Source organism: Haemorhous mexicanus, chromosome Z (assembly GCF_027477595.1).
Source record: "Haemorhous mexicanus isolate bHaeMex1 chromosome Z, bHaeMex1.pri, whole genome shotgun sequence".
In the NCBI taxonomy this organism is placed as follows: Eukaryota; Metazoa; Chordata; class Aves; order Passeriformes; family Fringillidae; genus Haemorhous; species Haemorhous mexicanus.
Window position 1 is genome coordinate 78152105 of NC_082381.1, and position 121896 is coordinate 78274000.

The following is a 121896-nucleotide window of genomic DNA, read 5'->3' on the forward strand; positions in this document are numbered from 1 at the left end:
AGCATTCCCTTGGACTGCCTTCAGGGCCAGCTTTTGATTAATGCCATGACAGAGTGGAAGATACCAAGTCACTGTTTTTCTTAGAATTCATATCACTGCTAACTTTAGTCTGCTGCAGATGAATGTTTTCATGGGCTCACCCTCGTACACCTGATGCTGCAGAGCGTGTGCGGCATCGGACCTGAACAGTCTTCCAGACTGACAACTTTTGTGGCTTTTCCTTAAGGCATCTGTGAACAGATATTTAGAGCAGGTGCAACAGTATAGATCACGCTCTTTATCTGACTTGAGTTTGCAATCTTGTGTCCAGACACGACATTGATGGTCAAGATAACTTTCTTTGAAGCAGTAAGTCTTTTGAGTGCTGAGTACAGGTCTACTGAGTACAGGTCCACCTCTGCCTCAGAGGAGAGGTAAAAAGGATCAGAGAAGGAGACAAGCAAAAACAAGCTCATACTCTAGTCCCAGTGAGGAATCTGAGTTGTAGCCTCAAAAGAGGAAGAAGATAGGCACCTAAAAATAAATAGTAAAAAAGGAATTCTTTATTTGAACTGAGTAGGCGAAGAAAGTACCTGCCCGTGTCCTTATTAGGGCTCTCCATGTACTCTTTCCAAAGGGCTAGACTGCCAGACAAACCCTTGGAAATCATAAAGTCCCATTTATTTCTGTGGAAATCTTGCCAGGTGAAAGAGTACTAACTCAGGGCTTTTACTTAAGGGGCACTGCTCTACAGAGTAGCAAAGCAGAAGTGGTCTCTAGTAGCAGGATTTCTGTCCCTCCCTTGACCTGGATCCTTTGCCTTGAAAGCCTCTAGTTTTCATTAAAGTGTTATGTCTTGAATTGCTGATTCTCTTCTTCCCCCAAATCTTTTATTTATTTCAGCACCTTCTCCCTTTTCCCATACCCTTATGTGCAAATCAGTTTGAGGAGGAATGTTTGTGCAGACGATTCCCTCCCTTTTTTGGCTTCCTCCATCTCTTCCCAATCTACCTTGTTACTTTATTATTTTACCTAACTGATATCAGAATATGCTCAGGTCTCTAGCAAAAGTAACCTAAGAGGTGAAGTCACAAAATATGTATTAACAAAATCACAGAATCAGAAAACTTATGTTTCAATAGGAAGCAGAAAGAGTTTCCTTGCAGAAAGACATTGTGTGATTAATATATTACATTTCTTATCATATAGGGAAGTGACACAGCTTTCCAAATCAAAGAAGTCCAATGATTCCCAAAAGGTTTCACACAAAACTAAATGGAGATCTTAAAAAGAGACAGATCCTGCTTTAAGACTGTTAATTTTAGATACATATGAGATGAATGGTTGTCATTCTGTCTATGAAAGTAGCTTGAGTGAACTTCAGAGGAATGTCCAATTCCACAATACCTCAGTTGGGTATTTCTTCCCACCTCTAGCAAATGTGTTGGTGGTTTATACCTTGGGTCATAAGAATTCATCCCTTACTCATTTATGGCTCTCTACCTCACTATTATTCCTATATATAGTATTTTTACACACTTACTGCAGACTTGCTGAAAATTTGCCTTGTAGCAGTGTTCCAAGATCTCCTTGTCCATTGTGTTAACAATGTTTTTGCTCAGTTTTAGGGGTTTTATTGGGCAGTTTCAGGATAAGTAGCTGTTATCTGATCTGGGGCTTGGTGCAGGAACACTCAGCTATTATACACAGATGTACTTATTCTCAGGACATGTGTTGAGCAGTAAATTGGTTTGTTGAAAGGCTTAATAGAGTTGTGCAACAGTATATAACACTGGCTAGCTCTCATTTCTTACTAGTTTTACACATGTAAAGTATCTCAAACTTCATTTTCAATGAAGTTAAGTACAGTTATGGAGAAACAAAGGTAAATAGTTATATTTTAAGAGTATGGGAACATTTTATTTTATAGGAAAGACAAAAAGAGAGATATCTGTCATCATATTTCCTCAGGAAAAAACCCACAGTAATGTATTTTTCAATGCTGCATGTTAACTTTTATTACGTAACCTCCATAGCTGTTGATTTTATCACTTTCTTTTCCCTGGCAATTTATGTGCAGTCATACTGAGGAACTCTTGAACACTATTAAAGAATGAAAGTTTTTCTGGATTATAGTGAAATCTGTGATTATCCACTATTCTTGTTATGATAATCTCCACGTAATTAAAGAGGAAACTGACAAAGCATCTGTGATTGGGAGAGACAAAACTACTTGAGTTTACCTTCTGATTTTCTCTATCTAGTTTTCTCTTAAAAGGGCATAAGTACTTCTCTTTCTTCTTGATTTTCTTATCACTTGCTGATCTCTTACACAAAAGCCCAATCTGTCAATCCTCACATTTGCCATAGTCCCAGTGACTCAAATCAGGCTTTTGGCTCTAATATTGAGCAACAGCTTTTGATTGCAGTAAACTTTGTGTATTAGCCTGCTTGGTGCCCTGATTTTATTGGAATAAAGGATAACAAAAATACACATGCCTAGCTTTGTTCCTGTTTGTGTTTGTCTAATGATGAAAAAACCTCAACTGATAGTATAATAATAGTTTCCACAGTAGCAATATCAATTATAGTAATTTTAATGTACTGAATCACAGCTATCACATAAAAAACTATTCATGCAGAAATGCTTCCTTTAGTTCTTGTTAACTCTAAAATACCATGAGCTGGCAGCTGTGAGTAGTTAGTTACTTGATCAGCAATGTACATGGACACACAAAGGTAAAGTAATATAAAGATATTGACACTGAAAACAAAACCAGAACAAATTATTCATTTATAGGGAGATTATATCACACAGTAGCTTTCGTGAGGCCTGAAGAAGTTTCTCTGCCCAGTAAGTTAGTTTATTTAGAGGAAGTTCAGGGCAGCAAAATGCAGCCTGGCCATGTCTGTGTCAGCAAGGTCCAACAGCCACTTTAGGATGTGGGAACTGACCTCCTGTTTCCTCTTTGTGCCAAACACTGAGAAATTATTCACAGACAGGTAGAGGTGCTGGGCCCAAAACCTGGCAGTCCTGCAGTACCCCTGGCAGCTGCATGATAGGGTCTGCCAAGGAAGGAACCCTTCTGGTACCTGGTGCCTGCCAGCGTGGCATGGCAGTGGCTGAAATTCCATTTTCTTCCACTGGGACCTGCCCTTCTGCTCACCATACAAACTACAGTACCAAACTCTTGAAACTGAGCCTAAAGAGGAGGCAAATCAGGGAGATTTCAGTATTTATCAGAGATGTGTGAAATATGACACTTGCATTCCTCAGGGCTTGTTCAGGCATTTTTTACAATTTCTCTTAATGTAGACTTTAACAACCCAAGGTTTGCTTTGATTATCAGCTTCAAATGAATTCCAAAGGATTCAGAATCCAAAACCATTAAAATATGAATTCTACATATGGAAATCTAGTCCACAGGATAAGCCTAGATAATTTAATGACACAGGAAGTAATAAAAAAAACAGTGACTGCATTGTGTATGTGTGTTTTATACAAAAAGGACTAGACAATTAATCCCTATTTAAGCAAGGTGAAAGAATGACATAAATAATACTTCATGTTTCATATCACAAATCTGTCTGGTTGCCTGCTTAAAGGAATTAGAGCTTATTAAGTTTAATAGGATTTATTAAGGGTTTGAACAGTCTCTTGTTGAAACCAAAAGTATTTCCCAGACTTCCAAAAAGTTCATGTGGTTCTGGCCTCTAGATGCCCCAGATTCTAGTAAAAAATTCTGTGAAACATGTTGACCATGGCTATCTAACTAATTTCACACTGTCTATGAAATAGTGTGAAATCAGACATAGACTGCCTAACACAGTACTATTTCATGTACTGTGTTACTGACAGACAATTCTTGTGCTTTAAAACAAATACTAACTAATCAGTTTTGGACTGGGGATATGTTTTGCCAACACTCTTAGAGAAATACAGTTTCATTTAGTTGTATTGTATAATTAGGCTTTGTTTTTTACCCGGGTTTTGTAATATAATATCAGATTTGGCCAGGGGCACTGTATATTTTTGGTTTGATCATATCCAAGTTTCAATTAATCACAGCAGTAGAAAGGGACTTGATGGTTTTATTACTCTCCCAATTCTTAGGTAAATGAGAATTGAGTTGAAGAATGTGATTTCTTTCCCCACCAGGGGAAAAAAAAAACCCTACTTTTAGCAATCTGAATAGTTATAGTGATACAACTTTTGCACCCAGAAAATCATTAAGGAATTTTCTCTGCATGTCTCCAAAAGCAAAAGAAGTGAGAAGGGATTGTTCTGCATGTGCTAAAACACTAATGAGTCCTAACAGCTGAAGCAGCTTTTGCTACTCTTTGATTTACAGATTAATAAAGATTATTGTTAAAAGGGGTCATTCTGAACATTTCATGACCTCCTGCATAGTGCAGCTAAGAATTTCATTTATTCTTTGCTCCAGGAAGTCACTTTGTACTTGCAAAAAACCAAATGAAGACACATAAAAATATTGTACTATGGGACCACAAGGAACTGAATTGATTCTTACAATTCAGTTATCTAATTTGCAAATGGTTGAAAGATAACCCAATGGATAATAAAACCTAGTTTTGCCTGAAGTCTGAACTAATCATCAGAAGTGTCTGTTCTACTGCACAATAATCTGCTGATGGCTCTTTGTAACTGAGTCACCAAGTGGAAACCCTTCCAGGACCACAAAGGGCTCCAGCCTTTTTTTCCAACAAATATGAACAGTGTAATTGTCTTCCATCTGATCGGTGGGAATCTTTTAGGAAATTGCTCCTCTGACATAACAAAATAGTAAAACAGAAAACAATTTTTCTATCATATTCATCCATTTGCTCTTGTCCTGACAGAATTCATCCATTTGCTCTTGTCCTGACTGAAGCAATAACAATCCTTTTCTCTGCATTCTTGCCCTTAAAACATATGCACCTTCAAGACATAATTGTGTTAGTACCATAACTTCATCCATTCTTAACCAGTGTTGTTTTTTTGTGATGCTAAGCTAAACTTTCTTGCTATTTAGCATTTACTCAAATGCCACTGTACCCTAGGACAGTTACACACAGCTTGATGTCCTCAGAAAACTTGCTGAGGGTGCCCTCAACACCACTGCTCATGCTGCTAACAAAGATGTTAAACAGTGCGGGTAAATGAAGGCAAAACGCACACCACTGCTAAAGAAGATGCAAACCTACTGCAAAGAGTGTAATGGTTTCCATTTAAGACACATTCCTCAGCATATGCATCATTGAACATAAGCAGCCTGTTGATCAGTGAATTTTCTGCCACTCAAATGCAGCTCTGCAGTACAATCAAAACTTTACAGATGTTTGAAATATTATATATATGTAAATTAAAGCATAAAAATGAGATTTATATATAAGTCTTGTAGCTCGTGCTTCTGTATTTGATTACAGGTCTGATGGTAATGAGTTGGATTTCCTATCCCAGGAGGAATGAGAGGTCAATGCTAAGAGAGAAAAGAATGGAAACTCAGTGAAAAAGGGGTGTATTAAAACAGACACCAAAAGAGAATAGAGTCCTTGTTAACAGCAAGGCAAAATCTCCAGTTATTCCTAAGCAAAAGCAGGTTTTCACTTGAACTTTCAAGGCCTGTGTGCACCACTAGACCTCATGGCAGATTCATTTAGCCTTCGTTTTAATCAGTATTATCTTGCTTTCCTAGACATCTCTTCTTCATTCCTTCTCATTCTTTCAGTTCCATCTCTGGACTAGCTCTCAGAGAACTCTTGGAGGTGGCTGTTAGCATGACTTGAGGTCAGCTAATAGAGTAGACAGAGAACCTTTTCCAGTCCTCTCCTCTTGAAGGGCAAACAAGACAGTGCATGCTCTGATCCTGTCAGGCTGAGCACAGCAGGAGTTTTATGTCCTAGTCCTCCTTCAATTTTCTTTCACTAATTACTGAAGGCAGGTTAATTAAAACTAAGCCTTTTGTGCATAGCATTAAGAGATACCAATGATGTCCTGGCATATCTATTACAGAACCACTGGAAAGTTATCAGGATGTTGCATGGACTTAATTTACTGAGTCACTAACAGCAGAACATGCAGTATTGTCATACCAACAATGCAGCACAGTATCAGATTTTACATTTTGCAATGGCCTGTTGCTGATAACACCCTGTGTTATACGTACATCAGATGGATGAGAAAGAATAACTAGAAAATATTCTTTATACCTTATATTTGAACACAAAGATATGACTACAAATGACTACCATAAAAAAATAAGAAAAAAAAAGCCTAAGAAGAAGGTCTGTCTGGTGTGTTTTGTAATAAGTGGTGGTAAGCATTTTAATGCATACAAAAAGCAGGTATGATTCTATAAATACTTAAAACTTGTGGGGTTTAAAGTACTTCTTTTTATGCACAAGCTGTTGTAAAGTATTCCACAGAGTTCAGAAGGACAGTTGCCTCAGTGTGGACTATACAAGAAATTACTCATCTCTCCTACTTGGAAGTTGTCTGAAGGGAATCCTTGGGAGTCCACGCTCCTTCTGCAGTCACTGAAGGGACAGTGTCTGTCCAGAGGCAGATCAGATCACTGGAATAAAACACTGTAGCAAAACAGCTGCACCTTGCAGGTGAGTTTTGCCTTAAAAAAGCTGATTTTGAACTAAAAGACAAGCTGTCATTAAGCAATAGATCCTGCAGAGGCAGGGTAGAGGTTTTTTCTCTGCTGGTCTCTTTCTCAGAATGCAATCCACTACTGTGCCAACACTCAACTCTGGAAGTTTACTCAGGAACTTTGTTCTGGCACAGACAGACACACAGACAGTCACACTCTGACCACCTCCTCTTGCTGCCACCACACTTCCAGAATCTTCCAGAAATCAGACTGACTGTGGCCAGAACTCCTGGTGGAGGTTCTGGGGCATTTATGAGGAGAACCAGGGTTATAAAACTCCAGTTTCTGATGCTCTGATGTGGGTCCCCACCCGCAACAGACCAGGGCTCCATATCACAACCACAGACAACACTCACCCACACATGGCTGGAGCCATGGGTGGTGATATCTTTCTCTCTCTTATGTTATCTTATCTCTCTTTCCCCATTTTTTTTCCCAGATCTCCTCTCTTAGGGTGATCACATCCTCCAGAACAGCTATATACCCCTTTTCAGTTTTTTCCAGTTACAGTTTCAATGGAGTTGTTCATTGTTATGTAAGTTATTTAGCACTGGTTTGCTTTAATCTTTAAAAAAAAAGGATCTGCTAACAAGGAATCTGGTTGCCCTGCCTCGGGGGCAGAGCCCAGCAATTGCCCTCTCTGAGGCACAGCGTAGAAGCAGAGCAATGGGGCTCTTAATCTAGACGTGTTACTTGAGGGCCTGAAATTAGAAAAGTGTAATTTAAGAAAACAGGGATTTGGATACAGAAAACAGGAATGTGTCTTCCTGGAGGCCTTAACATAGCATCCTCCTGGGAAAGCAGTCCAGCAGTGGGATGATATTAATTATATTCCCTCTTAAATTTTAATTAGTGGAGAATAAGGGTTTGGTTGAGGGATTATTGTATCTGTAAATTAAAATGAATGTATTTTGCTTACCTTATTAATGTTAAATAAGGAATTCTCAAATATTATCTTTGGATAAGTAGGAGTAATGTGAGTGCATCATGCGGGCATTCCCAGAACCTGTGCAGTCCTTGGAGGTTCTGTTGGTAGAAACAGGTCTGCAGAGAAGAGTGCCAGAGACATCAATGACAGCAGGACATATGCAGGCATTTTCAGGATTTTGTTTGAACACTAGTTGCAAACACTTGGTTTTGTTTATTATAATTGAGTGTTCACAAAGGTGTTAGACTAATAATTAAACTATAATGACTTTGATCTAGAATTCATAGTTACTTTGCCTATCAAAGAACATTGCATCATTCAGAGCTTGAACTAATATCAATTTATAATATGACCTAGCCAAGAGTTGACCCAGATAACTACTCTGCTTTTTACTTTTCTCTCTCTTAATACAAAATTAATTTCATCATGATGTGATGAAAAACTACTTATGGAGAAGCTAATTGTTGGTGAACTTCCATATTCATAGTTGAAATGTCAAAAAATAGATATCTGTGCCCTATGACTTCCAAATTATTTCACCTTTCTTTTTACTTTTAGTTGCCAGTTTCAGATGATGTTGTGTACCAGCTTGGCTGTCACAATGTAGTTAAGATTTTATTATTTAAAGGAGTTTGACAAGGAAAATTAATATTAAGAAAGGATACAAGAATATCCTTAAGATGCTGAGTGGTACCACAGAATCCTTCCTTGAGCAGTGGTTAGCAACGGATGCTGAGGCTGAAAACAGGAGAGGATAATGTGATGTTTACACAGAATTCTTTCTCCTTCTCCAGCAGTTATGCTTAGGGATATCTATTGATCCCACACAACTCTATAAAGACTGTTATAGGGAGTTAAATTCTATTGATCCCACACAATTCTATAAAGACTGTTATAGGGAGTTAAGGGCGTTATTTTAAAATATCTACATCTGTTGTCACACAGTGCAGCTGGTTTCACTGGACAAATTAGACACAGCTCTGTGCCATTACCTTTTCTGCAACTGCCTATGGGCCACCTCCATCTGGAGCAGGGTATTTGTGAATTCAAAAGAAATAATGACTGAAAAATTTTGAACAGTGTATCCCAGAAGATAATTAGAATATATGACAAAAGTTATTCAGAAGCTACAACAGGACTGTTGCACATAATAGTAACTAGGCAGTATTCACCTTAAAGTGCAAATTTGCATAACAAAAATTACAAACTTCATGCAATACTGTGACTGCTGTGGAACATGATGATGAAGTGCACACCACAAATCAAGGACTTACTAAGGTTTATGCAGAGGTGGCACATACAATTGGAGGTCACAGTAATACCAAGTTCTAACAGGTTTCTGCACCCCAAGTGCTATGTTCAGTTTTGGGACTCTCACTACAGGACAATGAGGTGCTGAAGCACGTCCAGAGAAGGAGGCTGTAGCCAGGTGGAGCTCGGCCTCTTCTTCCAGACAATAAGCAACAGAACAAGAAGAAATGGCCTCAAGTTGCTCCAGGAGAGATTTAGATTGTGTATTGGGAAAATCTCCTTCACCAAAAGGGTTGTCAGGTACTGGAACAGGCTGCCAAAGGAAGTGGTAGAGTCATCATTCCTGGAGGTATTTATAAAAGGTGTAGATGTGGTACTTGGAGAGATGGTTTAATGAGGAACTTGGCAATGCTGGGTTAAGGTTGGACTTTGACCTTAGAGGTCTTTTCCAGCCTAAAAGTTTCTCTGATTCTACTACAGAAGGGTTAAATGGCACACTTTAGAAATTATACCAACAGACACCGAGTCTCTAATGTGGGAAAACTACGAAACATCTGTGTGCTCTTGGATTTCTCGTATCATTTTTTTCTGTGTAAGATCTGATACTGGCTGTGTAAAGACACCAGATTAGACTAGACATGTGATTCTGTTCCTGCCTTTTTGTCTTGAACTGTTATGATTGCAGGCAGTTGGACACCAGGCCTGCAGTGCATAATGGCCTGAAATCGCTCCCACTTGAAGAATTTGAGGCTGTTACCATTTCAGACAGCAGCAGGACGCACGGACGAGGCTTAAGAACTTGCAGCACAGCGCGTCTGGACGGAGGGACAGCAACACCTATTTGTGCTGACGCTGCACTTGGTTCACGTCAGCCTGGGAACAATCAACCCTACTTGATATTTCATCTTCTTTTTAAAAACAAAGAAAGCCAAAAAAACCCCACAGCAGGCACAGTACTCACGGGAGCTCACCCGTGACCGAGCCCCCGCACCCGCCGCGGCTGCCCCGCCCGCTCTCTCTCCCTCCCCGCGGTCCGTGCCCGGTTTCTGCCCGAGTCCCCTCCCATGGCCCGCCCCGCGGGCGCGGAGCCGGCCCCGGCCCCATCCCCGAGCCGTCCCCGCCGGCCGCCGGCGCCGCTCCATCCCTGTCTCGCCGCGGGAAGCGCCGCCCGCCCGGACCGGCGTCCCGAGGCCCCGCTGGGCGCTTCGGGGGGCAGGTTTACAGAGCCGGCTCCGGCGTATATAACATATATGATTACGTATATAGAGAGAGATGCGTATAAAAGGGTGCTTATACTGACCTCATGATGAGAAACGAGCCAATTCCTGCTTGCAAAGCGAATGTTTTATGTGCAGGCATGCGATGCTCCTGTGCTGGCTGTGACAGACCCCGGCGGGGTGCGAAGGTGCCCCACCTCCCCAAAGGAAGAGACTGGCCCGGTGGTCCCCGGGCTCTGCACCAAGCTGCTCACCTGCAAGAACAGACCATGCCCAGGCCCTGCCGAGGCTCCCGCGGCAGCACGTCAGATCCCAAGGAGGAATGCTTCACAGGTAGGTTTTGTTAGCTATTGTCTTTTACGGGTCTCTTGTGTTCTCCCCGGTTTTTTTTTTTTTTTTTTTTTTTTTTTGGGAATGGGATAAACACAAAGAATGTGCCGGTTGGTAACAGTGCTGTGTGTAATGAAGAACAAGAGCTTGGCTGGCTGTGCTTTTTTATTACATTTTTTTTACTGGCAATCTGTCGGAAACCTCCAATTCGTATCTTATTCGAGGAAAGGACACTACCAGATGTGTGTTTGTGGACTCTCTGTGTTTCTGACAGCGTTAACTCCCCCGCCATTTGAGCTTTCTGCAGCTTTCCTAAATGCTGGGCCTGACAATGGGTAGGATAGCACTTGCATTCCTGGCCATACCTGGAAGCAACACTCATTTTCCTGGGCATTCACGCCCTGACGTGCCCTGCACCTTGAGAGCAAAACTGCCCTGCTCTAGCTCCTCAGACTGATGCCTGTCTGCAGAGATGGACAGCATTATCCAGGTAGTGAGGTATTTAGGTAGTGAGGAGAGCCGTGAATTAAGAGTCATTTATCAGTATCAGTAAAAACTGATGAGGATACCTAATGAAAACAAGTGCTAATATTAAGGACATTTTGCAGATAAAGCCACCAACCATTTTTTACTGCAGGGGTTGATGAATGACCCAAAATTACCAAGAGGACTTTCAAGGGCTAAGCCTGATGTTATGACTGATACATTTTAGAGAGGTTGGGCTATTTTATCAGTTGACCAGCCTTTCCATTTTTGCTTAATATTACAGTCCAGCCTACTCACTGAAATTTATGGATGTGTGAGTGTTGTTGGATCATGACCTTATTACCTGTACAGTTCAATTTCTGCACAAACCCTCTGAGGGTTACTTCTGTGTTATCTTGTAGGGATTTATGAAATTTAAATTTGGCACAATGCCCTGAAAAGGGTGACAGTTTTTATGCTTATGAATTTATTGCCCTTGCATTGGGTATTTTACTGGCTTTTACAATAGATTAAAAATTCTGAGCAGTGGGATGTTTCTGTGTTTCTAAAATAATTTTTGGTTACACTTTTTGGCACAGTCCTGCTGGTCTACTGACACAGTTACTTCTGGTCTTGTAGCACTGCTAAAATTACACTCCAGTGATGAGACTCTCAAAAATACTTCCTTCACTCTAATGTTTGAATAAAGCCAACTGGGTTACATTTCTCTCAGAAATTATGTTACAATGTTCCTGAGATAGGGTAATTTTTAATGCCTGTTTATGTTCTACCCATATAAAGATGAGAAGTGTGCTCTACAGAGGTGAGTGGGTGTGACATATGCTATATCTATAAACACTTCCACAGGCTGTCACCTGACATGGCTGAAGAGAAGTATTTTAAATTTTAAATCTCATCTCTCACATGGCATGCGATAAACCACAGTGGGAGCTAGGAGCATTAGATGGAAATTTTTTGATAGAAGAACCATTTCCACTCTAATCCCAATCTGTGCTTAGAATCTGTAGCATTGAGAAGAGTGATTTAGGAGAGGATGAACATGTCTTAAAATGTTAAGAGTCTGATTATTCAGGACTGTGCCCTCATGAAGAGTCCTTTCTCTCATAACTGCTGCCACTGATGACAAGGAAATTATTTATGTGGGTTATGAACTATTTGTATAACAAAGAGTGTGCAATATCAGAGTCCCAAAAATGTAGTAAAGCTGTCCTAGGAAAAAATCCCTCATAAGTTTTATTTTGCAAATTGTCAATTAGATTAACTGTATTCTTTCTGAGGGCAATGAAACAGAAACTGCCTCCCTTGATGATGTACTCTCTGCTGATCCAAACAGGGAGGTGTGAAGTTATTTATTGGCTCCCCAAACTGTATTTACAGGATGCTGTGTGAATCCAAGATAAGCAATGTGCACTTCATGTTTAGTACAGGGTGTTTGAACAGAGCACAGTGCTGTGTCCAGCTGCCTCTTCATGGGCCACTGAAATACCGTTGCTCCTGCAGCAAGTGCAGCCAGTGGCCAAATATCAGTGATATGTGTTTAAGTTCTCTAAAAGCAAAACTCACAACAGTGGGTGGTCCCTTTCTTTTCAAATAGTAAAAAACTTTGCCCAAGATTTCATCTCAATAGTTTTGAAGTACTTTATTTTAACAATACTCAAATATTTTTTTGCTGTTTAGAATGATTTCTATTGAACTTATTTGGAAAATCAGGATTCATGAGGAATTGTTGGAAATTTGTTGATTCACTGACATTCAGAAGAGTATTATAAAAGAAAAAATTCCATTAGCATACAGATCTGGAACTATGACTAAGATACTGAAGCTGCATGTTGCTGTATAGCAACATGCATCTCTGATACCTTTGTGTATGGGAAACTCTTCTGATTAGAATTTCATTTGATTTATGACCTTATTTCCCTTTGTGTATGGGAAACTCTTCTGATTAGAATTGAATTTGATTTATGACCTTATTTTTCTTTCTTATTTTACTTTTAGTGTTTACAGATTAAATAAAACCCATTATGTACATATAATAGATATAGATGGAAATTGAAGCAATTAACCTTGTATTACAACGTCTCTAGCAAAAAAAAAAAAAAAAAATTTAAATTTGCTTGGAAAATCCTCAGTCATGGTATTAAAACTGATCTTATGTTTTAAAACAGTTGTCTTAGAAAGCATTAAATATGCTTCATAAGAAGAATCAAAAGTATGAAGGCTAATAGACGGGAATCTGAAGGTAGGTTTTCAGGTCCACATTTAGAGCTTTACTCAGTGACCTGTTTTATCAAAGGTGCTGCCAGCTGTGTGTGAATTCCATCGGAATGCTCACCTGCCCACCACTTCTGGGAACACACCTGTTACTCGGGGTCAGCAATGGGAAATTTCATAAGCCCTTTCCCATAGTTCTTTTAAGTTGATCCATTTTATTAAGTTGGTTGCATGAAGTACTGTTCTAGGACACCCCCATTTTGCCTCATGTCGTCTATTTAAGTTTTGGCAGAGGAAAGCCTGGCTTACGTAGTGGGGCTACGGAGGGACCCAAGATGTTGGCTGGCAGCACTGTGGCACTTTCATTGGCTCTGAACTGACTGTTTAATGTTGTGAGCTTCCATGAGTATTTTAAAACCAGAAACTATAGTTCTGTTGCAGGTTTGGCAAATCCTGTTCTTGATTTCTCCTTGACAGAAGCCAAAAAGTTTTTTGTTAACTTCCACCTAATTTTAGATGAAAATGGTCCATCACTGGAAATACCGACAGATGTCTTTCGTATTAAAAGCCAGAAGCAATATTTAGACATGAGCCCAAGCTTAGAAAACAAAATATTTTGTTAATTTATCTTGTTTATTTTTTTCACAGTATGTATTTTTCTTCTGCCTGTTGCAGTTTTGCTGTCTAAAGTATTGATAGTTTTCTATGTTTTTGCAGCACTTTGAATAAAAATTGGTCATATTATTACATAGTTTAACTCTGGTGTTCCTTGAAGTCACTAAAGTACAGATCATCATCTAGCATAGTGAAAATAATTTATTTCATGAAATTCTTTAATTAATTTTATTTATCAATATAAGTTTCTTGATCCATAACTCCCACTTAAATACTAGTCCATTGTTGCTTCTTTTCTTTCATGTATATTGCCACAACATTTTGTCTTAGTGTTTTTTCAAGTAATAGCTGTACTTAGCACATACTCATTAGTGACAGAATCAAAGTTTTTCTGAGTGTTTTTTTTTCCTTATTATTTTAGTGACATAAAACTACTCCTGGGGAGGTAGTAACTGAAGTGACATTAAATCTACTTTTCTTCTCAACATCTTCCCAAATTACATGTTCTCATTGAGGTAGTTTAGATGTGAAACAATCAAAATGGCAGTCTTATGTGCAAGAATCTGTTATTATTGATTAACTTTGTTTGGTTAGAGTTCTGTGGGAACCAGCAATCTAAGCTGTAACATCAAAATACAGCAGTGTCTCTGCTTCTGTTTTTGCAAATTATATAGCAATAACATGCAAAGCTTCCAAAATATGCTATAGCATATCAGAGCACAGAAACTTGATCATTCAATGTCATAGCTTTATCATTTGATAGGATAAAATTATAAGCTAATTACAAATTTTAGCCTTTGTGTGTTGTGCAGTGCTTACTAGGATGTTGTAAAGCAAAAGTTGGATGCAGCTAAAGGTTTTGTAAGTCAGTGAAATTATTGGGACATTATACAATTTTCAACTATCATATTCTATTTGAGAAAATTTTTTTCTGATTAAGAAGGGGGTTTCTGTTTGGTTTTGGTTTGTGCCATTATTTTCCTTTTTGTTTGTTTTATTTATTTATGTTGACCCTGGCTTGATGCTAGGTGTCTACCAAAACCACTCTTTCACTTCCCTCCTCAGCTGGACTGGGGAGAGAAAATTATGGAAGGCTCATGGATTGAGATAAGGACAGGGAGAGAACACTCAGCAATTACCATCACAGGAAAAAGAGGGAAGTCAATTTAGTTTAATACCAGTCAAATTAGAAATAGTATATGGTAGTGAGAACTAAACCAAATTCTTAAATAAAAAAGTCTTCCCACCCTTCACAGCCTTAACTTCACTCCCCCTTTCTCTACCTCCTCCCACTGGGCAGGTGCATGGCCAATGGGGGTTGTGGTCAGCTCTGTCACACCTTGTCTCTGCCACTTTTTCCTCGTCACAGGAAGGACTCCTCACACTCTTCCTCTGCTCCAGGATCATTCCCACCGGAGACAGTCCTCCATGAACTTCTATAACTTGAGTCCCTTCCACAGGCTGTTGTTTTCCATGTTGTTTTCATCCACTGTGGACCCACAGTGGGGTCACAGGTCCTGCCAGGGAACCTGCCCCATTTGGGCTGCTCTCTCCACAGGCCACAGGTCCTGCCAGGAGCCTGCTCCAGCACAGGCTTCCCACGGGGTCACAGCCTCCTTCAGGCCCATCCACCTGCTCTGGTGTGGCTCCTCCAGGGGCTGCAGGTGATCTCTGCTCCCCCCTGGACCTCCCTGTGCTGCAGGGGCACAGCTGCCTCACCATTCACCTTCTCTCTCTCCTCCTTCACTGACCTTGGTGTGTGCAGAGCTGTTTCTCTCTCACATTCTCACTCCTCTCACAGCTGCAGTTGCCCTTGTGCAGTACTTATTTGCCCTTCTTAAATTCATTATCCCGGAGGTGCTGCCACTGCTGGGCTCAGCCTTGCCAAGCAACTGGTTCATCCTTTAAAAAATGTGTGAGTTTTTGCTATCAATATGAATTAAAGCATGTTCAGTCTTCTGGCCAGTTTGTTAATGATGAAGATGCAACAGATTTAATTTTTAAAAATTGAAAATGTAAAAATTAACTGTTTCAACATCAGAAATACAAAACTACCATTGAGATCACAAGTCCTATCTTACATTCTGAAGGATTTGAGCATGGTTTTTTGCATCACTTTGAGAGGAATAGAGAAACAGTACTGTCATTGCTTTTGGCATTATTTCAGGTGTAGGACTGCCTGAAAATTAGAAACAGGTGCTTATATTCTTTTCTTTTCTTTTGAGGGTCCTTAGCCCTCAAAGGTTATGGATCATTTGTCTGTGTTTAGGGTAGGATGGAACAATAATAATAACAACTCTAAAATTTTCTAAATCATCAGGGTCCCACTTATTTTTTAATGTATGTATTTTGTGAAGTCTCAATTGCTTTAGAAAAGGCAATAGCAATGGAAGTGAAGAGTGGAATGTCACAGCAAAGAGAGAAGGACTCATATCTCATGGACAATGCTGGCTTTTTAGGATACAAGCAAATCTGGTAAAAGCAATTTTACATTATTGCTTGTATGTTGTTCTGGCTAGTGCTCCTAAGGCATCAGCCAACATTTACTTTTCCCAAAATGCTCTTTCAAGTGGAATGCAGTCACGATCCTGTAACCTGGGCACCTTCCATGTCTGGTAGCTCAGGTGTGAGCACATTCTATAGTGCTTCTGTGCAGGACAGGAGGCTGGAGCCAGGACACCATACAGGTGAGATCTCAAAGAAATATTTCTAATGCATCTTCCAGGCAAGGGCCTTTTTGGTCTTTGAATACAGCAAACATTAGATTTCTGATTCAGCAGCTTCAGGGGAACTGTAGCAAGGGAGAGAGAGCCCAATCTGTGGTGATAATTCATGTGCAGACAGACAGGTTCTGTGTCTGCACTGTTGGCTGAGGCTGGTGGGTTATTCCAGTCCTTGCAGCCAGAGGCAGCTCATTTGGCATTATTTTCTGGTAACTTTTCCAACAGCCTCTTATCCACAAGTGCCAAGCTGCCGAGGACTGGAGTGGCCCAGTCTGAACCAGGCACTAGCCAGCCCATGTCTGTCAGTGTCCTGGTGGTGATGATGGAGAATGGCTCCAGCCCACCCATTCCTGTTCTCTGTCTGCATTTGCCTGCGCCTGGCCTTGGCTGCTGCTGTTCCTGGGACTGAGTCTGGCACTGCATGGCTGGGTGCACTTCTTTTGCAGCCAGCACAGCCACCCTGCCAGAAGCAGACTTAGAGCAGGGCATGAAGGGGAGAAATGCAGAGGGACTGACCAGTGCTAAAATTATCACGTCAACATGACTGTGGTAACTCCTTGATGGCCTTGTGTTACATCCACAAGAACTTCTGGGTGTCTTTTTCTGTGGAGATCAGCTGCAGATATGTTGTGCCTGAATATATGAGAAGCTGAAAATGTAAATGGAAATTTATGCTTAGGATACATATATACTTAACACAAACATATTTTTAAAACCTTGTTATGAACGGCCTGCTTGAGCACTGGAGATCTTACTGATGAGCTTCGTGGAGTATGCTTCAGGAATTACAAAAAGGTTTTCTTGACTGGAGTAGAAGCATTATAGAACTGTACAAACTATAAATAACTGTGGCAGCCTCAGCAGCCTCTGACTTAATCTACAGGCAGCTCTTTGGCTCAAGAGCAGTAGGTGAGATATATTCTTTATATTTACAGCAATATTAAAATATGGATATTTATCTTTGAAGGGTACCATTATTCTGTAGCTTCATGTGTTTCTGTTGGTAACTAAGCAGTTATGTTTTTTTTTTCTTCAGGAACTTTTGGGTTTTAAAATATTATTCTTCTTTTGGGTTTTAAAATATTATTCATCTCACTGTTTCAAATGTAGTGGGCTTTCTTAATTCCTTCAAATCCCCTACAGCCTTTTAGATCTAGGAGAAGTTAACTCTGTGAGAGAAAGTCAATTCCTTCACAGCAGTTCACTCTTTGTTAATTCTATTCTTTGGAGTAGAAAATATACCTTTAAAAATAGTGCAAACTTCTGAGCTTGAGGATTACTGAGAAGAATATGAAAGTTTCTACACTTACTCTTTACTTTTTGTGTTTTTCCTTCATTCGATAAGAATGCCAGTTTTGAGTTTTTGTTTGTTTTTAAGGAGACAGAAAAAAGCCTATTCTCCTCAAAAAATCATATTTAACTGAAATACTATTGTTCCTGTGTGCCACTCCCCTCTAGTGAATAGAAGTGAAATTGCTTCATGTTGTATCATGCCATTGACCCCCTAGCTGCAACCAGATTATGGAATTTTTCCTCAACTTTCAATGACAGAGAGTTATCTTTATTTCAATGTGAACAATGTGAACTTTTCTGCTTTTTCTATTAAGAAAGAAATAATCTTTCATTGCAAAGCATGCTAAATTTGTTGAATCCTGTCCTTTGCACACACACAATGCCCAAGTAAAAATAAAATTAACGACAGCAACACTGTAGTAGTTATTCCTCTGTCTGTATATCCCTGCGTTTCATGATCCTTGCCTCTGTTTGCATACACAAAGCATTTATTTTAACAATGTTTATTTTTTCCTTGGTAGTTGAATACATTTTTGGTGTAGTAATCTTAACTCCTCCATGATAGGTTGATGTTTGCTTTATTAAACCTTTGAGTAATTGATAGTAAAGCTCAAGTTGTTTGGTCACAGATAGGTGTGCAGTTCTAGAAAAAAATATCTATCCACATATTTTCATTTGGATGTTTTTGTTGAAGAGGTAACCGAGGAAGAGTTTTACAAAAATGTTGTGTATGTGATAAATATTCTGTCAAATGTCAGCAAACAAGGCACCAAGTGTGAGATTTCTCTGGCCAGAGGCCAGTCAAATAGCTCAGCAGTCACCCTAGTCTGAACTCTGTACTTATCAGCCATGGAGAGAAATACATGCATTTAGCTTTCCATTTGTCATCTAAAGTACACAGCTAAAATATGCTCATAGCCAGAATCTGATTGTTTCTATTTACTGCACATGACAGATGTATCGAGCTAGAATGAGATGAATCCTTTATGGGGTGTCTTTAAAAAAAAATCTGTCTGTGTCTGCTTTTTTGCCCAATAATTGTGCCCTTAATTCTTATAATAAATGTTCATTAATCAGTGGTGAAAACAGCTTTTTCTTTTACACTGACAACCACATTTAGTCCATTAGAGTTGCACTGGCTGTGGAGGTCACAAGCCTAACAAAGTAAATAAACAGCCTGAAGAAGTCGTATGAGATGTAGAAGTAGTGAACCCTAAATCAACATAAACTGTGATGTGAGGCAAATGTATGCAGAAAAATACTTCATAGAAAATAAAGAGCATAGATCCAAGATATTTTTAGTTATGCCTGAGAAATGCAGAAAGATGCAGAGGTATGCTGAGACTAAAATTTGCTCTAGAGAGCTCCATATGTTTATTTACCATACACATACATTAAAACTGACCCTAGACATCCACCTACCTAAAGCTTAAAGAGCAAAATGCATGAATGTAGCTGAAAGTGTAACAAGTGTAACACATGCTCTTGTTTTCCTTCCTTTAGGGATATTTTACATTTCACATCCTTGCTCTTTTCTGCTATGCAAAGACGCTGTTCACCCTTGTTCCTAAAGGATGGCAGATGTTTCTTGTAAAGGTTGAAGCACTTTTTTTTTTAAAAAAAGAAAAATTTAAAAAATATGAGGCCAAATCCCATGGCATCTAGTTAGGCAAAACTCACACTCAGATTTGGGGATTATAGCCTTTTTTCCCTAATGTACTGTACTGTACATCACTGCATCTCTTTAGTTTCTTCCTTTGTAACAAAAGGATAAACTCCTGTTTATTATTGCACAGCATTTTCAAAGCTCTGATTTATAAATACTATTATGGAATTGTTATTCAAAACTATCTCTTCTCTTTTCCAGAGAAATCAGTGCTTGCCCAGCCAACATTTGTTTTTGAAAAGAAGGACCGTTCTTTGAAGGTAAAAAGCCTTTTTTTCCCCCCTTTTTCATTATTGATAAAAATTGGTGAGAAATAGGTATTCTGTAGACAATTATCCTAGCAGCAGTATAAGATTTTAGCCCTGGTTAGCACTTTTAATAAATGGTCTGAAAATAGAACAAGGAATAATAGAAAACAGAAACAAGACAATGCATATATGCTGGACTGTTATAGTTTGTGTCTCCATCTAGAAAATGATTGTTCTATTTCCTTGACCTTTCCATGCTTATTTTTTTTCCAGCGGCCTGCAGAAGACCCCATTTGCAAAGCTGAAAATGGTAATCACCACCTCACTGAGACAGCATAATAGAGCTGAGTTATTCATAGGTCTGCCTGTTTCCTGTCAAAACAGTGTTTGGACTCCTTCTATGAGCAGGGGCAAATCCCAGTTACCAAATTAAGATTCTATGGGTTGTAAGCCACCTACTCTGTCCTAATATATATGTCCCTGTCTTCCCTCAAGAGTTCTTCCATCTTACCTCTCAAATCTACAGAAAGACAAGCTCCAGAAGCCCTGAAAATTGACCAAGTGTATTTATCAGCTATATGAACTCCTAACTGCCTCCTTCTGTTTGCTTGGGTAATGTTATAATGTAGCTCCTCATTCTTAATGTTTTCTGAGCCCATGGGCTATGAACTGATTCTAAGTACTTGCTTTAGGTTCCCTGAGCTTAGTAGAAATAAAGACTCCCCAGGGCTTTGTGGCAGGTATTGACTTAGATTCCAAAGCCCTCTTGCTCTGAGATACTGCCTTAAAGTTGTTCTCCAAGTCCCTCCTAGAATTTATTTTGTTCAGGTTTAAAATCAGTATCATAACATAGTGCTGATGCCTCCTGTTAATTACATTATATTTTCTTCTCTCCAGATTTCATTAGTTGTTCCAGAAAACGTGCAAGATCATCATCTTTGACTTTCCAGAAGTCTGACTCTCAGTCTAACACTGGTATGACATTTACCTCCAGTCATGTTTTGATTGGAGTTCTGTATTCTCATCTGGCAGTGAAAAGAATGAATTCCCCCATCTAAGAAATGCTTCTGCATTGTAAGCATGCTGCAAGTCATGAAAACTTAAACATTGATACTTGCTGGTAATTTCCAATGAACATGTTTTTAATTAAAAATACATTCTTTTTTCCATACTTACATAATATTACATAAAGTAGTGAAAAATCTATAAATTTCATATAATTTTCCTGAATTGCTCACATAGTCAAGGGAGGATGAGGTCATGAAAGGAATTATATCCCTGGCTTGTGGAAGAGGTCAGTGTTCCCTGGGCAATCCTTTAAGATGTAAAGCAGTTTCCAGAAGGGCCCTCCTGCCATCCAGCCATGAGCTGACTGGAAAGGCTCATTAGGGACTGTGCATTGTTTCCATGGAAATGAACACGAATCACTGAGGCTACTGTGCAGAAGGACTCATCTGTTTTTTACAATCTTTATTTAACATACAGACGGTACCAAAAAGGTACTTCTGAATTGAGGCATTAATATACATACAGTGGTTTTTTTAATCACATCTGAATGTACCCAAGAGGACTTAAGCTAAGTTTGGTTTACTCTGAAAGTTAAACTGGGATAGATTTGTGAGAAATTTAGGGCATGCCTATACCAAAAAAGCAGAGTGCAGGAGGAAGCTGGAGTGTTTTCCCTCTTGACTGCCCACACTGTTTAAGGGATAGGTCACTGTCTGGCTGTGTTTTGAATCTTTCCACCTGGCAGTCTCCAGGACAGAGCTGATACAGAGAGGGTTAGCTGTGTGCCTGGGCCAGGCTGTGCTGCTTGGCCTCAGAGGCTTCCTGGGGTCAGCAGCGTAGACATAACCTAACAGTCTGCTTCAGAAAGATGGTGGGTAGCAGATAATAATTTATTCTGCTGTCAATGAAAGCTTGACATCAGCCTGGCTAACCCTAAAACTGGTCTTTTTTATTCTGCAAAGAAGTGATAATTTATTCTCTTATTCTTTTAGATACACCTCTCACACAGCAAAGAGGGAGATCATCTTCATTTAACATCCTTCCTACTTTCCCTCCCTCCCAGACAGGTAAATAAATATAAATATTTACATAGAAAAGCAAGTATTAGCCAAAATAAAGATGTGTGCAGAAATGCTTTTCCTGCAAGACAAAGCTGAAGTGTGTTGGGCTAATCTGGTATTTAGATGGAAGAAAGGATGGAAAGCACTGGCATTTCAGTAGTCAGTGAGATTTTTTTTAAAGTTGGGGAATCCTCTGGGGCAGGAGTGGAATCTTTCAATAATTTAAGAGTATGAATTTAGAGAGTGTGATACAAATTATACTTAAAAGCCAAAATGAAATGACGGTAATTACATGAATAGTTTGCTTGCAATATGATGGTGATGGTTCCTCCAGGAATATAATTTTCTGTCCTAGGAGCCTGTCTTCCACCTAACCAGGGATCCAGGGAATATCCTCACTCTCTTAGCACTAAGAGGAAGGATGGAGTGGTCGTGAATCCTAGCCTGTGTCTGTTACCAGAGACAGGTTCTTGACAGACACTGGCGTAGAGGATTTCTAAAAAATGTTAAGAGTGCCCAGCATTTTAATAGCAGCAAAACACACTCTTGCAATGAAAAAGTGGTGATTGTATGTAGTGTATCAGTTGTTCCATTCTACAGGATATGGTGTATGTGTGGCATCACACCCTTAAGGGGAAGGCAGCACCCAAGATTTACAAATCTTGGGTAGTCACGGTGGAAAGGAATGACAGCAGTCAGAGGTTCTGCAAAAGCTTAAAAAGTTTTAATGATAAATTACACACTTGGCATGAAAACTGGTGTAAGTCCTGATCTCTTATTATAAGCGCATGGTGGGTTTTGGATGAAGGGTTAAGGTGAAAGGGAAGAGAGAGAACGAAAGAGGATTGAAGAGGAGAAGAGAGAAAGCAAGAAAGAGAGAAAAAAAGATGACTAGTCCTGGTTCCAGCATCAGCCCTGGTCTGGCTGGAGGCATGCCCAGGATCACCTGGGCTTCATGGGAGTACCTTTGTATAGAAAGGTTTTCCCACCCTAGAGATGAGTTTCTGGTTTTTTATGCAAATCAGTTCTCAAGCGCAGTTCATTCTTTCTGGAAGTGGGTCAGAGGCCTTGGGGTGGTCTTGATGGCCCTACAGTCCATGCCACATCTTGGCCTCATTCCTGCTGTGCTGTGTTGTGCTTATGGCTGTCCTGGAAAAGTGCTGCCCTACCTCCGTAGGTACCCTCTGCAGCCACATCCTGCACTTTCTCACAGTGAGTTACTACCAGAAGTTCTTGGTTGGCTCCACAGCTACTTGGATATCAGTGACATTTGAGTTATCCCCCTTACCTCCTAGGCTTCTACAGCATGGTTGCCATCACCTTCTCACTGGTGTTCGACATCTTTATTAAAACAGTGAAAGCATCAATAGTGCACTGCCATTGCTCTAGTAAGTTATTCAGGCCTTTTCAGCAGAGTAGGGCATTTATTTGTTTATTTATTCCTAGGTATTTGGGCCTCATTTAATCATCTTAAAAACGCCTAAAACTTAATCAGGTAGCATTCAATGTTTCTACAGAACAGGAACACCTGGTTTTAAAAGATGGAGAAGGATTTTGCATTAAAAACGTTTATTGGTATCCAAAAGACTGTGATGTAGCCAGAAAAACTGGTGCTTTCTCGTGCCAAAGTCTGCCCACCTGTAAAAACTAGGACAGTAACAGTTATCTTGGAGATCTTTTTCAGATGGCTATGTTGGAATATTGCTCAGGAACTACCAAAAGAGGGAGGGGATACAGAAATACTAATTAATGGTTTGGATTTGGGTTTATTCATTATTTAATTTAAAATTTCTTTTTTGTAGTAAAGAAGAATAACATATTCATGACTTCAGCTCTTCTTCAAAGAAACGCTGACATCATCAAAAGTACAAGAGAAGGTAACTGCCATTGTAATACTGTCATTGTAATTTATTCACTGTAGCTCCACAAAGACATCCTTTAGAGATATGGAAGACAAAACAAGAACATCTCTTTTCCATACTGAATGATAGCCTAGGTATCTTTATGGAGTTCATCACTTATTTGTTTGACAGTGTAAATGACCTATGAACTGTGGTCTGACCATCTGCTCTGACTGCGTATTTCCTGAGTGGACTGAATGTAACCTTCCACAGTGAAATTTCACATTTCTAACTGAATACCTCTGCTCCTGGAGAAAGATTTATCTAAAACAATAAATATGAGTATAAATATATACTTAAATATATAAATGCAAATCTATTTTGTAAGTACAAATAGAATGTTTCCATATATAACACATTACTTTTTACCCTGATAGGATCACACATTGGTTTCACTTCAGAGTTGTATATTTTAGAAACCATTACAATTTTTCAGAATATGAAGCAAGTAACAACAACAGTAAATATTATTTTAAAATGTTTTGAAAGTTTCAGTTAAGAGGTAAGACATATCAGTATGAATTAGATGTGAAGAAAAAGTATATGTTTAAATATTTTGTCTTTGTATTTTGCAAGGATCCTTGTCACCAAGTCAATTGTGGAATGTCATTAGACCTGCCACTTTACAGCCCCCACAAGCCCTGACCTGTCCTGAAATTCCTGTAGTATCTCTAATGACTAAGAAAGACGCATGTGTTCAGGTAAAAAAAAAAATTTTACTGGAACTCAAATTAAGGAAAAAAAGCAACCAAACATAAACACTCAAAACAATCAAAACCAAACACCAAACAAACCAGTGCTGTTTTAAAGTTATTAATTAATTAATTATGCAGTTAATTAATCATGCATTAAAAATGCATTATTTTCAAGAAAGTTCCCATGTAAGTTTCAGTGGAATTGCTGTATCACTAATATGATGTGAAATGTTAAACTCATGCTGACTGTGTTTGAAAAATTATCTGTTCTCTGCAGGCTGTCTTACCTTTCCGATATCAGGGTTCTGTGGGAAAATCTGCGTTGAGTGTTTTGGATTTTGTTTATTTAGAAAGAGAGATTTTAGTATTTTATTTGAGGGCACTGGTTTAGTACACTGCTGGAGGAAGCTCTGCCAACTATAAAATCTATTATCCATATCTGTGTCTGTCTGTATCTTTATACCTTAGTGACTCTGGACTCTAGCAGAGCTGTTAATAGCAGAAAATATACTAGCTCTAATTAATCCATTTGATTTCATTATTCCTAGCTATCTGAAGACAGCTCTTATTCATCCACTGAGAATTCAGTAAACTCCAAAATGGCAGTGGGGTCATCTATTACCATGAGTCTTTCCAGCTCTCAAAAAAACCAGTAAGACTTTGTTTGTTATATTTCTACATCATCTTGTCGCTTGGCTGATGGCATGGCCTTTCATCCTCTGTGTCTAACATGGTACCCAGCCCGTGCTATCTGCACCCACACAGGGCTCAGTGCTGTTTGTGTGTGGTGCCAGGATTTGTGTCTACTGACATGAGCTTTATATGCCATAAAAAATGGACTCCTAACTGCAATTAATCTCTGTGGGACAGGGGGTTTCTCACTAGCAACCAAGCCAGAAACTATTCTGGTTTGCCATCTCTCTTCTGACTGCATGTCTGCTGCATCTCATAAAAAAGGTACATAGAAACTCAGGAGATTTCATTCTTTTGAGGAATAACCAATATATTTCAGCATATTGGACACAAGAAGCATAAGGAAAAAAATACAGGATTGATTTGGAAGACGAGGTGAATGCTGCAGTTGATGTTCTACTTTCATTCACAAAGCAGAATTTCTGGCATGAGAAGCTATCTGTGGTGACTGTGATAGGCTAGCATTTTTGTGCAGCACAGACTTCAGAATTTCTGTGAGGAAGCTGATGTCCTTGGAGTAGGATGTTTCCCCATCCTCTTGACACTGTATGTGATGGAAAGAGCCCCATTCCTGGAGATTAATCAGATCTAAAAAGCTTGGAAAGCTTGTGTCATACATGACGGAAATACAGCGCGGGGAAAACACTGGCTTCTGGTCATGCGTTCAACTTCATACAAGGTTTTGCTTGGGAAACAGAAAGGGTTCAAGGCCAGCACTGAGAAGAAGTCATACTGGAGCAAAAGAGGGCTATTACCTCTCTCTGGGGACTGACTCATGAGAACTCTAGGTCTGTGGTTGTGCTATTAATACTGCTTGCTGATGTTGATGAGGGTTTTTTACCTGGAAGTTGTGAGCATCAGGAATACACCTGGTATCACTTTTGATGAGAGAATGACTTTTCAAAATTGCTAGGGCCACAAATAATAAATTTCTAATGTTGCCTAATTCCCCCTCCTACTCAAGGAGAGCATAGAATATGTAAATTGCAAAGGAGTCTGTGCCAGTCTTCTACAGGGCAAGATGGACCACCGATAAAGGTAGTGATGCACAGTGCCAGGGTTCTGAGGAGGCAAGGGAGTTTAGATGCACAAACAACTTAGATTCTTAATCCTTATCAACAAATAGAACCATTAGAATCATTAGAGGGCAGATGCTTGCTATTATTTTGGAAGAGCTAATCTTTTCTATTACATTTAAAGCTGTTGTGATGCCCTCTGAGGGCAACATGTAGCCACAGAGCACACTGGATTTTTAGGACAATCTGAATGATGGTAATGCATGCATCAGAAAAGCTAAATTAGCTGCTGTTTGTACTTTAAATTTATTTACCTTCTGTCAGCTGCACAGTATCTAGGAAAAAATTGGTGAGTGATTTTCCCCTGTGAAGTAGAGAAATGCAACACAGTGATTCAGTGCCAACAAGTTAAAGGTACTTATGGTATTTCTTTCCCTTGTCTTTTTTTCCACAAACACCCTGCTTGGGTTGTTTGTGCCTCATTAATTCTGTATATCACAATAGTTGTTCTATCATAGTCATGGTAAACGTTGGTTCCTTTGCCAGTTTAAAATACTGCCAGGTGCCTACTGCTCTTCTGAGATTGCAGAAGGATGTAAGTGCCACTCTTCTGATCCATATTAAGTGACTGATGCTGTAAAATACTTAGGTAAAATCTTTCTGGCATAGCTGTTTTCTCATCAATAAGAAACAAATGACTTCATTAAACTCTGCATACATGCTGAACAGTAAGTGAACATTGCAGCCAGACAACTTTTTAGGTTTGCTTTTAATTTCCAATCAAGGCATAACTGCTGACATTTGTTTATAAAATAAAATGCAGAGATTGCTTTGCCTCCAGATAGCTCTCTCACTTTTGCTCCTCTTCCACATCTTCATCTATCCATTATATGATTCTGTGGAGAGGTGAGTGAAAATACCTTGTTATCCCTCCACAGTTGCTGCAGCTGTCTATGTTCCATGAAACTGCTAATTTTCATTTTCTGGGCTGACTATAAGAATGAACTGAAAAGGAAAAAATTCCAGTTTGTTGATTCTGATGAAAAGCTTGGACAGCTTGTGTCATAAATGACAGAAATATAACAGTGGGAAAACACAGGCTTGCAGTCACATCAACTCAACTGTGCACAAAGATTTGCTTAGAAAAACTGAAAGAGTTTGAGGCCAGCACTGGAATTGGTGGCTACCTTTTTGGACACTCTGAGAAGGCCAGTACCTGAATCTATTCCCCTCTCATAATCCCATTCAAGTACTTTATCCATATTTCTCCTCCCATTGTTCCTTGTTAGTGATCATTCCCTGATATCAGCGACTGTGTTTTGTAGCTCCATGACAGTGCCATCCCTGGGGCAAGAACACTTTGAATCCCTGACAATGCATCCCTGGCAGGAACACTTTGTTCTTGCCATACAGCAACATAAGGCTATTGAGGTTTTAATAACATTTTAAGGCTGCACTTCCAGTTAACTTTCTCTTAAAAGAGAACTGATTGCCCTAATTAATTTTTCTTACATTTCTGAATATAATCAAAACAATTTCCCACATTTTTTTTCTTAGAAATAAGCCTCTAATTCTTATTTTTTAGCTCTTTTGGGGTGCTGTCCTTAAGCTGCTATTGAAATAGCCTAGAAGTAGCAGTTGAAATGTCAGTATGGAAATTGGTCACATTCCAGTAATTTTAGTGAGGGGTGTGTTTAAGGATAAAAAACTCATTAACACACTTCAGATTTCCTGTTCATGGCCCAGAACATGCATAGAAGCTTTAAAGGCTGAAAAGACAAGTATTTTCTGATTTCTCTGTTTTGCTCCTAGCAAATGTGTTGTCTTAGCAACACATCAAGCATGAGAATGCTAGGGAGTATTTTTCTCATTAAAAAAGATTGAGAGAGGTAGTACTCAGTAAGTCCTTCATCCTTGAAGAGGTTTTAAGCACACTGTAGCTGTGAACAGAGAAACTATTTTAGAGGAAATCATCAAAGTTCTGCCAACAAACCCAGCTAATTAACAGGAATATCCTGTACATGACATATGTTATGTTAAGCCCTCCAAAGGGTGATACATACTGTGAAACAGAAGTAAGTGGTGCTGAAGAATGCAGTTTGTGACACAGTATCAGGCTACCTTCCTGCCAAGTCATCCTTCTGGAACAGAAAGTGAAAAGAACTTGCATGGTTTTGCCTATGCCAGCAAGACGTGCAGGATTAAGCTCTACAGAAAGCATAAACAGTGTACAACCCCTTCGTAAAAAAACCAAAACCAAACCAGCAGAAGGAACAACTTCCACATAAAGGAGTTTACAAGGACTTTTCTGGTGACTTTTACAAAAAATGAACCCTGTTAATTTAAAGTGGCTATGTAATTAGCAGGTCCAATCACAATTCTACTTACACAGAATATTCTTGAATGTAATCTCTAAAATACAGTTGGCCAGTATCAAAGGATTGCAATACTGAGCTCTCTTCTCATTTATGTATATCTCTGGAGCAGGTAATTGAAAAATAGAAACTTTCTCTCCTGTTTTACTTACACCTCATCTTAAGCCATCTGCCATCAAATCTATACCTTTTTTCAGTATTTGTGTGTGTATATGAATACATTGCCTTCCTGCACTTCCAAGATGCAAGGAGAATGACAAAGGAATGCCTGTAAGGCACCAGGGTGTACATTATTCTGCAGAGTAGTGGAGAGCTTGAAAGGATAGCTGTTAATTGTTGGTAGTCCTCTGGAGGGGCAAAAGGAAACAGGGAAACTAAAGCAACTCATTAAAATTTCTGGAGTAAGACACTTCCCTGAGATGAAGTGGCATGCTGTTTTGCTGCTTGTTCTTTGGTCTTAAGGAATAGCCTCAATAATCTTAATGAAATTCAGTGTGATACTCTGTTCCTTTTGTGAAATTTTCCATAGAGAATATTCTCAGATTCTCTTAAAGAATTTATCTGATTACTTACACAATTACTCCTTTGTTTCTCTTTAATGTTAGGTGTGGTGAATATTTAAAGTGCTTTAAATAGTTCTAAATCACATTCTTATGTTATTTTGTCCCCACAGAAGTCAGTTGCTCAAAGAAAGAAGTGTACAAAACAGCAGCAATTCAGATTTTGTGTTTGGGGAAAACATGGTTGAAAGAGTTTTGGTTGGATCTGCACATGCTGGCAGACTTTTTATCAAGGTCAGTGTGCTGAAGAGTACTATTACTTTTTCAGATATTGGTTCTTTTTAGGTCCTCCTTCTTTTAAAGATGTGAGTAAATATGGTCCCAATGTCTCCTGAGGAGAAAATATCTAAGGATGTGCTGCTGGAGGGGTAGGCGTTCCCATCTTTACCACCCTAGTTCTTTAATTACTAATGCTTGCCAATATGCACTTCTATTTTTTTACTTGAAAAAGAGTTTTTTATCTCTTCCACATAAAGTGGAACACCCACAACTTAAGATAAAACAAAGTGGTTCCTACTGCTCTGATAACTTCCTGTAAGTGTGAAGAGGTCGGATACCTGAAGGGAAGCCAACAAGAAAGCTGAAGAGAGACTGCTTACAGGAGTGACAGGACAAGGGCAAATGGCTTCAAACTAAAGGACAGTAGCTTTGGGTTCACTCTTAGGAAGAAACTCTACTCTTTGAGGGTGGAGAGACCACTGTAGAACACTTGCCTAGAAGTGCTGTGGATGCCCCATCCCTGGAGGTCATCCAGGGTGACCATCCAAGGCTGAGCTGGATGGGGCTCTGAGCAACCTGGTCTAATTAAAGGTGTTTCTTCCTATGACAGAGAAGCTGGAACCAGATGATCTTTAAGGTCCCTTTCAACCCAAACCATCCTATGATTCTGTGATAAATAAGTATGAGGGAAAAAGTAGACACCTTAGAGAGTGTCCATGTTAAAGCATATTGTGCATGCTTGTGAGGCAGCTTAAGTCCTGAAGGACTCTAGGACAAAAAAATGGTTCCCAAGCTGAGGACTGCACCATTGAAAATAGATTTGAAATTCAGTTTTCAATTGAAGTAGGATGAAAACTGTATGCTTATCTGCCATGTAAAAAGCTTGGCAGCTATAGGTTTGGGGTATGTCTTCTGGCCAAGATTTATTTATAAGGCATGAGTTGAGGCACTGAGCATTGTCAGGAGCCACAAGCATTTATTTAGACATGGCTAAGAAAATTTATCTGCAAAACTGAAGGTGATAGAAATTTTTAAGTCCTCTGGAGTTAAGTTTGTGGTGTCTGAGAATTTTAAACTACTCTTCCAGGAACTATGGGCTTGAACTGGAAATAAACCAGTACCTTAACACCTAAATTCTTCAGTGGATTTAAATACTAGTCCAGGATCCACACAAAGAGGTCTTTCTTCTCAGAGGAAGAATGATGTACTGATTCTCTTCTATATTACTTCTTCTAGAGACTGACATTGTATCATCTGGGCTAGTTTTACTCTGAAGCTATTAAAATTGCTTATCTTCAGCCTAGTATGCTAGCATTATTCAATGTTCTATTTGATATAAAGTAACATAGCCGTTTTTTAATATAGGAATTCTTATTTCCCCTGTGTTTTTCTAGAGTCCTGAGAAGCATCCCAAGCTGTGTAATGAAGCTGATTTACACAAAGGAGAAATAACATCCATGTCCACAGGATCTTTTCCTGTCAGGCCACAAACAAGTAAGCCTACTAAGCAAACAAGCACAGTTAGCTTTAGTATTATGTCTCCCTGTATTTTAAAGGATGTCAGATGAGTGGAGGTCAGTAATTTTCATCTATTCTCAAGATATCCAGTCATGAGTATGCTTAGAGTATGTGCCAAAATCTATATTCAGAAAGCAGGCAGAGTTTGTTTTATAACATGTGAACTGGACTAACTTTAGAAAACATGATCTGAATTACTCAAGAAAATATTGCAGAATATTATTATTTAGTACAGATTATTATTTGTTGATTGAAAAAAAATGCAGTGACCTTTATGAATGCCTTGTGGACCACATTGTTGAATTAAAATTTTAGGCTGTCTGCTGCTTGCATTTTTCAAATTCTCACATCAATTACTTTGTTATTTTGGATCATAATTGTGGGACTGAAAGTTCTACAGGGACAGATTTCAGGGTTAGCTTGTGACTCTGGTGTGAGATTTTTTTATTGAGCAACCCATGTAAACCTAGGCTGTGAGGGAGTCCGCAAAAGGCCCCTGTTGTGAGCCTTCTTGACAAATTCTGCACTCCTCTTTACTAACAGATGTGTTAGATCCTATGATTTGTATAAGCATTCTTACAGGTAAAAAATTCTAAATATAAAGCCTTCAGAACATGTGTATAGATTATGCAAAGATATAGAACTTTGTAACAATGTTGTTCCTTTCAAATGTTGTCTTTCTGTGTTCCTGTTAAATATTCATTGTATATGTATTATTATTTTGAATATTGGGATATGTATACTTGGCATAATAATATATCAGATGAGTTTAATTTGGAAAATCAGCTTCTAAATATTTAGACTTTGCTTCTGATTGTTCCTGTTTGTCCCTTGGGACAAACCTCTTCAACTATAAACAGCCCTGTTCAATTCTGTATGAGCCTTTTTGGTGAGATATTTTGTATTCCTGCCTTTTCCTCTAGTGTTTTTTTCCTTTGGCCAAAAACTTATTAATAACACTAAACAATGTCAGATACCACAGGTATTACTGAGAGATCACATCCTATGTGACCTGTACTAGTTTTGTTATCCTAAAAATATTCCCAAAATATTCCCTGTACAGAAAGAATTTCTTCTATTTTTTTCCCTACAGAAAGACCTTTGTTGAGGAATGCAACACTAATTGAATCAGCAGCTGCTTGTGTTTCCAAGCCAGGGCAGAAAATCCTGTTGGATAAAGTTGAAGTTATAACTGGAGAAGAAGCAGAACAAAATGTATTGCAGGTGTGTATTTCATAAAACCTTGATGGTGAGTAGTTTGGTTGTTGAAAAGAACATCTAGATCTATTGCAGATGCAACAGGCTGAAAATAATTTCAATTTATATTTTGAATATTTGCTTTTTTTTAAAGCTATGCCTCAGGTAACACATTTTTCTGTAAGTTGGTATGTTCTTTTTCATACTATATATCTTAATTTTGCAGTCTCTTTAGTAAGTGACTATTTTAGTGGTATTTTATAAGCATCTATATAGTGTACTAGCTGAAACCACAATCTTAGAACTGGAAGTGATTTGAGTAAAGATGGGGTTTATGAAAAAAAACTTTTGGGAAAAAAAAGCAATATGTTGTAAAAGTAATTTGTTTTATAGTTCAGCTAAAATAGCAATTATCTGTCCAACCTGGCAGAGTGTATCTTGTTATTCTTTGTCTTCAAAATATTTTCTCAGAAAATAGCAATTTTGATTTAAAAATCTTAACATTATTTTATTTTTGATTAATTCTTCTGTCTTAGCAGAACACAAAAGTTTTATTATCTTTGGAGCAGTACTCTTCTAGTAGCAAGACTGGTATCCTGTTGCATAGCATTTGTAATGAGCGAGGAAATAAGGTTGTACAACTTTTGCAACAAATTTTGCTATGCAGGTGGATATCACAAGCTGCTGCTAAACTTAAAAACACAGCAGCAGCAAAATTGAAGGGCCTCAGCAACTTTCTCAACAGACAAAGAGTTAATGAAGATGAAATAATTGAAAAAGTAAACTGGGACTCATGCTGAATGTTTTCTATGATGAGAAAAGAATTCACAGATTTAAGAGCCCTTTAAGTAATAAAGGTGATATATCTATATATAGATATATCTGTGTACCTTTCTGCACATGCCATGTAATACATGGATGTACTAAAAGCCATATCAAAAGTTTTACAACCATAACGTTGTAAAAGTAAAGTTGTTATTTTAGAGCCAATAAAACTAGCAATAGCTGTCAGTTTTCATCGTGTATTTCTCTTTCAGATTAACTGCACGCTCTTTGTATTTAATAAGCTTTCTTTAAGTTGGACTGAAAGAGGCAGAGGATCCCTGAGGCTTAATGACACTTGCAGCAATAAGCATGGAATGTTGCAGTCAAGGCTAAGTATGAGTCAAATAAAGAAATACCTCATACAGAAAACACCAAATAACTTGTCTTACTGTTGGCCAGAGTTTATTTCAGAACATTTAAATATGAGATGATCATTATATTTAAGTCCAGTTGCTGAGAATCTTTTTACCTGATAAAGTTCTGCATGTTACAGACTGAGGAACTGGGCTCACATATATTGTTAGGTTCTGTGTACTTCTGTCATGTACTGTGTCTTCAGCCCTGTCACCAGTCTAACAGTGTGCTCTTTGTTGGTTCTGCTTTTTCAGCAGCACTGTTTCAAGACTCTTCTGGAATGTTGCTTTTACTGTGCTGTCACTTTTTTGTACTGTATTGCACAGTTTCAGCAGATTATTCCCTTTGTGTGTCAGACAATAGAAAGGAGCTAAAATATTTGGATATTAAAAATATAAAAATCTCAATATATCAGGGTTTTATACCAAATTTAAAAGAATAAATGGTTAAAATATTAGTTGTATACAAGTGCTGGAGAAAACAGCTGCAGCATATCTTATCATATTAACCTTCTTATTTTAGTTATGCGAAATCAAGGTAGCTTGAGACTGATTCTCAACACCCAACTCTGGGAACAAATGGTTATAAAAAGAGCAAACAGAAAGAGCCTGTGCTTCACTGCAACAGATCAAGAGGACCATTCTGTTCAAGTGTTTCTAACTCAGGTGAGTAGGAGACAACAGCTCCACCCAAAACCCCACTTCATCTAGAATTCTGAAGGATTGCTGAAGGTTGGTTTTAGCAAATGGTGTTCATGCTCTATCAGACTATGCTCAGCTTAGATGTTACATGGCTTTTATTATGGAATGTGTTAGAATGATATTTAAAAAAAAAAAACAGGTGTGATGATGTGATCTGGCCCTAAGACAGACATTTCCAGACTCTGGTTCACATACCACCAATGGAATGGATATCATTCCAGTAATATACAGGAATGGCTCTTTTTTAATGGAAGAAGTACACTGACAATATCTTCACAGATAATTAAAACTTTGTAAATTACTCTGGTAAAAGACAGCAGCTTTCTGGCATGGTTCTCAACACAGCACTTAAAATAAATCCACCCAGTGTAGGACCTCCATTTCTCAGCTGAGAAGAATACAGAGTTTCAGTATCGCCTTGTGTAAGACCCAAGGGTGTCTTGGGAACCTTGATTTTTCTCCAGCGAGGGCTGAATTGGAGATGGAAATGTGCTGGACTTAGCTGAAAATAAATAGCACCTATGTCCCAAGTTGGAAAGTGAGAGCATCCACATGAGTTTAAGGATGTTTACAGTATCCCCAATAGATCTTTCTAGGATGGATTCAGCTTGCTGGGAAAGACAAATAAATAATTGCCAGGAAGTGTCACATATCATACACAAGCAAAGCACCATGCACTGTATACGCAAGTACTGTAAATCTGTCACTTCCTAACAGGGATTGATTGAACTATGGCTGTGCTGGACTGCTGGTCTGCATGTGAGAATTACAAATGTCCTGATTTCCAGGTGTACTGCACTGTTTTCATAGAGTGTGTAACTTCCATTCTGTAAATTTGTCTTGGCACTACTGGGCAGTAAACATAGACATGTATGAGGAAATCACAATATATGAGAGCAGTATGGGTATGGCAAGGGTTGCAGGAAGCTGCTTCTACAGACACTGAAGAGGCTGGTGTCCATCCCTACAGTATCCACCTGGCACCTGTATATATTAACATGTCAAGGCTTTCCTACTTCTAGAATCAAGCTCAGGAATCATCCAGATATCAAATACTCCATAAAAACTGAGCTGTTCTTCAAGGAAAGTAATTTTTAAGCTTATATTTCTTGAAACTACAGAGAAAATAATCAGCAGCTGCATATAAAGCTCAGACCACATAAAAGAACTTCACATTATTTGTATTTAATATTTGGATGTTAATTATGAAGTGGGGATCTTAGGCTGATTGTTTTGATTAGAAAGGACAAAATACTACTCCTTCAATATTTTTTAAATGAATTTTTAAAAATAGAGATTTTTCTCAGTTGTTTTGGACTGTATACATTCTATGTTCTGCAGGCAAGCTCAAAAGACACTGAACACCTGTATGCAGCAATACATCATCGCCTTGTGGCCTTGCGAAGCTTTGCTGAGCAAAAGCCAGATGCTCATCAAGTAGAGACAGAGTCAGAAACAGCTTTTCAGCCATTAAACTGTGAAAGCGATGATGAAGATGATGAAGAACTAACTCAAGTGAGCAGCACTGGATCTGGTAAGCAGAGGTTTTGCTGGAAATGTGTAATCCTTTCAGTGTATTTGCTTAAAGTAATGAAAATTGGACCTTTTTTTTAAATGCTGACTGTAACTTTTATGTGATACAGATACCCCTTTTTCAGGTAGAAATTGGGTAATTTGTTTACGTGTTTTGACTTATTACTGTTAAAATGTAAGATTTTGCCAGCTTAAGCATCTACACATACTTACAGCCATGGAATACTCTTGACAAAAGCTTGAGGTTTAAGAAATTTTATATTATCAAGCATTACCTAAATTTTTTTTCAGTATATATCAGTAGAAAGTTGAGATACTGATTTGAGTAAGTGAAGAATGGGTCCATTCTCATCAATGACTAGCTTGCTACTAAAAGCATGGAGCACCATGTGTTTATGAAGATATTTATGTCATGGTTAACTTTATTTAAAACATGTTCCTTGATCGACTGTAACAACTAGCTCAACTAGGAAATCTTCAGGACAACATTTACACACCAGTTCTGCCAGCTTTCTTCACCATAACAAAAATGTAGGTTTCTCAGAGAGAAAAATGCCAATAAAATAAGATATTAATGCAGTAATGCTTCTTTTAATGCAACTCACAACAGGGCTACAGTCACATTTGCAGACAGCAAGGCAGAAAGAGCTGTTAGACTTAAAAGCTCTTCTATCTTAGCAAAAGACAGTTCATATTTCTGGAGCAAATTCACTGATTGTGTGAAACTGCTACAGGGGAAACAGGAGCTTCCAATTAGGTGTGATTTTTCAACAGATGGACTACATCAGGCAACTTAGAGTTGTTGCTTACAGGATTCATTTCCCTCTGCAGCTAGGTAACATACTGTCCTTATATTATAAACATTCTTTTCAACAACTATTCATCAAGAAACAAGAAATGAACAGTAACAGCTGTGAGTACTGTTTCCCTAAGGAAAAAAAAATTCCCCTTTATCATAGAATCATAGAATATTCTGAAGTGGAATGGACCCTTAAGGATCATTGAGTCCAATTGCTGGCCCTGCACAGCATACCCCAAGAGTCACACCATGCGTCTGAGAGCATTATCCAAACGCTTCTTGAGCTAGGTAATGCTGTGACCACTGCCCTGGGGAGCTGTTCCAGTGCCCAATCACACTCTGGGGAAGAACCTTCTCCTAATATCCAGCCTAAACCTCACCTGACACAACTTCAGGCCATTCCCTGGGTGTTGTCACTGGTCGCCACAGAGAAGAGATCAGTTTCTGCTCCTCCTCTTCCTCTCATGAGGGAGTTGAAGACCCCACTGAGGTCTCCCTTCAGTCTCCTCCAGGGACAACAAGCCAAGTGACCTCGGCTGCACCTCATACAGCTTCCCCTTAACATCCTTCACCATCTTGGTTATCCTCCTGATAGACTGCAATACCTTTATATTCTTCTTATATTGATCTTCCTCCAGTGGAAAAAAAAGAAAAAAAAAAAAAAAAAAGAGGGGAAAGGGAATTTCCAAGCAGTGTAGGAACACAGAACACAAGTTAAATATTTATTTTGATTTGCAGAGACTTCTGATACAAATATTCAGATGGCAGCCAGCAAACAGATTCTGAAATGTGTAAGGTGCTGGGTTTTTTTGTCCTTTCAGTTTAAGCATCTGTGCCTCATTTATTACAGTTTGTAACAACAGTTTTAACAATCCTTTTCAAGCATTTTTTTAATGGCTTCTAGCTCTTCTGCTTATCTTAATTTCTTCTCAGAGCCACAAGGTTTTAATTTGCACACATTTCAGTTACATCCAAGTCACTCTCCACCTTCAGACATTCAATCTCACTCATGATTGTCCCTGGAGATCCCTTTTACAAAAAAGGAAGAATAATAGGCCTTGTGGGTTTTGAACAGGAAGATGTCAGTTTTAAGTATCAGCACAGAAATGTTCGTTTAGATACAGGAGAACAGATCCTGGCTTTTTAAGAGCATTAGTTTTAACATTTTAATTTTCATTCTTTCATTTTCATGGAAGGATGTATGTGAATAAGTTATCTTCTTTTTATTGATGTAACTCAGTTTTGGAGATTACCTCTCCTTAAGAATATATAAATGTTAAGAAGCCTATGTCCTCAGGGACTGTTTCTTTACAAGAGATACAAGAGTTTACAAAATATGTCTGCATTTTATGTCATTCCATTCTATTTGGTTTTTCTCACCCCCCCCCCCATCCCGTGGTTTTCTTTTCTTAATATAGCAATTTCATTCTTGCTAAAATGAACTGACACAGTTGCCTAGATGATGTATTTCATGACACTGTAAAAGACAGCAAAAACTAGATCTTTCTTATCTTTATAGTATCTGTATAATAATTGTCTTTAGTGCTTGAGACTGAAGAAGAAAGCAAATATGATATACTTAGTAAGTGAATTACGGACATTGAAGTGATTCTATATATTTGCAAGACTTTGTTGTTAGCATTCCTTACAGAAAATTCTTAATCTACAGTATGTTAATGCTATATACAGACAATATATAAGGTAGTAGAGATTTTTGTATGATTTTTTGAGTTCAGTATAGACATTTATTTCAATATTTTTAAAATTCCTAGTTGAATTGCTTTACTTTAAAGTAGAGATAGTAATTTCATGAAGTCCATAAAGAGAGATTTGCTGTGCCTGATATTTTTATCAGATCATATTTTACCAGTTACAGCCTGAATATTTTTACCAACAAAATGCTCTGTAAATCTAAGTGGAGAGAAAAAGAACAATTAATCTTTAAATAGATTTTGAGAGTGGATGGGACCAAGAAGTCTTTGGAAAGTATTTATCTTTTCCCACTGCCTATAAAGTGAGCTGAGGAAGAGAATTTAGACTAAACAGTAAACTTATTGGCTGAACAAAGTCAAACAAGTAGAGTACATGGGAGGTACAAGGACGACACTGTCACTAGGCAAAGAAAAGTTTTATGCATTACTCCTTATACTCCACCTGTGAAATCTTCTCATAACTTCATCCTGATTGAGGAATCATCTCTTTTGATTGAGGTGCCCTCTCTGTAATTTTATCTTAGAAGCTATTAGAATGAATTAAAAGATTCTGGAATCTAAGACTAGGTAAATCCCAAGAAGTCTCTCCATACCCAGCCATAGACCTTACAAGGAAAATCACAGTGGGCAAAGTCATAAGAGTGTATCCTATTTGGATCCACAAAGAATTGCCTGGATTTTTGAGACTACTGATATTGAGAGCCAGTAGTCTCCAAAAACCAGGAGTGTGTTGGTCCAAGAGCCAGACAGTATCATAACATAGAAATGCAAAAGCACATGCATTTGCAGAACTGAAGAATGTTTTATTTTAGGGACGCTTTTTGGTCCACTATTCATATACTTCCCATTTCAGTTGCATTAGGACTCTCTGTTATGCTGGAGTTTACCAAAATTTAAAATGTTACAAGAGCTTTCTTTCTGTTTTGCAGTAAAGTACTTCTAAAGTTCTTAAAGGAACTGCTCTTCAGCAATACCACAGTAACTTGTGAAAAACTGCTTTGTTTGACATTTCTTGTCAATTTACTTTAAATTCTTCTCAATTGTTAAGGATTCCAAGCTATAAAGCTAACACACACATACCTGATAGTGATTAAAACAGAGGAAGAAGGAAAAGTTAAGAATTAAATTCTTTGTTGGAGTTTCTGTATTCTTTTCAGCAGGCACCAGTAATATCTAAAGCAGAGAAAAAAGACACTCTGTGATTGGTTTTAAATGCTCCCATATCAGGAAAGAGAAGGGGGAAGATCACGTTTAATATTCTGACAAACACAAGCTTACATTTCACTTGTAAAAGATTTTAAACTATTGGTAAGCATTTAGGGGTGGCCAGTAGTAGCAATTTTTAAGCAGATGCTGTGGTAGGGGTATTGTGTGTCTGACATTATTAGTCAATTCTACCTACTTTCTGCAGATGAGTCAAAGTCACAGAGATTACGCACCCAAACCACATTCTCATAACCAATGAGCTATTTGAAGGAATGTTGGATTTCTCACAGTTTTCTGAGCATCTGTAATGAAGTCTTAAAGCAGTTTACCCTCCATAGAGTGAGATAATTTGCACCCCGGGTACATTGCCCTACCTAGACATCAGATTCCTTGGTGGTTTTTGTGCTTGTCTTTATTGACTTGGAGGGTCATAGGCTTCATTCATGATTCACATGCTCAAATATTTGTGAATAATCCTCTGTTATCTATTTACCTATTTACCTAAACCAGGAACTGATCATATCCAAACTTTAACCTACTGCTTTGGTATTATGAAATGCTGGATTGTTTCAAAACATGAATATTCTCAAATAAGCAAGATTTTTTTTTTCAATAAATTCTTTTTCAGATCATTCTAGATGGAACCGCAGGCGGTCTGTTGTCTGCTCATGATTTCTGCCAGAAGTACAACAACTCAGCTGGAAACTCATCTTCCCAAAATGTCTAAGCTGACTCATCAGCCCCTGGAGGGAGGAAATCAGATGCATATTACTTTATTACTTTTAAGTAGAGACTAATTTTAGAGACAGCTTAAGTTTAATTCATTGAGAAAGAACTTCAGATGCACTATTGAGGATTCCAGGCAGCCTGCTTTGCACTGAGCTGTGAATAACACCATGGCTTCCAATAGTCAAGAACTGTTACAGTCTTTCAATTTTAGAATTAAAAATATTTAGATACATTATTAGAGTGAGAATTTTTATAGGGAATAAGTACTTGTTCATCATATTGATGGATAATACCACATAAGCATGAACTAATAATATATGTGAACAGATATTTGTTACTTTTAATCTATTATTTAAAAGATACATTTGGAAAGCTTTAAATTTCGCCTCACTGAAAACATTTATTTAAAATTGTGTGGAAACATTCAGCATCCTGTTTTTAAGTACACACAAGCAAAACCTGGGTGGCAGTTTAGCATGACCAAGGCCTAAAGAAAATAGCCCCTACAGACCTCCCCCTATACAAGGGGTTATAGTTAATGTTTATTTTGAAAATATCTGGAGGGGTATGATTGCTGCAGAATTTAGTTTAAGGGAAAAGAACCATGATTTGCATCTTTCAGCTGTATGCACCAAAAGAATTCACCATGAAGAAGTAAAAGTCCATTCTAAGGGCTATATCAGCTTTAAAATTTAAAGTGTATCTGCTTGCTCATGAACACATTTCCAGCTGAAAAAAACAAACACCTGCACTTGTGTATATTAATTGTCCATTTGATATACACAAATAAATGCATGCACAGTACAACAGGATATCTACATTAAAAAAAATCCCTTAAATGTGTGAAATTATCTGAGATTACTTCTGCCTTAGCTGTAGCTATTCCAAACAGCATCATTCATGAGTATGTTACACATTCTCATGTGCATAATAATCCCAAAAGTGGCCAAGACACAGTTGCTCTGTAAAAGTCATTCCACAAACTAATGCCTTCTACCTAAACATTTTTGTGAGAAAAAAACTCCAATTCCCCTGTGAATCAAGACTTGCAGGGTCATTCTAAGCCCATGCACAGTAATACACACCACTTATGTTCCGTGTTTTCATTCTGTCAAAAATAGAATTGTCTGCAATCTCTCCACTGCCACTTCCCTGATGTCCTCCGTATTGTTTGTCATCCTCAGAGCTGAAACAATGTTCTGAAATATCAAGTCCTTTTAATTAAGGTAATTGTAATGATTTCTCAGTCTAAAAAGCTGCAACACACCTGATCAGTCAAGTTGCAATTAAGTTTTCCCATCTGAACATGGTATGAAGTTGAAGCAATACTAGTTTCTTCCTGAATTCTGAGTGCACTGCCAAGATTTGTATCCAGATGAAATCGTTGTCTGGATTACACTGAATATAATGGCCCACCAAAATTAGCACTTCTCTGAGATTGATTTAGCATCTGGATGACAGTAAATTTAAGTGGAACTTGATTTCTGCCTTCAGAAAAAAGGGAGTGCTTCCCAACGGAGCACCTATATCAAACAGTGAAGTATGGGGATTCTCTTTGACTCCAATGTGCCAATAACAAAAATATTGTTTCCATAATGAGCTGTACATTGTGTCCTTTGTTATCAGCCTCACTCCTGACCACAACAACATCATTGACCTTCATATTTCATTGCTGCAAGTCATCCTCAGGGACAAAGCTCCATGTTATAAAAACTCAGGCAGTTGTAAAACACAGCAGCCCCATGTATTTAGCAACAGGTCATGGTGATATGTTTGCCCTGGAGTTCAGCTGGCTATGCGCTGAATGCAGAGTTTGATTTCAAAGTCTGTCCTGATAATCAAAGCTCTCTGTGAAACAGGATTTAAGCACCTTGTGACTTGATACCCCTCTAAATTCTACTACAGCTGTAAAATCCTTGGTAAATGAGGAATGTTTCCAGGGCAGGGACAAGAGAACTTTTTCAGACACAGTTCTTAAACTTTGTAATTTGCTCCCACAGCATACAGAACAAGGTTTATAAATAAAAGCTATTTTGATCTGCCTCTTCCCAAGATCCTTACATGTATACACAACTACACATATAAATACAAATACTCGTGCACACACACACTCAAACATGAAGCTCCATCTCCCAAAAGCTGAGGAGGAAAAGAGATGTTTATTTTAAAGACATTGGATACTTTGGTAATAGAGGAAAAAATTTTTGCTCTTAAGAACCTAATTATGTTTTAGTCTCACTGCACTAAAGTTCACTGTTCCTCAAGCCTGAAGGTACACCATTATGTAACGTATTAACTTGGTTTTAAAAATGTAGTTTGTCATTTTATGACACCTGGAGAGCAATTTCCGTGCCTCAACAATAAACCATTTTCTTACCACTTAAATTTCTGTGTAATTAGGAGTCTTATTTTGTGTCCCAGTTAGAGCTTCCAAGAGTTAGAGTTCATGCTGCAGAATCTCAAGCCTGCTTTCCTAAGGAAACATACTAGTGGTTGTGCACACCATTCACCTGTCAGACTGAGTCCATTGTTCAGTTTCAAAGAATTGCACAGGACCTAGAATGCTCTAAGATGATTTAAATTCTTCAGGAAAACTGGCAGTTGCTGAGTGATAGAAATCAGAGAAAGGTATCCTTTGAGGAAAGAGTTGCAGGGTAAGCTTGGTATTTTCTGTGATGCTGGTGGGCCTGAGTGGTGTTTTTCTGCTTCTGTACAAGCTGCAGCACTTTCTGGGAGGGAGAAGAAACAGAGCATGGAAGGATGGGTCCCTTTAGCTTGAAAAGAGGTATGGAGACATGACCCAAACCCATATGAAACTAGACATGATTTTTTTTTTCCCCCCAGATAAATTTCTATCTATGAGAAACCCCAGTGATGAATTTATATACATAAGGGATGTAGAGCTGGAAGATCTTATATATTCTTACAGTAGTAATTTTCCCAAGGAGGGCAAACTACCAGTTATTATTATTATTATTATTATTAATAATAATAATAATAATATTCTAATAAGATCAGGAACATCTAGCAGAATCTTCTTGGATGGGACAGACTGAATGTCCTACTTTGCATTCTGGAGGTGTTTGTATCCCTTCATAAATCTTGTCCCACAGGTCTTTATGTCATGCTCTTTAGTGACCTCTGAAATAGTTTTGGCAGACTGTATGAAGTTAAGAGTTAGGTAATATCTCTACTGAATAAATAAATACAGGAAAAGCTCCTAGCATGTTTGCTTTCACTGCTAGTGACAGCCAGTATGACATGGACAGGGAGGGAAAGAGCATCCTCATTTCCCTTAGGTTTTAAATGCCTTACCACAGGGCTGTGCTGGCAGAAAACTTAGAAAAAGCATGCATGTCCCATTCTACAGCAGTTCTCTGTCTAAAAAGTGGACTTCAAATGAGAACAGTTTGTGTTTCACAAGCGCAAAAGTTATTAGTACAAAATAATGTGTCTGAAGCTGTTTGAGCATATTCAAATTGCTTCTGAAATGTTGAAGTTAATTGTAATTCACCACTTGAGGGATGGTCTAGTTTGCTTTGCATAGGCAAACAGCGGGAAGAAAAGTAGAAAAGTAAATCTCTGATAATTATGATATGTTCTAATGGAAGTGTGGACAAGAAAGCCTTGCTCTTCTCCTTGGTTTTGTGTAAAAAAAAAAAAAATCAGTAATTTGCATTGATAAATTGTACTTACTACACTTTTCCTTAAGCTTCTTCCTTGATTTTGTAATTTGGAGTTTCTGAAACTAATTACATGACTAAATTACATGACTCAATTATGCAGTTAGTGATGAGGGTACATACATGGCAAGCGAAGTGCAAGTTCTATCAGACTACACTTGCTAATACGTTCATCTACGTGCCTTGTAGGACTCTGATGTGCTGCATGAGCGATGCTCTCTAAGCCTTAGTCTGGAGTTTTCCTCTGGATTATCAGAATTAACAGCTGCAGTCAGCTGGCCTCAAAATCTGAGGACTTGGATTTATGAAATGTTACAGTGATGGTGTTCTTACCGCATCCCTTGTCCATGCACCTAACACTGATAGCATCACCATTTTAAACACAAGCAAACCACAATCATTTTCCGTTACCAGTAGCATTGAGGGTTACATAGAGTAAGTCTAGACAATGCAAATAATTGGATAAGTTAATTATATACTGGTTATTAATTAAACTATCACAAGAAGGCATTATTCAAAGACTTCAAGATAGAGTAAAAATTAATAGTTGTCCCAGATTGTAATTGCACTGCAAGCAACACATACATTCTTTTGGGTGGAAACAGGCTACATATGGAGATTATCTTATATAAAACAGCTGGCACAGTTGTGCATTGCCAGCTTTACAGCTAGCAAAATAGTTTAGGGAATAATTTATTATTTATGTAGAAATTTTTCCAGTTACTTTGTTACACAGAATATTTTGTGTATTACCTAGGTTTTTTTTAAAGTTCACAATATAACTTGAAGCATATAGAGCTAAGGATGCCTGGTTTTCTATGGATTGTCTTGAAATTTACATCATGTTTTATAACTTCTTGGTGTCTAAAATGGGCATTTCTCTGAAGCATTTTTCTAACTTCAGGCAATATTGAGGCATCTGTTTCCATGAAGAATTTTTAAGTGTGCCCAAACTAAAGTTGGTTTTGGTCAGCGAGGGGTTCAAAAAGTTATTACAGTGGAAATTCACTCCTAGTACATATTTGTGTCCTACAAGGATACCAGGTTTAAATGCCTATATTTATCTGTTTAATTTTGCATGAATTAATCTGTCCCTTATTCTACTGGATATATTGTTTAAAAGTAATTGAAAATGGGGCATGAAGACATGTTATATGTCACAAACTGAATATATCTCAAAATAGGTAAAGGGTCATTTGACAGATATGTGTATCTTCTTGCTGTATATCAGGTGTATGTTCAAATCAAGAATTGTAGTGAGGGAAGGGTTAGTGTCTAATGAACATTTTTTAAGTACGTCCATTTATAAAGACGCAAACTGTAAGGTTTGGGTTTTTTTTTTTTCCATCTTTATAAACTTTCTATAACATATGTATTTCATATATTATTGAAAGTTTAAATCCTTTTCCACAAAGACAATGAGATATCAGACAATCTGTACCACACAAATAGCTAGCCTATCAGAGACTTCCTTCTGGGAACTATGGATTAATCACTTCATAGTCCATGCTTCAGCATTGTTTCCAGAACTTTAATTATCTACTGATTTGAATTTACACTTTAAAATACATATTTCATATTTTATGTTTATAAGATTGCTGTGGGAATTAATTCAAAAGACCATAACATGATAATTGCATGACTTCAGAATAAAATACTGTTCCATACTCAAACTTAATGGTTGAAGCTGATTTAATTTTCAAAAATCAAAACAATTCAATATAAATAGACAATACACAAAGCACAAAATCTTAGAGGAGCAGCTAAATGGTCAACTAAGTTATGAAATAGATACCATTGAAAACAGAGTCATAAATTTTCGAAATCTCTTATATCTTTTAGGTCTCCAGGATGTTGTATTACCTACTGCTTTGTACAACCTTAAAGTTAATGGTTATACAGAATGAGGATTTTTCTGATTAGCAAGGGAATTACTTATGTTTAATTGGTTTCCTGGTAATCTGTTTTGTGATATTTTCCTTCAAGGCTAAGCTAATCAGTGGACAAAAAAATCCTCCTACCCACGAGCAAAGTCTGGAGAGAGCCTTTGTTTTGTGGGAAGAGCAGAATGGCTGCAGCTATGCTTATTTCCTAAGACTCCTGGCAAAGCACTGTAGGGGAGTGCTGCATTGACAGGCAGGAGTTGCTGCTTCCATCCCTTCCCCCAGGGAAGATGAGGAACAAGGTGAGTAATGAGCAATGCGTGTCTAAGTGAAGCCTTCAGTGCAGAAGGACTGTCTGTGGCAGTCGACGCCTGCGCATGCAGTTATTGATAATCATGCAAACCCCTACAGAATTTCTGGACAGCCTGCTTACAATGTTAAAAAGTAACTCAGGATCGATTATTTAATTTTTTTTTTTTACCTGGACTCACCAGACGCTGTCTCGCAACGCTGCGGACAGGTCCTTTCCGCCCTTCCTGCCACTGGCAAATGTCACGAAGATCAGAACAGGCATGGATAACAGAAGGAGCTTTCAAGCTACATGTATCTCACCAGCTCTCCGCACCAGATGCAGTATTTAGTCCTTCTAAAACACAGCACGTGCCCTGTTTTCCTACTTTCTGAATTATTTTCCGAATGTTTTTTCCCCTCCCCCGCCAGTTTCCCAGGGAAGCAGGCCAGCCCCCAGCCGGGCAATCCCACCTGACTTCTTTCCGCAGCCTGCGTGATGCCGGCCCCGCAGCCCCCTGCTCCAACGGGGCGTCATGTCACGAGTCGTGAGAGCGCGTTCGCTGTCCCGCGGGGTCTGGGGGACGCTGGTTAGTCTCAGAACACTGCTTGGTCTCAGAATTCCCGTGTATTCCCCAAAGCTATCTGAAGTTTCGCTAATGCACCATTATCAGTTCGTATTTGCCTTTCTGCGGTGCTGTAAAGCTGTCACAAAGACCGAGGACAGGAGCAGCAACACGTGAGATTTGTACACACGCAACCTAAGACCAAGTAATTTCTCCCTCTTTATCTCTTTAATACTATCGCTGCCTCCCGGGCCACTAAGAGGACTAGTCGGGCACTGGTGGCATTGTCGCTGTCCCCTGGGTCACAGAACACTGTAGGGGCGGGTACTGGGAACACTTTGGGGCACGGGAAGCACCGGCGGTACTGTTGCTGAGCCCTGGGACACGGGGGAGCACTGGGAAGCACTGGGGAGCACCGGGAAGCACAGGGGACACTGTCACTGTCCCTGTCCCCTCACGGCGGGGGGCGGTGCCGCACCCTTTACGGCGCCCGGGGGGCCGGGCGCGAGCACATCCGCGGCGCGCCGCCTACGTGCCTCGCGTCCCGTCCCGTGCGCCGGCAGGAGCCGGGGCGGGGCCAAGCAGGCGTGGGCAGGGACCGGCGGAGGGGGGGGGGGGGGGCGCGGCCGATGGTTCTTCTCTGCGCATGCGCAGACGGCTCTCCCCAGGGGCGCGGGGCGGGGCGTGGGGCGGGGCGCGGGGCGGGGCACGCGCGCGCCGCGCGCTGTGCCCCGGTTGGCTGGGGACGGCGCACGCGCCAGAGATAGCGCCCAGGCCCCGCCCCCAGGGGGGCGGGTGTCCGGCGGCGCAGCTCCCTATTGGCGGCGCCGGCGGCTGCGCGCGGGGAGGGCGGGGCGGCGGGTGCGGCCGGGCCATGTGTGCCGGGCGCCGCCGCAGAGCGGCCGTAGCCGCCGCCGGCAGCGCCGCGCCCGCCCCGGGGAGCGGCGCAGAGCCCGGGAGATGTTTTCCTCTTGGGGCTTCCCCTGTAGCCGCCTCTGCCTCGCCGGCCGGGCGGCAGCTCGCCGCTCCGCGCTGCTCTGCCAGCGGACGGCGGCTTCCTCCTCCCTGCCGTGGCTGCCGCTGCTCGGCGGCGCCCACCGGCGCCTACTCGCGCTCGGCGGGCTGAGCCCCTCCGCGGCGGCGGCGGCAGCCGGGCGTGGGGCGGCGGGGGCCGCGCCGTTCGGGTCGGGGGCGGCGGGGGGCGGGTTCCGGCCTTCGCGGGTGGCGGTGGTGGTGAAGACGACGCGGTACGAGTTCGAGCAGCAGCGGTACCGCTACGCCGGGCTCTCTGAGGAGGACCTGAAGCAGCTGGTGAGCGGCGGGAGGGGCCGGCGGTCCTGGACACCGAGGGCGTTGCCGCGGGGCTGCCGCAGCGTTTGGGGGGTTCCCAGGGTGATGCCTGGTTCCGGCGAGAGACGACCGGGGTGATGCCCGATTTCGGAGAGGTTTCCGAGGTGATACCCGGCTCCGGCGACGCCGCCGGACCGCTGTGTCCGAGTGTTCCTGGTGTTCCCCGGGCCTTGGTGGGGCGGAGCCGGCGGCCGTGGAGGTGAGCGGGGTCGCGGCCTCTGTCCCCGCGCTCTGCCCCGGCTGCCGGCGGCTCTGCCCTGCCGTCTCTTCCGTCCCCGGGCCCCTGATCCTGATGGAGCTGCTAAGCGGCACGGCCTGGAGAGGGGCACGAGTGGCGCCTCTGGACATTCATCGCTTGCAGGCTGCCCAGAGACTTGTGTAGTAAGCGTGTTTGGGTTTTACCCTCGGAGGGATTCCAGTGGCCCTCAGCAAACTGCAGTCTTTTTCTTACTGTGTGTAGTATAAAGATAAGAGAAGTGCATGCTGAGGAAAGCACAGTGTTGTAAAAAATCCCCTCTGTGCCTTAGCGTGGACTGATTGGCATTTCCTCCGTTTTCTTGCCTCACGTCCTCACTCCATCCTTTACGTATTTTCCTCTATTCAAACGGACAAGTCTCTCTCAGATCTACCCTTCTTGTTACAGTTTTTAGAAAAGCCTTTTTCTTTAGTCTCTAAGAAACCTTTATGTAAAGGTCCATTACTGAAGGTATACTAAGGAAAGCAAGTGTCTCTGAGAGTTGGTATGTGCCCGGTGTCTTGTTTTCATCTCCATCATGCTCAGTGACCTCATCCAGTTCTCCCTGTACCCGGTAGCTGTCTTCCCGTGTTCATTTGTCGCGGGTGGGTTGAAAAAAGGTACCTGCAGGAGTTACTTTGGCTGCCAGCAGTCTGTGAAGTCCATGTCATGAGCTCATATTTTTATGCCTTTATTTTGGATAAGTCCATTACTTTAATTTGTCCACAGATTCGTTTGTGTCTGTCAAGTCTTTGGTCTCTTACAACTGGAAATACTTCAGATCTCTGTTACTTTGCAACATTTAGACTAAACTGGTACATGTGCTTAACTTATGTGGCAAGGACAAATGGCTGCGTAGCCTTGCTTTGTATGAAGCAGGGATAAAGTGTACAGTATCTACAGCAATGTCTATGTGCTTCAGTTGGTCTTTTACCTCCTATGGAATTTCTGTCCAGACATTTTTTACATGTTTTACAGTTACAGTTCAACAAGTTGAATATCAGTCTGTGTTGATTCTCATGTAGCTTCCTGTTGCTGAAGTGTTCCAGTACTTCATTTCATACACATGTTAGGGGGCAAAAAAGGTCTCTCACAGCTCTACTGTAAGACTTTTCATTTAGCTCTTGTGAGAAATTATTTCTTCTTGTTGAATATGAAGGTTGTCCTCAGTGTGCAGTTAAGCCCAGGAAAAGCAGATTGGGTTTGTTTGGTTACTTTTCCCAAACTGCTTCTGTACAGGCAGGACTGGGACACTGAATCAGTGAGCAGTATTGCACAGCCCTTAAGGTGCTCATGACTAATGTAGTGGTAGCTGCAGTTTCTTTTTTCGTGAGAATGCATATTTTGCATGATTGGTAACCTGTGTTGCTCTCAATATGCGTTTTTAAAGAAGTAACTGTGAACTCAGTGAGTGATTATAATAGTTGCAGAAACACCTTAGAGTTTGTCCTTTTGGAGAAACTTACAGGTCCACAATAAATGTATTTGGTATTTGTGATGGTTCTAGAATTTCTTTTCTAGGACTGGTGCTTTTTTAATATCTACCTTTCCCCTTAAAATACTGCCTTGTGAGGAATTGCAGCAATAAAACTTGGTGTCGCCAGGTAGACAAAGCCCAACTTGCCTAACTATGTGTGTAGCAATATTGAGTTAAGCTCTTGCTGTATGGGCGGGAATACAAAGATTTGTGCAAGAACACATTGAAAAGGTCTTGGCAGAATTTTGTTTTTGAAACAGAAAATAAGAGAGCAAAGGAATTATCCTTGCTGCCTATTTCTTAAATTTTTTTAGCTAACCTGTAAAAATTTCAGTATTTGCATTCTTCTGTGACTCTGGTCTCAGGTCTTTTTTCCTCAGACTGAGTTAATGGCAGCCTCACTGAATATATTATGTGAAGGTTCAGAAGACTCATCCTTACTGTTGGGGTGATCACTTTGTAGCAGAGTGATTGCTGTCAAGTGTCCTTCCCCCACAGTGCCATTGTGGGCAGCTTGAGAACACGATGCATTTTGCTCCCTGGTGTTAGCTGCAGTCCATGTTCCCTGTGTCTCATTTTCTCCTGGGGAGACTTCAGAAACTGCTCCAAGGCAGCTGATCGCAGAAATGAGCCCAGGCACAGTTCTTTGGCTTTGCAGCACGGTTGTGTTGAAGGGCCATACAGAAGGCAGGGTGTTCATGTGAAAGCCTCAGGCTGGGATACAGGCAAAGAGTGAAAGCAAAAGAGTGTAGGGGAGGTTTGGCTCCTTTGATGCTCGGACCTGCTGGCTGATCCAGACGGTGGTGGGGATTGTGTTGTAGGGGCTCAGGCTTGGTTGGTCCTGGAGGAGGCTTGTGGTGTAAGGGAGCTGGCACCAAAGGAAGAGCATGGTGCTGTCATCCTCTGTCATGGACCTTCAGATGTCCAGACACTGGCTATCTGAAATACAGAAATTCAGTTTCAAGGCACTGTTGGAGGTTTAGATTTGAGCAACCTTACCTGGTTTGTTGCCTGCCTGTTGTGAGCAAAAGACATGTTTGCAAGTTTCTAGAAGATAGCTGATGTCTGTACTTGGAAACTTCAGATATCAGTATAGCACAATTAATGAAAATTATGGGCTTAATCAGTTCAGCCTGATCACCAAGACAGGCGGGCAATCTTGAATGTAGCTGTTTCAATCAGTGTGTTTATGTATTGAGGCTGAATATTCAGTGAGTAACTTGATGCAGAAATGGTGGTGCCTTTGGGCACACATCCTAATGAGATGAGATTTGTTCCATGTTTAAGGAGGCTGAAGATGAATCATTGGCATATGCCAATATGTACTAGAATATTATACAGATCATAGTATATGTCTTTATCTATGATATACTCAGTATAAATCATAGTATCCTTCAAGAAGCAGAATACCAGTAATGGAGGTGACTGGCTGACATTTCTAATAAGCCATAAAGGCCCTGGGCACCTGTAGCATAACCCTTCTGTAGCCTTACTTTTGGACGCTAAGTGAATTGTATTATACAAACACTATGAAATGTTGCAGAGTCAAAGCTGCAGGGTCACAATTCCAGAACTCAAATATTCTTTCTCTCTGCAGACAGCGATAGGAGAGGTCAAGGAACAGTCCAGACAGCAGAAGAGCAAAACTATTGGTGGAAAGATGGAGAGCAAGGGCTACTTTTACAGATCTACTAAACACTCTCTTTGCTTTATGAAGCTTAAGGGGCTGTTGGATTTCTAAAACTTGCAGTTACCAACTCTAAGTTATACTAATCTTTCTCCCAAGTCCCTACAGTTGTTTACCAGAAGTGACAGCAATTTGCATTTCTTTTGACCTATCTTACTGTGGTTAGCATCTAAATATGACTAGTTACAAAAATGAATGATTCAGTCAACTAATACTGAAGGCTGTTTCATGTTCTGTTTATTTCACTCTCAGTAAATCCATACAGAGGAACCACTGCTGTTGTCCTTACATAAACCAAGAGAATATAATGCCCCAGTAAAAGAGCTTGTTTCCCGACTTCTGGTTTTTGTTTTGTTTGATAGTGCAGATGTGGTAATTTACTGACTTCTCGCAGCTGTAAGGTATTTAGGGAAGATGAACAATTTACCTGTCCAAATACATTTCATACACAATTCTAATTATCTCTGAAAATGTCTTGTCATATGAAAAGTTTTGTTTGTCTTGGTCTTAATTGGAAGGAAGTTGTTCAGTGTGGACCAGAGTTGATATTGATATATTGTTGTGGCTGGTTTGTGGTTCTTTATTTGGAGCAGGGAGGGAGAGCAAGTTGTAGGTTTGGAACAAGTTTTGGCTCTCTTGGACCACTGCAACTAATTGCTAGGGGTGGTAATCTCAGTGATGTGAAGTTCATACAGCTTTATAGAAAACTGGTGTCTGGGTAGGGAAGAGGTAACCTGTTGTCAGGATATTGCTTCCCCTGAATGAGGCCAGTGAGAACTGGCAGAGGTGATGCATAGGGCAGCAGCAACATCCTCAGCAGGGCTGGCCAGGAAGGAAGGAAGAAATGTTGCCCAGCAGGTAGGTGAGCTTCAGCTGGGGCTCCTATGTTGTGTGCCAAAACAGCCCTGCAGAGCTGTGGATGGGATGTGGGGGGGGGTGTCTGTAGCAGAACACTGTCCTCCCACCCTTCTGCTCCTAGTTTAGATGTGTACAGCATTAGTTGTTGCTAGCCCATGCAGTAAAGTTTTCATGCCACTTCTTGTGGAAAATGTACTCTTTTACCTTTAACTTGATAGGTGATGAATTTTTGGTTTTAATTACAGAAAAATTCTTTGCTATTTTTTATATTAGGTGGTGAAAGATACCCTTTCAGTATCACTTCTGAATTACTTTTCCTGGGTACTAGTGTTACAGGCGTGGAACTCTCATACCACCACCTGAAGATATGGTTTTGGAAAATATCCAGGTATTTTGTTCTTAGATTTCTGGTTTAGAAGACTGTGCTTCAGTACTGATGCCTGTGATCCTCTCAAACACTTATCTAGAAAGTACTATGCTGATGTTTTCAGAATACTGAGATTTTTGCAAATGCAAAGAAGGCAGCAAATGAAAAAGCAGTATGCAAACTTCAAAGTTCAACTGAATTCTAATTTTAAAATAAAATCTGGTAATTTATCAGACAACTAAAAAAATGTTGCTTTTCTGAAAATCACTAAGTATGAGGGCAGTTAACCTCGTGTCCTCTTGTGGATCCAGATGTACAGGGTATATTTTAAGGTATGAATATTAAATAGAAACTTCCGTAATGAATGAGGTGATACTGTGAAGTTTTTCATTGTTCTGTTGAATTCAGGCTACCCATCTCTTCTTACCATGTAATGTGAATTTTTTCAGTGGATGTTCTTTTACAGAACACATATAGTGTTTTAAAGCTGTTAGGACTCTACTATTCTCTACCTTATCCTGAAAAGAGGGAGAAGTACAAACTCAGTTTCATGAATTGAAGCATACAGAATTCAAGACACAGGTTATATCCCACTAGGATTCGATAAAGCTAAAGACACTTTTTTTTTCAGAAATAAAATTTTTGAACTAATCCACTGGAAACTGAGATGGCTGTAAATGTTTCTCAGGTTACACAAACATGGTGTTCATTTGTTTATCTTTACCATTGAAATTTGATATAATTGCATTGGTGTTAAGTCACTGTACTGGCATCTGCTTTATTAAATTGTTCCTCCTATGCTGTTATTCTAAGAGGGGTCTGGAAAATGATGGATACAATTAAATGTGATGTAGTAATTATTTTTTCCATAAGATTTGTTTTTCTAGCACACCGTTCAAGTATACTCAGTCACATATAGCAAATAGATACAAAAATAGGGCATTTCAGTGTAATTCACCTAAATTAAACTTCTTTGACTGTATTACCAATCGTACTATGCTTTATACAGCTGAAGAAGGCTGCTTCTTGGAAGTGACTTTATTGCTGGTTTTAAGTACTTCATTAGTTGTGATTTACAGCATCATGTTGGTGTTGTGCTGAATTAATGAGAATGATTGAATTGCCTGGATTGCACAGGTTTTCTAGAAATCTTTTAGCAAAGAAAGCAGTTACCACTGTTTATAGTTAACACAACAATTTGCTCTGCCTTAGCCTTTGAATTGCAAGCCACTATGTGTATTCTTCAGATGTGGTTAAAATGACAATAATGCTTTAATGTGGTGGATGAACAACAGTAAGAAAACAGTTCATGGCATTTTAACTTTTTTTCATGTATGCCTCAAACTCTTGCCCTAAAGCAGCAATTCTGTAAAACTTCAGGAACGTAATGTTGCAGTTAAATCAGCTATTACAGAAGTAATGGTATATAAAATGCTACAATATCTATACTTCATAGTCATTATTCTACAGAACATACATTAGTGTATTGTAAGCAGCATTCGAAGGCTTGCCCTGACAGTGTAATGACAGTGAGGGGTCTAAATTACTGAAGAAGAAAGTGAGGAAAATAAAAGGAAAGAATATTCCTAGCTAAAGTAGTCCTCTGGACTTCTGCAGTATGAGGGGTGGTGCAGCAAACTGGTAGAAACATAGCAAGTAGCCAGGAACTATATTGTGAAAAATACTGAGCAACTGACAGCAAGTTAGTAAATCAGTTAGTAGTGCTGGTCAGGTAACTCCAGCCTTCTTGCTTTTCTTGTGTGGTAAGAACTGACTTACTGCATTGGTTAATTTAGCACATTTTTTTAAAAGAAAGTGGATAGAGCCTGTATAATATGTAGTAATCCAGACTGGGAAGGGAGGAGGAATTGGATTTAATGCTATGACTTGCAGCTCAACAGTACTTTGTATTGGAAAACTTGATTTGTGTTCAAGGCCTTATGGGAGGCTTAAACCTGAGCCTTGGTACTTCTGATCCACAGGAGGAGTTTGTGTCAGGAACCTGACTGGTTTTTCTGATGCTTTAGGTAAAATAAATACTCATTATTAAAGCCTTCCTGAAAACAGTGCCTTTATGGATTGGATTTTTTAGCTAATAAATTATCAGATGCCAGTGCATTTGAAGTTCTCTCAGAACCTGCAGCTGCTCACTGAGACTGATTGTAAAGTTCACTTTAGAGAGGGTTTCAGAGCACTTGTGCAAGTCTGAATGAGCTGGACTGCAGGCCCTTAAAGGAGCTGGGTGTCCCTAAATGGGTTAATCCACTGTATTACTGTACATTAATTGCAAACTGTACTGCCAACATAACTCTACTGAAACTGGCCCTGTCAATAGCAAAAGGTTGAGTGTATTAGGTTTGTGTGGCCAGGTTTCGGTAGTGGGGAGGACTACAGCTGTGGCTCCTGTAAGAAGCTGCCAGAAGCTTCCTCCATGTCTTAGAGCTAATGCTAGACAGATCCGAGACGGACACTCACTGGCGCAGGTCAAGCCATTTAGAGGTGGTAGTGTCATCTCAGTTGGTAACATATTTAAGAGGGGAAAAAAATTACTGTGCAAATAAAATTGCTCTCAGAGAGGAGTGGGAATGTGTGAGAGGAACATCTCTGCAGACACAGGGCCAGTGAAGGAGGAGGGGCAGGAGCTGCTCCAGGAGCCAGAGCAGAGATTCCCCTGCAGCCCCTGGTGCAGCCCTCGGCGAGACAGCTGTGCCCCTGCAGCCCAGGGAGGTCCAGGGGGGAGCAGAGATCCACCTGCAGCCTCTGGAGGAGCCACACCAGAGCAGGTGGATGTGCCTGAAGGAGGCTGTGACCCCGTGGGAAGCCTGTGCTGGAGCAGACTCCTGGCAGGACCTGTGGCCTATGGAGAGAGCAGCCCAACTGGGGCAGGTTCCCTGGCAGGATCTGTGACTTACAGGTCTTACACTATGCATTTGTCATAGTTTTAGTGTGGCACTGAGGTGCTGGATATGAGGCAGGAGCAGAGGCAGTGAAATACAGGTACATCTGTCTGAACATTGTCTGAACACCCTTTTTGCTGTGAGGGTGACTGGACACTGGCACAAATTGCCCAGCGATGTGGTAGAGGCTCCATCTGTGAAGATCTTCTAAAGCCATCTGGATCTGGACAGATGGATTCAGGTGACCCTGCTTGAGCTTGGGGTTGGACCAGAGGTCTGTTCTAGCTCAGCCACTCTGTGATTCTGTGCTTCTGACCACAAGGACTGTAGGCACTTCTCTGGTTCTTCAGAGTAGTCGAGTGAGAGCAGCTGCTGATTAGCATTCCTGTTGGATATACTTGACTGTGGTCAGGCTCAGTTGGGCTTCCCCTTTGTGAGTTCTTAGATGAATGAACTTGCAAGTTATCTCTGAACACAGAGAATGAGGCTGGAGATGAACAGACTGTTGTAATCTCTGGAGCCTTTTGCAAATCAGAACAATTTAATAACTCCATAAGTGTAGCCCTAACTAAACTAAAGGCCCTAACTTTTCATTTTTCTTGCTTAGTAATGTGTACTAGTTCTAGAGCTAAATTCAAAGAAGAGATCTACGCATTCAATGCCTGTTCTACAGTGCTGCTGAAATGGTTTATCCTGTTGTCAGAATACTGATACTTTATTTGCTGGGAAACCTCTTCTGTTTTCTGAAGCTGTTGATGAAATAATTTAACTCAGCTATGGCAAATGTAAGTTACAGAACAGACTCTGTTCCCTAGCAATGGCTCTACCCATACCTCTCCTTCCTGGTCCATGGAAGCCAGGGAAATGCTAGCTGTTGGCTTCTACTGATGTTGATGGCTTAAAAACCTGCAAATGATCACACAGAGAATATTACATTGTTATTGTTCTGAGATAAAAGCTCTCTTCCATCAAGTTGAAAGATAGCATGCTGACAAATTAGCCAAATAAATGAGGTACATGAAATTGCAAGATGGAGTTTGTGTTTTCTATTTTGTGTGGAACTAACAGCAGTCTGAAAAAAGTGTGCTGTTGCAGCAGTCTGCTTGTCAGGTGCTTTTTTCATTTGCTGCAGAGAATTCTAGAAGAACCCTGATTTTAGTAATGGTGTTTTTTGGAAATTTATTGTGGATTTCTTGTTCTTGTGGTAAGGCAAGGTGAATTTGTGCTTTGAATGTGGAATTGAAAATTCTTCTAGCAAATTAGACCTGTGCTGCTCAGCAGCAGATGTCTATGGGAGACAAATACCTCTTTTCCTTTCTACCTTTTCCTTTCCCCTCCAAGTGGATGATGGGAGGGTGACAGCAGACCTGGCAATGGGCTGTGCTGTAACTAGAATAGCCCTCTGTAATCTTTCACTCCCCAGAGCCCACAGGGGCATCGTTCAAGTTTCCAGTGCAACACCATGGACTCTGCAAGACCAAGAGATGTCTGGGGTGCACAGGCATTGTAGCTCAGGAGTAGAAACAGAGGATTTAAGTGTGTGAGGCAATTAATGGGACATAATACCCAGTATCCCAGTAAACCAATGCAAACAAGCTTTGGAAAAACCTGCAATATTTATCTGGATGTTTTCTGATCATCCACACATGTCTGTGTGTGATCATGCATAGCTGGCAGGCAGGTGCTTTCACTGTCTTCCTTTAGTGCTGTTGATACATCCAGGCAGCCTCTGAGTCTCTGTTGGAAGTGGTTTCCTGATCCTGGCTCTAGGACCACCTGAAGATTTTGTTCCTGCAATTGTAAATACACTGAGCGGAACAGCAATGCAGTTCCAGAGCAGCCAATTACATCCTTGTCTGTAACTACTTTGGTACGTAGTCCATCTCATGTGCTTAGCTCATGGTTGGATTTCTTGACGTGAATGGGTGTCAGATGAGTAAAGATTTCATTTCATGGGTATTGGATTGTGGTTGACTTCAACTGTCATATCCTGACAGTCCTCTCCACTTCTCTCTGGAGTTGAGAAGTCTATGAAAATGGGATTAGACAAGGCTGTCTGGCACCACTTTCTCTTGGAACGGTTTAAAACTTTGAATAAAGGCACTTGAATAAATTGCTGGAAGTAGCTGTTTAGAGCTTCTGGCACAGATGAATTCCTCTGGACAAACTCTAGAAGTTCTGTTTCTCAGCTGATAAATTGGTTTTAACTGTTCAGGGAAAAGGAAGCAGTGACAGTATAATTGTAGATTAATTCAGGCTAGAAGGAGCATCAGGAGTCTGCTGCTCAAAGCAGGTTCACTTTAACTACGAATGTATTTATAGACTCCTTTTGCTTAACATCCTTTGCACCCTCTTCCTTTCACTTTCTTTATCTCTAAATACACACACACACGTATTTGGCAGTATCAACCCCAGATGAGGCCCTCCCCCCCCCCCTTCCCGCTAAATAAGATAAAGAACATATGGTGACTGAATTACTCACACGAAAACTTGTTGCAAAACTAATCTCCAACAAGTCAGTAATCTCACCTGCTTGCTTATGACTGTATCTGTATAAACTGCAAAATGTTTCCATGGTCTGAAGAGTGTGTTGAGATTAATTAAGTATTCGAATTCTCCAGTTCCCAGGATGGATGAGACTAGAATGCACCTACACATTTTGTCTTGTTATTATCTACTTGTTTGACAAATGTGGTGTAAAATTCAGGGAACAGTATCAAAGGTACTAGGTAGATTGTCCTTAAGCTTTTTTTGATGCAGAGAAAATGTCACCTTTGTCAGCACTTGGCAGTCTTCCATTTTAGCTCAAATACCTTTTGAAGAGTAATGCTGGAGGTGTTCCAGGCTCTGTTTCCTTAATTGTCATTCCTATTGCTTTTTTTGTTGTCTGTCTTCTCTACAGCACAATTTTGAGCTAACTGGGTGTTTCAGCCCATGGCAGAAGTATAGTTAGTATAACTGTATGGATTCATGTAAACTTTAAATCAGTTGTCAGATTCAGGAGGAGCAAAGTGTCTGAAGTTGCATGGAAGTCAATGTAGTATGCTTGTTTGCATATTTGTGTATTCCATGATTCTTGACTTCTGTGGCCATTTGATTCACTTAATGAGCTAGTCAATATAACCTGACTGCTGTGTATATAGAAATGTAATTAATGGAAGGCTTATAAGAATGTATCTCTGCTGAGAGAAAATAGCAGTTTTTTATAGCTTCTGTTTGCATTGCTCAACAGCACTTACTGTACTTAACTTCTACAAATATCATTTGTGTCTTGCAGCTTGCCTTGAAGGGATCTAACTATGCTGGTCTGCTGGAACGGCATCGCATTCATACAAAAAATGTGGAGCATGTTGTGGACAGCTTACGGTAAGAATGTATGGCTGTGAGGATTTCAGACACAGTGCAAATATCTGTGGATCATGTGAAACAAAAGGAAGCCTCCTGTTTCAAATGCTAATAAAATAGAGTACTGAAAAGAGAGGGGTGCAGGTGAGCAGTAATTCCTAAAAGAACTGTCATGTGAACTGGCTCAGTTCAGTTGACTAGCATGTTCTATTATGGTCTTGAAAATAAACCAGAAAGTGGTACAGGATTTATGTGTCAAGTGTTTTTAAGCCAAGTATGTCTGCAATTACTCCTTAGCTGCATTACAGCTTTTTGGAAGGCTGTGACAAGGAACAGTACATAACAGAATTCAGACTTTTTCTGAACTTTACAGGGACGAAAGGATAGAAGTTCGTCTTGTTAAGCGTCGAGAGTATAATGAAGAGACAGTTCGGTGGGCTGATGCTGTTATATCAGCAGGAGGTATGACTTTATGGAAGGGAAGTATTTGTTTCAGTATGTTTTCACAGATATGTTTCTCAAAAATACTTGGCAGGTATACTTTCCAGGAAGGAACTGGAAATAATGCACATTCTGAAAACAAATCGCTAATCGTCAGAAAATCTGACAAAAAGCAGTGGTTATGACCACTTTGTCTACCTCTAGTATCTAAAATTGTAGCCCATGGAAGTGAACCCCCATGCATGGCCACTCGAAAAGTTTTTCATGTATGAAACAATATAAACTGTGGTATTTACTATAGTTTTCAACTAAAGAGGGTAAAATTCTTGATGTCATGTAATTGTATGTAGCCCTAAAACTGACTCATTGCTTTTTGGGATGTGAGGTGTAGACTAACATACTACCTCATGGTCCCCTTGCTCAAACTGTCTTTCTTGCTTTCACACTTAATCCAGTGACTGGCGTATCAAGTTGGATGGTACAGGTAAAAAGTCTGCAGCTTCTGAGCATCTTGTGCCACTGATCAATGTTTTCCAGATGAACCAACAGAGCAATTAACCTGATTGTTTATCTTTAATATTGGATTGCAGCAGTCCCTTCAGTGTCATTTTTTGGGATATGCTGCAAATACAGCCTTGTGTTGCTGGGCTCTGACATAGTGTTACTCATCTGTGGCAAATAGGCTTGACCACAGCTTTCTCTCTTCCCACTAGTCCAGTTTGCCCTTAGGTACTGATCACCATGAAGAATGGGTAGAAAGGTTTATTCCTGGAGCATCCTGTCACACTCTTGTGGATTTCAAAGAACTTCCCCAAAGTGCCAGTTTGTCTTTGGCAAAATTTTTCATGGTTGAGGCAAGCAGCTGGGAAGTAATAATACATCATCTGAGGTTTTCAGAGCTTTATGTCTTCATGCTGTTCAGAGCTTATATCTTCTTGCAGAGACTGAAGGAGGTTATAGTTTTCTTTCTGTTTAACAGACAGGAAAAAATACCAATATCTAGAGAAACCAGTACATTTAAAGTTTTCTAATCTCAAGATTTCTACTTATCCGAGACATCTTTTCCAAATGTGCCTATTTGGGGCCAAATAAGACCTTTAAATTGCCTTTTTGGAGGACAACTGGGGTGAAGCTAAAGTCATTGTTTTTATGTGACTCACAGTAACATTTGGTTTTGTTTCCTGTCTCCTGTGGCTTTGTTTAGCAATACTTTCTAAATTTACTTTTGCTAAAGAATTTCTCTTACCTGCTGATAAATGTACAGAAATTCCCATAAATCTCTTTTAAAGCTTGCTTTTGCCATGTTCAGTTGCCTGGGCATGTATAGCTGTCAGATAAGTTGTACTTTTTCCAGTCATGTTTGCTATCTCAAATTCAGTTGTCACTACTCTTATTTGATAAGATGTCAGTAGTTTTGTCCCATTGTATTTTTGTCCAGCTTGCCTGATTTGTTGTTGATATAAATGCACATAATGCTAATGCTGGAGTACATTCTGTTTGGGGTACGAGAATGTGAAGTGACATTAATTTTTGATCTGTTTTCTTTGTAGGTGATGGTACAATGTTGTTGGCAGCCAGTAAGGTCTTTGATAAATTTAAACCAGTCATCGGAATAAATACTGATCCTGAAAGGTAAAAACATATTTGGGGAAGCAATGCTTTATTTAATATTAGGTATACTGTGCATCTGTTTTCGTGGTACGTGAGGCATACCTGTAGCATTTGGCAGCATAATTGTCTGTTTTAGCTGGTTGTAGGTACCAAGGGAACATTTTGGTTTTTTTAGAGAAGTTTGTACAGGGAGTTATCCTGTCTCATCTGAGAGGACATTAAGTAGTATTGGACAAGCATGCCTATGTTACAGTGCCACAGATGTTCTTACACACCAGTGTAACAGCACTTGCAGCTAGTTAACTTGTATTACTAACCAGAGTTTGAGGCTAGAGGTGGCAGTACAGAACTTAGGAAGAAGGACTTGGTTAAAGCAGCTGAGTGTGGTGCCTGAACACACAAAACCTTAATTTTTTTGTGAAGAAGGTGGATCCAGTAGAGGCTCAGATGAAGAAGTTTGCTGTTGTTTCTTAATGTAAACCATAAGATACCTCAGAAAACTCCTGAAAAAATTGATGGCACATAGCTGTCCTGTTATAAACTCTGCACAAGCTTGATCCACCTGCCCACATCAATCTTGCAGCTCAGTAGATACAGTGTGTTAGTATTGCTTCGTTGGTATAACCTTCAAATGGATGTCAAGTGAAACTCAGAATTCACCAAGTCTTTGCCTGCTGAGAAGTCCAGATTTAGATTTCTGCTTGTGATAGTTCTGCTTTTCTTGATATTGACAGTTAATTTATTCCTAGTACATAAAGTGGAGGTCAAAATGTTTAATTCCTTTAATACCTTCTTTTCCAAAACTTTTCAAATGCTCTGAGTAGCTATTCTGCATTATCAAGCCTGACTAGTAGGGGCTCAAATAACAAGTGCCCTCAAATTGTCACATATTACTCATGGAAGGGAGCAGGGTCTAGTCTTCTAGTTTTGACATGAGATTCTTTTGATCATAGGCATGTTGCTTAGCTGTTCATGTTGCTAACTTACGTGTAAGTGGAGAATGGTTTTTTTTCCTCACCTGCCAGGTTTATGGAGTTTAAATTGCTTTCCTAGAATGGTGACAGGAACTATATTAGTGCTTACATATTCCTGCAGGATTATTAGCTGAACAGTTTTTAGGGGAAATATTGGAGAAATAGCTTGTCTCAGACACACAGAATCCAGGAGCTGAGAGCAGTGTGTTGTTGCTGATGTGGTACTGTGCAAGAACAGTAGAGATTCCTAAAGGTCTAAGAAGTGTAGCTTTGCTTGATGTAACACATAGGGAGATTTGTTTTGTTTTGTTTTCCAAAGGTACCAAATCTGAACAGTAATACTATAGTTTTCATTGTCATTTTCTGCTACCAGATCAGAAGGCCACCTGTGCTTGCCTGTGAGATACACCCATTCATTTCCTGAAGCACTACAGAAGCTTTATCGTGGTGAGTTCAGGTAGGATTCACTGATCTTTGGTTTCAAAGACATAGAGGGATTGGGAAACACCTAATCATGTGCAATTCCTAAGAAGCAGCTGAAGCTCAGTAAAATCTTAATGGCTTAAATTGTGAATTCTGTGTAGATGTTTCTAATATTGAAAAATTAGTTTTTTTGTCAAGAGGGAGACTAAAACTGACTGCCAGTTCCAGAAAAATTCTTCTGGGATGACCTGCAATAATTGATTTTCACTTCTGACTTAGCAAATTCATAAATGAGGAACTGTATTCTTGTAATGGGTATATTTATGTATTTTAGGACTGTCCTGATTTAGAGCAAATTTTGGAGGAAACTTTTGAAGTGAAAGCACTCTAGAAAGCAAACACAAGCTGCACCTGCCAGGGAGTTTAGAAAGAAAAATCCAAACACAGACGGTTTGGAAAGAAAAATCTCTTTCAAGAAAAGTGGGAAAAACTGTTTATTTAACAGGCAAAGTACTCACAAACATGAGAAAATGAACAGCATTAAACAATGTAACCTCTCACTGTTCTGAAGAGATGGCAAATTCAGAGAGAGTCCTTGTCACGGCTGTAGCTTGGCTCAGTCTCTTATCCATCCCTCTGGTGCTGGAATGCAGCATCCCGGCCCCGGAGGGCCACACGTGTGAGCTCCTGGTGCCATTCTGGGTGTTCAGTCCAGAGCAGGGCTGATCAGTTCCAAGAAAAGCAAAAGCCACAGTCCAGGGAACTTCTCTGCCTAAGCCAGCTAAAACCTGACTAAAAGCAAAGGAGAGCTCTGTCCTGCTGTCTGTCCGTGCTGCAGACAATGCAGTCTGTGGGCAGGAGTGCAGGAGAGTGAGTGCAGTGCCTGCAGACAAACCACACACTTCTTCCCTCCCCTTCACTCTCAGAACTGTCTTAGAGGTGCAGAACTTAATATCCAGCATAAACTGGTTATTAACTGGAACAGACAAATGGGGATACAAGCATCATAAAGTCACTCTAGGACAAGGACTCAAAAACATGTAGTACAGGGATGGCCATAAGAATAGAAGCTAATGAAACACATACACTTAGAAAATGGTCAAAGTGTGTTGCATCTGGGATTTTGGTGATGAGATAAAGTGGCTTAAATTTTGCTGACAAGTTAGTGTAAGGCAAACATTTCTTCATGCTGAATATAGCTTGATGTTTCCAGTACTAAATATTCTTAAAATAGAATAACCTCACTTGATTTAAAAAGAAACAAGAATTTTAAAGGACAGACTAGAGAAGAGTTTTTAATAACTGCTTAAGAAGAGACACTGTTCTGTGAATATTTTTACAGAATATTTTTGTGATGATGGACTATCAAACTCAGAAATCAGAAAACAACAACAAACTATCAAAAGACTATCAAAACCAGAAATCAGTCACTCATGTGAAAGTATATAGCAATTGATTTTTCTTTATACTTGAAGCATATTAAATTTGTAACTTGAAGTGTAACTGTATTTGTGCCATAAAATAGTCCTGAAATTAAATTAATAATTGCCAGGATAAATAACTGAAGAATTTCATTATGTGTTGCTAAAGGAACAGGTGCTTTCTACTCACATATTCTAAGGTTTAGAAAACAGAAGCATTTTAGTCTCCATCATTCTAATTTGCTTAAGTAAAACTCGTAGTGCTTATTCAGATAACCTCTCTTGACATATGGCAATTTTGATGTTTTGTTGGAAACAAAGCTATATTTTTGTGGCTGACATTCCTGTTACTGCTCATTATGGAGCTGAAACCTCACCAGAGCAAAACAGAAAGGATTTCTCTAATTATTTTTCTGAAATAATAGGAGATAATAAAATAGTTTCTTCTTAAGCAAGGACGTGAGCAGGTGTTTCATTTGAGAGTTCTTAGATTTGTTTGGCCCTAAGCAAACTTTGGAATCGATGGGTAACTGAATCCTTGTCTGGAAGGGCTTCTGGTATCTTGGAGTTGTAGTGGGTGATGAGTTGCCAGAAACTGGAAAAGGGCAATAGGCTTTTTCCCCTTATCCATGGTATATCAGTCAGTGCAACAATCTGTGTTAACATGGACCTTGTAATCCATGAGACAACCAACATTATTGATTTGTAAAGGACAAACTATATCAGACTACCCAGGTTTTTTTATCTTGGTGGTCAGTGCTGTAGCTGGTTCTCAGAATAGGGGTGTTAATAGGAGTACAGTCCCATTTTCTAATTTTGTGGGGGATGTGATATGTTCTAGCCAGGACCATTGTAAGGAGGCTAGTATAGTGATACTCACTGCATGCTTTCTGCATGACTACCTAAAATACCTGGAATTTAGGGGCAGATAGGATGTGTAAATGAGGCTCTATAAAGATAACTAGAGGAAAAACTAGGAATGTTGTCATATATAGTAAAAGTCTCTTGTAATTTTAGGAAAAACTGGTTAATGTAGCCTGGATATCAACAGTATGAACAGGGAAAAGGTGTGCTCATAACACTCTCTTGTGATTTGCCTTCTTAGTCAAAACTATTGCTATTTTGTTTTATGAAATATCTTAGGTTGTAAGAGGAAAAGGAATTTATGTCTCTAGGGAAAAATAAAAAAAAATCGGAATGTTGTAACATGGCTTTTATATCCATCTCTTGCTTCAAATGAATTCCTCTTAAGCACCCTAAATTCCTAGGCCATGAGGGATTGTTAAAATGAGAGGATACTTTGGGCCTTTTAAATATAAGGGGATGCATAGAGCTGCTTTTCTGGACGTGTCAAATACAAACAAAAGATGTCAAAAATACAGCATGTATTTCTGTGAAAATTCTTGAGAGCTCTTTATTCTTAAAAGCATTGTATCAGGCACTCATTCACATGCCTCAAGAGGAGAGTTTGTTACATGCAATTTTTGTAGGCTACTTCTGGCCAGTGTCCTCTTATTTTACACATGCAGAAAATATTAGGTAGCAAATTGGTAAATGTAAAGAATTTACAATTACATATTATTAACTTTTTAAATTTAGAAGTTATAGTAGAAGCTATAAAACTTGAACTCTATCTTTGAAAATATTTAGCTCTTACTCTTAAGATGTTCTGCTTTGAGAGTGAAGACTCTCAGATCCTATCTAATTTTGTAATGAATATTTCATACTGACTTCTTTTGCCTCTCTCAGGTGGCAGTGGCGGCAAAGAATCCGACTGTATCTTGAAGGAACTGGGATTAACACGACCCCAGTGGATTTACATGAACAGCAGCTAAGCCAAGAGCAACACAGCAGGGCTCACATAAATGAAAGATTCCAGGATCAAAGTAGGTTAAAATCTAACAAGAATAAAATCACTTTGCTATGATAACTTGGATTGAAGATAGGGATTTGTAAAAGTTTTAGTACTTGAAATATCTGAATATCTGAAATATCTGTCAAAATACCTGATCTTTTTTAAATGCTGTCTCTTAGTATTTGAGTATTTGTGTGTGTTTGTGTACACAAGCTAACTTTTAAGTTAGGTTACTTGAGAGTTGTAAAAGCTGGTCTTGGACCAGCAAATAAGCAAATAAAATATTAAAAATAGAGTCTGTCTGGAGATAATTCTTAAACACCTTCAGCTCCTTTCTTTATGGTGGGTTGAAAGATGCATGGTTCTGTGCCTAACCTGTGTCCAGTACTGCATTTGCTCACTAAGAAGTACTTGTCAACATCATCAACTTGTAAATCCTCTTTAATTACCTTGTGATATGAAGTCTAATTCTCTGAACTTCATCAGAAATGTCTGTTAAGTCACTGCCAGTGAATTTAACTTGGCTGGAAGTGTGACTGACAGAAGACTTCATTCTGCCTAGTTGCCTGTGACTTTTCAGGGAAAAATGTCTGAACGTAAGCATCATTGCTGACCTTGGTTTAAATATTTATTGTCTCCTATAAAGGACATTGACTGGCCACAGAGTAAATCAGTGAAAAAATGAGTCCTTGAAGAAAATGGAGCATTAGGTTTAGAAAACAAACCCAGGAAGCAGAATCTCTCTTCCAGTGAATTGTGAATGGTTTTTGAAAACTTGTGGTGTAAGTCCATGATTCAAAACTTTTATATTTGATATCTGCAGGATCTGATATTTCTGGCCCACATCTTTTACCAGTGAGAGCACTCAATGAAGTCTTCATTGGGGAATCACTTTCATCCAGGTATGTATAATTGTTTCTTGTTACAGCAAGGCACAATTGACTTAATTTCTTTTTATGACATAGCAATGCACAATCAATGATGAGATTTTATTGTCAAATTTCACTTCTATTTTATAAGTATTTAACACCAATTGTATTATTGCTAATTACAAAGTGTATTTTCAAAGGTAAGTGCAGTAATGTTGATTGCTGATTTTCTGCCTCCTCTCTGGTTATTCTTTCATTTTTCCTGACTTTTTTTCTTTCCCTTTTATTGATGACTTAAATATCAGTCCTTGACTGCCTCGTCTCCTGCATGTCTTAAATATGTTTTCATATGCTTTTAGCATGACCAAGCAGAAATAGCTTTTATCATCACTCCTTTTCTGCCTTTCTGTTATTAGATGCAATGGTTTTTCTCCTGCATTTGGCAGAAACCTTGTTATTGACGGAATATAATTATTTCCTTTGTTTAAGAACTGTTTTTCTATCAAATCATGGTACTGCCTTATACAGGTACATTTGGCTGTCCTTTCTGTCTTGAAGATCAATGCATTTTTGGTAGCCAAACAGTAAGAAGGACATGAGGAATATGACTGGGGCTGCAGTAAAAGACATGATCCTTAGTCAGGATTTGATCAAACTTTTACTTGTATTTTATATCTGTTTTCACTTTATTATCTTTAAAAAAAAACCCAAACAAAAACAACAACAGAGAAGCCACTTTAGAGTTTAACAGCTTGTGTGTGTACAGTGGCTGGGACACTGATTGCTGGTGCAACAGTATAAATGTTCTGTGAGTGCTTTACTTTTTGTCTGGACTTCAGCCTCAGACTGGCAGAGGGAATTAATCTCAAAGAGATACAAATCCTCCTTTCTCCTAAATCAAATCTAATTTTATCAAGATTTTAAGAAGTTTCTTTAATGTGCAGTGATAGAGGAACAAAGCTGTTTTCCAGTGCTATAAGTGTCACAAGTACATTTTTCTCTTGGTTCCTGTGTATTTGAAAACCACTGAGGAACACAGTACCTCCAGAAACAAAGCTCTAGAAATAAGTATGTTACTGGGACCTTACACTTGGAGACTTAAATGTCATAAAGACAAATCTTCTGTTAGTTTGAAATACACAGGTCTGCTATTTATTTAGAAAAAACAACTTTAGGAGCTTCTTGTCAGGTCTTATTCTGCATGTCAGTGATGAAAACAAGTAAATTGAAGACAAAACCCCGCAGAAAACCTGTCATACCCAGCTTGCAAAAATTACATTAAACTGAATCAAGCGGTTACCTGTGTTCTTGATTTACTTCAGTTCTCTAATCTCCCCGTCTTTTCAAGACTGATTACAAAACATGCCCTTAGTTACTGAGAGTATAAACTGTTTGGCACCAAACAGCCAAGAGCTGTGTTTCTAGACTGAAATAATAGCTCAGTAAGTTCTGTTTACTAAAAAAAGTGAAACTCAGTCATGCATAAAACAGCAAATGTGGTATTTCTGAGAGGATATCTATTAATCTGAAGCCTGTATCACAGTTTGAATTAGGCCCTATGAATATCAACAAGTTCAGTTTATAAATACACTCTTGGATATTCTGAAGCTTGTAGAGAGAAACTTTGGTCTCTAGGTCTAACACTAGGAATCCCCTAACAGATGAACAGTAACACACAGACGATGATTGTACATCAAGATCTAGTACTTTTGACTTTTAGGAATAATTTGCCCTGGAGAGAAATGTAAGCCTGCCGTTTGTGTAAACCTATTAATGAAGAAACACTGGATTTTCAATTACTGAAGTGATCAAGAATTCAGGTTCAATCATGCTGTTACTTACTGATGTTGAAAAGTTTATTGTTCATTGACATAATTTAATGAGACCCAATCACAGCATAAACACTGGTTTTGTGCAACAGGTATGCAAGGAAGGTAATTATTTACAGTTTTATTAGTATGTCCAGCAAGCCCTGCAGATGAACCACAAAGGTGGTTTTGTGCATAAATTAGCATGAGAAGTGACTGCAGAAAAAGTGCCTAAAAGTTCATGCTCGAAATCATTTTAGTCCATTGTAAAAACTGCTATAAAATAGTGAATCAGAAGTTGCTGTCAAATGGGAAACATGTACAAAGCCTGTGAAATTGTGATCCAGATTTGAAAGTAGCCCCTCTAAATTGTAATGTGCCTGATAAGGCTGTGTGTTCTGTCTTATTCAGGGAGAACTTTAAGTCCTGCAAACCCAGTTTTACATTCTCGCTTCATAGGGCCTCCTATTATGAAATATCAGTTGATGATGGTCCTTGGGAGAAACAGAAGAGTTCAGGGCTTAATGTGTGTACTGGAACAGGATCAAAAGCATGGTGAGTACAAGTTGCTGCTTTGAGAGAAAATACCATTTCAGATAAGCTAGATGAACCTATTTGGCCTATGCATTTTCTCCTTACTGAGACTCTGCTGGTCTATGGGTAAGTCAGTCTGATACTGTCACTGTCAGTGTGGCTCAGAGCTGTTCCAGATGTATGAGATGAGCAGGGCACTCATTACTTGTGGGTGTGGAGGGAAGCCTGAAAGGGTGAAGAGCTGTGGCATTGAGACAGAAGTTTGCCTTAGATGTAATTTCAGTGAAAAATGTGGCATGCCACATGTGAAAATGAGCGGTTGGGAGTGGTGAGGGAACGAGATTCTGCTGTGACTTGCAGAGAGCATACTGAGGTGATCTATGAACTACTCTTGTCTAAAATTAAAGTTCTTAGATGATGTAGCCCAGTAAACTTATAAAAATCTAAGCTCTAAGAAGAATGGGAAAGCATGTATTAAATGCAGTGTTAAATGTTCTCTGACACATCTACTGTCCATACTCCTTTCAAGCCCCTTTTTTCTTTCATATTTAATTGACACGGGACAATCTCTTTGCCAGAATAATCCCCTTAAAAAAAGATGGCCATATCTACACAGAACTGTGCTAGCTTAATCAGGGGCATAAAATATCTAAACTTCAGTTTAAACGTGCTGCAGTACTGCATGTAAGTTGAATCAATTTAGTTTTGAGATGTGAGATATGTGTTTGTGCTCATAATTTAGAGTTGTACAATAGCCACTGGATTTGTGGGGTAGGCTAAGATGAGCTAAAACAGAAGCTTTTAATGAAATTCAAAAATAAGTATTCATGCTGTAACCATGGTTACTAGGTTTTACTCTTCATTGTAATTCAGAATTTGGTATTCAGGCAGCATAGCTTAGTTCTGGAGTCTGCCAAGGATGAAATTGGCAGACTGCTAGAGAAACTTTCCTAGTGTTCAGTACCTTGGGAAAGTACAGTCTTTATTCAATGCTGTTCTTACACATTTCTTTTGCTTATACACTCCGTGCTGAGCAAATCCAGAGCCAGGGACCAAGCTCCAGGATTGCCCCTCTCCATTGCTGTAATCTGTATGTGTTGCTGGACTTCTCTAAAGTGAGGCCAAGCCTCAGTGGAGTGATCCCCCTTAGCATGTTGTCTAGGGGTTTTCCTGGAATTTGTCTTCTTGGGACTGAGAGATTTAAATGTCCTGGTGTTTTCTGTAGATGCCAATACTTGTGTAAAAGGATATCTTGATAGCGTCTGCTCAGGCTTGCAGGTAGGCAGTAAGCGTAAGAGAATCTTGGGCACACCCTCAGCAGCTCTGGGGTCAGATAGGCGTGTAGTCTGAGGTGTTTTACTGCCATGACAGAAGTGCTGGACTGAGAATTTTAAGCTGTATTGAGTCTTGGCATGTGACATCTTCACGGTACTGCTGCACAGCGGCTGTGGTTAGCACCTACTCCCTTTTGAGTCTGGGCAGAGGAGGGAGGCTTTTTTAGGAGTTTTGCCTTAGTTCAGACTGAGGCTATATTGCCTTGTTCATCCAAATGTATGGAATGCAGAAGTGTATGATCTGACTGTTTATTTTCTATATACAACAGTTCTTCTGAGATTCAAGACCACACCTTAGGGTATAAATAAAGAGGTAGAATATTTGTAAAGAAGTTTTGGGTTCATAAATGAGAACTAAGAGAATAAATCAATTAGCAAGGGTTGGATAGACAGGGTGAGAGCACAATCTCTAGAGCTTCAGTTTTTTAATGCAGACTTAATGCAGCAGTTATTGGGGTTTTAAGGCAGGGGGATTATTGACAAGCAGACTACATCCCATGCTCTTCTTTCCTGAAGACTTCACTTAATGGATTTTTAAGGTTTACAAGGCCACAGGTAGATGCCAAAGCAAGAGTTAAAACATTTTTTTTTTTTAAATTAACTGTTACCAGCTCACACTTCCAGCACACACTTACTTCTTTTTCCTCCCCAAATGTTGAATTTAGTTTTTCATCAGTGTGAAAGGATTTTTGGTTTTGCTCGGTTTTTTCCTAAGTTGTACTGCTTAGCAAACAAGACTTCTTCTCTGTCTAGGTCCTATAATATTAACAAGGTTGCACATCAAGCTATTGAAGAGATCCTTAAGATCGGTGAGTGAGCAATGTGGCATTACTAGCCAAGTTCTGTATAGATACATCTATCTAACTGGGGCTCTCTCTCTCGGCTCAACAGCAAAAAAGCATGGAAGTTTGAATATGCCATTGAACACGGAGCTGGTACAGAAAGGTTAGTGAAAAGGGCAAGATGTTTTTTTAAAGTATCTTTGGCCAATTTATTTTGTTTATATTCTCTACTACTCACCTTTCAATGTTTTAGTAGTAATAGTAGTCTTTCTTACAGACTTGCAGTAGTAGTCTTTCTTACAGACATTAATTAGGCACAGACTTGCAGTAGTAGTCTTTCTTACAGACATTAATTAGGCACAGTTGGCAAACAATGTCTTACTTGAAATGAAAGTTCTTATTTAGATTTCTGTCTACATTAGTCTCTTCAGGAGAATTTCAGTTTTCCTAAAATTTGAAACAGTTAATATTTAATCTCCAGAAGAGTGCTATTGAGTGTGCATCATGCAGTAGAACTGAAAGGAATTTTCCCTAAAAGTAATTTTTTTTGCATGTGAAAGCTATTAAACATCTGTCAAGACTTGATGGTCCTTCTTGATAGAGAAGCCACACTTCCCTGAAGGAATGTGTGTTTCTGAGAGTAAATAATTTTCTCTGGAAATACTAATGGCTGACTCCTCTGCTTACAGTAACAAATGATTACAATGAGTCTCTGCTCTACAGTCCAGAGGAACCAAAGATGTTTTTCAGTGTTCGAGAGCCTATTGTAAACAGAGTTTTCTCAAGTAGCCGTCAGCGTGGCTTCTCTTCAAAGTAAGTGTTGGCTGCAATAGCAAAGAGTTACTTCGTTCAGTGTATCTGTCAAAGTCTGAGCAATCCAGGACTTTCCCTTGAAGTGTTTCAATATCCAGTTTGTGCTTTGAATGCCTTGAGTATTGTTCTTTTAACAGCAGGATGAAAATGTTTCATAGTTGTGTTATGGCTTTTCAATGTTTGATCCCTGCACAATCTTACAGAATAAAAAAATCTCACTGTGCCCAGTTTTGGGTATGTGCCATTTCCTTCAGTTTGAGACACAGACAGTGACAGACTGAAGTGAATTCAGGAAAGGGCCACTGGGAGGGTAAGGGGGCTGGAACAATGGTTTATAAAGGAAAGAATCAAATAGTGCTTTCCTTTAGCCTGGAGGAGACAAGACTAAGGAGGAATCCAGTTGCTGTCTTCAGCTACCAAAGGATGGTTACAGAGGAGGCTTGAGTTAAACTCTTTTCAGAGCAGAGTATGCAACAGCCATGATTTTATAGGATGTAAGATTCTGATTTAAAAAAAAAATTCACAGTGAGAATAGTCAGGCAGTTGACCAGGTTGTCTCTATAGATTGTCTTATCACTGTTCTTGGAGATACTCAAAACTTGCCTGGGCAAGGCATTAAGCAACCTAACCCATCTTAAAAGTAAGGCCTGCTGCAAGCAGAAGGTGAGATTAAATGCATTTCCAAACTGAATTATTTGCTAATTCATCATTTTAACTTAGGGCACTTGTGCCAGTGGAGGTTTAGATTGAATATTAGGAAAATTATTGTCATGGAAAGGATTGTAAAGTGGTGGAACGGGCTGCCTGTGGAAGTGGTGGAATTATCATCCCCAAAGGTATTTAAAAGACATGTAGGCATGGCACTTAGGGACACAGTAGTGGGCTTGTTAGTGCTTGTTTAATGCTTGAGCTCAATGATCTTACTTGTCTTTCCCAAGCTAAAGGATTTTATGATATGTGGAGCTTGCCATAATTAAATATAAATGTGTACAGCCATTAGTTAAATGATCAGAATAACTGAACATACTAACAATAACATATAAACTCTTGAAAATAATACAGTATTTCAATTGTAATTAACTGTCAGTTCAACCTTTTCTATCAGAATAAATGTCTAAAGGAGCTCTGAGCCAAATTTTTTATTCTGTCTTGTCCAGCTCTAAAAGAGATTCCTTAAATTTTGTAAGATTAGATTTAAACTTATGAACTTAAATATGTCAGACTCTAATAATAATGTCTTGACAATAATATGCTGCAGTTCTTGAAGTTGTCTGGCAAGCATCCTGACTTCAGCTTTGTGTTTGTAATTACTCTTCTTCTCTCTGAATGATTAATGTAACTAAAGATTATGTTAATGTCCAAATTATTTGAACCTCAAGCATTGCTACTTGAAAATACATATTTCATGTAACATGAAGACCACATATTAGAATCTTAAATTAATTGTGAAGTTTAAGCAAATGGGATCATTAGTAGCTTTCTTTGAAAATTACAACTAAGCTTCAGCTTCAACACCAAGTGTTATGTTGTAGGCTGTGCTCAGACTCTGGGAGCATTGACCAGGTCCTTCAGTTCTCTCTGGATTCTTTCCAAGTCCCTACAAAGCACTGATAACTTGGGGGGTTCTAGTGCTTAGTACCATGCTAAGTGGAGGTTAAGCATTTACTGACCCAAGCAAAAGAATGTCCCAGAACCAGTTTTATTGTTAAGTGCTTGTGTGAAATTCTTAAATTTTTTAGCTCTTTTGTGATAACTTATTTGTTGGGTTTTTGCAGAGTCTGTGTTCGTTCCCGTTGTTGGGATGCTTGTATGGTTGTAGATGGAGGAACGTCTTTTGAGTTCAATGATGGGGCAATAGCTTCGATATTGATTGACACAGATGATTCACTGTGCACTGTTCTGCTGGAAGAATGAAGGACCATGATGTCTTTTGCTGAAACATTTATGGATCCATAGAGGGAAACCATGGGGATATCACAATGCTGCATTATATTGGAAGTTGGCCTTTTCGGATGCAAGAGCATTTGGAGGAAGCTTGAAATGCTTTTCATTCCTTTGGGTTGGGGAATCATTAGCCTGATATTTAAGCTTTTTTTGCGTCTAGTGTAAATGTCTGAAGTGTTACCTCTAACTTCGGTGAAAATTTTAACTTGTAAGGCAAACATGAAAACACAGGTAAATGGGTTAAAATATTAAGTCAGTAGCATTAAATATTCAGATGTACAGTTTTTTAGTAACAGTCTGGGACTGATACAACTAAATACTTCATACATACACTTTTGTAGAAAAGTTGACTGTCAAATTAGCAATTTGATGCAAGGATATATAGATTTTGGTAAACCATGATGTTGATGTAAAAGAAATGAAAATACAAATCTTTTGTATGTTTTTCAAAAATTGTACAACTTTGTAGTTTCATACAACTTGTGGTAATTTTATTTTTTGTTCTTTCAGTATTTTTTTCTACTTTGTAGACTTATATCCAGAGTATAAGTCTGGTTTAGTACATCTTGAATGAGGTAGCTTTTAGTTTTTCTGTTTGGCTAGATAGGGACTTGAAACCCAAAGGTTTTCTTGAGCCCTTCATGAAGAGTATACAAATTATAGAAATCATGTTGTAGTAGGATATATTCCTTCACTGAATGGATTCACTGGCAAGCAGATTATCAGAACACTAGTGTATGTAAGTGGCTATCATAAGACTTTATATTTGGCCTTATTAAGTTGAATGTTTAGAATTTTAGGTTTTGGGTCTCTTATATTTAAAAAAGAATGAGATATGCTGGGTATAAGGAGTTGGAGCACAATTAATACCTATGTCTTCCAGTTTTCCCAGCATGTTTTTACCTTCTCCAGAAAATTTACATTTCCAATCCTATGCTGAATTCTCGTGATATGTAAATGACAACAAATTAATTTCACATGTCTCTGCTCATGTTAGATAATCAAGTTGATAATAGAAAGAAAGAAAAAAGTTCTGATTAAAGAAGAGCAAGTGACCTTTTAAGTCTTTTAGAGAAACTGTGAACTGTGACTGCCTTTTGAAATCTGTGCTTATAATTGCATAGGTGAGGCAGAATTTGGGAAAACAAATATTTCTACAGCAGGAACTCGTTCTGCTACATGGCTTGAAAATAGAATGTTTTGTCTACTGCAGATTGGTTTCCAAGAGTGAGTTTTCTTAAAACGACTTTTGACTGAAAAGACTTCTAAAACAGATGTTCTCAGGTCTAATGGAAATGTTGTCCAATGTGGCCAATCAATCAGTGTATTTATTGCCACTTGCAAGATATAAACTGCTCTTTATTGGTGAAGGAAACAGACAAAGGGTTTTTTCCTTCTGGACTTAGAGTGAGTAGAACTTAAAACATAATTTATAGGATATTGATTTGACCAGACCATTCAGTTCTAGGAAAATGTGAAATTGATGGCGATGTGTGAATAAGCTATCATTGCATATATTTCACCTGCTAAGTGTGCTGCAGAGTCATTTACACTGTCTGGTTGCCTTGACTGTAGACTCAGAGGGGAAAAGCAAAGTAGCCAAATGTGCTTTCAAAAGTTGGTAAGTTCAGGAACTATCAGAATAAAGCTCTGACTGTCTAAAATAATCTTGTCTAAAGGTAAAGGTACAAGGTACTAAAGGTACACAAAGGTGTACCTTTGTCTAAAGATATTCAAAAGACTAATCTTTCTAAAAGTTGTGTGCACACAGACTAGGATGTTCTAGTTATTCTCAATCCATCTGTAACCAGTTAGGGATTGTTTATTATGTGCCTCTGTCATGTACACTAGTCAATATGCTGTTAGGATTCAAAAAATCCTCAAGCCCACCAATGCCATTAACACTAATTTATTCCCTCCTAGGACTCTTACCATTCTTAGATTAGATTTAGGTATTGAACATGTGCACAGCGAATCTATGGCAGAAATCCCAACAACTGCTTATTTAGACAATTGTGTGCTGTAAAGTTTTAATGGAGACTGGTTAGTGAGATCAGTAAGCATACCTCTTAAACATGCCTGTCATTCCTTATTATGAACATCAAAACTAAAAGGTAATGTTTTCAGGCCCTACAGCCCCAAAGTATGATCTAGATTAGGACTTAGTAAATTTTCAGTCAAATTCCTAACTTAGCAAAATGGAAGCCCGACCTACTCATGAGTGGCCTCTGCTGGTTTTGTCTGCATTTAATTGCAGTTCTGTTGAAGCATTTACTGGTGAATGCTTAAAATTGACTAGGATGATTCAGAAATCTATTATTAATAGTAAGCAGCTACCTTTTTTTAATTAAACAACTGTAGGACCCTTTTTAAAGATCCTTTATGACAAAGGATTGCAGTACAGACAACTTACTTGGTAGACACTATTCCAGGACAGTACTGAGTCTTGGTTTAACACTGATTTAATCAGCATGGACTGGCAGTGATTTTTGCACCCCTTTTACCTGCTGAGTCAAGTCCATGGTACTTTCATTTAATGCTAGTCTACACTGTGTTCTGCTAAACTAGACCTGTTATTATTTGCCTTTTTTTTTTTCCCAAGTAGTGTTTATACATTATGTAATAAAAAAATAAAATGTTAATTGATAAATTAAGCTATCCTGTTCCTGATTTCAACCTTCAAAGGTGTTTCATGTACTCAGTTCTTTCTCACATACTGTTTTGGGTTGTTTTAATGGTTTGTGAGCCTTCATGTATTTATGTGTACTACAGAGACTAATCAATGTAGCAGGTTCTGTTATGGAGTGCTTAGGGCTACTGATCATGGTATTTCCTACCTTAGAGTAGCATATTTCCTACCCTTAGGAAAGGGACAGTTGAGTGCCTTATCCAAAGGGCTTTCATGTCTATTAAAGCTGTCATCACAACTCTTAAGTAGACAGGCAACAGTGATGCTGATCCCCTTCCAACGCTGAACCTGCTACGTAAAATTTTTCCTTCTAGTTAAAGGCCTAATACTGTTCCAATCCTGCACAGGGCTTTAAAGCATAGTCTAATAAATGCTGAAAGAATTTTTGATAACACTCTGTCCTTTCAACCACCACTGCTTGGAGAAATTTCTTTTTGACCCATGACACAAAGTTGGTGGTAAACCAGGGAAAGCACTCTCCATCAGCCATTCTGTACAATAAAAGAATTTCTTAGATCTTTATTAAAGGCATGAGAAGTTTCATGGAGTTACACTGTGCATAAGGCGAAGAATTTACAGTAATGCTGTGCTGCAAAGATTTACTTTTTCTTCTTGAAGTAATTTAAGGTATAATTCTAAGGCAGCAAACTGAGGAGGTAGAATATTCTGTATCCCTCAACTTCCTATCACTCCTCCAACTTTCACAAGGTGTGTTCCCATTTACTCCTTCATAAGGGATACAAGCTCATTATTAACACCTGTTATTTACACTGTTAAATTTAATAAAAACCAAACCAATTTAGGTTAAAAAGATAATGCTTTATTTACTATATTCTAGAAAGTCAAGTTAAATACCAAATTCTAGTACTCATACAATCTTTCCATAGTAAATAATCTCTTCTGCACTACCAGGTATTCATTCCTGAATGCTTTTTCTCAAGAAAGCAATAGGAAAAGCTGTATCTATGTAAAGGCCTACAGTAATATATTGGCTACTCTTAAAAACATCCATGAATAAATTCAGCTGCTTGCTTACTGCATTCATGGGAAAAACAGCAGCATGTTTATGTTCTACAGAGGGTCCAAGTTTTGCCCTAGGAATTATCAGCTAAAACACCTGCTGGAACATTCTAGGCTTATGCATGAGGAAGGACCCTGATAATACATGCAAATGAAAGGTTCATTTAAAATCATTACCTGTCCCTATCCTTTATTTGGTTTTTTTTCTTTTTGGACAGTTACTTAGCTTCTCCTATGACTTTAAAATTAAAAACAACACTACACAATAGTGGTTAGTGATACAAATACAAGAAGCGAAGTGGTACTACAAACAAACTAATACAAAAAAGAAATTTATGTCTCTTGATAGCACCAAAGCATCTCTCCCTTTTAGCATTCTTACACAGCAGTCCCAGGTTCTGGTTTTTGGTCATATCTAGAACTCCTTGAGGCCTCCTGCTGCAAAACTTCTACCACTATATCAGTTGCACTTGAAAGATCTTAGAGAAAGTTTTATCTACAATCAGGCTCACAGAAGCTACATTTAGTTTCTGTAATATGTAATCAGAAAACCCAGGACCACAACATGAAATAATGGATAACCAGCATCTATTTTTACAGATGTTAATTTTGAACAGGCTTCTCAGACTGTATTTGGCTAAAAACGAAGGATACTAAAGACAAAAGTTTCCTCTGTGGCCCCCTAAATGAAAACTTCGCTATAGCTCCTCTATGCTGCTTAACTTGTAAGGTATTGAGCTCTTAGCTGCTTCTGTGTAGATATCCCCAATTTACTGTTTTCAAGCTTGATTCATTCATCCCGTGGTACCTTTTTTCAGTTATGTAGTTGAATAGATTTAATATCGAAGTATTCAGTTTGAATTCCACAAACTCCTTAATAAACCTTACAAAGATATCTGGCACCTCTGCAAGCTGTTCCAGAAGCTGCAGATAGTTGCTAGAGGCTGACATGACTTATCAATGTAAGTATTTGATTTGTACTTATCAAATCACTTGCCGGTGATTTGTTTCATATTTTTTTTCAAAGATCCCCTGTAAAAAAGAAAGGCTGAAAGAAATATTCTGTAATTGCTCACAGACCATCAAATTTCTAAAGGCTTCAAGAACAAAAAATTGATATAAAATATTAAGAAACAACATTAGGGTGTAAAACCAAGTTAGACAGTAACAGTACTATGATAAAAGGTGCTCCAGCACTTTTTTTTCCCTAAGGAGCTTGTGTCCATGGCATCAAGTGCATTGCACTCGATCACAAGAAACTAGGATTTCTCAGTGTCAATCTGCATTTGATGCCCCAAATCTCATGGCTCTTTTTATTGCCAACAGTTGGCCTTGCAATGCTGGTAAAGTGTGAACCATTGATCTTCATGTCGGGTAGTGCTTCCTCAAGGAGCTGCAGGGAGCTATCAGTCACTATTCCAAATACCTGAAGAGTCTTCAGTGTTCGAATTTCACCAAGCTCTCTAGAAAGAGAGAGACAGGAAGTTAACCTTGAAACTAAAAACATTTTTTGGCATTTTTCAGCCTGTACCCAAGCTACAGAACTCCATTTTTACAACTTTTTTAGAAGAGGGTAAATGACTTAAGCACTTATTTAATTGAAACTAGTACTCAGCACTGATACTTGAGCAAACTGGATTAATAAAATACTTTTTTGTTAGTCTCTCTCACAGACTGAAAACAAACTGATTCTTCCCCTTTCATATCCTTGGACTTAAAAATCTAGAACAAGTGAAGTAAATGGCACAGATGAAGTTCCAGGATGTGGCTCAGAGGATACAAGCCCCTGAGCACCATCAATCAATCCCCAATTTGTAGCAATATTTTGGTGAGTAGCCAAACCCAGCTTCTTGATTGCTTTACACTTTCCCAATCATCATCTGAACTGTGTATCCTACAAGCAAGTACTGGACAAAATCAAAAGGCTGAGGCACATGCTGCCACAGCAAAGGTTCTTCAGATCCTCATCTTCAATAGCCCTGTTCCTCTCAACCTTTTTTCTTGTTGTTAGTGACTTCCTTCCTTCCTTACTTTCCTGAAAGTACTGGGATTGAAAGCTTCTTTACTAATAAAAGGCAGAAGGCCCTCATGAACAAGTCACTCTAAGCCATATTTGAATCACAATCAGTAACTGGTAAAGGTGCACACTAAAGAAAATATACACAGCTTACTACCCCAGCCAGTACTGTCAACTCTGCCAGCTGCTCCAAACCTTCCTCCACACTCACAAGTCTGTGACTGACATCAATACTGGTCACTGGCAGGACTGCAACCTCCCATGCCAGCAATGAGTACCACTGGTATAATGCCACTAACAGAAGACACAAGGCAAGCACAGAGCAGCCAGTTCCATGAGTACAGACTGCCACCACTGAAAGATTGTCTCAGCTTCATTCCAGTGTGGATTCTCAAAGGGTACAGGTTCTAATGGACGGGTTATTTTATCTCAGTTTTATTCCCAATTCCTCACCATTAAGTTTTTTGAAACAATATTTGCAATTCTAAACCTAAAATAAAGCAAATTTAAATTAATTCAACCTCTGCATGAACAGCAAACCAAAGCTAATTAGAGGTTACTTACACTAAGGCAGCAGGTGATATCTGGTAACATCGGCTAAGGCACAGGTGTTGTAGGAACACAAGTTGTTTAAAATACTGGAAGCACTCAGGCTTTAACATCATGCTGTCACTGTACAGAGAACACATTAAAGAAAGTTTTAAGTACACAGTAGCAGTAAATTTGCTATTTTGAATATTCAACCAGAGGAATTCACTGAATATCAATTTTTTCTACCACCAAAGTATGCTTTCACTGACTATGGAAGCGACCCATCTCTCATGTATGTGCTGTGCATGCAAAGGGGCAAGTGAAGCCAAAGTTTCTCTTCACGCAGTTACTCTGCAGCAGAACTTGTGCCATAAATAGCAAGTTCTCCATAGATTTCAAAATACTGTAACTTACTAGGTCAAAACCAAAACATACCTTTTTTAACAGTTATATGGCCAAGTAACAAATTAGTATTAGAGATAAACCCTCTCTAGGATGCTAGGCTAATGAACTGTAGGCATCTAAATACCTCCTTCCATTCCAAACCTTTCAATTACCATCTCTTGTTAGTTAACAAATCCTGTAGATACCTGACATTTATGCTGGGGTAACAAGACATCTTCAGTTACTTACCTGCTCCAGATTAGGTCATGCCAAATAGCAAATCTTTTGTAGGTTTAGCTTGAATAGTATTTTCTGGATGTGCAGTGCTACCTACACAACCTTTCCTCAGTGTTAATCCCCTGAACCACAAGGATTTAAGGACTGGCTGCAAAGGTCTTCTTACCTGAGATCTAAATGGACAAGCAAAGGACATCTCTCCACCAGTGTTTTCACATCTGAAAAGAGGTCACACAGAGTCAGTCCCTCTTTCAGTAACAACATGGACGTGCTTTACACAGCCTGCTGATGTCCACACACGTTCATTCATATGTTTTTTACTGGAACCCCACAACCGAAGCACAATTTTTAAACTAAAAGATTAAGAGTTAGAGCAGTCTGCCTATGAAGATACCTTACATGGACTTCTTTTAACCCTCAGCAAAACAGATATATTTAGTTCAGCAAATTATCCCTAGAAGTCAGTTGCATCAACCATCAACTTAGGAAGACAATAATTCAAATGATATTTTTGTGAAATCTACTGGAAACAGAGTAAAGGTGAGCTGCCTGAAATACCTACATGAAGTGGAAAAATACTGAAAATTCTCCACACATCAAATATCCTTTCAGAGCACCAAATCCTTTAGGCATCTCCACTTTTACCCACAAAAAATTCTTATGACAAAAAGTTATGTTTTTTCTGATTTAAACTGTAAATTTTTTACTTTCTTTCATTGTCTGCAAGTAGCACGGAATCAGCTGTAGTTCAGATATTACCTAAAAGCTGTTGCAAGGTGCCCAACAACATGCAATAGAATGTTATTTCAGAATTCATGTGCAGAAACTAAACAAAACAATACCTTAATTATGATGATTAATGTACTATTCAAATCTTATGCCTGATAAATTGCACTGAAACAGAGTAAAGTCACTCAGAGAAAGTGTCTGAAAAACAGAAGAGGTCAGCACATGGTCTCTGATGGTTCAGTCAGAGGACCCAAGGTTCTCACATGGTTCAGTCAGAGGACCCAAGGTTCAAATTCCTGATGTGGAGAAGATTATGTAGCATCTTTGTTTACGAGTTTGGGGCTGAGATAAGATTTGCCTGTTTCCCCACAAAAGGAATGCATGGGGGGGGTCTCTGTGATATTTAAACAGAAATGAGAGGTCACCTCCTGGCACGCCATCCAATGCCCTACTGTCATATTCACTCATTGCAAAAATTAAATTCTCTTTACCACAAAAGGACTTTCACCCTTTAGCTATCCTCTTGTTCATTTTGATGTACCCTCCCACAAATCTTAACTTACCTGCATTTTCTATAACCCTCCACTTAATAAAACTTTTCTTCCTAGAACTAGTAGCAAATAAGTGGTTAAATGTTGATTGCTAAGACAATTTAATTAACTCATATCTGGATGTCAGTCTGAAACTCAAGCACATACCATGACTGCTTTCTTTTAGAAGACATTTTCAGCAGACACAATAGCAGAAGCCTTAAGAAAGCCTTCCAGATACTGTTCCTGGAGCTAATTCATAGCACACAAAGTTGTGCTTCCAAAACTTAATTCACAAGTGAAGTGAAGAAGCATTCAGCTGAAGAAGAAATTAGTTTTCACTTGACTGTTCCTAAATTAAGAAGAAAAATCATCTCGCCCTTCATGCCTGAGCTAAAACTATGAGTAAGAGTCTCTGACAGCAAGAACTTCAAACTATACAGAGCACAAAAGTTACTGTTAGTACATGACTCTTCTATACAAAGATTGAATGCCAAGCAGAAGAAAATGTGAAGCCTACTGCTTCATCCCATAGTGGGATAAAGGTTTGTCACACTGCTGTTTACCTGCTATTTGTAGATTCTCTCTGTATCCACTTAAATTTAACTGGGTAATCTTTGAAGTAACGTGATTGACAGCTGCTTTGACATGAGTGGCTGTGAATTCACACCAGGACAAGTTCAGCTCCTCCAGCCTACACACAGACAGAGTTGTTAACAAGAATGGCTGAAACGCAGTTCAAGTTCTGGTATTTTCTATTACAGTTGATACTTTTAAAGCAAATACTTGTAACATGCCATCCGCCAACTTACTGTATTCATGACTAGAAATTCTAGTATTTCAGTAATTAACCACTAATGAACAGAGCAGGTTACCCAGTCAAACCTGTCTCTGGAGATTTTCAAGATCCAACCAGAGAACATCCTCATCCACGTGGACAGTGCTAATTTTAGACACTGGTCTGGGAAAGGAGTTAAAGTGACTTCCCAAAGCCACTTTCAACTGGAATGATTCAGTAATGGCTTAGGAAGTAAAGGCTCTCTCCAGGAACTGCCACAAGGAGACACTGTCTTTTCATTGGGTTTGTGACCTGAATCTGTTACAAATGAACAGATGGTCACATTGAGAGGAAAAACTACCATCCATTATTAGCATTGGTCAGATGACCAATTAATCCTAATTAGCATAAAATAATTCATAGTTTTATATAAACACTGCTCATGCTGTGAGCTCAACTCTCTTTACGTGCTTGATTACCTATAGCCTGTCACCATGGGGCTGGGACAAAGTATTGTCCTGTGTGCAGGTGTTGTAGCTGTAACCAAGGGACAGAGACACAGTGAATGCACAACTAGAGCATTTAGCTGGCACTCTCTACATAAAATGAAAAAACAGTGAAATTGCCACTAGCATTCCTAGGATCAGATTTGCCATCTGGTATTCACTGTGCACTGCACAGACTGCCATCCCCTGAAGAGCTCATGATCAGAGTAATCAGACCAAGCAACAGAAAGATTAAGGCTTTGGCTGCCCACTAACTTGCAATTTGATTAAAAAACATGCTTTTGCAGAAGGAATGATTATGTACATTGCCCTGCAGGTCACAGGAAGTCAGCAGAAAGACTGGGATATAAATCCCAAATTCACTGGGGTCCAGTTCAGTGACGTTCTGCCAGCAGATGGTTTAATCACTGGAACTGTCAATCTAAATACAGCCCTTCATAAACTAGAAGGTTACTGGAAGGATCATTCTACCACGGAAAAGCACAGTGTTCTCTGCTACTAATGCTGTATACTCTGATTGCAAAGGGAGCTCTGGAACTCCACTTTGCAGTTCCAAAACACACACTTGGTCTTTGTGAGAATCACATACTATTTTCATAAAGAAAATCAAATTTACATGATATCAAAGGAAGATGAATTGAGTTTACCCACTCAAGAAGATGATTCAGAAAACTAATGAAAAATGACTAAAGTACATATTTGTTACTAAAGAAGAAAATAGCTTGATGGAAAGAAATTACCTGATGATTCAGCTAATAATCAACTGTAAGGCATTTAGGACCAAAACCAGGCACATTAAAAAAAAAAAAAAAAATAGATACAAGAGTAACTGGGATGGCCAAGGAAAAAATTAAATAATTTGTTTCAGGAATAGCAAAACCTGCTTTTGTCTTACATAGAACAACTGCTCAACATCAGCTCCAAGGCTTCTGCAGAAAACCCTGAGCAGCCACAGAGATTTAGTCGTATCAAACTGGGATTTCTAGCAATGCTCCTGTAGAGAGAAGAAAAAGGAAAAATCTGATAAAACTTAAATGCTGGAACATTGCTTGCTTTGCTAGGATGTGACTATTTTTAAGACCTAATTTCCTGGACAGGGAATTGGTCATTAAACATGAAGCACTGCATCTTTAATCAGCTGACTAACCTGAGTCACTAAGGGCCTAAACTCTGTACTTGCTGCATCAAGGCACAACACTGAAAGGGATACTTGTCTATGTACTTGACACTGCTGACAAGTCTGCATATTTATAAACAACTAAGTTTACAAGGAAATGGTTTCTTTTCATCTTCTCCTGTTGTATGCCAATAAACATACATCACAGCTTATCAGAAATTACTACAGTTCTACAAAAGACAAAGCAACCATCTAATTTCTGATGTCACCCCTCTGCAAGATGGAGGTTATTCCAGGACAAAATCCATGTCCAAAGCACAACCCCTGAATGCATTTGTTTGAAAGACTAGAGTACACATGGAGTTAGCAAAACCTGGAACACTCAGTATGCACATTTGTTCAAAAGGCAATAGAATTCCATCATTACTGTCTGATTAGTACACAATTTTCTGATAGTTTTAACTGTTACTACTGATAGTTTAAAAAGCCAAACTATACTGGTTTATTTGTATTCTGGTCCCCCTCTGTGGAGTGATGAAGGCATCAGAAAACCAGAGTCTCTGCCATCTGACCTATGGTCCGTGGCACCTCCATGATCCCCTGGTGTGAAGGAACAGGAGGCTGACTACACACCCATTAGTGTCCTTGCAGCTGAACCAAAAAACCACTTCATCTGCTTGACAGAATCTGTAATCTTCCAGGACTTCGTAAGTTCAATAAAAAAGTGAGCAGCAGTGCAGAAGCACAATGGATACCTGGTGAGAGAGCTACTGAGAGCCTGCACACCAAACACAAAGTTCTCTTGGGAGCAAAAAAATGGAAAAATAAAAGTAGCTCTGCTGTACAGCTTAGCTGTGGGAATATGGATACATAAACTACAGAGAGGTGAATAGTTTCTCCAACCTCCTGCTGCTCTGGGGAACTGGGAGGAAAAAACACAAAACTAAATGGCCAACTTAAACTGGTCCTTTCAAAATATGCCCACAATGAACAACTTTCCACTGCATTCTTTCATTAGCCTACACAAAATGATGGCACCAAACAGAAGGTTTTACTGAATATTCCCAAACATGTCACTCACTTAATGATGCTGTCAGAAAGCACTAGACCCTCCAAGCTGAGGTTCTGCAGCTTTTCACACAGACAAAGAATACTGTGGAGATCTGCAGCAGACACTGTGCAGTTTGACAAATCCAGGTGCTGAATTTTAAGAAGACTAACAAAAAAAAAAAAAAAAAAAAGGAGAAAGGTTACTAAAATTGCATTAAAATCTGCTCCATAAATTCCCCACATCACAAATATATCCCATACACTAAAAGCATGCACAATTTGCAGAAAATATTTCTACAGATTCCTCATAATACCTGAAAGTCTATCCTGCTGGAGTTCAATTATTTTTTTGACTGTACCATGTAAAAATGCTGGAGATTATGATAATTCAGGCCTGTACAAGATACAAACTGCAAGGGCGTTATGGTGCTTGATATTAAAAAAAAAAAATCACAAACTTGGTTTTAAATAACTGACAGGTGAGTGCAGATCCTCTTGTTTTAACACATGCCTAACCACTGATCAGCTCTTCTACACTCCAGACTACAGCACCACCACTGCTGCTGGTTGCTATTACCTTAAAACCAAAAACACACAGACTCAATATTTGAGTTTCAGGATCCAGAACATGCAGGAAAAGCCTTACTTGTTTGTTTTAAACAACGGATCCCCAATGCAAGATCTCGGGCAGCGGAATACAGTAACACCTGCAGGCAACAACTGTCCAAGCACTCCTGGCAGCAGATTCCCTCCAGTCAAATCAAGAGTCTGCCAGAGAGATTCATCAAATCTGGGACATAGAATTTTATTTGTTAGTGAGTTCAAATGGGTAACAGGTCAAAGCTTTTTGGTGTCAAAACAGGCAGAGAAGGGAAAGCTATTTCAGAGACTACAATAATGTTAAAACATGTGAGGCATCTTTTGGTTATACATACCTACATATGGTCTAAATTAAATTATATATGTAAAAATAAGATGAGAACCAGAGCAATTAATGGTCTATGGAAACAAAGATTTTCCTTAGTACTAAATGAAGAGAAATAGTACTTACGAAAGTCTATGCCATCTCTTGCAAATCATAGAAACTTTCAGTAAATCCTTTAGGGGCAAATAGGCAAAGATTGCCAGAAGCAATTCATCTGGAAGTGCATCCAAAGAAATACCTTCAGGGAAAGAGGAAAGCACGTTCTAGTTAAAGCTGGTTTATTTTTGCCTGCTGATCAGATGCCTTGTGCGTCTGGTTGTTAAAAGCCCCTCTACGGTTTATCTGTAGGCTATACATCAGCCTACATCAGACATCAGCCCCACTATTCATCTCCTGGCAGCTCATCATTGCAGAATGGTATTTTTACCCTCTTTACCTGTAATATTCACTTTGCATACAATATTCCATTACAGTTCCCGTAATGCAAATGTTCCCATAATAGTCACTTTGTATCCATAATAAAACCATGGACACTACTTACATACTCACTTGGGGAACAAGAGCATCTTAGTTACTGCCTTTGTAGTCTAATGTTTATATGATTCTGTGGGGGTTTTTTCCCCCTCTGCTGAAATGCCCACTCTTCCTGTGCATGCAAGGGTCCCAGAAGGGAGCTCAAGGTAAGCCATGCTTCTGTGTCATACACAGAAAAAATCAGGTAGTACAAATTGCTTCCTAAAACATACATGCAATCACCATTCCAGGAATTACGTGAAACAATGTGGTACAAATCACAGCTTCTCTCAGGGCTCCAGAACGTGTCATGATTCACGTGGGTGATTTCTGGATGGTGGAGCTCAGTAACAGCTGCCTTTAACCCACCACGGCATCTTGTATAAAAACAGCAATGTCTGAAGGCATTTCCACCTTCTGTGTGGCAGCATAATGTCTGGGGAGAGCTGCTTATTTATTTTGCATCCCATACTCATCCAGACTAAAACCACACTTGATACCAGGGAAAGGAACCCAGTATTCTATAACACCCCTTTCAAGAGTCCAAGAGACCTGCTCTTTCCTTTTCCAGCCTGCAAGCTTCCACCCTTTGATGGCTTACCCTGTAGCTGTCTGGCACAGTCCCTCATGTTGCTTGTTTCCATCAGGAGCTGTGCTGGCACACCTCAGCCTGCACTCTTTACTTACCCTTCTCCTCCTGCCTTCAAACAGGTTATTTTTGTATTGATTTTGGTCTTAGACTGATTGATTTTACATTGTTTTTTCTCTGTCTTCTTTAACCAGCTAGTAACTAGAGTGAATGTTGCCAACAAACTCTATCACACTTTTACTTTGATATTAAACCTACCTTTGCTGCTGATTCTTTGAGCGACCTTAAAACACTGATTCACAACACAGCCCTGCCGGGCCAAAGTGCCACCTATGTCCTACACACAAGAGCAAACAGGCACAGGACATGCAGCACAACCCCTCAGCACAAACACACAGGGGTGTTAGGCAGCACAGCGTTAGGCAGCAGAGAACCATGCATTTTCACACGCCACAATTCTGGAGCCAGACACACCACTCCTGCTTAAGGGCATACATAAAAGAGAATTTATCATCCCAAGCCTGAAAGCCGCTAGATCTAAAAGTGACATTCTGCTGGGTAAGAGCAAAAGAACTAAACAATAAAGCAGGGCGGACTTGTGATGCCCACTCTCCATCTCTACGAAAGGGCAAGCATTCCCCCGCCCCAAACTGCTTGTTTTGAAATTGGTGAGGATGGAGAGCTAGGTCTGAACACACCTGGATCAGGGGGACAGTACCTGACTCTGCCTCTCGGAGCAGCCATGGCCGGCGCACGATAACAAAGTCCTTTTCGTTGTCCTTCACCTTCTGCCTTTTTGGAGGAAGACAGGGCGACGACACCAGCAGGTCCTGCGGTGTGTTTTCATTGCCCAGCTTGTCTTTCTTAAGGGCTGACACTCCCATACCCGAGAGAAGCTCCGAGGTCTTGCCGGGGTCCCATTCCAAGCTGGTGGAAACATTAGTGCTAGAGGATGGGATCTCCTGGAGGTGCTTTCTGCAGGCACAGCAAAACACAGAGGCTCTGAGGGTACTGCCAGACTGACACCAAACACAGGATGGGGATTCTTGAAGCATTTCAGTCACACGTACTCCACATCCACAAGCAGGGCGACTAAGTCTGGGATCTGCGGGCGCTGGAAGCACAAGCAGCGGCCACAGCGCAGGCGTGTGCTCGGTCTGGCAGACTTTGGGGAAGAGCCCGCCAGGGATTGAGCGCGCCCCGCTCCCGGATGGGGCGGGCGGGGGACCGGGGAGCAGGGCCAATGGAGGCGGCGGGATACGGCAGCCTCCCAACACCACCGACCCCGGACACAGCCGCGACAGCACCGGGCAGAACCCTCGCACGGCGGGGAGGCAGCGCGGATAGCGGGACGGGATGCCCGGGCAGGTGGGGGGAAGCTCTCCCCGCGGCTGCCGCCAACTGCGGCCGGGAGAGAGGCGGCCTAGGGATCCCGCGGATCCCGCACCCCCGCCAGCCCCAAGGGAAGAACCCCCCGCTCGCCCGGGACCACCCGCGGGACCGCACACATACGTCTGATCCCGGCACAACTCCCACGCCCAGGAGCTACTTCCCGCTCCTCGGTCTCACACCCGTTCCCGGGGCTCTCCCACGCAGCCCCTCAGCCACCCCCGCGCAGCCGGGACGCCCAAGGGGATCCGCGAGGGCTCCCGCGCAGCCCAGCGCCACGCGGCTCCCGCGCAGCCCAGCAGCGGTATTCGTACGCCCGTGTCCCGGCGCATCCCCGCATCCTGGTGTTCCCTCGTCCCGGTGTTCCCGTGCTCCGGCACTCCCGTACCTGTACATGGTGCTGGGAGGCCCACGCGCGCCGCCGCGCGCCCCGCGCCTTTCAGCACCGCGCCATCCCGGCGCCGGCCGGAAGACGCAGCGCGAGGGAGGGCGCAGAGGCTGCCGGGAGCTGTAGTTTGCAGTCCTGTACACGCCCAGAGGCGGGGCCGTGCCGGGCCGGCGGCGGCGGGCGGCGAATGGCGGCGGCTCCGACGCGGAAGAAGCCGGGAGCGGCTGCCGCTCCTTGCGCCACGCTCTGAGCCCGGTGCTGGCCGGGATGGCGGGCGGTGGAGCCCCGCGGGGGACGCGACGCTGAGCGGCGGCTCGGCCGTGGTGAGACGGCGGCGGGCGGGACGCGGGGCCGGGCGGAGCGGCGCCACAGTGCCGAGTCACGGCCGGGCCGTTCTCTTGAGCGGAGACGGGAGCCGGCTGGGAAGCGGCAGCCTCCGGGCGCGTCCTCTGTGGCAAGGGCGCGGAGGGAAGGATGGTCGCGGGGCAGTGGTGGGCGAGGGTGGTCCGTTCGTTTCCAGGCTCTTATCCCGAGCATTGCCCTCCCGTCAGGGACCCCGAGCACGTAGCGCGGGGCGGTGCTGGTTCCGTGTCCCTGGAGCTCGGTGCTGTGCCGCACAGGCCTGGCGCCGGGGAGCGCTGGCACGTTCCACCGTGGAAGGTTTTCTCTGGGAACACCTGAAACCGCCCGTGTGTGGCTGGTCCTGACCCTCACAGTGCTTGTTCAAAGCCCGCCGTCTTTTCACACCGTGTTTCACAGCCTGCGGGACTTTCAACATGCAGCTCTTCCTGCGTTTCTTTCCCCCCACCCCCCCCAAACTGCTTGTTTTGAAATTGGTGAGGATGGAGAGCTAGGTCTGAACACACCTACAGCCCTGCTCTTAGTCAACCACTTGCTTGCAAATGCTGTCCTTTGTTTACTGCATAACGATGGAGAGACGTGCCTGTAAAATTGAGGATGGTAATGGAGCCCGTAGCGAGGACTGCACAGCTTTTAGTCACATACAGAGAATGAGGTGACTCAAATTAACATCCATATAATCTTTAAAAAAGTATCTTTTAAACGTCTCCGCTTTTAACTTAAGTCACGGAACAGTTGTTCAAAGATTATTTAAGCAGATAATCAGACGAAAGAGAGGAGGAGTTTTGGTTTAAAAAAAAAAAGCTGAGTTTATTTCACCTTTTCTGCAGCCCCTTTTTTCTTTGCAAATAATGTTACTCTTCTTTATTAATGTATGGGAAATCAAAAGATAGTTTTGTGGAAAATCCCAGTATTTTTTACAGTCTGGAAATTAACAAACAGTCTGTTTGCCTGAATGCAATGTTGGGTAGTAGTCATGTGACAGCCTTGCTGACACCTGTTTTGTGTGAGTGCATTAGTCTCGTAGCCCAGATAGTGATTTCTTTCTGTTCTTTTTTTAGATTCTGCATGCAACTGTACAGTGCTTATATTTGATTCTATTTCAGTTCCTCTGATAAGTGAGTTTTCTTCTATGTGTTGTTTTCAGCATACTTCCCTGAACTGTTTGAAAGCTTCAGGCTCTGTGGTACTTAATATATTAAAAATTTGACTTGATGATCTTGGAGATCTTTTGCAATCTTAAAGATTCTGTGATCCTTTAGTAGAGGACAAGGCAGCACCATGTAAAGCAAATGAGCTTGCTTGTATTGGAATGCAAAAATCTTAATGTTCCTTGGTCAAGCATTTGTCTTGCATTTAGTGCTACTGTGCAGGACCTAGTCTGCAAAATCGGAGAGTACTGGTATTTTGGGTGGTATCAGCACAGCATTTTATTTTTTTTCAATTAGAAGATAGAAAACTTGTTTCCCTAAACATTGAACTATTATCAATTAAATATAAATTGGTCTATATAAATTAAGTGTTTAGTCAACTTAAAGTTTTTCTTCATTACAAAACAGTTGTACTGACAGGTACTAATAAAGTATCAGTCAGTACATAGACTGACTAGTGTGTCTTATAAGAGCAAAGCCATGCAAATTGCTTTCTTCACTAATTTCAGAGGTTGTTTCTCTCAAACAGTGCAATCAGATAATTTCTCTGGTTTTCTTGGGCAGTTTGTGGCTATTTTCTTTCTTTAGATAGCTTTCTCACTGTACAGACATAAAGCACCTCTTTGTTTTCTGTTTATAAATACTTACTATTTCCCCCAGACTGTAAGGGCCAGTGTGTAATTATAAAGTAAATGGAAAAACCCAAACCAACCAAATAAAAAAACCCAAACAAAACCCACGATGCCACCCATCCCCTAAACCTGAAACCGACCTAAAATAAATCCCCACAACACACTATGCAGACTTGAATACGGAAATAGCTGAAGGTACTACTTGTGTTGTTTCTTTGCCTCTTGTTCTTCTCTCTGTATGAGTTCTGAAATGTAAGTTAGCCCATTTTCTTGTTTTAAGATGGAAGTATCAAGGATTCTCAGTGTGGGGCAGTTCTGTCAGTACTAAAAGCTGTAATCTACTACTACATGTCTGTAGAGTGAAGTCTTTCTTTATGATTCTTAGCAGCATAATTCTGCTGAGGAGGGCAGGCTTCAGAAACCAAACACTGGGTTTTTTTGCCAAGTGAAGTGTGCTGGTAATAAGAATATATAATAAGAACTAGCAGATTATTCTCTGACAGAAAGGCAGAAGGTCATCATTGAGCTGGCCATTGACATATTGCTGGAGATAGCAGCTTTTGTACTTGTAGGTGAGCTGGGAATTCAGCTTGAGGTGGCAGATGCTGTTGCCCAGATATGTTTTTTTTGGATGTTAAGGCTCTCAGTTCTGTTGCTGACTGTCTCTGATAATCCCTTTCATAGTTTGGCAGCATTTTTGGTGACAGATTTTCTTCAGACAGATGTAGTTATGATCTTTAAAAATACAAAGTAAGTTGTTTTTCAAGTGTTTCAGCTGAAATATCCAAAATGTCTAGAAATGCAGCTTTTTCAAATTTGTTCGATATCTACCTGAGAATGCTTGAAGAACAATAAAAAAAAGTCTTTAGTATTCCAGAAATGTCTGAGGTACTAGACAGGAAAACCAGAAACATGGTGGCTATCTTTATTAGTAATGTTTGAAGGACAGGCAGAGCTACAGATTGGCAGATTCTTCTTCTTCTTGAATTCCTGAAAAAAAATTCTGGTGCTAAAGCTATTTGTAAGTACATAGAATAAAATAGGTGAGTAAAAGACAGCATCAGTTTGTCAAGGACAAATAGTTGAAGTAATCAAATCTATCTAAGTAATGACTGATAGACCTTCTGTATACAAGAGGATCAGTTTATAATCTTATGTATTTCTTAGTAGGACTTTGATCGTTCCTTAGGATGTTTTTTCTTGGGAAAGAAAGCTGGGAAGAGCTACTGTTGTGGCTAAGGAGGCCATTCCCTTGTCAAAAACTTTAATGGTTTTCAGAGTTTCCCTAATGAAATTGTACGGTAATTAAAACTATAGAAGGCACAAAACTACCAGAGATCTCAGGTCTTTCTGAAAGTGGTAGTGTAAATCAAAATACCTTAAAGATTTGGAAACTTGCAAGGTGGGGAAATGGGTACAGCTGAGCAGAGTTTTGTTCCTGTGTTAAGCAGGAGCAATCAACCACAGAAATACAGGATAGAGAAGTAGTGTTGTGTTTCCTGGAAGGAAAGAATTTGGAGGCCTTAAGAAAGCTGAATTTGTGAAGGAAACATCCTATTCCTATTTATTCTTTTTAGTATAGGCATGTGCAGCAGTGTTTAACATCTCTTCAGGCCTCCTTAGGCATTTGCTGGGAGACTGGCAGAATCCTTCACAGGTATGCTTTACTCTTTCTAGCCCTTCTTTAAGAATATAGTACTGGGGTGTCTTTGTTAAATTTGGTGCTGTATTAAGGCTCTAAGAAAGTGTGGGGTTTTTCACCCTCTACTGTTTCATTTAGTAACTTGAGATTTCTGTACCAGGCAGAGTAGTTAGTTCATTTGTAATGTAGATGTGAGGGCAGTTACTCTTAGGTTGGCAGGGTAATTTAATACTATTGATAGCAGGGAGTCTGTCATATAAAGGGAATTAAGCCTGAACTTAGCCCTTTATGATGCATGCAGTATTAGTAGCTGGGTAAAATTAAAAACTTAGCTGATTTTGTCTGTGTCTGAAAAGAAGCAGGAAAATCCTAAGCTAGCACAAGAGCGTGTCCTTATATTTTATTAGTTAAGTTGCACTTATTGTGCCAGAGTTTCAGCTTTTAATCTTATTTGTATTAATCTGTAGTTGCCTGGTTGTTCAGAAACTGAGTATACCCATAAATACTTCCCTCACCATTCACGGTGAGGGCTCTTGTTACTTTGTCATTGCTTTAATAGGAGCATCTTCTAAGCCATTGAAGGTTGTACAGTACGAGAGAGCTCTCCTGAAGTGGCTATTTCAAGGCAACATTTTTTTAGTGATTCTGGAATTTCAGTCAGCTGATACTAGGTAGCCGTATGCCAATAGTGAAGTGGCTGTCTAAATAAAGTGATGAAACAGGATGATAGGTAAGAAGCTTACCTTTCTTTGAGCTAACAGCCAGGTTCAGTGGCAAGTGCTGCTTTCCTCAGGAAGGCATGGCTTTATAGCCTGCAGTAATGTATTTTAAGGCCTGATTCTAGTAGCACAGGTCCTAGATATGTCTGCACTGTTGAGTTGGACTTAGTTCACCAGAAGAGCTCCTCTCAAGCATTGCATTTCTCACTTTGTCGATTTTCTTCCATTTAATCTTTCTATGTGGAGAGCTGGTTTTAAATAGTTTATATCTAAAATTTTTAACTGTTATTTTGAAAATATGTATACACTAATTCAAAACAACTCTGTTATTAGTCTCAGTCTTTTGAAAAAACAGGTCTTTCCTTTTGTGTTTTGAGATTAAAATAGGAACCAGAGAAGAACATAAAGATGTAGTTTACTGATAACTGCAAAGTCACTTCTGTCTTTGAAAGTGAGTTAAGTTGTGGTAGGAATCAATTCCTTCTTTATTTTAGCATATTCAATACATTCTTATAATACTTTTGGAAGTACCCTCATGATAGTAGTTGAGTGCAGCATCTTGCACAAAAACTTTTTACCTTCTGTTTTGATAGAAGCTTTTTAGGTGTAACTGTAATAAAACTTTGTGACTAATGAAGTGTATCTGTATAATTTTTTTGTTTACATAGGAAAAGGTGTGGCTGTAATGGGCATGAAAAGCTGCATGCCAGTAGCAGTGCCTTAATGGAGCTGATTCATAATTGTTATTTTATTTTTGCTTCTGTGGAATTGGCTGCTACACTGTAAATTTAAAAGGCTTTTCTGAGGAAACAATAATGGTACAGTAGAGCAGTCAAGGACTTGCTTTGAATAAGTGATTGAGAAATAGGTGAGATATCCTGAGTTTTTAATATACAAATTATTTAGCTAGAATAGGGAATAGAGAGATAGTAAGGGGGTGATTTGTCCTAATGGAAGTGTTGATAGTTTCATAAACACTTATGATGAAAGGCAGAAAAGAAGAAGTGTGTGAATCTTTGACTAGAAACAGGAAGGTAACTCGTTGGGGAGAAAAAAAGAGTCACAGAATAATTGTTTGTTTGTGTCCTCAAGGTAGTAATGGCATCACAAACTGTAGAATTTTTTTAGTGTAAATAAGAGAGTTTTCCCTGCATAGTGCCCTGAAGCTTAATAGATTTGCTTAAGCAGTTGACTGAGAAATTAGTAAAAGAAATGGTTCACTTTACCAAGTTCTAAAGAGATTTAAAAGTAAGTAGAGGGGTATTTCAGTTAATAGCATTTCTTTTAAATCTCCAGGAAAATGAAAGTACTGAAAGTCTTAACAGCAAAGTCATAGCAAAAACTATTTCACTTAAATCAAATCAGCGAAATGTTAGTCTTGATGGAGAGACAAGTCAAATTGGCCACAGTAATAAACTTTTTTTTCTTTTTTTTAATAATGCATAAAATGCCTTTGATAAAATGCTGCTTATTAAAAAGGTCTGAAGTAGTTTAAATAAAAATGTAACAAGTCAGTGAAATTTTCTGTAGTGGGTTTGTGCAGCACACTGTCCCTCTGTGTCATAGCTTGTCTGTATGAAACTATATGAACTTTATTAGAGTAGTCCTGACTGTAACAGAGTAATTAAACACAGAAGGACAAGCAAAGCAAAAATACATCGTGGCAACCTATACCAAATTAATTGAAACCCTTGTTTCTCTGAATAGCACCGGAGGAGTAGGAAGGTGAATTGAAATTCTTGAAATTTCAAACCTCAAAGAGGTGCATTACAAATAGACTAACACATTCTTTGCTGTGTTTTTATGCTCTATTAACTCTTATGTATAGATTTTAAATATGTATTTGAGGTACACTCCATTAAAATGTTGTTCATTAACTATCCAGAAATATTTTATTTAAACATTTAACCCTTTTTTAAAATTAGTTGATTGCTTCTCAAAGGAGAAAAAAAGAGCAGAATAGATTTTCATCTTGAAAGTTGTCCTGGACCTAAAGTTGGGCTAGTAGTCTATTTAAGGACAGAGATTTGTCTCCTGAATCTGTTGTACATCATGGTGATGAACAGGAGTTGTCCTAATATGTAGCTGGAAACTACAGTATTGTGATGATATGTTTTGGTTTCTTCAGAGGACTTCAGGGCACCTTGCTGAAAGTCTTTGGTTTTGTCTGATAAGAATCCTGGTCACATGAAGTGTGAAAAGTTTGTTAATATTTTTAAAAGTGTCCATAGAACAACTCTTCCATGTAAATATCTTCCAGAGATTTTAATGTAATTAAACGTCTTTTTGTCTTGTAGTTCTGATCTGCTTTCCCAAGTGAGTGTGGTGTGGCTGGGGCCAACATTTAATAATGAGTGGTGCAGCGTTGGGCCTCGAGATAGTGTTTGTCTTTTTCCTGGCCTTATTCCTACTTCACCGGTATGGAGACTTCAAGAAACAGCATAGGCTGGTGATCATAGCAACATTATTGGCTTGGTATCTCTGCTTCCTGATTGTGTTCATACTGCCTCTGGATGTTAGTACGGTAAGAAACGGACAGGACTTCCTCCTTAATTGCATCAAATGTTTATGGTATTTCTCTAAACTTGTGACTGCAGGAGACCATGTTGTAGAAATACCAAATAAATCTTCCATCTAGTATCTTAATAAATTAAACATGGCAATGCTTTGTGTTCATAATTAATTTTATTTTTTTGTTGGTCTCATCAGATAGCAAATCTATTTTAAAATTTCATTATTTGTTTGTAACAATTTTTTTCATCTGTTTAGGCAGCGTAAGGACACTTTCAGCGTTTTACTTACTTGACTGCTGATTACATGTTGATTTGAATGTTTATTGGTATAATTAATTCCAAATGTAAACCTGGAGTACAGGAAATGTCTTTAAAATAAGACTTATTACTTTTAAATAAGTATTATACCTCTTTGGTCACTGATATAAAATAAATTGTCTTTTAGACTATTTATAATCGATGCAAACTTGCGGTTAACTCCAGTCCTGCAGAAAGTAATGGCTCTTATGTTACTCTTGCTCCAAGGTATGAACTACATGTTTTTTTCTTTAGACTGTATTTTATGATTTTCTTTTTTTAATTGATAGCATATTGTGTTTTTAACACTGATGAATAAGTATTTTCTGTGTGATGCAAATTTTGAACTTTGTAAATACACAGGACAGTGAGGGAAAAGGTGATGAAAGGTGTATCTTTATCTGCTGGGGATAATTACATAGTAATTATGTAGTAGTTCTAGGTGGTTACCCAACTATTCTTTTTTAATGTCACTAGAGTTCCTTTTTTTTTTTTTTTGTTAAAGCAATAGGACTAAGCTTTTTGAGCAATCCTGGTTATGAGGAGAGGCTTTGATGAATGCTTGTCCTTTACAATCTTAAAGACTTTAAACCTTAAAATCTAATTTTATACCGTTAATTTATACCATATGAATGAAATCAGCTGCTTGTCTTATATGTCGGGGGCATATCTAATTGCTTCTTATAATTACTTATATATGGTAATTGCAGTTAATCCCTAACCATGAAGAAGTAGACTAACGTGGGCTCTTTCTGTGGCTGCTCATCCATTAGCCTACACTGGCTGTTTCCCCACATTATTGATGTGAGCAGTGTAGTTATCTGTAAAATGATCTGAGCCTTTAAGATACCAGCTAATATGTCTGTGCAAAGTCTTGCCAGTCTTGCTGCCCCAAAGAGGGGCCTGAAAGAATGGTGAAATGATAGTCACACAATATGGCACCCTATACTTAAGACCACCCAGTGGATGTTAATTAAACCTATTTAATTATATACACAATTTGAAAACTATTCAGTAACCTTTCAATTTATCTGTAGCTTCAGACAAACTTTTTTTCTTAGAATCACAGAGTTGATTGGTTTGGGTGGGAAGGGACCTTAAATATTATCCAGTTCCAATCATCTTCCAGAAGCAGAGACATCTTTCACTAGGCCGGGTTGCTCCATCCAACCTGTCCTTGAACACTGTCAGGATGGGACATCCAAAGCTTCTCTGGGCAACCTGTGCCAGTGCCTCACCACCACCACAGTAAAGAATTTTTTCCAAATCTCTAATTTAAACCTGCCCTCTGTCAGTTGAAAACCATTGCCCCTTGTCATGTTACTTTGCCCATATAAAAAGTCAATTTCCTTTCTTTTTATAAACCCCCTTTAGGTACTGGAAGGTGCTCTAAGGTCTCCCTGGCACCTTCTCTTCTCCAGGCTGAACAACCCCTGCTCTCTCAGCCTGGCATAGAGGTTTCGGCAGCTCTCATAGGAGCGGTGCTGAAACCTTTAGTCATACTACCTATCATTCTATCTTAAGTTGATAGTTTTGAAAATATTTAGGCTGTGCACATAAAAACTTACGACTCAGGCTTAACTAGTTTGACCCTGGAAAATACCAATTACTTCTCATTAGGTAATCTCATCTAAGTTGACTTTATTGCCCCTTGACTCACCCTTGCTTCATTACCCAGACAGGTGTATGGATAAAAAACAAACTGCCTTAGTTTAGATGGACACCTTTCCTTTGTTCTTTTTTTTTTTAGTTTTCTTTAAAGGGCTCATAGGACTTTTCTGTCTTCTGTAGTGAACATTATTTGGCAGAAGAGTATTGGCTTATTGAATCAAAATTTATATGACTGACTTAATCCAGCTGGGTGGCAGAAGAAACAACTAATAAGTTCTTTGCATGACTAAGTGCTCTAGATGATGATGTGCCTAAATATTTTTAAAAAACCTGCACTAACTAAAATTTAATGCTTCTCTGTTTAAACAAGTGATCTTTCTGTGCATGAAATAATTACTACTGAAAACCAAAAATTGTAATCTTAAAATGCTTTCTTGAATAGTCCTCTTCAGTCTTGGAGCTTCTGGGTTTTTTTCTCTAAGAAAGATGTCCTGTTCATTATTTGTGGTTAGGAAAACGATAAATATTTCTAGTGATTCTTCAGTTTATTTATTTGGGAGACGGTTGATTGTTGACTATGTACTTCAATAATATTGTACTACTTCTATGTTCTTTTCAAAGAACTTTCTAGATAGGAATTTATAGAAGTTGCGTTTTTATACTCGGGGCTCTACAACTAACAATAGTCTTTACATTGTAACAGCAAGCAAAAATGTTTCAAACCCTGGAGTTATATTCCTGATGGAATTATGCCAATTTTCTGGCGTGTTGTGTATTGGACATCTCAGTTTTTAACGTGGTAAGTAAGGCAAAATAATATGGCAAAGAGTATGATACAGTTTTTGAATGGACCATCTTAACAGTCATAGCATTCTTTAAAAATGTGTATCAATCAGTATGGAAAAGAGCTTTTAAATTGCATATTATTTCCTAGTAGTGAAATTTCGGTAATAATACTATAATAATTTAGTCATACTCTTTTTTTTCACTTGCTTCTATGGAAGCAACTTTCAGGTGGCAGCCATTTATCCTTGGTTCACTTTTGTAGTTGAAACTAAGCAATTTTCATGTGTAGCTGTTTATGGATAGGTTGTCTGAAATAAATGGGTTATAGGCAACCAGATAACAAAATAATTCCATTAATAATTTGGGTGGTTTCTAAGTAATATTGTAAATTAGTTGGTTTTATCAGATATGTTGCACAAAGCATAATTTTTATGCTTTAGATACAGCTAGAGAAAAAAGATTTGTATATGGTGTTTTGGGTTGTCTGTGCTTTGTGCGGTTTCTGATCAACCTGTTATCAGATAATTATTTTTGTAGCTTCAAGGATATCAGGGTTGGTAGTTCATTCTTATTTATCACAGATTTTCATAGCAAAGCTAACTGTATTGTTTTTATCTGCAGCTTGTGTAAGGTTTGCCATCAGACAGGTACATCTAGAATAAAAACATCTAAGTAGCTAATTTCTTAGAAGCTTGGGAGACTTAAAACTTTAACACCCCTGCCTCAGTAACCTGACACTGCTAAAGTTCTCTTTTGGGGAGGTTGGTGGTTTGGGTGTTTGGGAGATTTTTTTGGTGGGGGTTGGTGGGTTTTTTGTTTTGTTGGTTTTTTTTTTGTTTTGTTTTTTTTTAATTGTCTGATGTGGTTTTGTTTTGTTTCCTTTTCTCCTAGGATTCTACTACCTTTTATGCAGTCATATGCTAGATCCGGAGGGTTCTCCATCACTGGAAAGATTAAAACTGCTTTGATTGAAAATGCCATCTATTATGGCACTTACTTGCTGATTTTTGGAGCATTTCTAATATATGTGGCTGTAAACCCAAACTTCAATTTACAATGGTAAGAATAAGGTTGTAAACACTTCCATGAGTTCTTACAGAATTGTCATAGATAATTTCTTCTGTGGATGAAATTGTTCTTTCTGAAAAAACTAGTTTAAGTCATGATATTTTGCTAGTCAGTTAGAAAATTATGCTAACTTTTTTTATGAAAGGGGCTTTTTTCACTATTTATAGAAATTTGGGGTTTGTTTTCCTGATTTTGATAGGTACAGCAGAGGAATCCTCTTGTATTTGCAATGGTGCTTTTTTTCCATACAAACACATTTGCAAAGTTAGTGCAGAAACTTCCAATGTTTTCAGAACAACATATTTCAAAAAATCAGTATTTCCTGGTAGTGCATCTGAATACTGTAGACCTTAAAGGTGAAAAGGAGAGTTTAATTAATTGACATCTATAAATTGCTTATAGTCTTCCATACCAGATGGAATAGAAATTCAATCTGAATACAAATTTCTGAACACAATATTCTGAATACAGATCTTGGGTTCTGAGTTTGTATTTTACAATGACTGCCATTATGCTATTTTGACCTTACTATCAGTAGGTTTGGTAAGTTCATGTTATTTCCTAAGGGAACATATTCTTTTAGGAGAGCAGTTTCTTTGAGAACAAACAAACCAGTTCTTATCTGCCATCCATAGTGGGTAGAACAGGAGATACAGGAAAATTGTGGTGGCTTTAAATATGGCCAAGCAGCAGACTGGCTCCAGGCAAAAATCTAGGTGATACCGAGTCTGTTCCTGTACACTTGAAAGCCATATTGGTACTTATACAAGACTGGTTTCTTGCAGCCAAGATAGGAGGATGTTGTTTGTTTGGATTTTTTATACTGTTTTGTTTCCCTAGGAACCAGCTTCAGACTATTGGAATAGCTGCTGCAAACACATGGGGTCTATTCCTTCTTGTGTTGCTTTTGGGTTATGGCTTGGTGGAAATCCCTCGTTCTCACTGGAATGGGGCCAAGAGGGGTTATCTACTGATGAAGACTTACTTCAAAGCTGCCAAACTGATGACTGAGAAAGCAGATGCGGAGGAGAATTTAGAGGATATTATGGAGGTAAGTAACTAGCTTTCCCTGTGGAAAAAAGTGAAGGCGGCTGTTAGTTGTGCCTGAATTCATTGGTGTTGGTCACTTGTAGCATGAGCTTACTGTAAAATATCTGTAAACTGAGCAAATTATCATAGTGTGCTACTTGATAACACTTGATCCTATGCAAAAGTCAAAACAGAAATAGTCCTTGCTGTGATTAACTTAAAAGTCATAGCAGCTTGATAACCATTATTTGATGAGTCTGTTCTTTTAGTGACACTTTTGGAGTAGTACTGGTCACTAACAAATAAAATTTCAGAGTGAGCTTGAATAGGTAGTGTATAGATGTTTCACTAGTGTTAAAATTGTGTAGTTCTTTTATGCTCTGCTCCCAGTGTGTTTCTGGAATCTTGAGAAGAGTTTCCAAATTGTGGGGCCACAATTACATGCTCTTTGAGAAGAGAATATATAGATAATTGTTTCTTTCAAAGTTTCTTTTGAGACCATTGCTAAATATCATTGAGCAGTAGGCTCTAATGTAGTTCACTAACAGAATGGAAATCTAGCCCTTTGAATAGCTATTCCTGGTTCTTCTGCTGGGATACCATGGCTTGGAATAATACGTGTGAACTGTTGTAGGATAGGGTGGAAATTCATCTTATGTGTTATTTGTACTGACACATAACACAAATAGACTCTTAATCACATAACATTAATAGAATCTTCATTCATCTGTTCATTCTTCATTCAGCATTTTGAAGAAACTGCTAAAATAGTTAAAAACATCTAAGTGGGACATAACTACAAAACTTAATAGAAAATAAGCAATGACAACCCTTTTTTACCAGGATAGCACTTAAAACAGGTAGACTATTTCCACTGGAGGGGGCCAACAACAGTCATTTGATGCAGCTGTCCGACCACTTCAGAGCTGACCAAAAGCTGAAGCAAATTACTAAGAGCAGTGTTTAGAAGCCTGGAGAGGGAGATGCTGATCTCTTTTCCCTGGTAGCCAGTGACAGGGGATGCCTGGGGATAGTTCAGAGCTGTGTCCAGAGAGGTCCGGTCTGGACATTAGGAAGCAGTTCCTTACCACAAGGGTGGTGGTTAGTCTTACACTGGAACTGGCTTCCTAAAGTGGTGGTCTGTGCCCTGAGTCAGTCACTGTGACTTACTCTTTATGTTCTTTTTATCTGTAACTTAAACAAGAAAGTCTTTTCAATTTCAGCCTTCATGCATAGAAACCAATACTCCATGCATTTTTATGGTTGCATATTTGTACACCGCTGTTCTTTAAAAAAAAATACATTAAGTGTTCTTTACAAATACTTCACTTACTTTTTGAGATATTTAGTAAAACTATGGCTTTTAGGAGGCTGTATTTTTTTAAGCTTCGATGGCTGAGTGTTGGGAGGGCTGTAACTCTAATGAACCAGTAAAAATTTATAGTTAATGTAAAAAATTTTTAATTCTTAAGCTACTCTGTTATTTTTTCTCTCAACAGGAAGTCCGTAAAGTAAGCGAAAGTATCAAATATAACCACCCCTTGAGGAAATGTGTTGATACTATACTGAAAAAGGTAACCAATTGCTCATCTTCAACCATAATTATTCAATTGGGAGGAGGTGCTTCCTGCACATACTGAATACTTGTACATTATTTTCTTTTGCTCTTATTATAAAATCTCAAGTAGACATCTTCTGAGTTTCTGTTGAGACTGAGTTGAAATTGTTTGTGAAATATTTTCTTATGACATATGGAATTATCAGATGTATTTTGACATAGCATTGTAGAAAGAGAGAAAAATGTATGCTTAGAGTGAGCTTTTCAGTTGCATGAAATGCCCCAAACTTTTACAAATAATTAGCAAAAGCTGCTTGCTACTCTTTTGTCTCCTGGTTAATTTTCCCTTTTCCTTCCAGTGCCCTACTGAGTACCAGGAAAGAATGGGTAGGAACATGGATGATTATGAAGATTTTGATGAAAGACAGAACACTTATCCCAGTGAAAAAAGTTTGGCTAAACTTCACAAGCAGGTATATTAATAGATGGGAGAGTGCCTCACTTATGCTGTTGTAGTGAGAGTAAATGCTGGTCAAAGATTTTGAATGCACTTCTTCTGGGCTGTTGAGTACAATGGATTTAAGCTACTTAACAGAAACTTTTCTTGGTGAGAGAAAGCACAGACAATTAATATGCTAAGTGATCAAAGTTCTGGATGTGTAAAAGGTGTTCTTCTTGTATCTTGATAGTGTTATAGCTGTCTGTGAATAAGCCTTGTAATGGTTGACTGACAGTGCATTCTGAAAAAGAAATTATAGTAAAAGCTTAATATTTACCGAGATGCAAAAATAAAGTGGTAGGAAAAGTAGGATTTAACTGCTACAGATGGTTTGTGATGAAAGAGCTGCAAAACTCAGTAACTGTGTATGTAGTACTTCCATGATTTATGTATTTTAGAGAATTACCTACCTGCTTTTTTTGAAGATACGGTCTTTGCAGTTCTGCAATGCACATATTTTCAAGGGATTTTGCAAAGATTTTCTGCCATTTTTTGAAACAAGTACCTTGAAACCCTAATTTCTTGGAATTTATTGTAGGTAATCTATTCAGTGCAGAGACATCGTCGTACACAGGTCCAGTGGCAAATTCTTTTAGAGCAAGCATTTTACCTGGAAGATGTGGCAAAAAATGAAAGCAGTGCAACTCGACAGTTTGTTCATACCTTTCATTCCCAGGAACCAGAAAATAAAATTATTCAGTATTTCTACACACCAACTGTTGGTAAGTGCTATCATGCCGCTTTTGAGTATGATAAAGCATAACTGATACCATTCTGTAAGAAGAACCAATTGTTTTATGCAAAAAGTTCAGCTGCAGCAGAGGGAAGCATGTCCGGAATATTAATGTATTTATGTAACGGAAGAGCTATCAGGTACTAATTTATGCTCCTGGCCATAAGCTTCAATTTTATTTACAAATTTGGGTAGCAGTTATGTGTTGCAATAAAGCAACAGCAAACTTTGAAGCCTTTTGTGAGGGAGTTCTGTTTCTGGTTGTGTAATTTTCATTAACCTGTTTCAGATATGTCTGTGTGTTTGTTTTTTCCAGAGTGGTACTGGGAGTGCCTTCTCCGACCATGGTTTTACAGAGTGCTTGCAGTTGTGCTGGCCACATTCTCTGTAATTGTTGTGTGGTCAGAGTGCACATTCTTCAGCACAAAACCAGTTTTGTCGCTATTTGCGGTTTTCATACAGCTGGCAGAAAAGACATATAATTATATATACATAGAGGTAAGTTGGAGATAATCACTTGGAAAAAAATATTTTCAGATCAATGGTTATAATAACAGCAGTAGATAAAATAGATTTTAAAATAAATCTCTAAATAATCTGTCAACTTTCAGAAGGTCTCTAAATATATGGTATCAGACTTTGTTTGTGTGGAGGAAGTCTGACTTTTGCCACTTGTTTAAACTCTCAAATACCAGGTGAAGGCATGACCCAGCTGGCCTGAATATCATGCGTAGAGTAATTTCTGAAACAGTAGGTTGGAACATAGGTGTGAATTAGACTTTCTGTCTAAACAGCCATGTGTGTGACCTCAGTTTCCTAGACAGGAATTTGCAAATGACCAGGAATCCAGTCAAAGGTGTGGCTAGCATATGCATGCACAAATTTATCAGTAAAATACTGAGCTGACTTAGCAAAGGCTGATTTGAAAACACTTGGGTTTATGCCTTTTTTTGTGGTAATAAATGCCAGATCAGTCATGGTAATTATTGAGGCAATTACAGCAATTTTATTTACATTAACAAGAAGTAATAGAATGTTTCTAGGGTCAACTGTGTTAGCTTATGTGTAGAATGTTATCATTATAATTTCCGGTTTAAATTGCTCTGCAAAATTCCCAAAACTCTTCTCAGAGCTGGTGTTGTTCTCACAGCTCAAAATGAAAAATAAAGACTAGAGATGGTCCCTGCATGTGACAGGCTATCTGCTGAACACATTAAAACCTCTAATAGAATTCTATATTTAAGCAACTTAGCAACACTTTTTTCTTTCCCTAGATGGCCTGTTTTCTTACCATCTTTTTCTTAAGTATCTGTGTTTACTCTACTGTCTTCAGGATCCGTGTATTTAACTATTACTACTTAGCTTCACATCATCAGACAGATGCATACAGTCTCCTTTTCAGTGGCATGTGAGTATATGTTTTACAGGTATTCTATCAAATACTGAATTAAAAATGTCCATGAAACTTCAATTTACATTCTTTAATTTGTAATTTAGGGGTATAATTCCTAATGAGCTCTACCTTGTTGTTCTGTGATAGATCCAATTATGACTTTGTAGGTTATGTAAGAAACTGTTTTAAATGCTGTTGCCTCTTCATTTGTGCAGGTTATTTTGCCGCCTTACTCCACCATTGTGCTTGAACTTTCTGGGCTTGACCCATATGGATGCAACAATCTCTCACAAAAACACTCAGCCAACTGCTTATACATCTGTAAGTAAGAAAATAGGGGTTTGAGCTTTTGATATGGTTTGGAGAATAGACAGAGTATTTTTAAATGCATATTATAGTAAGATTCAGATATTCAAATCTTTTCAATCTTTCCAACAGGATGAAAAATACTTGATTATAGGCAAGGAATTTGGTAACGATTTCTAGAAGTCATTGATACTTTTTTTAAAATTTTTTTTCCCCTCTTTATCTTAAGAAAGTGACGTGTTGTACTTTAGAGTTCAGGGTGTTCTGCATTTCCTTATATCAATTCCTGCTAGTTTTAGCTTTCAGTGGCTTTAGCCTGTAGGGTGTCCCTATAGATCGGGAGCAATCCTAACTTCCTACTGAAAACCAGTGAGTTTGGTTTTATTGAAGACCTGGTTTCTGTGGCAAGCTATATCTCATGTCTTTGTTGTTAGTAACTAGATTCTTTGTCTAGAGACTCTTTTCACAGCAGATGAAAAAAATCCACTAGATTTGCCCTTGTTCTAGAGTGGGTGAGACTACAAAATCTAGCATTTTAGAATACTCAAAGTGCTGGAGGTGACCTTTACATCTGCTTATTCTCAAGCAGACCTGTGATAATATTGCCTTTTTTTCAGTTACTTTAGAGGACTGTGTATTTATGGGAGAAGGCATAATCTTTGTGGGTTTGTGTAGAATATAGCTAATTAGAGCTTGCTTTTGGGAATTTTCTTTTCCTAGATAATGGGATCCATGAGAGTGCTGTCCTTCATTGCAGATGGATTCTATATATACTACCCAATGCTTGTGGTCATTCTCTGTATTGCTACGTACTTCAGGTAAGTGATTTGCAGGAGAGATCCTCCATGCTTCTTTACATTAATAAAACTAGTTTCATCTAATTCAGAAAGAGATTCAGTACTCCTTTTCCAGCAGTTGAGTTTTGTCATTCTAATAAAAATGCAAAACCTAAATCCATAGGATAGGGGAAATGTGCACATTTTAAAAATACAGATTATATTAACTCATAACTGAGTTAATTTTAACTTCATTCCTAAATTTTAAGGGGTGATCTGTTCAGACTTTGGAGCCTGGGGACATTTAGATTGTGCTTTTGAAATTAAAATTATCATGAGAAAGCTGTTTTCAGCACAGTTTTCTAATAAATTAAGGACCACTAGCAGCAATTTTAGGTATTGAACTTTCTAGCGGACTCATATCAAGTTTCTGATGTGTTACCAGACTTCTGGTAGTACATACTGGTTTAAGTAATTTGATCTTGTTTCCCTAAACCAGTTTGTTGGAGGCTGGAAGGGTAATTGCAGAAAACATTGTTACATTTTTGTGTTATAATTTCAATATGTCTGCTTTTGAACACTGTAGGGGATGAGATACTTTTAGTCTGATCTTGCTGAAAAACAAATTTATGTTAATACCTTCAATTCTCCATTACCATTCAGTCCGAAGCAATCTATGTGGTTTTAGTCAAGTACAATGGAGTGAAATGCCTTGGATATCCATTAATATTATATGTGTATCTGTAGATATTAAGTAACAAGTATCTAGTTGTGAGTTTTTCCTGCTTACCTTAAAGTTAAGTGACAAAAGTGGTGATGGAGCTAAAAAAACAAACAAAACAAACAAACAACCAACAGGAAAGCAAATGACAAGAAAATAGAAATTTGACCTTTTGTCCATGGTGATCATCCTGGGCCTTGAATGCTGAAGTGAAAAGAAAGAATAAAAATTAAAGGAGAGAGGGTTGTTTTAATGACCTCTGCTAATAAAGATACATGCAAAAACTAACATTGAATTAAAATCTGTTGAGAAAAGCTGATTCTCCTTTGCTTAATCCAGCAGTCTTAAAAGTTAAGGAAGTATAAGGAAAAAATATATCAATACTCCAGTTTGGAGGAAGGAAAACAGTACAAAAACAGCAGTTGGGTTTTCTGGTGTGAAGTTGAAAAGATAAAAGTGATTTCATGCTATATAGTTTCAGGACTGGCTTAAAAAAGGTGGAGCGCGCTTGCTCTCTGACTGCTGCCAATGGCTATCCAGATGGGCAGCCAGCATCCCTGCAGCCTAAAAGTATGCAGTACACATTCTCCTGAGTAAAACCCTGAGGTGAAAGGTGATTTCCTATGCTGTTACTGTTTCAAAACCAGAAATTAGAATAAGGAGAATTTTTATAATAATTGTCTTCTGGCAAAGAAGAGTTGATGACATATTGTAGGTACAAATTCTGTTATATCTGAGAGCATTTAAAGCAAACATCTAATGTTAGATGCATTTAAAGCAAGTGTCATTTGCACTACTCTCAGGTTATATGCATTTTAATCTCTGTTTGAATAGGGTTATTCTATCACTTTCAATTGTATTTAGGAATGCGTTACTCTTCTTGGTCACCTAGGTCACCCTGCTCTTCTGGGTCACCAGTTATTGTTCTGAGTTCTGAATTTTCTGTTTTCTCAGCTGGTGTAATAGTCTATCTTTTCGTCTTTGTTTTTCCTTTTAACTTGGATTCATACAGTTCTGAATAGTTTGTTTTACATTTTGTTCTGTAATGTATCTAAACTACTAATTGTAAATTAACAAAGGAAATTGCATCTTCTTTTACCAGTTTAGGAACTCGTTGTTTGAATCTTTTGGGATTCCAGCAGTTCATGGGTGATAGCGAAATGACCTCTGATTTGATTGATGAAGGAAAAGAGCTGATCAGAAGAGGTAAATTAGGTCTTCTGTCATAGTCTCCCTGTAAAATCAAACTACCATAGAATCATCAAGGCTGGAAAAGACCTCTAAGATAGACTTCAACCCTTAATCCAGCACTGACAAGTTCAATGTCCACAAATGCCACACCTGCACATCTTTTAAATATCTCCAGGGATGGTGACTCCAGACTTCCCTGAGCAGCCTATTCCAATGTCTGACAACCCTTTCAGTGAAGAATTTCTCCTAATACCCAAACTTCCATAGCACAACTTCAGGCCGTTCCCTTTTGTCTTGTTGTTTGTTACTTGGGAGATCAGCTCCTACCTCACTACACCCTCTTGTGAGGCAGATGTTAAGTGTTAAGGTCTCCCCTGAACCTGCTCTTTTCTAGGCTAAACCCCTCCACCTCCTTCACCTGTTCCTCATCAGGCTCGTGCTCCAGACCCTTTCCAGCTCCATTGCCCTTCCCTGGACTCACTCCAGCACCTCAATATCTTTCCTGAATTGAGCGGCCCAGAACTGGATACAGGATTTGAAAAGTGGCCTCTCCAGTACTTAGCACAGAGGGATAATCACTGTCCTTGTCCTGCTGGTCACACTATTGATGATCCAGGCCAGGTGCCATTGGCTTTCTTGGCCACTTGGGCACACCCTGGCTCATGCTCAGCCACTGTCAGCCAGCACTCCCAAGTCCTTTTCCAACAGGCTGCTATCCGACTGCTCTGCCCCAAGCCTTTAGCATTGTTTGGGGTTGTTGTGACCCAATTGAAAATATAAACGAAAGTGGTTTGGTGAGCATTTTGACCAGCTCCCTCTATCCTTTTGGGTTGATCCCATCTGGCCCCACAGACCTGTGTCTGTCCATGCAGTGTAGCAGGTCACTGATCATATCCCCTTGGATTCTGGGGACTTTTTTCTGTTCCCCATCCCTGTCTTCCAGCTCAGGGAACCTGGTGCTCAGACAACAACTGGTCTCAGTCTTAAAGACTGAGGCAAAGTATGCATTAAGTATCTCAGTCTTTTCCTCATCATATAGTATGGTTTTGGTTTACATTTGTCTGAAATGTTGAAGAAAAAAAAAAAAAAGCATACTGTCTATCAGTATTTTGAAAGTTGTACTGAGGAAGGCCACAACACAAACTCCAATAAACTTAGAGCGCTGTGGTCACTATGTAAAGTCTACTGATGGACTTCATTGACATCTTAAATTAAATACCAGTTTTACTCATCCAGTATCTGAATTTTAGATATTTCTGAATATTTTACAATGTGTTACTGAACAAATAATACCTTAGCAGGTGCTTGTGTAATCTGTCACAAAGGATGGTTAACACCTACACTGTCTTTATCATCAACAAACTAATTTTTTTTGTGTGTTGGTTGAGCTGTACAAGTTCAGTCATTTCTTCAGTCTTTTTTGCTATGTCAACTAGCTGTATTTAATTAGAGAAAGCATGTTTTTGTGTAGAACTGGAATTATCTAAAACTTTTTCTTTTACATTAATTTTTATTGAAAGTATTTCTTAAAAGTTGCAAAAAGCCATTAAATTTTTGAGTAAATGTTTAGAAATTAAAATTTTTTAATTTCTGGATACAGTGTTATATTATGGAATACCTTTGTTCCCATAGTGGTTGAAAAACAAAACCTGGGTTTACTTAGAGTAATAGTATGGTTTTTTGGGGTTTTTTTTGGTAAAAGACCAAAGTTTCATTCCCTTAAATAGAAGGTCATGATGACATTGATACTGTAATGTTATACTTTCAGCTTTATAACAGCTAGGACACAAAGTAATTGCATCATAGGTTGTGCCTCACAGAACTTCATGAAGATCTTGATTCAAAAATGCTGAAGTTTTTTCTTCATTTGTTTTTCTTAATATCATACTTTCCCAGTTGTTTCTGAGGGTTTGTTGGATTTTTTTTTTTCTTTGCTAGCTGGTATCCAAATGTTATGCTGTGATCCAAGATACCATCATGACAAAATAATTTTGATGGGAAATTCCATAATGATAGACAAACAGCTTTTTGGTTTTTTTTCCGTTTAATTGTAAAAGTTATGTATTTCAATAAGAATCTTCATTAGTTAACTTCACATTTTCATTGTTTATTTTAAAAAAATGCTAATGATTTTCCATAGATGGAGCTCAGACAAAGTTTTTTTTTTATTTTTAGAGAAAAGAAAACGACAGAGGCAGGAAGAAGGTGAAAACAGAAGAAGGGTATGAGATTTGTATGGCTAATTATAACATTATACTGCAATATCTGATAGGACTTAACATGGATATTTAATTCAGAATTATCTATTTCACAAAAAAAGATTCCCAAATAATTGATGGAATCAGTTTAATCTTGCTGAATAGTCTTAACTAGGGGTTATTTATAGAAGGTTAGAAGACAATTTTAATGACACTGCTTGGACACTGTTGTTACTCAGTGTGATGTAGTGTATGCCAATAGGTACAACAAGCATTAAAAAGGGTCCTGATTACTAGTATACAGAATAATCTAAAAGGGTGTGTTAGTAGTCTCTTATACTGATACTGCTGTGCTTGAAATAACTGCAATTGCAGAGTTGTCATACTGAAATATGTACTCCTCTTAAATTTATTGTTTTGTGCGCTCACTGGAAAGTCATAGGCACAGGTTCTGTTTTATTTTTTGCCAGAGGAGGGAATTACGTTTGAGACAGAATTAATAGTTTCCACTGAATAACAAACAGAATGTTTGATTCAAGTCATGTTTTCTGCACATACTGTAGTGAAAGATTTGTGAAGCTTTATTTTTTCACTAGTTTGTTACAAAATCTAGTATAGAAAGTCAGAGTATAAGGTAGATGAGAGAAAGGATGCATGCAAGACAGTACTGGGGCTGAAACCTCTTGGTTTTCCAAGATCAGATATAATTTAATCCTTGATGATAGCCAGTACTGTGTAGACCTTTCTTTTGATCCTGTCCTGGTTTAGGACAAATTTATGAGAAAACCTCCAAGAGGGGCCCTCCCTGCAAGCAAACTCACATGGCCCCTCTCCCCAACCAGATCAGGAAAGATTTCCTTGGAGAGAAGTGGAAAAAACCTGTTTATTTAACAGGCAAAGCACTCCCCAGCATACAAAATGAATGATACCAGATGACAAAACTCATTCGCTGCTCTGAGAAGATGACAAATTCAGAAAGTCTCTCCAGTGGGTGCTCGCTCTGTTATCACTCCCTCCGGTGCTGGGAGTGGCCGCTGCCCAGAGTAGGCCCTGGTGGGCCACAAAGTGAGAGCTCTCAGTGCTCCCCAGGTCCCTGTGGAGCAGGTTTGAACAGTTCCAAGAAAAAGGAAAGAAAAGCAGTCCAGGGAAAACTTCTCTGCCTCAGCTAGCTAAACTAACTAAAAGGCAAAGGAGGGCTCTCTTCTGCTGCATCCAATGTGGAGGAGTGAATGCAGTCCCTGATAACAAACTCCGTGCTTCTTCACTTCCCACCTTCACTCTCATAGCCAGTCTTGAAGGCACAGGCATAAACAGAAGAGACGACTGGGGATTCAAGCATCATAACGTCACCCTAGGACAGATCATTTTCCTCCACCTTGTAGTTTTAAAACTTGAACTTGTTGGGAACCAAAGTAGCAAATGTATGATACATTTAATATACAGTGAAATGACCTGACACTAAGCTACAAAATTTTCTGTGCTGTGTGCATCTCGTTATTTTTCCATTCTGCCACTAGATGGAAGTAGTGATCAATAAAAGCAGCAGTTCCCACCATAACTTAGAGCAGTTGGCTGAACTTTGAGAGCAGATTTGAGATGCAATTTCTTTTATAAAAGTCTTTTTCTTAAGAACAATTATGATAACTGGTTTAGTGAAGGAACACATTTTGAGTTTAAAATGAAACAAAAATTCTTCCTGTATTTAGATACTGAACTGATAGTTACTGTGTTGCTTTTTCCTCCCAATTTACATTTTTCTTGGTGGTCTTTTTTCCAGGAATGGAAGGAGCGGTATGGAAATAGAGATGATTCCACCAGAAGCAGAGCTGTCCACACAGACCAGAAAGAATCCAGCTTCTCAGAGACCAACGCCAATAGACGTAAGCTTTGTGGGTTGTAGGGGAAGTTTGTTTTGTTTTGTTTCAGTACATTTTCTTCACAACACTGGCTGTGAAAGTAGTTTCAAATATTCTTCTTTTTGTCTTAGATGCTGCACTGATAATGTTCTTCTGTGTCTCAATGTGACCTTGCCATTTAAGGCACTCAAAAGAGTATTGTATTTCTTTCCATCTCCAACTAGATGGGATTGGACATTCTTACTATTCTTCTGACCAATTACTTGGTCTTATGGGATATATAATGATTGCCATTAGAGTAGCAGTTGTCAACAAAGAAACTTCATGATGCCTCTTGAAGATGGGTCTTGTAAATCTTAAAATTCACCTCTTCTGCTTGCAAGTGAGCTGTCTCAGATTGGAATAGTGGAGCAATCAGATGACCAATAAATGTAGCATCACATAAGTGTATATAACTTCATTTAATAATGTCTATTAGCAAAATACTTTTTTTGTGCATGCTTTAAGCTCCCAAAAAGTTTGTCAGAATGTCAGTGGTTTTTTTCTGTATTTTTTGTGCTCTTGTAAGCTAACAACAAGTCAAATGAAACTGGAGAAAAATGAGGAAAAAGGGGAGGAGGGAAGCTTTGAATATGCTTTTAAAACACTGGTAGATTTCTCTAAAGTTGCAAACACAGATTTTTAGTGGTAGACTAACTGAAACTGCATTCCAATGTTCATCATGTGATTATGTAGCCTTCCAGCTCTAAAACAAGACATAGATACTGACCTAGTGAAGGTCAGAGTGAACTGCAAAACAACTGAGATTGATTTTTTTTAAAAAAATAAACAAGAGCAAACAAAAAACTTGTCTGAACAGCTTAGTTAAAACTGTGAAGCTGGGAAGGATGAATGGATGATTTAAAAGTAATGCTTGCTAGTAGTTTCTTATTTCCGTGATTCTTTGCAAGGTAGATCTCAACCTCTTGGAGGGGCAAACATTGTAGTTGCATTTCTGTGGAGATACAAAATGGAAATACTACAAGTTTGAGAAAATTTGATTTAATATTAAATCTACTCTAAATCATTGCACTTTTGCTTTGAGATTGCTTTGTTATTCTTAATGTTTTTTTAAATTTAATGTCTCTGTACCATCCAGGCTGTTCACAAAGGAAATAATTGTCTTTCACTTCTTTTACTTATTCAGCACTATCAAAGTATACCCGTTCAAATGGTAGGACTGAAAGAGATAGAATAGAACTCCTCCAGGATGCAGAACCTTTGGATTTTAATGCAGACTCTGTTAGTGATGACCCCCTTGAATCGGACTCAGGAAGGTGAGGAATATTCTCTGTAATTTCCAGTTAAAAGTTTCTACTGTCTTCTGTTTTCTGACCTATGACAGTTGTATCAAATATTTCATAATTAGAGTTTTTTAAATGAAGTTTATAATTTCATCTAACTTTTTTATGTCTTTTCCCCTATAATAAGGAAATAATTTAAAAACCTGTTAAAACCTGACGGTCTTCCAGGTTTTTTAGAAATGTCAGAGTAAGATTTGAGCTGGATATAATGTGATATATGGAATAACTTGAAAATCACTTCATATAAAACTAGCGAATGACATGCATGTTAAGGAGACATTCATGGTGTGACCATGAGTCGCCATTCATGGTGCAGTCTAGGGGTCACACTCGCGCTACCCCAGACTTTCACTGCTGGGACTGAAGCCTCTTCATCACAGGCAGCTACAGTGACCCAAGGACCAGGCAGACCAAGTCCCCCTTTCCCTCCCTACTCACCTCATTTTCACAGTCAGAAAATTTTCCCTTTTCAGCTCAACCACAGGTTTCCCATAGCAGAGTCCCAGATACCTGGTTTCTTTAATCTTGGTGCAGTGATAGCATAACATCTTGAATTGGTGCCTCTGGGGAGTATCCCCAAACAAAAGAATCCGTGAGCTTTTACACTCTCACAGCCCATGTGCTCCATAATCCAGGCTCTTCCAGCTGAGCTCTTGGCTCGTGCTTGGTCTCCTAGTGTCCAGTCCACTGGCTGGGTCAAAGGTCCCTGTGCCCTTTGTTAGTTGTTCATGGCACCTTGCCAGGGACTCCCATTTCCTGACATCTAGAGCACAACCTGCAGCTGCACACCAAGCTACCAGGTCTAGGTGGATGCCTCAACAGACAGATGTACAGTGTAAGGTTTTCTCTGATTTCCTACAAAGCTCAGCTGGAGAAAGCTCACTTGATTTGCCAGTATAAAATCCATTATGAAAAGGCTGCAGGAAATAAAACTGAATGTTACAGGATCCACTACAGGAGTACAGCTGGGTATCAGATCTTGGAACTGCTAAAGTAAATTAAAATCTGAACTTCCTGAACAGAGAGTACCAGACTGCACTGTGTAGCTCTGTCTGTAGTAGAGAATTTTGTGATTCTGTGGTTGTGACTGCAACACCTAATTTCCTCAGTCACAGAGTACCTTATGTAACTGCTAAGCTCTGCTTATATTTAAGAAACAAGCAGTGCATTGTATGGGTGCTTTTTTGGGGGGGAGGGAGGGGTGTTTGTTATAGCGTAGAAATGACAAATAATTCAAAATTCACATATAAAAACTTATAAATCATTGTTTTTCAGCTAAAACTATTGTACCCCATCAGAGAGTCACAGAAAGTCATTGTTTCAGTGGACTTATATCTATAATGTCAATAAACAAGTGCCAGCTCAGAAACATGTAAAGAATGCTGTGAAATGGCACTGCCAGGTTTCTCAGGTTGATTCAGACTACTGGTTTAGTCTCATGTCACCTGTTTGAGCACTTGGGGATTTCTAAACACAAAAAGAGGAGCTATCCTAGAATTTCTGTCAGCAGTTGGCTTCCATGCAGTGTCAAAGGGATTGTCTACTAAAAACAGGAGTGTGCATATGTAATTATTCTGAAACAAATACTTTTCAAGCACAGTGTTAGAAGTCTCTGGGAATCTATACATGCTTTGCAAAGTAGAATATTCTAAACTTCTTCTTTATAAAGAACATCAGGAGCTTCAAAGTTCAGTTGAGCTTTGCCTAGTAACCTTCATTTCATTTCATGGAGGTAATAAGTCATGAGTAATTGCATATGGAATTTCAGTTAATTTAGAAGTAGCTTATGTAACATTAGTTTTCTAAACTAGAGCTACTGCGGTAAATAGAACACTTTTGGACCGTAAGGGCAGTTAGGATACCAGGTTCTGGCTTAGTGTTCATTCAGATTTTACTAAATACTACAGCAAGGAGCTTCATTGTGCCTGTGTTGGACTTTATTTGTGCTTTTAAAGTGTCTCTAAAATATGTCTGATCAACAATTCATGAAGTTTCTCTTTTACCAATAAGCATGCAGGCATTATCTTTGATGCAGGCATTATCTTTGATACTGTATTTCTTCTAAGAATACCCCATGAGATGTACTGTTAAGCACCTGCAGCTACTGTATGGGTGCCATTGTTTGTTTGGAGTTACTGTGTTTCAGGGTTTTGTTCCTTTGTTTAGTTGTCGGTGTGGTTGGGATTTTTAAAAAGTCCTGGTCAACCAAAACATCCCACTTCTTTCCTTTGTTTTAGGAAACATAGTTCTTTAAGACTCCCAGTATTCATATAACTGTTTCTCTTGGTCACGTGAGGTTTAATTTAATGACTGTCTTTCAAATGCTCATGAAAACTAATTCAGTAGAACTTCAAATTCATCATTCACCAGAGTTAAGGAGTAAGATTGCAGTGAGAGTTAGATGATTTAATGGATCTTTATTTTTCTATTCCCTGTGACACTTTTTCATTTCTAAAATTGATTCTGCAGGTACCAGCCTGGTGGAAGATACCTGTCAATGTCTCGAAGCAAAATATTTGATGATGTCTAAGCTCATCAAAGCTAAAGAAAATTCAGTGGAAATCTAGCTCCTACTCATTGCTTGGAAAATACTGTATTTGCAATATATCACTGAACCATCAAAGACTCTTAAAACAAAACCATGAAGGAACAACTCTTTTTGAAATGCACGTGTATGATAACTTCACCACTAGTGATAGGAATATGCTTCTGCTGTTGTAGATACTCTTGTGCATCAGTGTGGGCTTTTGTGTCATGACCAAAAGGAGAAAACTATTTAAAGTTAATAGATGGTAAACTCACAAATATACCTAGGGCTCAAATTGAACTGTAACAGTCTAAGTTTGGGGAAGAGATTTTCTGGAATTTTTTATTTTGTATTTTAACCAATGCTGTGAGAGCATATTGATGCATCCAAAGTGCAGTTATATCAACTATGCTTTTGCTGAGAAAGGTTGGACTGTAAAGTCATAGTCACAGAATGGATTGGGTCGGAAGGAACCTTAAAGATCATCTAATTTCAAGCCCCTCTGCCATCGGCAGGGATACCTTCTAGTGTTGCTCAGCCCTCCATGCAGCCTGGCCTTGAACACTCGGAGGGGTGAGGCATCCACAAGTTCTGTGTGGCAACCTGTGCCAGTGCCTCACCACCCATACAGTAAAGAATTTCTTTACATATCTAATCTAAATCTGTCTTCTTCCAATTTTCAGCCATTTCCCCTTGTCCTATCACTACACCTCTTGATATTGAGTCCCTCTCTAGCTTCCCTTTAGTCACCTTTAGACACTGGAAGGTTTTTCCTGTGCTGTCTCCGTACAATCTTTTCTTCACCCCGCTGAAAAGCCCCAACTTTTTCAGCTGGTCTTCACTGAGGGAGGTGTTCCAGTCCTCTTACCAACCTGGTGGCCTCCTCTGGGCTGGTCCCTGTCCGTCCTGTGCTGGGAGCCCAGAGCTGGATGCAGTGTTCCAGGTGGGTCTCAGCAGAGCAGAGGGGCAGAATCCCCTCCCTGCCCTGCTGCCCTCGGGGCTCTGGATGCAGCCCAGGACACCTTTGGCTCTCTGGGCTGTGAGTGCCATGGCAGGGCATGTGCAGCCTCTCACCCACAGCACCCCAAGTCCTTCTGGGCAGGGCGCTTCTGGGGCTGCTCATGCCCAGCCTGTAAGCTATGCCAAGATTTCAGTGACCCAGGTATAAGACCTTGCCCTTGCTTTGCACAGACCCACCTCTCATAACTGTCCAGGTCCTTCTGGATGGCTTCCCTTCCCTCCAGTATCAACTGCACCACGCAGCTTGGTGTCAACAGATAGCCCTTGAGGTTCCTTCCATCCTGGTACTCTGTGATTCCATGAAATTTTTTGGTATAAATTTTGGAGCAATGTGTGTTGGTTGAAAAAGGCTGTATTTTTTCTTTTCCAACATTATATGCAGATACATGATTTTAGCATGTGTAAATAGTTGAAATTGAATATGGACCTGAATGTCACTGTCATATGAGCATATGTGCAATAGGAAGAATACATTATTGAAGATATAATGTCTGCTTAAGATCTTTACAGATGTAATGATTAAAAATCATGGCACTCTAGTGTTTTTGTAACTGTAAAAGAAACACACTATGAAGATGGAGTTAAATACTGAAACATGGTAATTTGCACGCACCTCAGGCACGGCTTCAAACGGTTGACTATTTCTTTAAAAGAAGGGAGATACATAGCATGGCTAGGTAATGGTAAACACTTTTAATATCCTAAATACCCTGGTTGCATTAAATATCAGTTTTTAAGGTGCCTGTATTTTGCAGTAGGTTGTTGCAAAAAGAATAATACTTTGCCATTCAAAAATGCCAATTATTAACAGTGTAAAAAAGCTTCACATTAATTTCATTAGTGTAGGCATATTTTTAAACCATAGTTAGTTGTATGAATTTTCAAATATAATCATTAGGTAAAAGAAGTGGTCAAATTCATGATAACTTTGGTAATTTGAATAATTTAAAATGTTTTGGTTTCTGCTGAAATCTTTACCACTTGGGAGCTTTCTTATGTGCTTTTTGCAAAATTATGTTGAAAACTAAAAGAGAACATGTTTATTTCATACATTTTTTATCATGCTTAAAAACACATCCCTTAAAGCAGCTAGGAATGAATTATTCTGAAAAGTAAGTTTTCATGAATGACATATTCTAGTAATTTTTAACAATAGTCCGTGTTTTCTCAAGTAATTGTTAATGGGGATCTAACTCTACCTCCTGTGATATTAGTATATGTGTTGTAACAGTGGTATTTTTAATACATTGATCTGCCTGTTTTGAAACACTGAATTGTTACTATGAAGGAGAAGAAAATCTTTATTTGTATAGAAATAATTATATTAATAAATTGGCAGACATACAATAATTGTCAGTTTTGTTTTTAGCTGAATACAGTGAATGTCAGCCATGCCCACAGGCATTCAAGCTCATGCAATTTCCAGACTACTCATATGAGGTCACTTTTTAGTTTGAGTGCTTTGTGTTTGTAAGAGCTTGTTCCAAGTGTTAGGCTTGAATCTTATCAGGAAGATAAGATTCAACTGGAAGTTGAGAAGATGAGTCTCTCTTTATTCAGATACTTCTTTAGGAATTCAGTGGTTGTTACTATAGGACATGAAAGAACACAAGCGCACACCACTGTTCTCAAGGTGAAGAGAAAAGGGAAGTTTATTTTCTGACTCTAACATTTTTAGTTTTCTAAAAGTGAGAGTGGATTGAGGGTGACAAGGCTACCTCTCCAAGGATGCTAGACAAACTAACATTCTGTCAAATTTCTCCTCCTGCATAAAAGAATGCAAAACAATGAGTTATTTACAGAAAGTGTGAGAAAGTTCGCTAAAAAATGTTAACGTCAGAAGGCTTAGAAAATCTTAAAAAAATCAAGGCGACATATGGTAGCACCTATTTAATTTATTTTTGAACTACTTAGTAGTGCTATCTTGAATTCATCCTTATATGAAAGGCATTTATATGTTCTTGGTCACCCATCCTTATATGAAAGGCATATATATGTTCTTAGGCACCCATCCACATGAATGTTCTTAGGCTCTATATTTGTTTTAAAAATTTGTATCAGCAGTTTATTTATAAAAATCTTTGGCAGAAACAAAATTCAAACTCTTTGTTTAACTCTTGAGATGTCACTTCAAAAGGATCTAATTCAGGGCCAGTAGAAAAGCTATTGGAAGGAGCTTCTGTTTTCTGAAAATCTGTGAAATAACTTTACCAAATCCCTGGTGACCCGACAATGAGATTGAGTCTTCTTGGGGCCTGTTTTTTCCCCTCTCAGTGAAATGGCTACAAACTGAATTTTCAGGGGAAACATGGTCAAGATTTTATATAAAACAGGTAACTAGTCCCTAATGCAGATTTCATTGGAATACAGTAATTTGAAGAATTGACTGTATAAATTAATGGCAGTGGAATTTCAGATTCTAACATAGACATTCTAAGCTGAACATTTTTGATGTTGCAGTGGAGTAAGGGAGAACCAGTGGCTGCTTTTTGAGCTCTGAAAAGCTCTAAAGAATTCTCTGTATCATGCTTGGCAATGCCTGGTGTCACATCCTCCCTGGATGCTGTTCAGTTAAACACTGAGTTGATAAGTGAAGACAGGTTTCCTCTGTAGTGTGCGTTGCTGACCAGGAGCTATCCAGGCTCTAATTACATGCAGTTTATTGGCTAATTTAAAGTATGTTTTGAAAACTCCTTATGGGTTCATATGACTGAATCTGGAATACTTTCAATAAAGAAATATGGTGTATAACTACAGAAGAATAATATTTGCTGTTTACTTGAGCTGGTTTCAAACAGGTTTGCTTACTGCTAGTACAAATAATACAGAACTTGGCTGGAGGCTGTGTCCTAAAGGATTTAACCCACTCCAGAGAGCTGTGGATGCCCTGTCCCCGGAAACATTCAAGTCCAGGCTGGACATGGCTCTGAGCACCCAGTTCTAGTTGAAGATGTGCTGGCCGGTTGCAGGTGGGTTGGACTAGGTGAACTTTACAGATCCCTTCCAGCCAAACCATTCTGGGATTTGATGATGCTTCTCAGACAGATTGTGGCAACTCTTGATGGGTTCATTTCTGCTACAGCTCCAGTCCTAGTAACCCTACAGCTAAATGAAGTTAAAACTAGCTCTAATGTGTTTAAGCTGTGACTGTATTCTAGACTAAGTGTTCCTGCATCACTTCTGATGCTCCAGATTAGGCGATTTTAAATACAATTCCCTTGTAAATTGTGCTTTTGGAAACTGAGTGTTAACATATTTTTCTGTCAGTGTATATATAGAGTCATATTTATTTGCTGCTAAAGCATGTCAATTACATATTTTTTTATTGTTTCACTTCCTGAATTATTGAGCAGTTAGTGTATTTCTTGCCATCTTTTCTGCAATTTTCTCTCTATCAGTGAACACCAAAATAAACCCCAAAACACCAAAAATCCCACCCAAGTTAAGTACAAATGTTTGAATGTCTTCCTGTCAAAGATTTAAATTAGTGAAAATAATGTGTGCGAGTCACAATGAACTTCAAAAAGCAGTTTGAAAACAGTCCCTAAATCAGTGTTGGAGTTCTTAAAAAGTAAGGATAGGCAAAAAGCTGTAGTCAAACTTATTACTCCTACTAGATTTGTAGTTCTTTTTTTCTTAATACATATTTTGATATGTATATTGGGAAATATGTGCCCTACTGAGCTAAGGAGGGGTGCATCTCTCAGCTGGGAAGTGAGGCAGTGTTTTTATGAGGGAAGGTAAAGGATAATGTAACTTATAATCTGTGCTCATAGTGATAGTTTGCTTTGGGCAAAGGATGACATAGCTTCTTATTTAACTACAGTAAAGTGTTAAGAAAGAGAGAAACTTTATGCTTCTATAAATTACACTACTGGAAAAATCATGGTATGTAATCTGACTTTATTTTGCAATCAAGCACTTGTAAAGTAGTCATTAACAGTATTAACAGGAATGGTGGAAAGCTGCTGTCTATTCAATATTTTTTCATGCTATTATAAAATATAACATGAACGATGATTTTTACATAGGAAGTATTAAAAATTATTACTATGATTTTCTATAATTAAGGTAATTTGTATTTTATTAAATTTGTCTTGGAATACTGTAAATATTATGTGAAAAATACTACCTTTAGTTTCAGTTTTCATTATTGCTTTAATTACTTGAAATCTGAGGGGCATTCATAACACCAAATAGAGAACACTTTATGAAGGAAAACTTTTTATGAAGCTTCTTAAAAAAATTTGACTGGTTCATTACAGACATTTAGGTGCATCTTAATTATTAACAATAACACTACTAAGGGGATATAGCGTGTCCTAGCTTTTTACATTTTCTTTGAAATTCAAAAAATTGTTATTTTTTCAGAGCAGCTTAGTTGTGAATCTTGTAAACTTTCTGAAACTTTTACATTCCTTTTCCCTAATGGGCTCTGCAGGAATATGTACTGCTTCATGGCAGTTACCTACTACTAGCTGTGCCTCTAATTAAGTAGTCTAATCTGAAGCTGAGACACTCCTACACCATTTGATTATGCTAACAGAAATTCAGCATTCCTAGCAAAAAAAATAAAAAAGGCATGTTCAACTTGATCCCTTTTAAATACATTAATTGCCGTTGTTGATTTTATTGCGTTGTGTCATATCGTAAGCTCAATCAGGTTTATTCTTTGTTCCTCTTAGAATGCATTGGAATGAAGTCTTCAGCATGCTTTTGTGTGCATGTGTGTGTTTTAGTATGCAGCTTCAGTTATTTCCTCAGGATACTGTTGTTATATTTGACATATTCCTGTGAACTAGAAGTTTCAGAGTGATACTTTAGCTGCCACTGTAGAAATTAATTATTTTCAATAGAAATACATTGTGTTTCTGTAGAGGTATCTGGAAGATAAAGGAATTCATTTGCAAGTATAGGTTTAGTAATAGACCTCCATTCTCCAGTGTATATCAAGATAGGCTGTAGGAGTGCTGCTTATGGATAGACTATCTTCTTTTGCCTTATGATACAAGTATGTATGCATAAATACCTTGTTTTGAAATTCACAGAGTTAAACATTTTTCTCTGTAGTGTTCTGAATTACTGTTGTTACTGGATTATATTTTTGAAATGTGTGTTACGATATATATAATCAAATACTTAAATTGGCATGAAATAAATAATTTCTGCAATACATTTTCCCTGGTGTATTTTAGATATTCATACTTCTCTGAGGTGTTTTTGAAAGTAGTCTTTTAGAGAAACTTGACCTATTTTTTTTTTCCAGGTGGAAGTTATACTTTTATTAAAAGTATATTCATACTTTAGAAGATAATCCAGCCTTGTTTTGGTTATCATTTTTAATCTTCTTGAAGACAAATTAAGAAGGGAAATCAAGAAGAATATTGCATACGTGGTGTTGTCAGGGAAACCTGTGAGAACC

General features: G+C 39.0%; 4 protein-coding genes across 7 annotated transcripts; 3 read left to right on the top strand and 1 right to left on the bottom strand.

Annotated features, from left to right (window-relative positions):
• Window positions 1–9944: 9944 nt before the first annotated feature.
• On the top strand, window positions 9945–42093 carry RANBP3L (RAN binding protein 3 like). The gene is made up of 15 exons (XM_059836479.1): window positions 9945–10367; window positions 19560–19618; window positions 19880–19916; window positions 20504–20581; window positions 21607–21681; window positions 23478–23552; window positions 24153–24277; window positions 24820–24923; window positions 29029–29149; window positions 30529–30628; window positions 31746–31876; window positions 32887–33007; window positions 33551–33693; window positions 35071–35263; window positions 39608–42093. Exons 1-15 carry the CDS (start codon window positions 10121–10123, stop codon window positions 39649–39651), a joined length of 1653 nt encoding a protein of 550 aa, XP_059692462.1. The 5' UTR covers window positions 9945–10120; the 3' UTR covers window positions 39652–42093.
• Window positions 42094–47023: 4930 nt separating this feature from the next.
• NADK2 (NAD kinase 2, mitochondrial) lies at window positions 47024–75803 on the top strand. Its single transcript, XM_059874085.1, has 12 exons — window positions 47024–47439; window positions 58277–58365; window positions 58718–58806; window positions 60336–60417; window positions 61744–61827; window positions 64964–65100; window positions 65893–65971; window positions 68158–68301; window positions 70368–70423; window positions 70506–70559; window positions 71086–71209; window positions 72985–75803. Exons 1-12 carry the CDS (start codon window positions 47089–47091, stop codon window positions 73121–73123), a joined length of 1428 nt encoding a protein of 475 aa, XP_059730068.1. The 5' UTR covers window positions 47024–47088; the 3' UTR covers window positions 73124–75803.
• A 528-nt stretch (window positions 75804–76331) lies between these two features.
• SKP2 (S-phase kinase associated protein 2) lies at window positions 76332–88685 on the bottom strand. 2 transcript variants are annotated; one of them, XM_059874087.1, is made up of 10 exons: window positions 88546–88685; window positions 87487–87743; window positions 85793–85904; window positions 85388–85531; window positions 84773–84907; window positions 83470–83568; window positions 81857–81984; window positions 80198–80249; window positions 79444–79551; window positions 76332–78325 (listed from the first exon to the last, which is right to left on the bottom strand). In XM_059874087.1, the coding sequence occupies exons 1-10, from the start codon at window positions 88551–88553 to the stop codon at window positions 78112–78114; spliced, it is 1257 nt and encodes a 418-aa protein (XP_059730070.1). In that variant the 5' UTR covers window positions 88554–88685; the 3' UTR covers window positions 76332–78111. The 2 variants fall into 2 exon arrangements, with proteins under 2 accessions (XP_059730070.1, XP_059730069.1); XM_059874086.1 differs by lacking the exon at window positions 88546–88685 and having other exon boundaries at window positions 87487–87823.
• A 42-nt stretch (window positions 88686–88727) lies between these two features.
• Window positions 88728–121649, top strand: LMBRD2 (LMBR1 domain containing 2). 3 transcript variants are annotated; one of them, XM_059874083.1, is made up of 19 exons: window positions 88728–88868; window positions 89967–90023; window positions 95347–95573; window positions 96008–96087; window positions 98174–98269; window positions 99148–99315; window positions 100165–100375; window positions 101853–101927; window positions 102271–102384; window positions 102949–103132; window positions 103460–103641; window positions 104418–104551; window positions 104752–104857; window positions 105563–105660; window positions 107442–107545; window positions 109706–109752; window positions 111506–111608; window positions 112771–112900; window positions 115397–121649. In XM_059874083.1, the coding sequence occupies exons 3-19, from the start codon at window positions 95400–95402 to the stop codon at window positions 115455–115457; spliced, it is 2067 nt and encodes a 688-aa protein (XP_059730066.1). In that variant the 5' UTR covers window positions 88728–88868; window positions 89967–90023; window positions 95347–95399; the 3' UTR covers window positions 115458–121649. The 3 variants fall into 3 exon arrangements, with proteins under 3 accessions (XP_059730066.1, XP_059730065.1, XP_059730067.1); XM_059874082.1 differs by lacking the exon at window positions 89967–90023; XM_059874084.1 differs by lacking the exons at window positions 88728–88868; window positions 89967–90023 and adding an exon at window positions 92284–92345.
• The last annotated feature ends 247 nt before the right edge of the window (window positions 121650–121896 follow it).

Bases quoted from the DNA above. Each gene is read 5' to 3' on its own strand.
- RANBP3L (XM_059836479.1), top strand. From the start codon at position 10,121: ATGATGAGAAACGAGCCAATTCCTGCTTGCAAAGCGAATGTTTTATGT. The intron at 21,682-23,477 runs GTAAATAAATAT...TCTTTTTTGTAG, and splicing joins TTTCCCTCCCTCCCAGACAG to TAAAGAAGAATAACATATTC. The intron at 33,008-33,550 runs GTATGAGTCAAA...TTCTTATTTTAG, and splicing joins AATGTTGCAGTCAAGGCTAA to TTATGCGAAATCAAGGTAGC.
- SKP2 (XM_059874086.1), bottom strand. From the start codon at position 87,823: ATGCTTCAAGAATCCCCATCCTGTGTTTGGTGTCAGTCTGGCAGTACC. The intron at 85,532-85,792 runs GTAAGTACTATT...TCTATGTCCCAG, and splicing joins AAGAGATGGCATAGACTTTC to ATTTGATGAATCTCTCTGGC. The intron at 79,552-80,197 runs GTAAGAAGACCT...TTCTCTGTACAG, and splicing joins CTTGTCCATTTAGATCTCAG to TGACAGCATGATGTTAAAGC.
- LMBRD2 (XM_059874083.1), top strand. From the start codon at position 95,400: ATGAGTGGTGCAGCGTTGGGCCTCGAGATAGTGTTTGTCTTTTTCCTG. The intron at 104,552-104,751 runs GTGAGTATATGT...TCATTTGTGCAG, and splicing joins AGTCTCCTTTTCAGTGGCAT to GTTATTTTGCCGCCTTACTC. The intron at 105,661-107,441 runs GTAAGTGATTTG...TTCTTTTACCAG, and splicing joins TGTATTGCTACGTACTTCAG to TTTAGGAACTCGTTGTTTGA.
- NADK2 (XM_059874085.1), top strand. From the start codon at position 47,089: ATGTTTTCCTCTTGGGGCTTCCCCTGTAGCCGCCTCTGCCTCGCCGGC. The intron at 68,302-70,367 runs GTGAGTACAAGT...TTCTCTGTCTAG, and splicing joins GGAACAGGATCAAAAGCATG to GTCCTATAATATTAACAAGG. The intron at 71,210-72,984 runs GTAAGTGTTGGC...GGGTTTTTGCAG, and splicing joins CAGCGTGGCTTCTCTTCAAA to AGTCTGTGTTCGTTCCCGTT.